The sequence below is a fragment of the Gadus morhua genome, chromosome 16, assembly GCF_902167405.1.
Source record: "Gadus morhua chromosome 16, gadMor3.0, whole genome shotgun sequence".
Taxonomy (NCBI): Eukaryota; Metazoa; Chordata; class Actinopteri; order Gadiformes; family Gadidae; genus Gadus; species Gadus morhua.
The window spans coordinates 26,591,334-26,734,480 of NC_044063.1; the positions used below are offsets into that span (position 1 = coordinate 26,591,334).

Genomic DNA, 143,147 nt, shown 5'->3' on the forward strand with positions numbered 1-143,147 from the left:
TGAATATTACCTCCCACTTCCCTACTCCCCTCCAATCAGAGCATAGCTAAGATTTTGTGGACCAGCGGACGAGCAGCTCTGGTGGGGGGAACTCGGCGGCAGCTCAGCTCCGGGAGTACAATCCCTTTCTCTGCCGGACTGCCTCCCCCCGCCGCAGCTGCCGGACTGCCGCAGAAGCTTCGGCAGCAGTCCGGAGGAGGATACATGGAGGAGAAAGGGATTGTACTCTCGGAGCTGAGCTGCCGGACTGCTGCCGAGCTACCCCCGCCAGACTTTTCAGCTCCCAGAGGACACCCACCGGAGCAGCCGGAAAGCTACGGCAGCAGTTCAGCTCCCGGAGTACATCGCCGGAGCTGCCGGACTGCCGCCGGGCGGCCGAACGGCTTCGACGGCGGCAGTCCGGCAGCTCCGGTGCGGGGAGCTAGGCGGCAGTCCGGTAGCTCAGCTCCCGGAGTACAATCCCTTTCTCCTCCATGTCGCAGTTCATGGACTTCAGAGTCAAGGCCAAAGTTCCTTTCCCCCAATTCTTCTCAACCATGGCCGAGATATCCCCAACTACGAGACTTTACTTGTTGTGGAAGTGCCAGAGACATCAGAGACAGTCATTATGATTCATAATATCATCCGAGGCGCACATAAGTTTTGGCCGTGATATGATATATAATATTATATAAATACCCATACATAATATTATTATTATTATTATTATTATATTATATTATATTATATTATATTATATTATATTATATTATATTGATATAGAGCTCCAGGAGTCCGCAAACGGCAGCTTCTCCTCCATGCTGTGGTTGAGTCTGACAGCTCATTGGTCAATGGGCAGCAGCTCATTTGCATTAAAGCTACAGACACCAGAAACAGCGCATTCTGAAGGGACAGAAACAGAGGGGAATAGCGGTAGGTGAGATTTTTTTTCCCTAAAAGCTATATCCAGCTAACAGCTTAAAAAACATGTTTTCTAGAACTCAAATTCTATGTTTACTTGTTGTGAAAACGCCATAATATGTCTCCTTTAATGAAAATATATTTTTTGATGTTTTCCCTTTTAATTCAATTGTGAAGCAAAACTTTTATTTGATTTGTTCTGGTGACGATGATCCAACGATATTTAATTCAGTAATTATTATTCAGTGAGTGTTCCCTGATTGATTCACATTTTCGTGGAACGTGTTCAGCGAGTGTAGCAAGCCTTGAAGCCTCAGCTGTGGATTTAGAATCACAATCTAACACTGCCCCCCAAAGGCCATCTTGGGCATTGTACACGTTAGGATTACAAAAGCATTATACAGCTAAAATTCCATATTTTTAATAATCGCCCCCTGAATAGACAAGATGCATAACGGGAAAATACATGCAAATGTAGGTGTTTTGAAAGTTATTTTTTTCTTGTTATAGGGCCAATATACACCTCTAATCGTTGTTTTCTCAGCGCCTTAGGTGGCTCGACCTCAAAGCAATATTTAATTTTAACCCTTATGGTGCACATGATTCCTTAAACCTGCGATTGGTTAAAAAGATGCTCTGTTCTGGTAATAATTGTATAAAATATTAATTTTCTATTAACTTAATTGATGGAAATATTCTCTTAGGCTTGAAAAGTACACTATTGAATTTTGGATTAATTAACAGTCCTATTAATATTTGAAATTATTTAATACGATTTATTCTTCATCGCACTACGAAAGCCAGTAGGTGTCCTAGAGTTGACAAATTAAATTAAAAAACGAACTGAATACCCTTTTCCTTTGCAAAAAGATTAATCGGGACCAAAATAAAATAATTACGAGATGAATGATTATACAATTCTCTCATTTGAACTAACCTAAAAACAAATCCGAGTTCACATACCTAAAACCATACCGCAGCAATACCTAGGCTACTGGATTATAATGATTGGAATGAAAATGATTATTCAGCTGTTTTTTTTTCCAGGTCATTTCCACCCGTAAACAAACCAGCGGTAAATGTTTCCACGCAGGTGTTGGCGCTGCGTGCGCTCTGTTCGCGGCGCGGAGATGAAGGGCTGCGGTCGGTAGATAGTGAGGAGGACGTTCACACAGAGGCTGACCAAGGAGCCCGGAGGCTGTTATCATGGGAAAGGGAGCCCCTGAACAGATGCTCTACCTGCTGCTGTTGCCCAATTCCAGAGTTCACTCCCGGTCGCCCTGTAAACACCACGCTCACTACAAGACTTCATCATGAAATTGAAATTGATATTCTATGCTGTAACGAAATGGACCGCTGGCACTGCATAAGCAATATCCCGCAATATCATTAAACAGGCTGGCAGGGCCGGGCTCCATCTTACCAGTTCACTTTCTCCATGTCCACATCGAGGATATGTGGCCCTGACTTTACTAGCTGGTGAGAACAACATGGCGTCCTTGAGAATGTGTGTGAGGGAGTGCAAAGGAGCAGGTGATGGCGAGAGCGGAAGCAGGTGAAAGGCGAGTGGATGTACTGTATATAAAAGACAGGATTTCCATTTCGGACCATAGTTTGAAAGGATCTACTTCAGGTAGGGCGGCAATCTGTCCCTCTCTTTCTCTCTCACACACACACACACACACACACACACACACACACACACACACACACACACACACACACACACACACACACACATACGCACGCGCTCACACACACACAAACACTCTCACACACACACACACACACACACACACACACACACACACACACACACACACACACACACACACACACACATATACACATATGCAAACACACACATAAACACACATACACACACACGCACACACACACATTTATATACAAATAATTAAATCTTTCTTTAAACATTTGGACAATAATGTGTTCATGTTATATAGCTTTATATGGAGAATAAACTGCTATTTGTTAACTCCGTTATTATTATTTTTTGTATAATGTTGGCTTCTTTATCTTCATCCCACTTTTGTTTTAAACATCAAATAACATCAGATATGTAGAGCTTTTTCAGTTCCATTACTTTGAATTTGAACCATTGAGCTTCCTTCTATTGTAATGCATTAGTCCACTCTGTGCAACTGTAGGGCTTGATAGCAAGATGCAGACCCGAGGTCACCTAGTGGCTCTTCTGTCCCTCTTCTGCTGGGCAGGCGCTGATGTCGTGTCCCGCTTTGAGGTCAGTGCCTTCCTTCAGTCACAGGGTCTCTGCTTTTTGTGTGTGTGTGTGTGTGTGTGTGTGTGTGTGTGTGTGTGTGTGTGTGTGTGTGTGTGTGTGTGTGTGTGTGTGTGTGTGCATGGTATGGTGGAAAGTGTAGTATTTGAATGTTGTGCAAGTCTTAACTGGTCAATGGAGCAACGGCAGCACAGAGGTTAGCACCACTCCCTCACAGAAGAAAAGTCCTTGGTTCAAAACCCACCAGGGGCCGGGTCCTTTCTGTGGGGAGTTTGTACGTAATCCTCGTGTTCACCTGGGTTTCCTCCCATACAACAAACACATGCAAGTTAACACTCCTGCCCTGCCCATGAGCAAGGCAGGGGCGCTACGCCTTGAGTTTGTCCCCGGGCAGCCCACTACCCCCCCTAGCGTAGGATGTGATGATTGCTGAGAATGAATTCCCCTTTGGGATAAATGCAGAGGATAAAATAAAGGAACAACCTCCTGGGAGCTTTGTAAAATGTGACCACTGACCATGCTTTCTTGGTCAGTATTCTATGAGTTGCCAGTGTCTTAGTCACAACATGTAAACCCAGTCAGCATGAGTGTCAAAACGTTCATGTTGAATACATGTTTGACACCCCATGTTTGCAGACTGGCCAAGCGGGATCTTTAGAAGACCCCCCCTATGAAGAGTGGCTTCAGAGCGGGGTCAGAACCGCTGCTCATGGCTGTTTTGTGTGCCCTCTCATTCTACTGAGTTGAATCAATCTACAAGGCTTTGTAATAAAAATAAGTTTCCAGTCTCTTACTCTTACAAAGTAAGACATTTCCACGACAGTGTCTGTGTGTGTGTGTGCAAGCGTTTCCTGCCTCTCTCATTATTTATTTAATAATATTATTTATATTTATTATTTATCTATCATGTTTTAACAGAAAGCACGATTTTTTTTTCATAGCCTGCTTCCTGTTCACATCCATATACATATCCATGTATCCTGTTTAAACAAGTTTATATATTAACATTGACACACATTTCTGCTGCTTAGTATTCCTATTGCACATTCATATCTTTACTCTTGTTCAAAGGTATTTAGTTCCTGTCAACTTGCTGGCTTCTTTAATACCTGGATTTCCCTTCAGCGTTAATCATAAAGTTTTATCCTATCCTCTTCTAGGACGTGCCTGAATGTCTGGAATACTTCCACGAAGGCATGGTTCCTAAATGGGGGGCTAGCCCCCAAAATGTGGCCCACCTCTGCCAAAGGTTTGGCAACAGGTAACTTGTCTTGTGTTTCGGCCTATCATGTATTGTACGTCATATCCTCACCCCATCGCACGTCTGTACATCTTTCAGAGACGGCCTCATCTCTTCTCTCAATGTCAACACCATGGACAAATAAATGAAATCTATGCATATCTTAAATGAATTAGCTCAAACTTCCGTCTGTCCACCTGTAGCAGACTGCACATGGTCAGGTGGACGAGGAGCCTTCTGTTTTCTTGTTCAAACAGCTGGCCTCTTCTCCTCTGCTTATACCACCACTACTGCTGCAGACGTTCTGAATCATTTTACGTGTGTGTATTGTCATCGTGATGTCTTCCTACCTTTATGGCATTTCTCAACATCCTTAATAGAGGATTAACTCTTATGTTTCCCTGAAGGACATCTTCCTATCCCTACTGAGTTTAACTTCCCTTATTGAGGGCCCAGTTCAAGACTTGCCTACAAACAGAAGCCCATCAAGTCCTGAGAAACTTCAGTAGTGATAAAGGGAAATGAAAGGAACAACATTGAGATCCTGGTTCATGTTCCCTCGCTGTCTTCTGCGTGCCAACAGGTACCACTTTGCTACGCTGTATGACACCCACCACCGGATCGCAGTGTACTCGGCCTACCTCTTCCAGGATAGTAACGGAGGAGGCAGAGAGAAGCGCTGGTTTGTTGAGCCTCAGGTAAGCACCGTGTCAAGCATGATGTCTTGTCCAAAAGTACTCCTTTGTCGCTGTGGAACCCATGTCATTATCTAAGGACCGAGGTCCGTAGCTCTCTTCAAGAGGATGTATCCGTAGCATATGGGTGGTTTGGGAACAACCTGTGTTTTTTGTGTTACCCCACCCAGCTGGTGGACCTGTCCTGGCAGGCAGAGATGAAGGACGGCTACTGGCTTGGAAAGGACTACCCAGGGGTGTACCAGGGGGAGAGACAGGCCCTGAACGAGGACTACACGCACTCTGGCTACGACCGGGGACACCTCAACCCTAACGGACACCATGCAGGTCTGCATAGACAGCCTTTGCTGCGGCCATAATCTTATCCTCGCCTCCTCTCTAGAATCTAGATGACCGTTGATTTTGTTTTGCCACCTCTGCCAATGCCTTCAAGCTAGGGCAGGCAATTTTGAGAAATCAGCTGGACTAAGCTGGTTTATAAAAGCATCCAACCATAAAGAAATACCAGTCCTCCTTCCAGACCTCTCCCCCAAAACTCATTACTTGCTCGTTAGCTCCGGCAATGTCTGCCTCGTCTAGTGGAAGGCTCCGCTCATGAGTGGGCACAGGTACCCGGGTCGCTAGATGGACCTACAGGCCCTCCAATCATTACTTTCGGGTCGCATGTAGTAATTGGACGGGCTGATAACCACAGCCACAGATATCAGCCTTTTTCCCGTCAGTGTTTGATTTATTAATTGCTGTCAGGAAGAGTATTTAAACAAATATGAAATATAAAAAATGCTGCTATGTTAAACCATCATCTACCATCATCTATGCAGGTCCCGGGGGGGCTGTCCTCCCCCAAATCTATTATTTCTGTATGGAATGGAATTGCAAATATATAGGCCTATATTCAATAGAAGCCGACTCCACTTCTGAAATAATTATTCACACAAAACCTTTTGCAGAATTTGTTTATGTGCCGCCTCTGGTACTTCCACAAGTAAAAAGACTCGTAGTGGGGGATATCTCGGCCATGGATGAGAAGAATTGGGGGGAAGGAACTTTGGCATTGACTCTCTGAAGTCCATGAACCGTGACATGGAGAAGAAAAGGATTGTACTCCGGGGGCTGAGCTGCCGGAGTGCCTCCGAGCTCCCCGCGCCGGAGCTGCCGGCCGCCATCGAAGCCGTCCGGCCGCAGTCCGGCAGCTCCGGCGGTGTACTCTGGGAGCTGAACTGGCGCCGAAGCTAGGTGGCAGCTCCAGCGGACTAGCAGCTCCGGCGGACGAGCAGCTCCGGCTGGGGTAGCTCGGCGGCAGTCCGGCAGCTCAGCTCCGGGAGTACAATCCCTTTCTACTCCATGTCTCCTCCTCCCAACTTCCCTTCGGCGGCCGCTCCGGCGGGGTGAGCTCGGCGCAAGAGAAAGGGATCGTACTCCCGGAGCTTAGCTGCAGGGCTAGCACCGAGTTCCCCCCGCCGGAGCTGCTCGTCTGCTGGTCCATAAAATCTTAGCGATGCTCTGATTGGAGGGGAGTGGGGAAGTGGGAGGTAATATTCAAATGTGCCCCCTTCTTACGTAGGAGGGGGCGCCGAAACTGACTTGCTCGTTTGGTAGCTGGAGGCGGGCTGCTTCCAGAAATGCGTATTTCGCGTGTGGGAGCACCATCTACCCACAGCAACACCCCAAATCCCAGGAAAAGTGCTGTTTTCATAATATGTCCCCTTTAAATAAACCCCATGACCATAACCCTCCTTCTCCGCTGTAGTCCCTGGCCGTAACGCCACCTTCACCCTGACCAACGTGGTCCCCCAGAACCCCAAGCTGAACCAGAACGAGTGGAGGATCCACGAGAGCCAGCTCACCGAGCTGTTCCGGGCCAGGTGCTCGCGGGCCTACGTGCTGGTGGGCGCTGTGCCCTCCGCTGACAACTGGATTGTCAAGAACAACGTCAACCGCGTCAACATCCCCGACTATCTGTGGAACGCATACTGCTGCGTGGACAACAACGGAAAAGCCATCCAGAGCGGCGGCGCCTCCGCCAGGAACACGGAGGGCAACTGGGTGGAGAGGCACACTCTGGATGAGCTGGACGAGTTCCTTCAGCAGTTCACCAACCAGCCAGTAGGGGAGCTGTTTCACAACAACTGCAGATGATTTATATTTTTTTACTGACCCAATGAAAAGGTTTCGCTATTGGCTCAAATTGGTTGCATGTAATACCGCTTGCCATAGTTAGTGATTACTATGGAAAATATCCCAGCATGGACGGCATGGTTTGTCTTCTCTGAAACATTATCAATGTTCATCAAACATAAGAAATATGTTTGCACCTTGTATATTTGGTCAATTTTTGTTTGCACACAAAAGCTAATATTTTAATATTACATGTATTAAATGAGTTGTGCAAATGGATATAACCCCAATGATTAAAGAAAGTTTAATGAATCCAGTTAGATCCAGTCAACAGGAAACTAAATGTATTCAAAATGTATTCAGTTATACACAAACATTGATGGAATCATTGTTTTTGATGTGTAAGGGTTCAAAATGTGCCCTTACAGTCATAAAAATGTAAACAATTGATCAGATAACCCCACGCAGTAACAGTCGTCTGTTCTACAAGCCTTCAAAGTACCTGAATGCTATAGTAACCTCTCTAATCCCTCTGCTGTCTACCAGAAAACAAATTAAACTAAAAAAGAACTGACTCTGTACGTCATGCTCTTTCATTCACCACTTTATAGCTATACAGAATATTGCAACATGTATGAAATACAATAAATGAAGAGCACTAAGACAAAAAAACAAATCCTGAGCATGTTCAGTATAAAATAGTATCAACACTGTGGTATGGATTACAATAGTCCCTTTTCCTAGAGGTGTCACCATAGGACATACACAGGCGTCACTCATAACACAAATTATTGGTCTGTTATAGGGCGTATAGACTTATCTTCACTCAGCTTCCATTTGCCTTGTCTTTTTGGTGACACTTGTTTCACTCTGCATGAAAGCTGGAGAAAGATGCTAACCATTTTGTCAGGCCAATCGGGTGGTGCTTAATCTGTGATTGGGTAGTTGGGCGGAATAGAGGAGCTAGAGCTACACCGGTAAAACAACGCATTTGGTCAGACTAATCCTGAACTGAGCTTCTTGCTTGGTAAAACATACTAACTCCAGCTTTCACAGTGTTCACCGGTGACATCATGTATTTCAATCAGTAATTGTTTTTGACGCTGTATTTACGAACGTATATAAAACAATTTCACACAAAATACCCTTTTCACAGAGGTGTTATCATAGGACAAACATAGGTGCCACTCATACAGTTATTTTTGGTGGCAGGTGCTTTGACACACATAAATCCACCGCCTGCTTACCCAGTGTTAAAGATCCCATGCATTTTGAGGGTAGATACCGTAATTGCGTTTGGGGGTACTACTAGAAAAGGGTTACATGCCTGTATGTTAGAAATACCCCTTATTATTCTCAAACTGTTCGTTTCTGCAAAACCAATTTCAGCGTCTTTCAAAAACGGTCTGATTCATATCATGTCATTTTAAGGCCCCCTTCCCAAGTAGCCAAGTATGCTGTGATTGGACAGCAAGCCGACTCTGTTGCGATTGGTCGAACGCTTTGCGCGTTCACACCCCCGAGAAGCTGTAAACATTGTGGGTAGCTGGGAGGTGGGACATCTGCACTTCCGCCCCGCCCACTGCAGTCTGAAGTGACACTGCTACGGAAGTAAAGTTTGAGCGTAAACAAGCTATTTCAAGCGCTTATTGAGGGGTGTTCTCGGCGGGCGTGAATACTCCCCCTGGCTCAGACTTATATTTTTCTAGCTTAGCAGACGTAAAACACGTATACATATACGCATCATATATCAGTTTAAAGCAAAGGGTAAAGTTGAAAAAGCATGTTATTACCCCATTAGAAGGGTCCATTGACAATGAGTGTTATCTTCACTAGCTAACTCAATCCGTGCGCACACATTTGTAGAGCCTGATTAGTGTTATGAGTGACAATGTGTTTGTCCTACAATGACAGCTCTATGAAAAGGGTCCATCCATTTAGAAAAAAGACACCACCTTCTATTCCTTTTATCCATAGAGGACCATGGGGTGGTTGGTCCACGTAGGTAGCTTGGACAGCTCCTCCTCAGTGGGGGCCTCTATGGGCCAGCCCCAGGCCTTGAAGAAGGCACACAGGTTGTGCTCCACGGCCATGGAGAAGGTCTTGGTGTACAGGTTCATCTTTCCCTCGTTGTCCCTGGGCACGTCGCTCATGTCGTGGTAAGCGGCGAACACTTTCTTAAAGGCTGCCCAGCCAAACGCCTCCTGGAGCTGAGGTGGTTAGAGTAAGTGACACATAGGGGGAGGGAAGACCGTATGTAGGGGCCAGTGAGTCCTTGACCACTGGTTTAAAGTAAACTGGATATGAAGTATACATTTAAATGTATCGCTTATGTAAAGGCTTACCACTGAAACTTTTTCAAAAAGCACAGGTACCTATACGATAATCAGAAAAATCCTCTCTAACCTGTAGGTATGTTTCCAAAGCCGTCCATGTATTCCAGTTGTCAAGGTCCTTGCCTCCCTTGACGTAGTCCTCTGGACGAGATGCCCGAGATTTGGACTGCAAAGCAGGATGTGCCTGCACGCAACACAGCATCTACCCTGTGACAACTAATATGTATAAACCATCATTGGATTTATTGTAAGCCTCGTAGGGTTTTAAGGGGACATTTCAACCGGACCCTATAGCCTGTGAATTGTTTTGTTTGATTTCCTTTAAAAAAGGAATTGACTCTGACAGCTATCTAAGCTCGACTTTTTAAACCAAATCCTATTTATCAATATTTATAAGTCATTCCTAATGTTATTTACCTGTTCCCTGTTAATCCCCAGCACCTCTTCGTGCACGTACACCGACCACAGGTTGCACGTGCACTCTGTGGTGTTCGGCCTGAACTCCCAGCATCCCCTCTGCTGGTTGTGGCCCAGCTCGTGGATGAAGCCCCAGAGGCCGCGGGTTCTCGCTCCCTCCCAGTCTATCAGCTCAGGGACCATAGAGGACAGCATCATGATGGGATAGCCTGCGTGCATAAAACCTGGCAACACAAAACAAAGGGAGGGTGACGCTGCATTCCCTCTTCTGCTCGTCTCACGATCGCAGAGATCCATGTGGTGTCTCTGAGTACAGTGGATGTGTAAATACAGGCAGAGCGGCCTGTGTTTACACATGTCCACCATGTGAAACAAGGGGGCAGTACAGCATTTCCAACCGTAAATGTACACAAACTGATCAGCAAATCCGCAAACTTAGAAGGGTCTGCTCCATTGAAAGTATTTAGAAAAAGCTATCTATCCATGTGATAAGACGTAAATCATTCAAATGTGCTGCTGAAAAGTGGTTTGTGCATCGCCAACAAATGAAGACACAGGGTTTTAATTTGGGTTAATATACTAATCAGGCTATCGGATACAATATTAAATACTGTGCGTGTGTTCCCGTCTTGACTGAACAGCGATTAATTGCCACCAGCCTGCTCAGAGAAGGGTGAGTTGCTAAACTCAGAGTAGCAACACAGATCTTTGCCTCTGGGCTTGATGGAGAAGTGTGATTTGGGCTTTAGGAAAGAAACTGTAGGGGGAAAGAATAACCTGAGATGTGTGTTCATGTTCATCCAAAGGAGCTTGAAGTAGTGTAAGTAGGAACGGAAGCAGTGTTACCGTGGGAAATCTGCACATCTGCGACAAAGCGTTCTTTGCGTGGGAATTTATGCGAAACAACTGCCAGGTCAGCAACACTCTTCATGATGTCATCCCAGAGCGCCGCCACCTTATCGGGGCGCTCCAGGTCTCGAATGGCGCTGGATGGTATGGTGAAGATGACGTTGTCAAACTCCAGCTCTGCCCAGGGGGCGGGGCTAGTGCGAAGCACCGCCCACTCAGCAATGGTTGTCACACCTGGGAAAAACAGGACATTATATTCAGACACTGTGACAGTGTACGTATGGCACCATCGCCCACTTTTTCTCAATATGTAGTGCACAATTCAGGGCGTTACAATAGTCTACAGGTGTCCAAAGTCAGGTAAAAGGAATGAGGGAACAAGTGAAATTGAACATATGACTATGAAAGATGCAACCTCCACAATGCAGTAATCAGATATATCCCATGCAGTCAATTATTTAGTTAATTGGTAGCTAGTTGCACCTTTATTGATAATCAATGATCTTAGAGGAACTCACCAGACATAAAGTAAGGTGCAAGAACCGCCCTTTCCACTGTGACCTTTAGCCCCCCCACCTGTGTATCGGGTGGGGCCACAAGGTAGAGGAGCCCCCCCCACAGGTTCCACACCTGCATGATGGGAGTTGTGATTCTGAAGGTCTTGTGAACACATGGGGCTCTCCTCAGTTCCTTCAAGTGATCCAAAGCGTCCGTTTGACAGCCGATCTGCACCTGGTTCAACCAGATAGACAAGATGGTCAAGAGGGTGTTTAACAAAACAAAAAAGACAAGACACGCAGATATTTGCTTAGACTTATACATACATAGAACACGAAGGCAGTACATGATCATTGTTATTATGCAAACTAGGTCCTAAGGCTTATCTTCTTGTTTTGGAATGTGCATTTGAGTTTGAGAATTTGAGAATGTGCATGACTTGAAGGCTGATGCGCATTCACGATACACCCAAACTCTCAACATGTACTGTAGATATTTTTGTCATGGGAGGTTTGACGAATAAATTGACCACAAATATGAAGTTTGTCAAAGAATTATCATGCACCTTCCATCCTTTGTTCACAATCTGTGCTGGTAGAGATATGTAGGTCTTCATACCTGGAGTGAGGTACACTCCAGTACTAATCCACTCCTCTTCACCTAATACACACACACACACACACACACACACACACACACACACACACACACACACACACACACACACACACACACACACACACACACACACACACACACACACACACACACACACACACAAACATGATGAAACTGTTTTTCACTTCCCAGAATAGAAAAACTCATCAGAAGCAGAATGCCCCACTTTCAAGTTGTGAGAAAAATAGAACCTGCTGTGTTTGCGTTGACGTTCAGCTGATGGTGTCGGACAATGGGCATGCTAGGGATGTCCTTGATCAGGTAAGGCAGGAGCATGTCGGGGTCCAAACACCGATAGAGCTCTGTCCCGATGGTCAGCAGCAGACGGTCCTTTTCACTGCTAACCAGGCAGTTCAAAGACACCTGAATAGACCACGGGAGATTCAAATTCGTTTCACAGTGCATTGAAATGTTAGGGGGCTGACTCCTCATATTAAATTAAGAGAAAGTATAAATATTGTGCAAAAGTATGACTCATGACCTAATAATGTGAAATATAACTATAAATAGAGGCAATCGTGAGAAATATATTTCTTTATTTTTGATGCCATTTTTCACCCATCGCACTGTGCTGCACTTTTATAACAATTATTGTGCTTAAACTAGTGCTGCAAGTTTAACGCGTTATTAACGGCGTTAACGCAAACCAATTTTAACGGCGTTGTAGTTTTTTCACCTGCTGTCTAGCAACAACTAGTCACGTTATGGTGCGGCCACACCAGACGCGTATCTCGCGTACTTTTTACGCGAGATACGCGCGTAAAATGTTGCTTGACCATTTTGTGTCAAAAATGGTCGCATACGCGCAATACGCGCTATACGCGCTATACGCGCCTACGTCACTCGCCTAGATGAGTCCATGTCCATGCAAGTGAACGGAGCGTTCCCTCTTCCTCATAACTATCAAACCAAACATCCTTCACATTCACCGAGCGAACATTACGAAAGTAAAATGCACATTTCTCGCTAAAAATGTTTCCATAAACGCATTTAATGGCGTAACTATGTTACTATTTCCACCCAGAATAAAGAAAGTTGTCGGCCGTGGCTGCGCTGGAGTCCGAGGTAGGAAACCCCAACGCCGCCGTGTTTGGGTGATAGAGTTTAGATCGGGTTAGATTAAATAATCTCGGATATAAATAACAATAATCGGGTTAAATAAATTCACATGGTGTGTCTGGTGTGTTTCCCAGCAGACAAATAGTCCGCCAAGACGTTGAGGTTGCTTAGTAACCAGAGACTCTGTCCATGCAAGTGAACGGAGCGTTCCCTCTTCGTCATAACTATCAAACCAAACATCCTTCACATTCACCGAGTGAACATTATGAAAGTAAAATGCACATTTCTCGCTAGAAATGTTTCCATAAAAGCATTTAATGGCGTAACTATGTTACTATTTCCACACAGAAAAAAGGAAGATGTCGGCCGTATGCTTCTGTCCAAGCTCACTACTCTCTGCCAGTGACGTCGGGTCAAGCTCAACGCTGATTGGGCAATGCGTGTCTCGTCAGACGCGTATCTCGCGTACTTCGCGTAAAAAGTTCAATTTTTTGAACTCTTTTGAAATGTACGCGATATACGCGATATACGCGCGTATAGCGCGTATAGCGCGTATTGCGCGTAAATATACGCGCTATACGCGCGTAAAATGTTGCTTAATACGCGAAATACGCGTAATACGCGTAATACGCGCCTAAACCAATGGTTCCCTATGGAGAAAATGGCGATTTCATACGCGAAGTACGCGAGATACGCGTCTGGTGTGGCCGCACCTTTAGAAAGAAGACAACCCCATACCGGATCTACACCGGAAACAAACAACCAGCACGCCGCACAAACTTTTTGGGGCAATCAAGGATACGGAGCGGGTGAAAAATTCCTTAAAGTGTGTGTGTGTGTGTTTGTGTGTCACTCTGTTCGAGCCCGGGCCCCGTTTCCCGAAAGCATCGTTAGCCTAAGTGGATCGTGAAGTCACACCGTTTCCCGAAAGCATCGTTGGTAACGAACGTTGTGAAAACGCTCGTAGCTAACGAGGACTCCACGGGTACTCGTAGGATGCTAAGAGCATCGTTAGCCTACTATTGCCTCAGTGGCGTCACCAGCGGACATTCTGTGTATTGGATGTGTTTTATTACAACTCATGCAATACCACGGAATGCCCAGCTGGCGCAATTTCGCAACCGAAAACAGTGGTTATTGCCGATATATAACTCATAGACTACTGTTAGATTTAAACAGCAAAGATAGAGACATGTTAGAAGTCAAAAACAACATAATTAATTGCATTAATTTAAAATTCCAAAAATACATGCATAGCCGAATGCATGTGAATTTCTGCAGGCATTTTTTGTTGCGATTGTTTGCATTAAGCACTGTAGGCGCTTCGGTGAGGCTGTGATGAAGTTCACTATTTATTGGACCGTTTCTAGCCAGTAACGAACATCCCTGACCATAGTTAATCGCGTTTGTCGTACACTTTGTTGTACACTCAGACGTGAACTCATTATTGCATGCGGGTGTCTTCATTCATAAAAAAATGTAAACATTCGGGAGTGCAATAATACAATTTATTCTAAAGATGTCTAGACTCCTTCTCCAATGAACCAAGAAAGCCTGCGCATTGACGAACGGGGGATTTGACCCCTTCGGTTTTACACAGGAAACTTGAGATAAGAAGGTGAAGTCGCCGGGCGTGCCAAGCTGCGACCGAACCGGCTTGGCAGGGCCATCTGCCCAACAATATGGGCAGGCCAGGATCTAGACCAAGCTCTCCGAATCGGGTCAGCAATAGCCGTGTGTCAATGCCTAGCCTCTGCGTTTGAATGATAATGAATGAATGGAACGTTGCATATTTAATGTCTACAAATATTCTAGACGAGAGAGTGCGCACCAATCAATGAAACCTTATGCGGAATCGGATAAAGTCGGCTCTCTTAGATGCGGAAAGCATGTTTCAGAAATCAGCACATTAAGATAAATGCTTGTCACACAAGCTATTTTTGATTTTTGTAATGTGGAATTATTTCAGGGGGGAAAATGTCGTGAAAAAATGTACGCACAGTACATTCAGGATTAGGACGGATATCAGCCCTGGCCTAATCAATTGTGTTTTAATATCTTGACCATTCATATTATTGCAGTCTATTCTTTTCGTAGGCTACTCTGCTGTTGGCCTTGATGGGTAGATATTTTAACGCTTTTTAACCCCATTTTCCTGCCACATTCCTGCGTCTCCCCCTCCTACGGAGCCCATTTCAGTACCGTGTCAGTAGACAGTTACAATCCTAGTGAACGCACGTTCATGTTAAGAAGAGTTTCGGGAGGCGCTCCAAAGAAATCTACGATGGATCGCAAGATCCATCGTGAGAATGATCGTACGAGCGTGGATCCATCATTATCGGGAAACGGGGCCCTGCACGAGAGTTCAATGTTGTCATTAGCTGTTACGTCTCTCTGAACATTCGCAGTTCAAGGCCCACCTGGGCTTTACCACTTAGGGAGGGGCCGATTAGTTACTCCCCTCTAGACAAAATCGACTTGGTTGCGATGTTGACAGTTTGTGAGTGTTGCGTCTGTTGAGTGAGTGAGAGGTTGCGGGCGCACAGCTCAGGCTGCCGGACGGCGCTGCAAGGAACTTTTATAAACGCAATATTGTTATCCAGCAGTATTTAGCCCGACAGCCCGGAAACGTTAACGGCCAACTGGTAATTCTCCCGACTCTCCAGATCACCACTCCGCCCGTGTGTGTGTGTGTGTGTGTGTGTGTGTGTGTGTAGGCGTTATTCGATAGCCTGGTAATGTGTATAGGCCTACGTATGGTAGGAATATTTATACTGGTTTAAATAATAAATGTTATGTATTTCCCATCTTTGCTGAGCAAGAGTTTTGTTCGAAAGTTCAGTGATTGAAACAAATAAAAGCCTGGGCTATTGAAGGTTTACGGTAGGCCTACCACTGTCATGCACCTACCCGATGTCAAGTGGACCGGGTTGAATTCATTGCGGGTCTCTCTTCTTACTGTCCTTCCCAACACTCTCTGATCTCACTAAAAGGCTAGCAGCACAAAATCTAATCTTAACTATGACATTAATGCGATTAATCACCATTAAATATTTGAATCGCTTTACAGCACTAGTTTAAACTCATAATACAAGATACAGATCAAGACCCTAGTATTATTCTATGTGTTAGACTAGCTGAAGAGTTGTCTAAGGGCGGACAGCGAGGATTGAGTGACTTCTCCATATATCAATTGTTACCAAAACAGCAACTGTTAACTGATAACCTCCCCCAGTGAGGGGGTAGCCCAATATGTATATGGGTCACAGCATGTGTCGCACAGCAGAAGTATGATTTGTAGTTGGAGTATTTAAACCTTATTTTCTGTGCTTTATATTGCATGATTTTCTTCAGTGTGCGAAATACACGTCGATATTTGGGGGGGTGTTGGGTTCTCAACCCCAGATTGTTGCTCAATACCGATCTAAATGTTCTCAATATGCTGTAGCCTAGGCCATAACATTACAATATTTCATGGATGCAAGCCAAGACAATCAATCTATATCTATAGCCTACATGACAACACACACGCACGCACACACTTAACTATTTTTGATAATCCGATACATTATTCGTAAAGCAACACTGACATAGGAGGCTACATTGGCTAAAGTTCTTTGGATGCAGGTTGTTTTATAACAAGGAGAGGCAAAGTTGTGCATTACAATGCAAACACGACCATAATTGGCACCAATCTGGCGCACTTAGAAGAGCAATCAACTGAATAAATGTCAGGTATATAGCCTATCGGAGACGGGCACACAATCAGTGCACTTGCAAATGAGAGCCTGCAGTATGACTGATCTGATATTATTTAACCATCCATCTACAGCATTTATTTTACGAATAGGCCTACTCTATATCGGATTATCAATAATTCAGTCCCTCCAGAAAAATGCGGCGTTTTTTTGTGATTGTTGCGCCCAAAAATCCTTGCTTATGCGTCACGTTTTCTTAAAAAAATCGATAAAATATGCGGCATATTGCAATTTTATGCAATGAAATTACGGGAACTTGCGAAAAAATGCGGGAATTAGCGGAAAAAAACAGCTTTTAGATGACGTTCACGTTGCGTAATTACGTCACTTCATAACGTTCCCATGATAACAGGGGGAAATTACTGCTCTTGTGTGAAGTAAACGCAGCATTTTTCAACTTTCTGACTTTCTGTCACTTTTTTGCAACGAAGATGCGGGGATTATGAAATAATGCAAGCCCCGCATATTTTGTGCGGAAAATTCAATTTATGCAGTGAAAGTGTGGCATATTTGAGAAAATGCGGCCCCCGCATGAATATGCGAACTTTGGCTGATTATGCGTTGAATTATGCGATTGCATAATCGCGTTTTTCTGGAGGGACTGATAATTGTTAAGTGTGTGTGTGTATGTGTTGTCATGTAGGTTTTAGATATAGACTGATTGTCTTGGCTTGCATCCAATCAGGATGCGCAACAATCAGGGGATGAGGACACCACCGAATATTGACGGGTATCTCGCACACTTCCATCTCAATATATAGCCTAACATATATAAAAATAACACTGTACTAGCCACAATGTATTATCTTCTAGCTAGTGGTGGTCATTACATTGTAGTGAAACTAGTAAAGACAACATGGCAGGCGCTGCAGCTCTCGACGTTGCATTACTTTAGTCTGGCATTTCTCTTCACTGATTGGTTACAAAGCCTTCAAACTTAGTGGTCAAGCAAAAAAGAGGAAGGGGCTCGGTTTGCATACCCATAGCCGCGGCTATTAAGTATGCATAAGCGGCTAAATAGCCGCGGCTGAGCCGGAGCATAGACTGTAGACTTCTGCCTTTAAGGGGCGTGGTGGATTTATTTTAAATTCATTCTTTAGTTATTAAAAATATTAGAATGTCTAGATTTGTTCAGGAATAAAGTGACTAGAGTGAATTAAACGTGTCCGTGGTGCCTGGCTCCTCCTTGGTTTCACAGTGTTGCTCTGGACCCGGAAGAAAGGAAACCTGTAGGTTTTCTTTATCCCCTTTTCCCTCCTCCTTACTGATGCATGCCTTTACCTGCGGGATCCCAGCCTTTTTGACAATGGCAGTGAGGTCGGACACGACTTGTGTGTACGACGCCGACTCGTTGGCCTCCATCAACAGGTAGGAAGCACAGTCCCGACGCAGCCGCGCCAGGAAGCCCTCCTCCTTGGCAGTGAGAGGCTCTCCGGAGAGCAGGTGTCTGCTGAAGCGAGACACCATGTGCTGGAAGTGGTACTGGTCTATGAAGGCCTCGTCGGGGTCGGGAGCCTCGTAGAATTCCTTTGGGACGGTGGAACCCAACACATTCAGGCCCATCTTGCTCAGTATGCGGTTCCCTAGAGTAGGGGAAGAGCAGTCACCAAAAGGAAGAACAACCAAATAACTTTGTGATTTTCTAAGATATTGCTGGAATTTTTTCATCAAATCTTATAGTGGTTAAAAAAGGTATTGATGCTTGTTGACACCAGAGATCATAAGCTGATGGTCATGGCCACAGTTGTGGTGCTGTGTGTTCTCCCCCTGTGTCGGCCACACCCACTGTCTGTCTCTGTGCTTTGCCTGCCACTCTCCACTGCTCACACCTGGCCTGCATCAGCTCATCAACTCCCCTTCAAATACACCTAGTCGTCGCCAAATCGTACTTCGATATAACGTGGTAGTTATTTGTACCTGGCTCCAGCATATACACTTTCTGGTTGTTGTTTCTCCTGCTGAAATCTCGTGCCTCACCTTTGTTTTCTTTTGCCTTTAGTTTTTTGGATCTACAACTCCAGCCTGCCTGCTTCACTCCCTCCAGCCTAATGGGGCACACTCTCCAACCTGCCCACTGTCTCACTCCTGGTTATACCCAATAAACCTGTTCACCTTCACTCCAACTCCTGTCCTGTCTCTGTGTTCTGCTCTTGGGTCCAGCAGCTATGGCTCCCCTAGCGCAATAAATATACCATAGGGCCTATAGCGTTCCCCAAACGTGAGCCTCCCATAGGTGAGATCATATCTTTCCATGGCTTAGGGCCGTAAATGCATTCACTGAAGTCTTTCACAAGTTCCAACAGGTTTACCGATAGATAACACAAGGCTGACACCCTTCCTTTTGTAAACATCCTTCACCAAGGAGGACATTCCAGTGAACACTGAGGATATTGTTGTTGTACCTGTGAAGTCAGTCGGCAGGTTGAGCTCTGGGTAACAATAGCACCAGTACCAGGCATGCCCTCCTATGAGCAGACCTCCCCCTTCCATCACAAAGTCCTGCATCTCCTCTGCCTTCTCATCACAGTATGCCGTGGACACAAACACACTCAGGTCATCAGTGAAGTCTGTATTCCGACAGCTCAGCCCTGATGGGCCATACAGGGAGGGGAGATCAGTCATTGACGGGTGGACTCCAACTACGCCTTTCCTGCCCTGGTCCAACCATCGGAGGGCATTGTGCCATAAAGGAACCAACTCCTGTGGAGTACAAAGGACAAATTGTTGTCTTTGTTAAAGGTTCCATCCACAGATGATGGAGGTCTGTGTGTCTTAGGCACTCAGTAATGTGGCTGGCTTCACTTGTGCCCTGGACACATTACTAAGCAGGGAGACCAGCCTCTCGGCCGGTAGGCGGATCGCTGCGTCTGAACAATTTACGACACTGAGTGGAAACTTCATGCAGGAATGTGTTACTTAGAGAATATTTGTATATGTATATGTTTGTGTCATATTTTACTTTTACAATTTCATTGTACTTGAAGGAAAATCAAGATTTTCTTGAGAATAAAGTGTATAACGGACCACTTGATAACCACCAATAAGGTATATGTCAACTAAAATGGTAAACTTTGTGCGACCTTTTCTCTTTTGAAATCATATACATGTGATAACAGCTTAAATTTCAAACCAACCTGTTGTTCAAACAATCCTTCGTGAGTGACACATAGGACTCGACCCCTGCCATAGTATGCCCCCGCTAAGAAGGGGAATATCGGAAAGGCAAGATGGCCATGGACCTGAATCTCAGAACACTCTTTCTTCAACCTGAACCCAGACACGCCCTCCAGGAGAAATGCCAAGTCGTCCGCAAAGTTAATCCTGCAGTTAGAGAGAAGGGGAAGGACTAATGACCTAATGGCACCAAGATATATATATATATATATATATATATATATATATATATATATATATATATATATATATATACATAAATAAATCTTCGATCAAAATGTTACTGCTGTCTTTTGTAATTTAGAAAGGGTTTTGCTATGTGACTGTTTGAGACCTTTTTGTGTTTTAATTTCCTTTTTCAGTCGGCTCTACTCACGGATCTGGATTCCAACAGCGAGGAATTGGTGGGAAAACAGAAAGACAGCCGCCCTCTGAATGGTGCTCAGAGAAGTAGATCCCCGCCACGCTGGACACCTGGTTCCCTGGGAAGGCCTTCAGAACGTCTTGCTTGGGGTGTTGTCCAGCCCAGGACCAGGCCTGCCCTGCGATCAACAGCCCCCCTCCAGCTTTCAGAAACTCCACCAGGGACTTCACATCAGGAGCCATGCTGTAGGCATCCACCACATACACCCCCACCCCCAGGTCTTGGAGGAAGCCTTCCACCAACTGGCCGTGGAAAATGGTTTCACCAAGGTTATCCGCCACTGGCTTGCAGCTCTGGTGAATACCAACCAGGGGGTTTTCGGATCCATCCCCTCTGAGCCAGGTGAGGGCGTTCTCCACCAGGGCGGGCAAGGCGGTAAGGTAGCTCTCGTGACCCAGGACTACCATGCGTCCACGTCCAAAGAGGGAGGCAGCCATCAGCACCTGGCCTTGGGCGTTCATGGCCAGAGGGAAGGCGTGGTCTCCTATTAGGTGCAATGAGCCAGGGGTGGCATTGCCCCTCAAGTCCAGCTCCTGCAGTCCTCTCATGAGACTGGAATAGGCCCGCTGGTTGTCAAATCCAATTTGTGGGCTGGCCATGGTTTAGGTTGAGTGAGGCTCTGAATCCGGCTGATAGGGACAGCATATAGGATAACTTCAGGGAGGATTTAGGACTCTTGAAGTGTAATATAATCTAGATAATAAAATGTTGTGAGCTGCTATGTGAAAAAACACTTTTAGAAGGATGCTGTGGTTACATTTCCAGTATTGGGTAATAGTATTTTTAAAGAATGCCATATTTTACATATATTTTTACAATATTTTTCACAGCAGTTGAGCTGTCCTTTATAGGCTATTTGAAAGTGTTTGGTGTTCATAATAAATGTCATAAAAAAATACCGAAAAACCGACAATGTTGCTGGGTATATGTGTGTTAAACCCGTAATGAAGACGTGAAGGAATATTGCCCTCTATAGAATAGTCTCTAGGGGCGTTTGGCGAAACCCTTAAAGCGTTGGCCTAATTGTCAGGGACACAATAAGCCCGTCAGAAACACTTGGAATAGGACATTTTAAAACAGGTTACATTTGCTGCCGTAAATACCAATGCGTTGGGATAGGGAATGTGCAATGCTGATTGACCCGCGCGTCCTATCTCATCATATAAAAAGTCTAATTGCCTATCAAATCCAATTAGATTACGCAATATACAAAATATCATTGATCTTTGACGTAGGCTTCACAAATTCCGCTAAATTATCTTGCCTGAGAAAATATCATAATTTAAAAACGTATAGTAGGCCTACCAAGGCCTAAAGCTAAAATTACAGTTCTAAAATCGACATTCATACGTTAAAGATAAAACAGACATTACCCAATAGCAACTAGGCCTATGTCGGTGGATCTTCCGAAAAAGTTGTCGGTGGATTGTTAAAGCCCACAGCCTAACGAGCTGTGTATAGTAGAAGAGTAGTAGAAGAGGCACAGAGGTTGGGCGGGGGTCCTGGGAGGAGCTAAACACATTGGACTGAAGAAAAGTATAGCTGCGTTTTTGTTTAACTGGTGTTCTGCCAATTTCTGCTCCCTTGTCAGATTTTGCTACCGTAGGGCGACTCGATAGAAAATTCTATCAAATCATGTCACCCTATCAGAAAATGCTAGCGTCGGCGCTAGCGGTCGTTAATGCCCCTCCTACCGTGACCTGTCTAAAAAAAAAAAAACCTTTTAGTTATTCTTTTAATATTAAATATGCATACTGTAACTTAAATTAAATAGAATAAATGAACGGTGAAATTGCATCACTTTGGTTGTGCATCATGCATGCATCGGTTGCCGAGTAAACTTGTTACATTTGATTAAACTGCAGCGCGCAGAATCCTGGTTTGAATCGAAAATAATATGCTAGACAGTTTGTCCGCCTATATCAAAGACAGTTAGCCTAATTATCAACAAAAAATGGTTTTACGAAATTTGCATAGACTTTACATGCAAATGCACAAGCGAATGGAAGGACATAGGGGAGAGTGGGGTAAAGTGAGAAATTGTTTTACATTTGCTCACCTCTAAGCGAGCTAAAATGACATATCAGTAAAATTTTCACATTTGCCATTAATTCAGAATGTTTCCTAGCAATGGAAATTATTAGAATGTATTCAGGACGAAGGTTTACCCCATTTCAGGGGTAAACTGATTCAGACCAGAGGAACCAAGGGGGTAAAGTGAATCAGCTGGGGGTAAACTGATCTACTTACTGTATCCACTCTGAAACGACCATAACAACACATGTTGCAACAGTTTGAATCCTGACAGCTAGCTTGACAACCACACATTCCAGAACTAATTTCGGACTAGTAACAGACTCATGGGTATTGGTCAATTGAGCACTTTTCTTTTTATCTAAACACTTGAAAGTAACTCTGAACAAAATCAAATACAACATAGTATAATTCAAAATGTTTTAATTAACATTCAAATGACAGTTAGAACCAGATAGATTAGAACTCAGTCTGGTGGTCAGAACAAAAAGGAACAGCTAGAACAGCCTGGGACTCAGAACACAGGACTAGATCCACCTGGATTAGAACATCAGCCTACTCTCCTACTCTACATTCCAGCCCTAAGGGTTACAGGGAACATAAAATGTTTAGTTTTCTTTGCATGAAAAATTATCATTTAAATCCACAAAAAACATGTGTAATCCGGGAAATATAAAGACTCGGACCAGAAAATAATTACTTTCTCTCCATTGAAACCCACTCATATTTTTCGATTTCATAGGTCCCATGGGCTCTAACGGAAAGGGCGTGACTTCGCCACTCTATAGTGGGGGCGGGCCTGGCCCCCACTGGCCCGCCCATAGCGACGGGTACGGGGACAGATGAGATGTTTTATAGAAAGTCTCCCAGAGATTTGGACTGGGAGTTCTGAAGTTTGCTTAATTTATAGCACGGTCTTAGGGCCTAAAACTCATCCGTTACCAAAGGATAAGCCGCCAAAGATTATCAGGAAATGAATATGACTGCTCTGGGATTTTGAGGCATCTGACTTGCCACATCCTCTACATGTATTCCTCTCCCATAGCTGTCCAGCTTGTCCTTTCTACTAGTTCCTTGACTGGCTCATACCCCTAGCCCAGGTTTTATGCAACATGCTTTTCTCAATTTAATGCTTTTTTTATGTAAATTGTTTTTCGATTACGATTATTCTGGTTTTGCTCTAGGCCGTTCATATTTTTCCATCATCCTCACTCTCTCTGTTCTCCATCATAGCACTGTATCTTTTCTCTGTATTTTGACCTTTCTGTGTGGTTTTTGACAATGGCCCAACAACCATGTCGCATACACCTCAACATTTGGAGGCAGAGCTTCCTCCTTTGACCAGTTGGGGCGCTCCACTGTCAGAACGACCATAAGCGACAATGGCTTGCGATGCAAAGTCGACCGGTATGCACGTTAACGAAGGCTGCCTTTTGCTTAGAGAGGGTCAATGGTCCTAAAGAGAAACTGTTTACAATTAGTAGCTAATATATTAATGCACTTCTTAATCTCACTACTGTTGTTAAATAATGGAACAAACCCTCTTCCTGAGGCAATTCGATGAACTGACAGAAACATTAGGTGAATTTGTCTTATATAGATTGTGTTAAAGATTCAGTTTCACATCATAAGGCCCACAGTAAAATGTAATAATTGATAGGAAAACAAAGAAAAAAATACACATAATCCAATACACATACATTTAAAAAGATTGACCTTCCTTCTGAGGAAAAAACACCCTTCATTTCGTAAGAACCATGCCGTCAAATATCAATTTGGATAATTTTGTGGGTCACATAATTCATAACGATGTAAAATTCTGATCCCAGGGGTGTGAGAGCAAAATCATAACACATGTTATTACCTTTTTACATTATTTGATGTATATTCATTCGAAAGAACATTTAAGAACATAACAAATTGTTTTAAAATTGCTAATAACATACTTCCAAAGACACAAAGGCCAATGTATTTCGCCCATGAAAAATAACGGAATTCGATTTTTTTAGCCACAACTGAGCTTAAGTAGGCCTACTTCATAATTAAGACATCTAGCTTAGCTCACTAAATCTGCGTAAAATATATAAAAATATATAAAGTGCAATCTAACCAACCACAACTAGTGCAATAGCATTTAAAAAGGAAATGAATAGAAGCCTTTGAGTCCCACAACATAGCTTTCCATCCTTGACGGATGGTCTCTTCTTCAGAAGCAATAGGAAGGTTCACTGATAGCGAGCCATGGGGTGGTTGGTCCACGGAGGTAGCTTGGACAGCTCCTTCTCAGTGGCGGCCTCTATGGGCCAGCCCCAGGCCTTGAAGAAGGCACACAGGTTGTGCTCCACGGCCATGGAAAAGGTCTTGGTGTACAGGTTCATCTTGCCCTTGTTGTCCCCAGGCACGTCGCTCATGTCGTGGTAGGCGGCGAACACTTTCTTAAAGGCTGCCCAGCTGAACGCCTCCTGGAGCTGAGGTAGTGAGAGCAAGGGAAATATAGAGGGAGGGAAGACCGTATGTAGGGGTGAGTGAGTCCTAATTTGGTAACTAATCAAAAGCTTGAGTTTTGTGTAAAATAATAATTAACTATTTTTAAATCTCACCTGTAGGTACGTTTCCAAGGCCACCCACATAGTCCAGCTCGCAAGATTTCTGCCACTCTTGACGTACTCCTCTTGGCGAGACAACCGAGATTCAGGCTTCAAAGCCGGATGTGCCTGCAAGGTATGCAACAGAGCAAATCTGAATGGTTGTGTTTTCGGTACAATAGAATAAGTCCTTTATATCCTCATAGGGTGCGGGTCTATGGCGACACATTAGTGCCATAATTCACCAATGTGATAAAAGATGCATTCGGGCGTATTATATTATTCCACACGCGTAGATATTAACTGCGAGCGCGCAAATGATCTCTGCGCGCGCAAAACAGCCTCTCGCGCGCGCAAATTACATCAGCACGCGCAAAACAGCCTCTCGCGCGCGCAAATTACCTCAGCGCGCGCAAAACAGCCTCTCACGCGCGCAAACTACCTCAGCGCGCGCAAAACCTCTCGCGAAAGATGTTTTTACGCTCTCGCTCGAATTTAATTTTGGCACTATGGGGGAGGGAACCAAGGCAGGGCGGGCTTTCCTATGATTGGCCGTTTCTGAAGCGCGATATTTGATTGACAGCCCTCCTCACATTCAATTCTGAATTGTACAGTAAATGGCTGAAACGATAGTTACGTATTGTAACTCCAGATTCTATGAGTATAGCCGCAGCCTTTTAAGTGTCGGCCTCATTGTCCTTTAAATAGCTGAAGAAAAGCTGTTTATTGGGAGCAGAACGTCCGCCGGCGCCCGACTATATCCGCGAAATGCGGACGTAATTGAGGCCCACGCTGTTGGTGGTCGGGGATTACAAATTTTCAGTGCTACGGCTCACGCCTAGGGATAACCCAATAGCGATAGCCTTAAAAGGCTGCGCCTATACTCATATAATCTAGAGTTACAATAAGTAACTATTGTTTCAGCCATTTACTGTACAATTCAGAATTGAATGTGAGGAGGGCTGTCATTCAAATATCGCGCTTCAGAAACGACCAATCATAGGAAAGCCCGCCCTGCCTTGGTTCCCTCCCCCATAGTGCCAAAATTAAATTCGAGCGAGAGCGTAAAAACATCTTTCGCGAGAGGTTTTGCGCACGCTGAGGTAATTTGCGCGCGCGAGAGGCTGTTTTGCGCGCGCAGAGATCATTCGCGCGCTCGCAGTTAATATCTACGCGTGTGGAATAATATAATACGCCCGAATGCATCTTTTATCACATTAGTGAATTATGGCACTAATGTGTCGCCATACGGGTCTTCCCTTTCTAACCCACAAACCGGTTAAGTTGCTGTCCGAGTCCGAGAGGGTGAACAATCTCGGACACCTGTGTAAATGTTAACCTGTTAAATGCTCCACCATCATCCCAGTCCCCAAAAAAACCTCCATCACAGGACTAAACAATAAGTAACTATTGTTTCAGCCATTTACTGTACAATTCAGAATTGAATGTGAGGAGGGCTGTCATTCAAATATCGCGCTTCAGAAACGACCAATCATAGGAAAGCCCGCCCTGCCTTGGTTCCCTCCCCCATAGTGCCAAAATTAAATTCGAGCGAGAGCGTAAAAACATCTTTCGCGAGAGGTTTTGCGCACGCTGAGGTAATTTGCGCGCGCGAGAGGCTGTTTTGCGCGCGCAGAGATCATTCGCGCGCTCGCAGTTAATATCTACGCGTGTGGAATAATATAATACGCCCGAATGCATCTTTTATCACATTAGTGAATTATGGCACTAATGTGTCGCCATACGGGTCTTCCCTTTCTAACCCACAAACCGGTTAAGTTGCTGTCCGAGTCCGAGAGGGTGAACAATCTCGGACACCTGTGTAAATGTTAACCTGTTAAATGCTCCACCATCATCCCAGTCCCCAAAAAAACCTCCATCACAGGACTAAATGACTACAGGCCTGTCGCCCTGACGTCTGTGGTCATGAAATCCTTTGAGAGACTGGTGTTGAGCCACCTGAAGGACATTATAGGTCCCCTGCTGGACCCCCTGCAGTTTGCCTACAGGGCAAACAGGTCGGCGGATGATGCTGTCAACATGGGACTGCAATACATACTGCACCACCTCGACTACCCAGGGACGTATGCCAGGATCCTGTTTGTGGACTTCAGCTCGGCGTTCAACACCATCGTCCCTGAAATCCTTCATCAGAAGCTCACCCAGTTCGAAGTGCCTGTCACCACCTGTCAGTGGATCATCAGCTTCCTGATTGACAGGCAGCAGCATCTCAGACTGGGGAGCATCTCTTCCAAAACCCGGTCCATCAGCACTGGCGCCCCATAGGGGTGTGTCCTCTCCCCGCTGCTCTTCTCCATCTACACCAATGACTGCACCTCAAAGAACCCGTCCGTAAAACTCCTGAAGTTTGCAGATGACACCACCGTCATTGGTTTGATCCAGGATGGTGATGAGTCTGCTTACAGACAGGAGGTGGAACAGCTGGTCCAATGGTGCAGTCAGCACCACATGGTGTTAAACCACAACAAGACTGTGGAGATGACAGTGGACTTTCGGAGAAGTCCCCCCCCACTCCCATCCCTCACCATCCAGAACGACACAGTGCCCACTGTCGATTCCTTTAGGTTCCTAGGTTCAACCATTTCACAGGACCTAAAATGGTGTCCCCACATTTACTCTGTCCAGAAAAAGGCCCAGCAGAGGTTATACTTCCTGCGACAACTAAGGAAGTTTAATCTGCCTAAAGAGCTGCTGACCACCTTCTACTCAGCCATCATCCAGTCTGTCATCTGCACCTCGATCACTGTCTGGTTTGGGTCAGCCACCAAACGGGACAGGGCCAGACTGCAACGGACAATACGGGCTGCGGAGAAGATCATTGCAGCTGACCTTCCCACCATTGAGGACCTGTACCAGTCCAGGGTCAGGAAAAGGGCAACAAGAATCGCCCTAGATCCCTCACATCCTTGTCAGAATATGTTCAACCTCCTTCCCTCGGGCAGGCGATACAGGGCACTGTTTGCCAAAACCAGCCGACACAAAGTCAGCTTCTTTCCCCAAGCAGTCTCTCTGTTGAACGCTCAGAATTAGCCCCCACCCTCTATTTTATTATATTATTATAATTATTATTATTTATTGTATTGTTATTCTGTATACTTAACCGTTTATATTTATTATTTTTAATATTTTTGTACTGTTTTCTGTTTTGTGTTTTTTTCTTTTTTTATATTTTAACAATAGGTTAAATGTTGAGTGTTGTACAAAGAGAGCTAAGGGACCGAAGTCAAATTCCTCGTTTGTTCGCAAACCTGGCCAATAAAGCTGAATCTGACCTGAAATGCCTGATGTGCTTGGACGAAAACATAAGTGCTACCAGAGCACCATGGGTCTGAATAAGATGCAATGCATGGAAAATATACCAATTTGGGCTGGGTGTTTAAACGGACGGACGGATCGATGTAACTCAAAAAAAAGAAATAGATACCACCTTAGAGAGCCCTGTCTTGGAAGGGTTATTTATTTTTATCAAATAAACCTAATTAAGTTTAGTTAATTAATTCGACCAAAATTGGGGGTGTACAGTTGGTTGCAATCAGGGCCGGCGCCCCCCCCCCCCACCCCGCTTGGAAAACCTGTCCAGGGCGCAAGTTGATTTCGAGTCGCCTAGGGCGCCGAAACGGCCAGCGCCGGCTCTGGTTGCAATCTGCAACCGCCCTGCTAGATTAATCTAAATCCTTCACACTGCACCGTTAAGCCAAATCATTTGAGTAGAATTTCTCCATACTTAAAAATAATTGTTAGTTGAATACAGCAAAATACTTTAAACTGCCTGTCTCCGAATTTAACACAAAACCAGGTCAGTTTTTTACCTCTGCCCTTTTAATCCCCAGCACCTCTTCATTCACGTACACCGACCACAGGTTGCACGTGCACTCTGTGGTGTTCGGCTTGAACTCCCAGCAGCCCCTCTGCTGGTTGTGCCCCAGCTCGTGGATGAAGCCCCAGAGGTTTTTGCGTCCAGAGGCCTCTGGGTTAACCAGTTCTGGGGCCACAGAGGAGCACATCATGATGGGATAGCCTGCATGCATCCAACCTGGGTGAAGAGAGGAACCTATTACTCATCCATCACTAAGGCAGAGGAAGATAGAGAAAAGAAAAGAATGGCGACTCACCGTGGGAAATCTGCACATCGGCGACAAAACGTTCCTTGCGCGGGTATTTGTGGGAAACAGCTGCCAGGTCTGCGATCCCCCTCATGATCCTATTCCAGAGAGCCGCCACTTCATCAGGGCGCTCCAGGTGTCGGATGGCATCGGACGGCACGGTGAAGATGATGTTCTCAAACTCCAGCTCTGCCCAGGGTGCGGGGGACTGGCGCATCAGGGCCCAGTCGGCCGGCGTCGTCACACCTGGTGCAGAAGGTCGGCTTAGAGACCTTATAGATGCATGGGTTTCCATAGTAACACGATGGAATCTACGTTCACCACAGGCCCACAGACATTAAGCGACCCCACGCTAACGGACAGCAGATCACAGATCAGCCCCCATCCTCCCCCCTCCACACCTGAGAGACATCTCCCTGAGCAGCAGCCTGGGAGAGCTGAGGCTGCTGGTCTCCTCATGTTCCCACTCAGCAGTAAAAGCATGAGGAAGTATCACTCTAAGCCCTTTACTTGGTTTACGTGAGTGCGCTTGTTATCCCTCAGGGTAGTCAGCCAGTAACCTAACATCTGTCCCTGCGTGGTGCGATGAACTTGTAGTATGTTCCTAAGCCTCCCCAGGGTGAGTGCAATCTTACCTATCACTGGGGATAGGTGCGAGGTACTCACCCAAGGTCCACAGCCAAGGCACGCGAACAATCCGCACCGGCTCCATGTCCCGGTGGGCTCTACCCTCAGTCCCGCTGGCCAGCCCACGCCTTAAGTCCCATCGTTTAATCACCGTGTATATATATGTCTCAGAAGGGTTCTCTCATAAAAGTGTCGCCAAGCAGCGTGTGTCCATCGGACTAAAGTTCAGACTCCGAATGTCACCTGCTGAACTCCCGCAGGGCCATCTGTTCCTTCTTATGGCTTAATGAGCCCTCAACATCGCCCCCTCTGTGTGACGTCAGTACTGACCATAACCCTAAGCACACTCTACCCTACCGTCACTGTGTGTAACACACTGAATAATAAACTAGCACAGCCCAAAATATTGGTTGAATCTGCATAAGAATAATCAAATCTATATGCAGCAAAGGTTGTGCACTCAGTCGTTGGGAAACCTTTTCAATTGCGAGCAGTGATTAATGAGCTCAATTACACACAGTAGTACTTTGGATATATGAATGTCATGGAGGTACTAAAACGATTATATCTGCTTTTAATTACAACCTCTTCTTCACTGAGATTATGCTCAAGCATACATTCCTCTGTGTCTGGATAGAGTGCCTTCTTTACATAAATGGACTGCAGTTCTGCTCTCCTGCCTGGAGTACGTTACACATAGTGGCAACATGGCTGCAGAAAGGTTTCAGCATATGAGTTTGGATTAATTTGGTGTCTATTTGACCAAACAGTAATGGTAAAGACTTTTAATGTGGAATAGTCAGCCCAATAGTAAACATCGTCTTTTCAAAATGTCATCAAGTTCCAGAGCAATAATGCGTTTGTACTCACAGTGTTTCACAAAAACAAACGCTCGCATGAGACACATTTGATAAAAACGTACTCACCAGATTTGTAATAGGGGGAAGGAACAGCCACCTGCACCATGACCTCTGAACCTCCCACCTGCGTCTTGGGCGGGGTCACCATGTACAGGAGCCCCCCCCACAGGTTCCACACCTGCATCATCTCCGAGGTGACGGGGAAGCGCTCGTGGACGCATGGGGCCCGCTTGAGGGTCTCATGGCGGAGGTGATCGGTCTGACATCCTATCTGGACCTGCAAACAGGGAGCGAGTCAGGGCAATTCGTATGCCATTGCCTGATTTGCATAAAACAGCTCTGGGAGCTGCTAAACAACCCGTTGGAATAATATTGATGTCAATTGATAGGTAAGAAAAATTATATTCAAATAAATGCACATTTTGAAGAATTATGTTTGCATATCTGTAAGGACTTGTTAAGACCATACAATAAGCAGCATTGCCCTACAGTTTTTAGGAATGCACATTAAAAGTCTTTACTATTACTGTTTGGTCAAATAGACACCAAATGAATCCACACTCATATGCTGAAACCTTTCTGTACACTGCAGCCATGTTGCCACTATGTGTAAAGTACTCCAGTGGGGTATTCCACAAAGCCGGTTTTATCACATAACCGGGTAAGTTAACCCAGGGTTTGCGATAACCCTAGTTTATCCGTTCCAAAATGAACACGGTATGTTAGTTACTATAGAAACATATGCTCTGAATCTAACCTGGCCGGAGCAGGTTTTGCGCAGGTTAAGTTTGAAACATAACCCGGTTTTGGGTATTTAAACCTGCGTTCACCACAGATTTCATGTGTTCACAATGGCATTCCCTTTTGATGAGAGAACTGCTGATATCGGAGCGCAAATTATACGTGCAATCCACCGGGAGCGATTAATAAAACCATGGCTCGACATCTTGGCATATCAGATGACTTTTTGCTGGAGAGATATAGATTCTCGCGCAAATCTTTAACATATTTAAATAGCCCGCCCGACGCCATCAACACTGTGCCCTCCCCCATCGCTGATGCTGGCTTGGCGAGGAACGGCCACCCCCCTCCTCTGCATTCCCCCATCGACGATGACATCCAGCCTCATCTCTCCCATAGCCACAACAACAACTCCAGCTCCAATGACTCCCTTTGCGATTTTCCAGCCGAATTTAAGAAACTGGAATATGCTGGCATCAAACTTGCATCTGTGTCAATGATAGCATCGCCACGTCATGGCCGCAGGCTGCTAACACCCAGAAGGATGGCGCCCCACCCCCACCACCATACTGATAGTAGTCCTGAGTATTACTGAGACAAAAAAGGGTTCAGCCGTAGACACAGTAAAGGAAGTTTCTCATAATCTGCTGAACCCAAGGTTGCCTACGTCAAAGCAGGGCAACTTTCGCATTCATGCTGTAACCACTAAGAGAGTAAACAAAGGGAAACTTAGACATACTGCTAACCTCACAAATCTTATATCTATTGCCTCCAAACCAAAAACAACCTTAAAGCCTATCAACAGCACCATCAGGATGGCTCTACTTAATGTGAGGTCTCTTAATAACAACTCATTTTTAGTTAATGATTTTATTAACACTTCTAAACTGGATTTTATGTTTTTAACTGAAACATGGCTGGAACAAAATAATAGTGCAACCGTTCTGATAGAGACAGCTCCTCCCGACTATAACTTTTTTGGTGCATGTAGATCTGGAAAAGAGGTGGAGGGGTTGCTGCTATATTTAAAAATGTATTTCAGGGGAAACAGATGTTATTTGGTGATTTTCCATCGTTCGAATACCTTAGTGCTGTATTGAAATGCTCCCCCAGAGTTCTCCTATTAATTATTTACAGGCCACCCACATATTCTGCAAATTTTTTCGATGACTTCACAGAATTATTGTCTAGCATCTCCACAGAATTTGATTGTCTAGTTATAACTGGTGACTTAAATTTTCATACTGATGATTTGAATGACAAGTGTGCAAAAAAACTTTTTACCATTTTGGACACATTTGAACTGTCTCAACATGTGAAAGAGGCTACTCATTGTAAGGGGCACACTCTAGACCTGGTTATCACAAAGGGCCTCAATGTTTCTGATCTCTCTGTGACTGATCCTTCCTTGTCTGACCACTTTTGTGTTTTCTTTAACATATCTTTTATTCCCGACATACAGACAAAAAAACACTGTCAAAAAACGGTATATCAATGAAGATTCTAATGTACTTTTTAAAAAGGCCATCTCCTTGCTACCACCTCTAAACCCATGTTCTGCTGATGATCTTGTAGAAAACTTTAATTTGAAAATTTTGAAAGTCATAGATGTCATTGCACCTTATAAGGTTAAAACGATTTCTGGAAAGCAAAAGGCACCCTGGAGAAAAGCTGCTTCGGTTACAGCACAGAAAAAAGAATGCAGGAAGGTCGAACGCATCTGGCGTAAAACAAAACTTCATATTCACCATGATATCTATAAAGAGAGCCTCCGTGCCTACAATTTAGACTTAAAAAATGCTAGAGAAACATTTTTCTCCAATATCATTAAAACCAACACTAATAATGCAAAAACCCTATTTGCAACTGTTGACAGACTGACCAACCCCCCAACAGAAATTCCACCTGATCTCCATTCCACGCAGAAATGCAATGAGTTTGCAGCTTTTTATATTGATAAAATTGAAGGTATCAGACGCGCCATCAATATCTCCACGTCAAACAAAAATGTTGGACTACCACCCTGTTCAGGCAAAAATTACGTGGCAAGGATGGCATGCTTTGATGTTATAGACTCTCAAAATCTTGTGGAAACTGTGACACAACTAAAGCCATCCACCTGTTGCCTTGATACTATACCTACCAACCTCTTTAAGAATGTTTTCGACTGCCTAGCAGTAGACATATTGCAGATAGTTAACATCTCTCTCCAGTCAGGCAAGTTCCCAAAAGCTTTGAAAACTGCAGTTATTAAACCCCATTTAAAAAGCGGAGCCTAGATGCCTCTATTATTAACAACTACAGACCAATATCAAATCTACCCTTCATAAGTAAATCATTGAGAAAGTTGTCCTCCAGCAACTAAATCACTTCCTGGCATCAACTGGTTGCTATGACACCTTCCAATCAGGATTTCGACCCCTGCACAGCACTGAGACCGCCCTTATTAAAGTTGTAAACGACATCCGTCTTAACACAGACTATAACTTTTTTGATGCATGTAGATCTGGAAAAGAGGTGGAGGGGTTGCTGCTATATTTAAAAATGTATTTCAGGGGAAACAGATGTTATTTGGTTAGACTCTGGCAAAACCTCAATACTAATGCTACTTGACCTCAGTGCTGCATTCGACACTGTAGACCATACATTACTTCTGGAAAGGTTAGAAAACTGGGTGGGGCTTTCAGGCACTGTCTTAAATTGGTTCAGGTCCTACCTACAAAATAGGAACTACTTTGTTTCCATTGGCGACTTTGTATCAGAATCAACCAACGTGACATGTGGAGTCCCACAAGGTTCGATCTTAGGACCCTCTTTATTCAACATCTACATGCTCCCACTAGGGCAAATCATGCAAAATAACAATATTGACCATCATTGCTATGCTGATGACACGCAAATCTATGTATCGCTATCACCAAATGACTATCGGCCCATAGATCTGCTGTGCCAGTGCATTGAGCAAGTGAAGGAATGGATGTGCCGAAATTTCCTTCAACAAAATGAGGACAAAACAGAGATAATTGTATTTGGTTCTAAAACGGAAAGGCTTAAAGTAACCCAACACCTTCACTCTCTGTCCCTGAAAACCTCAATCAAAGCCAGAAATCTAGGGGTTATCATGGATTCAGATTTACATTTTGACAGTCACATCAAATCAGTTACAAAATCGGCATATTATCACCTTAAAAATGTAGCAAGACTTAGAGGGCTCATGTCCACCGAAGACTTACAAAAACTTGTACATGCCTTTATCACTAGTAAGCTTGATTACTGCAATGGTCTCCTCACAGGTCTCCCAAAACAAACTCTGAGGAAGCTTCAGCTTGTTCAGAATGCTTCTGCTAGAGTTCTAACAAAGACCAAAAAATTTGATCATATTACACCAATTCTGAAATCGTTACATTGGCTTCCTGTAGGTCAGAGAATTGATTTTAAAATCATGTTGCTAACCTATAAATCCCTACATGGTTTAGGCCCAAAATATTTAACTGATATGCTTCCACTACATCAGCCTTCTAGACCACTAAGATCCTCTGAGACCAATCTGTTAATTATCCCCAGAGTAAACACAAAACATGGGAAAGCAGGATTTAGTTACTATGCAACAAATAGCTGGAATAAACTCCCAGAGGATTTAAGACTTTCCCCAACTCTGAGCACCTTTAAAACAAGACTGAAGACTTTTATGTTTGCTATAGCTTTCTGCAAAAATCTTAAATACATTGCACTTTCTAAAAAGCTTTTTTAACTTTGCCTTTATTTTCTATTTTAATACTAAAATGCCTTTTTCTATTTTACCCATTTCTTTGCATATGTTTTTCTTTTACTTATCTATTATTTTATTTTATTGTATGACAATGTTTATATGTGAAGCACTTCGAGTCTGCCTTGTGTATGAAAAGTGCTATATAAATAAAGTTGCCTTGTCTTGCCTTCTCCAGCCTTACATAGCCAAAACTACCAATCGAGGTCTGGCCTCAGTTCACTCCAAACTTTTTCACGTAGACCTCCGTTTTTTGCAAATGGTAGTTTTATCTATAATGTTGGAGATGCTGAGCACATCTCAGTCCTTTCAGATGACCCATCCAAGATTTTTATCGGCCTCCTATCATACAAAGAGCAATATTGTCTGAGTACTATGCCGAGAGGCACTTACAACATACAAGTATAAAATAGTCCTAACGGACTTACATCCACTGGAGAATGTTCGATCGTATCCGGCGGCTTCATTACAAGCACTAATCCATCTTGATCTGTGAAGTTTATGAATTGTCACTTTTAGGTTTTCTACCCAGTTACCAAAAAAATAAACATTTGGAACATATATGTTCCAAATGTTTATTTGTGCGTGCCATACGTGACATTCGTACCATTTTTATTTGTGCGTGCCACAGCACATGTATGCGCTGTGGCACGCACACGGTTTGCATGTGTTACTTCGAAGGCAAACAAAATCTAAAATACAAGAAAACACAAAAACCTAGATTCAACCAGTGGGGTACCCTCATTGCACCTGACTCTCTGAGGAGGTACCTCCAGGTACCCCCTCCATGCCAGGGTGCCCTGAATTTATGTTCAGCCAATGACATTAACGGTTGCCCGCTTGCCCGGGGCAAGTAAAAAAGAAAATTTGGGCAAGTTGAGATTTTTTCTGGTTGCCCGAACGGGCAAGTGGATTTTGGGTGGATGTTAATATAAAGGCTATTTATTCAAATGTTTTTAGAAACTGCAGAACAACCCTTTGTTCCGCAAAATCACACAAAATAGAAGTATTTGCAATTGATCAGCGCACTGTCTTCTCTTCTCTCAGAAAGCGATTTAACAGACACGCATCGCTTCAGTGCGAATATAGCCCCGCCTTCTGTCACTCACTCGCAGTGCGGTCTGTGATTCGAAGGTGTTAGCTAAAGGTTAGCCAACACAGCTAGCATCTCAAGTGCAGCGCCTCCGCGAACGGTTTAGGTATAAGGAAAATGGAGTAGTGATGAAGTACTTTGGATTGAGGCAAATTATCAAGGAAAGTTGCTCTGTAACATGTGCAATGACAACAATAAATTCTAAAGTCATATGCAAGAACACGGTTTTGGGTTTCACAACTGTGCACATGCACAGCAATAGCGATCTTTTTCACGAAATTGGACCCTCACAAACTATTACATGAAAGCTGAGCCTCCACTTATTCCAACAGTCCAAACCATATCATTCTGTGACTAAAACTCGCAAATAACAACTTAAGAAGAAACGTCCCCTTTTCTTTTAACAACCAAAAATGAAGTATTACCTTTGTGATTTTGTCCACAAAGTTGATTCTGATCGAATAAAACCACCATGAACAAATCAATGAATAAGGTTTCTTAGGAAATAGGTAAATTGCAATATGTTTTCAATCAGAAAACATATTCTTCAGCGCAATCTAGTGGCCATATATTTATTTGCGAGTGTTTGGCTTTGTGCATTCGATTATATTTGCCCTGAACTTTAAATAGAGAAGTCAAGTGTCAAAATTGTAAGATATCTACCTTTTTTTGTGTCTCATAGTAAGACAGCGAAACGTGTTCCATGGCTTTATTCACTTTAACCAAGTATTATCCCCATTGAATATTTCACTTACACAACAATCTTTCTTTCGGCACAAAGATGACATTATCGCCCTTGCAGTTGTGGAGATATACTCTATTTACTTTGGGTATGTTCTTTCCTGAAAAAAACCTTTCCCCTGATATCGAAAATGGTATAGAATATCGATATTTTTCCAGGTATATTGTCGAAGTTAGAAAATCCAGTATCGTGACGGACAACACTACTAGAAACGCGATTGTGATTATTCAGTTAGAGCTACAAGAAACTTGAAAGTTAAAAAAGACATATCTTTGCTACTACCTCTGACATTTAGTTATGTACATTTGCATAAAATCATGCAGGTCTACATATAACTTAGCGATAGCTTTAATAGGTTGCAACGGTGGACTGAAATCACTTCATGGCTCGATAAATAAGTAAACAAAGAGAAGTTTGTTATTTTTTAAACACAACATGTGTGGAAGCTAACGTTCAGTTTCAGTCTGAGCTAGGATGATTTTTCTGAGCCCCCCCAAAACCAGGCTGGGTGCCTGGCAAGAAGAGGCCCGTTCACGATTCTGATTATAATTGGGCAATCCGCTGCCAGGCTTTGGTTCTCCGGGTTGCAGAGGCTTTAGCGTTCCCTTTTCTTGTGATAATGTCCTTCTCCTCGTTATAGCTGTCCAGGAGAACCTGGAGTTCCATTTCATTGAAATAAGCGGCTCGTTTCGCCATTTCGATCAGGGTTTCCATGATCCATACATCATGTCTTCTTAGGTTTGGCGTGGACGCGCACAACCCTGTGTTAACCAACCCAGAGTTCATTGAACTAATGCATAACCGCTGCTGTGGAACCGAAAACTCTGGGTTAGTCGGCACAGGTTCAATCAACCTAGAGTTCAGCTTAACTCAGTGTTTGTTAAACCTCTGTTCGTGGAATACCCCACAGGTCGTCTATGGAGCGTAAACACAGTAGTGTCCTTTGTTTTGAGTAGGGATGGGAATCGAGAACCGGTTCTTGTTCGGAACCGGTGCAGAGTCAACCGATTCCTTGGAATCATTAGCAAGCCTGCTTGATTCCGCTTATCGGTTCCGGTCGCGGCAAATGCGTCATGACGTCACACACACGCTGCTTTGCTTTGGTTCAGAACGCAGCAAACATGGCGCTGTCACACTAGGGCTGAATCCGAATACTTAGTACATACTATTTCTGTTCAGTGTCTACTACTTGACCGTACTACACTTGACAGTGTAGTATGGTCTACAGCTATGCGTAGAACGCCTCAGAACGCTTCCGAACACCGCCGAAACTGCGAACGGGCGAAAAATTTCGCGTTTGGTGTGAACACACAGTTACTGTGCGTTCACAGCAAACGTGAAATTTTTCGCCCGTTCGCGTTGTCGCCGAAGTTTTGTCGCGCCACACATCATAATCTGTCGCTCTGCAAGTTTTGTCGAATTGGTCGCGCCAATTATCAAGGAAAGTTGCTCTGTAACATGTGCAATGACAACAATAAATTCTAAAGTCATATGCAAGAACACGGTTTTGGGTTTCACAACTGTGCACATGCACAGCAATAGCGATCTTTTTCACGAAATTGGACCCTCACAAACTATTACATGAAAGCTGAGCCTCCACTTATTCCAACAGTCCAAACCATATCATTCTGTGACTAAAACTCGCAAATAACAACTTAAGAAGAAACGTCCCCTTTTCTTTTAACAACCAAAAATGAAGTATTACCTTTGTGATTTTGTCCACAAAGTTGATTCTGATCGAATAAAACCACCATGAACAAATCAATGAATAAGGTTTCTTAGGAAATAGGTAAATTGCAATATGTTTTCAATCAGAAAACATATTCTTCAGCGCAATCTAGTGGCCATATATTTATTTGCGAGTGTTTGGCTTTGTGCATTCGATTATATTTGCCCTGAACTTTAAATAGAGAAGTCAAGTGTCAAAATTGTAAGATATCTACCTTTTTTTGTGTCTCATAGTAAGACAGCGAAACGTGTTCCATGGCTTTATTCACTTTAACCAAGTATTATCCCCATTGAATATTTCACTTACACAACAATCTTTCTTTCGGCACAAAGATGACATTATCGCCCTTGCAGTTGTGGAGATATACTCTATTTACTTTGGGTATGTTCTTTCCTGAAAAAAACCTTTCCCCTGATATCGAAAATGGTATAGAATATCGATATTTTTCCAGGTATATTGTCGAAGTTAGAAAATACAGTATCGTGACGGACAACACTACTAGAAACGCGATTGTGATTATTCAGTTACAGCTACAAGAAACTTGAAAGTTAAAAAAGACATATCTTTGCTACTACCTCTGACATTTAGTTATGTACATTTGCATAAAATCATGCAGGTCTACATATAACTTAGCGATAGCTTTAATAGGTTGCAACGGTGGACTGAAATCACTTCATGGCTCGATAAATAAGTAAACAAAGAGAAGTTTGTTATTTTTTAAACACAACATGTGTGGAAGCTAACGTTCAGTTTCAGTCTGAGCTAGGATGATTTTTCTGAGCCCCCCAAAAACCAGGCTGGGTGCCTGGCAAGAAGAGGCCCGTTCACGATTCTGATTATAATTGGGCAATCCGCTGCCAGGCTTTGGTTCTCCGGGTTGCAGAGGCTTTAGCGTTCCCTTTTCGTGTGATAATGTCCTTCTCCTCGTTATAGCTGTCCAGGAGAACCTGGAGTTCCATTTCATTGAAATAAGCGGCTCGTTTCGCCATTTCGATCAGGGTTTCCATGATCCATACATCATGTCTTCTTAGGTTTGGCGTGGACGCGCACAACCCTCTGTTAACCAACCCCGAGTTCATTGAACTAATGCATAACCGCTGCTGTGGAACCGAAAACTCTGGGTTAGTCGGCACAGGTTCAATCAACCTAGAGTTCAGCTTAACTCAGTGTTTGTTAAACCTCTGTTCGTGGAATACCCCACAGGTCGTCTATGGAGCGTAAACACAGTAGTGTCCTTTGTTTTGAGTAGGGATGGGAATCGAGAACCGGTTCTTGTTCGGAACCGGTGCAGAGTCAACCGATTCCTTGGAATCATTAGCAAGCCTGCTTGATTCCGCTTATCGGTTCCGGTCGCGGCAAATGCGTCATGACGTCACACACACGCTGCTTTGCTTTGGTTCAGAACGCAGCAAACATGGCGCTGTCACACTAGGGCTGAATCCGAATACTTAGTACATACTATTTCTGTTCAGTGTCTACTACTTGACCGTACTACACTTGACAGTGTAGTATGGTCTACAGCTATGCGTAGAACGCCTCAGAACGCTTCCGAAAACCGCCGAAACTGCGAACGGGCGAAAAATTTCGCGTTTGGTGTGAACACACAGTTACTGTGCGTTCACAGCAAACGTGAAATTTTTCGCCCGTTCGCGTTGTCGCCGAAGTTTTGTCGCGCCACACATCATAATCTGTCGCTCTGCAAGTTTTGTCGAATTGGTCGCGCCACAACAAGATAACCACCATTGCATGTCTTTACCTTTTGTGGAAGAGGGAGAGACGTCGGAGTACCCAACGCAGTATATTCATAATATTGTAATGATCACGGAAGAGGCAGTGAATGAAGTATTGAATAGACAGAGATTTATTAGATAGGCCTACCTAATAAACCGTTGGAACACACAAGACCGGAAACATAGCAACTCCGGTCAACAAACCCCGAGAAGCCCAATCCCTACGAGAGCTCCCCGCGCTACAGCCATCCGGAGGCGACGCAGAGCTTTTGGCCGTGATATTATGTATACATATATTCAATTATATACTATTATATTATATATAGAGCTCCGGGAGTCGGAAACGCCAACATTCACCTTCTCCTCCATTCTGCAGTTCACCCCGGACTGCACTGCACTGAGTTTGACGGTTGAACGCTGATTGGCTGTTACGTTACACATGTGACTCAGTGGCCACGCTGTTGAACGCTGATTGGCTGTCATCACGTGTCATCACGCGAAATTCGCGTCAAAGTTCAAATATTTGAACTCTAGCGAATTTTTCGCGCAACAAATTCTCGTGAACGCGCTCGCCTGTGCACGGCAAAAGTGTGGAGCAACAAATCAAAACTTGTCGCCGGTTTTCTCTCGCAAAAAATTCGCCCGATACGCGTCTCTACGTTCACTTTGTATGGGATCTTGTCGCCCCGTCGCGTTTGGTGTGAACGCACGGTTACGTAATCTGATTACGTACCCAGTACAATTTTCGCCATATTATGCTCCCCATATTCTTACAGTGTACATAGGGCGAGTTGTGGTTTAAAATAATGTGATTATTAGGCCTGCAGCGGATTCGAATTGTATCCGAATCCGTTCGGTTCGTTTACCACAGTTCGGAGCATTCTGGAGATCCGCGGATTTCGGTTTCATGAAGGCATTGCCTTATGTAGCGTATTTTGCCTACTGTAGCCTACGTCCGATACCAAAGGGTGTTTAGGACCCAGCGGAATGCATTCTCTCCAGTGCTGCCCGGGCCAATGAGACTTTTCCCGCCCCTCCCTTCAGCCTGTCAGCGTTCAAAACAAACTGGGCTTTAAACGATTCCTAAATTTAAAGAAAGTAATTGATACAATTATATTCTAAATATACGGGAGATAAATACAAACGGGTGATAAGCGGGATAACGGCCTTCGAGGTCGACCGGTTCGATGGAAATAATGGACAGGTTGAGGCAACTCTGGCTTCATGCTGCGCTCGTCGCCAGAGTTCTAAGCCTCGTCGGCCGTTATCCCTTACATGTTACACTCAGTGCACCATGTTTTCAAATGCATTTAGGGGAACATTTATTGCACAAAAAAGCCTTGCAAGTTGTCTGATTGCAGTCAATTAACACATTGCAAATAGCCTGTGGGTCTCATTAATTTTTGTGTTACTCCCCCAAACCCTCCGTCAAAAAAAAGTCAGCCTTTTTACTATCACGGACATGATCCTAATCCGAACCGTATCCGAAACCGAGGCCCAAAACGGTTATCTGAACCGAACCGTGGACACACTGATCCATTTCACCACTAGTGATTATGCAGTGGGAGCATTATTTGGCCGAGGCGATTGGTCTATCCACATACTTTACCCCTGCTATCTTAAATAAAGACGTTATAAACAAGCATCAAAATATGCTCCCCATATTCTTACAGTTAACATAGGGTGAGTAGTGGTGTAAATAACATGATTCTGCTGTGGGAGCATTATTTGATAGACTCGATTGTTCTACTGATCACACGCGCCTTACGTCACGCTTGTGACGTAAGGTAGCATTTTCTGATGGGTAGCATGATTTGATAGACTTCGCTATCGAGTCGCACTACGGTAGCAAAATCTGACAAGGGAGCAGAAATTGCCAGAACACCGGTACAAATTTAGTGTGACGAAGCGCATTGTGCGTTCACACCAAACGTCACAGGGCGACAAGATCTCATACAAAGTGAACGTAGAGACGCGTATCGGGCAAATTTTTCGTGAGCGAAAACCGGCGATTTTGTTTTGTCGGGCCACACTTTCGCCGTGCACAGGCGAGCGCGTTCACGAGTTTTGCGCCGCGACAAATTCGCTCGAGTTGAAATATTTCGACTTTGACGCGAATTTCGCGAATTGTGTGATAACAGCCAATCAGCGTTCAACAGCGTGACAACTGAGTGACATGTGTAACGTAACAGCAAATCAGCGTTCAACCGTTAAACTCAGTGGAGTGCAGTCCGGGGTGAACTGCAGCATGGAGGAGAAAGTGATTGTTGCAGTTTGCGACTCCCGGAGCTCCGTATATAATAGTATATAATTGTATATATAATATCACGGCCAACAGCTCTGTGCGCCTCCTGATGGCCGTAGCGTGGGGAGCTCTCATAGGGATTGGGTTTCTCGGGGTTTGTTTACCGGCGTTGCTATGGTTTCCGGTCTTGTGTTTTCCAACTAGGGATGGAACGGTTTATGAAAACACTCCGAACCGTTCGGTTCGACTGTCTCGGTTCAATTCGCGTGTGTTCCGTTCGGTTCATGCACTGCTCCTTTTTCTCATAGGCGAAGCGTGTACACTCCAGAGCAGAAGGTGGCGGTACTGCGCCTAAAGTCAACCGCCAGTAGTAAACAAGAATAAGTAGCAAAGCAACCTATGCGGGAGCAGATGAAAATTAGTTGTGGAGAGTTGTGTGGGGATGGCGAGTGGGAAAGGACAGGAGCTGGAAGACGCGCCAGCAGCACATTATAGGTCTGCTGTATGGGAGCATTTTGCTTTCAGAGTGACCTACGATGACGGCGGCAAGAAAATTGTCGACAAAAGTGCCACAGTTTGCAAACATTGTGCAACGCGTGTTGTGTATTTTAATAGCAACACAAGCAACATGTCGGCTCACCTGCGGAGACATCATCCCAGTGAGAAAATTGGCAGTGCAAGGGGGAAAGGGGCAGAGGCGAAAGGACAACTTCTACTCCCCGCAGCTTTTAAACAGGCATACGGTGACGAGTCAGACAGGGCGAAATGCATAACTAAAGGAGTGGCATATTTCATCGCCAAAGATATGCAGCCTTATTCCGTGGTGGAGGGTGCGGGATTCCGTCACATGATTAAAGCACTGGAGCCACGATATAAAATCCCCTCCCGCAAACACTTCAGCAACAAGGTAATACCCGCACTTTATGAAGAGACCCGACAAGAAATTGTTAAAGAGTTGTCTGACACAGCATCAGTAGCGCTAACTAGTGATGGATGGACCTCCAGGGCTACTGAAAGTTTCCTGACTGTGACTGTCCATTACATTACCTCAGAATGGGAGATGAAAAGCTCCGTTTTACAGACGCGCCCCCTTTATGAGAGCCATACTAGCGAGCATCTCTCTGAAGCACTGACGGAAGCAGTGACAGAATGGAAGTTGCAGAGGGGCAGCAGCACAATCCCTGTTACTACAGACAATGCAAAAAATATGGTGAATGCAGTCAATGCAACAGCTGGACTGGGGCCACAAATTGGCTGCTTTGCACATACTGTTAATCTTGCAGCCAAGAATGCAGTCTCAATAAATCAGGTATCCCGGCTCCTGGGGAAGATGAGGAAAGTGGTGGCATTTTTCCATCGGAGCACAACAGCCACCCACGCCTTAAAAACTAAACAGGAGATGCTGCAATTGCCAGTTCACAAACTAATTCATGATGTCCCAACTCGTTGGAACACAACATATGACATGCTGGAGCGTTATTTGGAGCAGCAAGCTTCCATCTATTCTGCTCTGATGGACAAAGATGTTAGGAAAAATGTCAAAGATATTGCTGTTTTGACTGACAGTGAGGTAAAACTGGCAGAGGACCTAACCAAGATTCACTCATGAGCACAGAAACATCCCCTTCAGTGTCCATGATCATCCCTCTGCAGAAGATGATACTGAAATCCATGACACCCAGTGAAGAGGACAGCGCCACCATCAAAGATGCTAAGGCAGCCATCACTAAAAACCTGAAAGACATATACGGGGACCCTGATCTTCAGGACTATCTGCACAGAAGCACAGCCCTGGATCCAAGATTTAAGTCCCTGCCCTACTTGGAAGAAGACTCTATTCAGAAAATCTACACCAGAGAGATCATGGAAATTGAAGAGCAGGTATTGTTTTTTATTCTGTAATTAGTACTAAATTTTATGTGTTTTTTTCATAATTACAATTTCTCTCTTTTTTTAAAAACTAAACAGAATACTTGAGCCTTTGCATTTATTGTATTTTCTCAGTGTACAGTAGAGCATATAGTTTTAGTGTCTTTGCTGCTATGAGAGTGTTTGTTTTTATCAATATTTTTAAAACTACCATACTATTTGTCATTTTATCATGCAGGTTCAACCCAGAGAAGCCCAGGTGGCCAGTTCATCCTCAGCTGGAGAGCCAGAGGCATCAAAAGAATCTCCTCCTCAGAAAAAATCTGTCATGGCAGAGCTTTTTGGAGAGCTCTTTACATCAGAGAAGGGAACCACCAAGACTTTGTCCCAGATCACTGAGGAGGAGGTCATGGCATACAGGCTCACAGGATGCATTCCTGTGGATGAAAATACACTTGCATGGTGGAGAAGCAACGAGCACAAGTACCCTCATATTGCTAAATTGGCTCGACGTTACCTTGCAGTCCCAGGTACATCTGTACCAAGTGAGAGAGTTTTCTCTACAGCAGGAGACATTGTCACTGCAAGTAGATCTCGTCTTTTGGCAGAGAATGTGGACAAACTGATCTTCTTGCAGAAGAACATGAGAATACAATGAGTAGAGCCTTGTTGTTTAAGCAGTGCAGTATGTGTTAGTTTGGTTTATGCTATATTTTATATTGATGATTATTTACTGGATTATTTATTTTGTTATTTGAGATAACACAGTGGCACTTTAAGTTTGTAAGAAATCCAGCCTTATTTTTCTTTGATTGTTTTTCAAACACTGCACTTTCAGTTCAAGAGAAAGTTTTGAGTTTTGAGTTCTGTTTACCAAATAAATGAAGCACATGTTGGAACTAGCAATGTCTCCTCTCTTGCAGTGCCAGAATCTCAACCTAAGACTGTCACAATGATGTATCAAATGTCAGACTGCTTCATTCTTTCAGTTTTAACTTGACTATCCAAGACATAATAGATTTTCCTAATAATCAACATATACCGAACCGAACCGAAAACCGTGACCACGAAACCGTGAACCGAACCGAACCGTGGATTTTGTGAACCGTTCCACCCCTAGTTCCAACGGTTTATTAGGTAGGCCCTAGGGCTGTAACGATACGCGTATCGAAACCGAAATCGCGACACTCAAAGCCACAAACCTGTCTCGCGGTGTGAGAAGGCAGAAGCGCGATATGCCTTTTCTAACTCTCCGGTCAAATTGTCCGATTGAAATTTGCTAATAATTTGTCTAAATAATAGTCTGCTGACAGCGCCCCCTCCTATCGATGCCGTAAGTATGCGACGAGATGCCCTATCTGTGATGCCCTATCTGTGATGATGGATTGCATTTCTCCACAGCCGTCGAAGTCCTCATATGAATGACATTTATTCAGAGTGGGCCAAGCGCGAAAAAAATTGCCTGTGTGATCCTGTCTCTATTGTTTTGTGTGATTTGACTGGCAGTTTGTCTGCTTATAGGTCGGAATGAAGCGGCCACCGATTATTACTTTATTCTACCGGACTCGTTCGCTTCTTCACTAGACACACGCGCTACCGCTCGCTCTCCTCGCTTGTCCACTCACTCGCTGACGTCACTCACACACGCATACGCACACTGCCATTCTCGCGCACACACATATGCTACTCGTAACACTATGCCTCGTTATTGCGACGTTCATGTTAGACTTTCATGTTTTTCCCCATCTATTGAAAGTTAGGCTATTAAACATGTTGCATGTTGTTACGGCCTGATTATGTCATTATTTAAGCTACATAGCCTAATAAGAAGCGCTAATAAAGATATTTGACTAAACCAACCAAACAGTTGAGGGTTTTTGCCTACCAGCAAAAAGCATCCTCCAACTGCAATCTTTGGTTATTTCTTTATTAATTTAGCTATACTTTAATAGTATTCTTTCTGTTCAAATCTGTTCAGTGTTCCAAATTATTTGTTATTAAATGTTACATTAAGTTAATATATATATAGAATCGATAAGAGAATCGATAAGGAATCGGATCGATAAGCAGAATCGGAAACGGAATCGTGAAATTCGTATCAATTCCCATCTCTAGTTTTGAGTGGAGCTAGATTAGCCACACATGCTGTACATACATGCCATCCTTTGTTGACAATCTGTGCAGGGAAAGCCATGTATGTCTTCATACCAGGAGAGAGGTAGAGTCCAGTACTGATCCACTCTGAACCTAACACGCACAAAAACACAAACACACACACACAGTTGCAAAGTATACAGGGAATGAGTGCCTGGTAAACACACGTATATGATCAACTTCATGTGTAGTATCGTGAGTCCACTGACCTGCGGTGTCGACATTGATGGGGATCCTGTAGTTATAGAACACACACATGGCTGGATTGTCCTTGATGAGGTAGGGCAGGAGAGCGTCTGGATCTGGGCACACCTTGTAGACCTCTGCCCCTATACTGAGGAGGAGGTGGTCCTTGGGGCTGCTCACTGGGCAGCTACCACACACCTGAGGACAGAGCAGAGGCAGCGCCAACAGGGACAACATGACCGATGATCTTACCTGAATAACCTTTATGTTCACATTTAGATTCCTACGTCTAGCCTAAAAAAAGTCAAAACTACACTCAACATCTGCAAGGAGAAAGAGAACAACTAAAACATATTCATGTTGATCTATACTGCCAAGTCAACCTCCTAGACAATGACTTTAAGACTGCATTTAGCTTAATTTTTTAGAAATTCACTTGAGAATTGAGAATCAGACAGATATTTAAATATTAAAACTAAGTAAATGTATGAGCAATGCCTTTATAATATGGTAAATAGGTCAGTTTGGTTTTACAACATACAATAGAACCCGTCAGATTTGGGGGAAAAAAATAGGAATCCCTTAAACAAAAGCTGTTAGAGCATAAGCAGTAGAAGAGACACACGTTTTACATCAGGCGTACAGGGTAGCAGACACACAAGATGGGACAAGGAAGTTTTTTTGTGGAAGTGCAAAATCCATCCTGGGATGCTCACCTTTGGCATGCCGGACCTCATCACAATCTCAGTGAGGGTGGACAGCACCTGGGTGTAGGAGGGGCAGTGGTGGGCCTTCATGTTCAGGTAGCTGGCACAGTCGCCTCCTAGCTTTTTCAGACCGACCAGCTCGTGGGCTGTAAGCTCCTCCCCCTGGGTCACGTGACTGGCAAAGCGCCGCAGCATGCGGCGGAAGTGGTAGTTGTCCTTGCAGGCCTTGGCGGGATCGGGAGCCTTGTAGCATCCAGATTTGACTGTGGATCCCAGCACACTCAAGCCCATCTTGTTCAGGATGTGGTTCCCTGGTGAACAGTACATAATACAAAGCACTGCATATCAGAATTAACTGAAAGATCTGAGTGTATTGCCATATCGGTTTGTTAAAATACAATTATATCAACAGATTTAGGTGAAACACATATATTAGAAGGTTTCAGGAAGATATGTCAATCGGTTGATTTCTGAGAATGTTAATTTATATTTTGGGGAAATTATTCAAATTTGACAAAGTACACTGCTCTTGAAGAAACTCATTTTGGAACAGCCTTGGACGACCTTGTCTGCGATGGCAGTACAAACTATATAGGTATATATCAGACCAAAATGGGAGCAGACTCCATCATTGGCTACCTTCATAATCTTTCATTGGGCTTTGCCCCGGGTGTTTCTGGGCCCAGTACCAGGCATGGCCACCAATCAGAAGGCCTCCTCCTTCAGCCACAAACTGCTGAATCTCCTCTGCCTGCTTGTTGCTGTAAGTCGTGCACACATACACACTCAGGTCCTTGCTGAAGCCTGACTTCTGACAGGTCACCCCCATCTGGCTGAACAGGGTCATGGCGTGGTCAAGTTTTGGCAGGATTCCAAAGACCCCGTTACGGCCCTCATCCAACCAACGGAGAGCGTTCTTCCAAAATGGAGCGAGGTTCTGCAAAAAAAGTCAGACATGGACGCTTTTATTAGGCTGATAGTAAACAGGCTGTTCTCCTAAGAAACAAGACTGTTGCCATGATACAATGCTTTCCTCCGTGCCAGTATACCATGCACCGTCTCAAAGCAACAACGTACTTTTGATTACTAATTTACTAATCGTGTTTCTGGGAATTAGAAAAGTAATTTTCTTTTTAAAACGGTGTAGTTACTCAAATTTAGCTTGTATGCTTGCATGCTTTTCAACCTTCCCTTTGTCAGATACTGAACTGGCCTATTGTGTTGCCTTACTTGGGTCAGATTATCTATTCCCCTTATCCAAACAGTTGTGCAAGTGCCAAACCGTAGCGGAGATGTTGTTCACCCCACCTGCCGACCCATGAAGCCCTCGTGTGTGGTCACGATGACCCGGCCCCGGCCATAGTAGGCTCCAGCCAGGAAAGCCCGTCCGTCCGGGGTGGTGCCGATGGGGAAGGCCAGAGGGCCGTGGACGAGGACCTCGGAGGCTATCGCGCCACCGCTGATGTCCAACTCGGACACGCCCTGCAGAAGGGACTCCAAATCATCCTTAAAGTCCTTGCCAATTCTGGATTATGGAAATATATGAAAGAGAACAAGGAACATCACAATGGGTTTAACCTAAACAGACAAAATTAAAATCATATTTTGTTGAGTTGTTTTACTGGATTAGTTGGCTTGACGTTGTCCCTAGTCTGTATCGTCACATATGCTGAGTGGTCTTGTATCACACTTATAGCCAAGTCAAATAAAGTAAAGATACAAGCAAAGCAAGTCTAATAATGCTGATGCTCAAAAACAAACAAATAACGTACACCACAGCCAGCCAGGAGGTTGGAATCTGAGGATAAACGGGCAGAAGATCAACCTCTCCACAGTGCTCAGAGAAGTAGATCCCCGCCACGCTGGGCACCTGGTTCCCTGGGAAGGCCTTCAGAACGTCTTGCTTGGGGTGTTGTCCAGCCCAGGACCAGGCCTGCCCTGCGATCAACAGCCCCCCTCCAGCTTTCAGAAACTCCACCAGGGACTTCACATCAGGAGCCATGCTGTAGGCATCCACCACATACACCCCCAACCCCAGGTCTTGGAGGAAGCCCCCCACCAGCTGGGCCTGGAACACGGACCGGCAGAGGTTATCCGCCACTGGCTTACAGCTCTGGTGAATACCAACCAGGGGGTTTTCAGATCCATCGCCCCTGAGCCAGGTGAGGGCGTTCTCCACCAGGGCGGGGAAGGCAGTCAGGTAGCTCTCATGACCCAGGACTACCATGCGTCCACGCCCAAAGAGGGAGGCGGCCATCAGCACCTGGCCTTCGGCGTTCATGGCCAGAGGGAAGGCGTGGTCTCCTATCAGGACCAGGTCGCTTGGGATGGCCGGCCCTCGAAGGTCTAGCTCTTTCAGGCCTGAGGTTAAGGAGATGTAGGCCTTCTCATGGTGAGACAGGGTGCCCATAATTAGGCTGGGGTGGGGTGGAGCAATACTCTGAGGGTTATGGGAGTGTGAAGTGTGTAGGCGGGACAACTGGAGCAAAGGTTTCTCCCAATTTAAAGGGCTCTGACCCTGGTTGTTGGATCAAAGCTGAAAGCTTGGTGAAGCAGATGTAGTATCCTTGTTTTTATTTGGTGAAGCATAAGGTAGTCGTAGTTCCTGGAATGGAGAGCACATAATAAAACTCATAAAATGTAACTCAGTTTGTCTTTTATGTTTCTATAAATATGTGCTTTAAGAACATAAAACTCAACCATAACTATTACTATAGATGTTGACATTGGCCTCCATTAACGTACTGTCACAATTCATTATGTCAACTTTGTAAAATGTGGTTTTGCATGCGTATGGAAGGCACAGACATAGTAGAGGCATAATGCATTTACAACACATTAACATCGCACATCTTAATAATAACCAACCAAGACAAATGTGTTTACCTCCAGGATGGGGTCCTGCCTCCCTTTGCTTCAGAGCAGCACCGGTACGGGAACAACTAAGTGAACGCAAGTGCTTGATCCACACCACGAGACAGAACAGGTAAAGACAGGTGACGTTGACGCTTCCGTGATGTCAATCATGGTACTGGTGCAACCACTCCCTGTGGAATATGTGGTGGATGATAATCTTCCCCGGACAACAGGGGTTGCGGAAAAAACCTTTTTCACAGATGAATTGTACCACGGAAATTGTTAGTTCATGTTTACCCAAAGGGTGTTTTGAGAAAGACCGCATTCAACAACCGTTTAATATTTATTAAATTGTCAATTTTACTTTTGTCGAGTTTCGGCCACTAACTTCTCACCTTTCAAAGTAAACAGGGTGTTTCCAAAGCTTCCGGCAACAATACTCATGCGTCAGCTGAAAAACCAGTCCGTCCTGCCTTGAATCCACAAAACCCTTATCGATTAATATTATTGTAATTATTATTATATATTAATGGCAGCCCAACGAGTCCATAACTAGCATAACATAAGTGAGGTAGATTCATGTAAATTTCGAAAATGGTAAACGCACTGAGCTTGCTGTTTGTCTAACGTTAAACCCTAAAACGAAATAAATAACCCAAACAAACAAGTTTAACATAGATATATTTGGAAAGCTGTTCTTTGCAAGAACTTAAACCAAATTATCATACAAAGCGGATTGGTAATGGTATTGACAACCAAATAGCGGAACCTAAAACCGTGGACCACATATCCTTCGTTTCTACACGGATCTATTTTCCGGACACACCCGCTGAACACAAGAAGCTCTATCGGCCGAGCGATTATTAGTTGTCCGTGTTTCTAAACAACGTGAAGCTAATGTGCCATTAAAATATCCTATATTCCTTGCATAAAACGGTGGTGCTGCATGCATTTATCCTGTTCTCTCCTTTCCCCCGATGTCCTGCACACTTGTTAGCGATTCGGGGGCTTCTGTCCCTCTGGCGGACGGACGAGCTGTGATCCTGGGTCGAGGTCCAGAGAGCGGTGTCACTGACAGAAAGTGTTCCAGGCACCAGGGTAAGAGTGAGTCTCTTGTGTGTTGGAAATACATGCTTGTAAGTAGGCGTGTTTGTAGGATGTTGATATTTTTACCTTTTATTTTTTAGTTAAATTGGTGGCATGTTACGAGAGAAAAGATGTACTCATCACCCAGGTTTGAGATACACGCCTCTAAATCAACGTCCAAATATGTGTGATTGTTTTCCATGCATATGTCTAAATACTATAAAACCTTTTTATTTTGCAGCTGGGCCCTAACCCCTGTTTCCTGGACAGCGAGAAGCTGGTCAGAGGACAATCAGGAAAGCTCTCCCAGGGAGGCACCCTCTTCTTGGTTAACCAGAGCCATCCATTTAAACTCCATTACAATTTAAGCTCCAATGGAAGCATCTCTAGCGGTGCACTGGGAAGTCTGAAAGCAAGCGATAAGACCAAAGGAGCAAGGGATGGAAAAGGGAAAGAGACGCCAACAAGCTTCGGACCCAAACGTAGTATCAAAGATTTCTTTGGCTCCTCTCCTGTGAAGGTACAATATTGGGTCATGTTTGGTCCAATATCCAAATTCAACATACACATATACGATTCAAAAATGGACCACATGCAATAAAACAAATTATTTGTTTACAGTGTCCTACATAGTATAATGTTTGTATGGTTCCATATGTTCTTCACACTTAAGAGGTCGCTGAGCCCGGACGGGGGATACAATGACATGAAGCGCCAGAGGAGAGATGAGGCAGATTCCGACACCTGGGGAACAACTGAGAGACGTGAGGAGGAGAGTGTGGCAGAGGAGAAATTGAGGAAGCTGCAGAAGATGGCAGAGAAAGCCACGGTGGGGAGCAGCCCCAATGGCCCCCTGGCGGCATCTGCATCAACGCCTTCATTGTCTTCCTCGGTTTGTCCAAAGAGCCACTGGCAGCAGATTGGGAACCTGCTGCTCTACACTGCTGCCGGGGTCAGGGGCAGAGAGAAGGTGAGGAGACACCTTGTCTTAAAGCAGCATACTGATCACTAGATGATCAAACCACTCTCCTTGCTTCACTCAAACATCCATTACCGGTGTAGTTGATGAAAAAGAAGATGAATTCCTTGTACTGATTTTGCATAGGAGCATTACGCATGCTGACTGCCATGAATGTAAAAAATGCTAATATAGCACTTTGGTCTTTTTGATGAGACGTGAGAGTATTTGTACGCCGACTTACTGTTTTGTTATCCATAAACTCTGAGTAGTGACGTACATTGACTCCAAAGACAAAATTATGTATTGCCATTGTTTATATTCTTGGTGGGCGCTAGGAAGTAGTAAAACAAGGATGCCATTTTGAAAAATTATATTGGAAATGGATGTTTTGGTGCAGCCCAGAGTTGCGGCTGCGTTGGTTGATCACCCACAATGGTTTTGTCCTTTATGATGGACGGGTGCCATGTGACCCACTGCACTAGTTTCGTATATATTTAGTATATTAAGAGTATGACAGGAATGATCTACATCGAAATTCCAAAACAATGGGGTTGTCTTTCTATCTCCTGAATCTTGTTCAACGATTTGTTTATATCCTATCCTCTTCCAGATTGCTGGGTTTGATATAGATGGCTGTATCATCACTACCAAGTCTGGCAAAGTATTTCCTACGGCACCAGATGACTGGAGGTAAGAAATGCAATTCTTTCCAAGTGATGGGTTAGTCTTTTTCTCTCGTCTATGTGGTTCACTTCACTGTTTTGTCTTTTTCTTGTGTGTTTCATTGATAGGATTCTTTTCTCTGAGATTCAGCCCAGGCTGGCTAGCTTGCTGCAAAAAGGACACAAGGTAAGGATGAGTGACATTGCAGTAGAACTCGTTGCCCACTCTCCTCCTTTGTTATTACAATACATGAATGTAAAGGCCAAGGTTCCCTTTTTGTTTAGCCCTGTGACAACCAAGTGGTCACCCTAGTTACCAAACTGTGTGGGCCTCACATCAAAGAACTGTTAAAACGGTGAAACACTTTAAGCAGATTCCTTCAAATACAATCCTCCACCTCCACTTTGTTTGCAGGTGGTTTTCTTCACAAACCAGATGGGGATCGCCAGAGGCAAACTGAACCCTAATGTCTTTAAATCCAAAGTGGAGGACATCCTCAGTAGCCTTCAGTTGCCTGTTCAGGTGGTTCACGTTGTTCTACATGGCTGTCAAGCATACTGACAGACTACTGTGCACAGTAGCCAAAGTGACGTCTGTATTATGACTGACGTGTGCTGTGTGTCTAGGTGTTTGTTGCGACTGGTCCAGGAATCTTCCGTAAGCCAGTAACTGGGATGTGGACACACCTGTGTGAAAAGGTAAACTTTAGTAAAAAATATGACCGAAAGCACCTAAAAGAAAAGTAACGGTCATGAAGATATTCGAGTCAAGTCTATTATCTTGCTTGCATCTTTTCAATCATGGGAATTTTTTTCTCCCTTTAGGCCAACAGTGGCGTGACTGTCGATCAATGTCAAAGTTTTTATGTCGGAGGTGAGTTTACACGATGTCTCACTGTATCCATCGCTGCACGCTAGGGCTTTGACTCCACACTTCGTTATTCAAATATAATTAAAATATCAAAAAATAAATCAAAATTCAAACGAATATTAGGCAGCCCTTAATATTCAAACCTGTTATGGGCAGGCAAAGAGGGAAAGACGTAGAGGCAGTGAATGAAGAATTGATTAGACAGCGATTTATTAAAAACCTAATAAACCGTTGGAACACGCAAGACCGGCGGTAACCATAGCAGCGCGGTAAACAAACCTCGCAAAGCCCAATCCAGGTCTTACTGAAGGCATTTAATGGTCAAAATATTATTAATCAATATTCAAAAATATTCAAATATTAATATTAATAAACAAACAAACTTCGAATATGATTTTTGGGCAAAAGTCAAAGCCCTACTGCGCACACACACGAAAACGGGCGCGTGATGCTCTGCTCTGTTGTCTCTGATTCCAGATGCAGCGGGTCGCCCGGTGAACTGGGCTCCAGGCAAAAAGAAGAAGGACTTCTCCTGCAGCGATCGATTGGTGAGACCTGCATCTGTTTCCAACCTCCTGCCCTCTCACCCACTTGAATAAATCCTTGACACCATGAGGTGATCTAATTGACCCAGGTGAATAATGTTCTTGAATAGGGTGGAATGAGTCATCATAAAGCATGTGCCCAACCTGGTATTTTAACACCAAGCCTCAAGGATTCAATTAAACTATGACTTACCACCTCCACCTATTCCTGCTGTTCCTATTGTCGCTCTAGTTTGCTCTAAACCTTGGGCTCCAGTTCCACACGCCAGAAGAGTACTTCCTACGATGGAAGAGCGCCCCCTACAGCCTGCCTGAACTGGACCCTGTGAGTGATCTCTGCAGTGTACAGTGAAGGGCAGTATTTTATCGACCAATCAGAATCCCTGTATTTGGAGGCATACCGATACATTTCTGCATTACCTGTTCTAAACCATGTGTGGGTGTCTCATCTCAAACCCCCAGAGGAAGTTGGACTCCAGGGGGCGGCTGTACGACCCCCCCAGCGCCTCCCTCACCACCGACCAGACGGAGGTCATTGTGGCTGTAGGCTTCCCTGCGTGTGAGTGACAGAATACTGAAACGATTGGCTGAGTGTTCAATGTGTTAATCACACTTTTTATGACATTTCCTAAACTGCCTAATTTAAAGCTTAAAGCTAATGGTGTGTTCCTGAATCCTCGAACGCCAGACTTCCGAGTCGAAAGTCGAAGATCTCCCAGCTTTCTTGCGGCATTTCTCGAAGGCACACCCCCTTTTTGTCGTCTTTCGAAAATCTGAGAGTAGACCGAGAGCAGTGATGACGCTTTCAACAAAATGGCTGCGCCCGTGAAGAGATTTTATGTTTTTTGTAGAGCTGTCAAGCGATTAAAATATTTAATCGTGATTAATCGCATTAATGTCATAGTTAACTCAAATTAATCGCGATTAATCACAATTTCTTTTTTCTATGCTAAATATCCCTTGATTTTTTTGTCCCATAATTCTTCTCATTTTAATTCTCTTATCAACATGGTGAAGTGCATCGGCTTGCCTTGTGCAAATGATTTTTTATTGATAACAACATTGGCATATACACTGATCAAAACAGGACGATACAAAAAAAAAGCCTATAGTGCAATTAAACGACTGCTGTGAACAAATGTCATTTGAACATAGCAGTCAGGCTACTGCTTCTTTGTTTTGAGCCAAAAAAAAATTGTTGTTGTTTTTATAAAACAATTGCGTTAATCGCGCGATAAAAAATTTAACGCCGTTAAATTTGGTTTGCGTTAACGCCGTTAATAACGCGTTTAACTGACAGCTCTAGTTTTTTGTATTTGTACCACGTAGGTCATTTTAATGTCGATTTAAATTCTCTTACACACTTGATTACATTGCTACTTTATTACAGTCACCAATTTATACATTGCATGGTCTAAAGATGTGTTTGTTTTCGGGTTGGTTTGCTAAAGCGGCTAACGTAGCTAACAATAAACAACGACTAGCCAATTTCATGCCACAATCACAAAGACGAACAGGAACGCTATGAATGCTCCGAGCCCGGAAGTGACGTCACACGTGCAATTCGGAAGGCTGGCGTCTGAGGATTCTGGAACACACCATAAAGCTAGGCTAGGCAACCATGGGGAAATCTGCTAGGGTAATCTGGTTTGTTGATAGAATTCCACCAAAAGGATCCCTCCGAAACCACTCCCCCAAAACCCGGGACTAGCTCGCAGGCTTTAGCCATAGGCTGGATTGGAGAATAGATTGGGAAGGTTCTGCTCAATGAGGGAATGGAAATAGTGCAAACAGGTAGGCCTGCAGGTAGACAGCCAGTTACGTCCAATAATTAAATTCAAGCCAAATTAAATAATTGGACAGGCTTATTACAGGCCTGTGAAGGACACAGGGGCTGAATAGGAAATTGTCAGCAATAGTTTCCACCACATTTTCTACGTATTGAAAGTCAGGGTAACCTATATTGTATACAGTGTATGTGCGTTATTCCCACCTCAGAGCTCCACTGGCCACGCAGTTTATTACCTGCTTTTTAATATTTACAGTTGGATACAGTTGGATACATTTCTAAATATCTATTAGACTCTATTGGGAAGCATTTGTAAATGTGAGACGTCTCAGGTCAATCTTCTTTTGGTTTGAATTCCTAACTTTCCTCACCTGTTTGCTTTTTTCTGTTTTTATTGCAGCTGGGAAATCCACCTTCTTTCACACCCATGTTGTTCCAAAGGGCTATGTTTACATTAACAGGGTGAGTGCTCCGTCTACTGGTAGAAGTATTTACAATTCAGCATGTTGGATTAAAGGCCTCCATATTCGGCATGGTTTGTCAGTCACCTCATGAAACAATGTTATTACAACCAATTAACACTAGAGGGGGGTATTTTTCAACCAACTACACAACCAATGCCCAACGTCTGTGGAAAATTTCAGAATGAAGGTTACCCAATTTTTTCAAACAATAATAAAAATGTTACACTAATGAAGTGTAAGAAACTTTAAAAATGTAGAGCAATTACACAATCTCAATGTTTATTAGAATCAACGCTAAACTAGGTTAACGGTAGGTTACCGCTAAGCTAGGTTAACGGTTCGGTGCGTACCTCGGTTTTTAAGGTAGGGTACGGTACGGTTCATAGTCAAGGGGAAAAAACTTGTTTATCAACAACAGAGAATGGCCGTAGATCAGCAGCAATGAAAACACCAATAAACTTGGTTATAGCATTTGCATTTGTGAATTCCCAGACAGGGGTTGTTGAAATACTGTTGTGAGCTGGGTTTGCACAGCTCGTTTTTTTTTCCACAGCAACAGTGATAGTAACACCTGGAGGTGCCTTTTCAAATGCGTGTGCTAGGGATGAGCATTTCTGGCAAAAATACTATTCGGTGAGAAGTATTCAAATAAAATTAGAAAATCGGTCAATCAAGAACCCCCCACCCACACACGCACGCACCTCGGATACACGCACACACAATGACACAGGCTTTTATGATTTGTATGAAATCAATCTGTTTATTTCAACAACTGCGCCATCAACAATCAACATCAAAATTATTTCAACGTGGGCTTAGGCCGATAGACCTACATGCGCCGAAAATGGATCGCTATTTATTTATTTATTTAACTGAACACAGCCTGCATGACGGTGAACTAGACACGTCAAACTTCACTTCTTTTTACAATTTATTTGTTACCAGCATTCGTAGTGTTGAGCAGAGAAACAGAGCAGAGAAATCAGCAGAGAAACACAGTCTGCCAAAGAGGTTGGCGCTTAGCAACCGAGGACGCTATTCAACACCGGAAGTTGTGAAGGCCCATGCAAGTCAACAGAGTGTTCAACAGCATTGAGAAGAGCCGTGTAATAAATAACGATAGTCACATTCATTATTCGATATTCTACGTGACTCAGACTATTCGACTATTCAACGATTGTTGCCTATCCCTAGAGTGTGCATGTTAAAGTGCTGTACATAGACACGGAGAGCCCTCTCCATAGCCAGAGAGCCTGTTGGAGACCCTCTCCGTAGCTTACGTGCGCATCCAATATTTTTTAACTATCCGTCGACGCCATGGACCTATTGGTCGACGCAACGGAGACGGCAAGGGCTGTGATCATTGGTCCTCTAACAAAATCATTTCCTGAATCACTTCTCCGGTTTGACTTTGCACCTTAATTACTTTGTACATTGTTACCTTGCACCTTAAGGACCAATAAAACACCAAATAAGATTTGAAAAGCTTTGGAAGTTTATTTACAACACTGCTTACATGGTTTGTAGTCAACATATAAGATAGATCGGGCGGCGAATTGCATTGCGTATCCGACATCCCAACGGAGAGCTGCTGAGGGGTCTCCGTAGCTACAGAGTCGGATTACAGAGGAGTACTATACTTTGGCTAAACGGTCCGGGTGGAACTCCGACTTCAAGCTTTAAATTCTGCATCGCAAAACAAGCCTTTACATTCACCATATTAACGCTATGTACGCCACATTTACGTACCGCGGTACACCTCTAACCGCACCGAAGTGCCTGTACCGCAAAGGGTCGGTACAAATACGTGTACCGTTGCACCCCTAGTTAGCGGTGGCCAACATGAGTGCACAGTTTCAGAGCCATGTCACACACATGTCAAATGCAGCCCAACATCCACATAGATGTTGTGGGTCATGGGTTGTTGAATTGACGATTGGAGGTTGTGTGAGGTTCTGCTTAAAGATAGGACTGCTGGATCCGGATGATGATTAGGTCATTCTAATATCCTGCTATACGTTCGAGATCAGTCATATTAAGCAAGATGATAATATTAAGAATATTAAGAAAGTTTATTCTGAGTTTGGCTTTATGTGTGCGTGCTGGTGTCAGGACACACTTGGTTCGTGGCAGAGCTGTGTGACTGCATGTGAGCGGGCTCTGAGAGAGGGCCGAAGTGCTGCCGTTGACAACACCAACCCGGACCCAGAGTCGCGCAAAAGGTAATTTACGAGGTGTGTGTGTGTGGGTGTGGGTGTGTGTGTGTGTGAAATTCTTCATGTTTTTCTTTTATTTCCAGATACATAGATGTGGCCAAAGCATCGGGTGTCCCATGCCGCTGTTTTCACTTCTCGGCATCACTGGAGCAGGCCAAGCACAATAACAGAGTATATACATATCCCTATTGCTCTTTATAGGGCCTCCCTAAATTAGTTCCCCTTCTTGATAGCTTTTGTCTGGTTAAACGTTCCTTGCAGAAGAACTGACCTTGTGTGCTCTTCCTGTTGGTTTGCAGTTTCGTGAGATGGCCCCATCAGATGTCAAACACGTCAAGGTCAACGACATGATCTTCCATAGCTACAAGTGAGTATTTTGCTGGCTGAGAAGTTGCGCCACCCGGCCTTGCTGTGCAGAGCTGCATGGTCTATGGCTGCTCGCATGGGAAGTTGAGAAAGATCCACCATCTGCACCACCGTACTTCTGATTGAATTCATGCTTGTGTATTCTGTATGTGGATAAAGATCAGTGTGTCCATTTCAAAGAACCTCCTGGTTGTATGACCTGGAAGAAGTTTGGTTTAGTTTGTTAGGGTTCATATTTTGGGCAATAGGATTATTTTATGTGGGGCCTACATTTAATGATTTTTACCCTCCCCTCTAACTCTACTCGACTGGTCGACAGGAAACACCACGTGGCTCCAGATCTCTCCGAGGGCTTCTCCGAGATCCTTCAGATCCACTTTGTCCCCGACTTCAAAGACAGCAAATCAGAAAGCCTGTTCAGACTGTTTTCTGAAGGCTAATTGAAAGGTTGGCCCTACATGAGCCCTGGATCTCTACGACTGTTCTTCAACCATGAGAGTGCTACACATGGTATCAACAAGATGTGATGATGTTGCTGTTCACTAAAAAGCAATGCTTAATACAAGCACCGGTATGTTAACAACCGTTTTTCCGTCTTTTTCAACCAAATGTGAGTTGGTTGAACAAAAAAACGTTTTTTGTTGTTCATTCATTTACATGAAAAGTTAACAAGAAGATGATCTACCAGAACCTTTTGTTAACCAGGACTTCAGTGTGTTGATGTGGACCAGAACTGTCTGTCCTGGGAAAAAGCATTTGTATTATTTTATGAAAATAAAGACCTCATTTTGGACAATTTTTCAAGCTCAAGAATTTAATTACGATTAGGGGACCAAGCACAAAGTGCGAGGCAACCCGTTGTATTTGTCTGTCTTTTTTACTCCACCAGAATGACCCACACAGCAAAAACTGCTGTGTCGCGTTTTATGAAAGTTTCCACAGCTCTAGATGCTGGCTAAATATTAAGAAAGAAGAAAAACTACACTGATCGGGCCAAAGATGGCGTTTAACCATAGTTCAAAAATGCTAACTTTGAACAGGCATATCTCCTTACCCCTTTTTTTTTATATATATTTTTTATTTTACATAATGAACAACAAAGATAACAAACAGGAACAGCAACAAAAACAACAACAAAACTAAGACAAAAAACAAAACATGAATGAAAGTTCATGAATACATTCATGAGTCACCCCAACTACACACACACTCACACACACACACATTTTTTCCCCTCTTTCTTTGGAGTAATATGACAGGGGCCCGTTTCAGAAAGCAGGTTCAACAAACTCTAAGTTAAAACCTTAACTCTAGGTTGACCAACTCTGAGCTGTAAAACTCTGAATTTTCGGTTTCAGAACAGGTGATAACGCTTAGTTCAATCAACTCTGAGTCAAGGTAACTCTGAGTGAAGCTCGTGCATGAGGATATAAAAAGCCCTCATCAATGGAACACAGATAACATGATTCACCATGGCAACAAGTACTAACAAGCCTCGATCCTCCTACTTCTCCCCAGCGGAGTTGCAAATCTTAATGACTGCATATGCAGAAAGCGAGCATATCTTTTTACTAAAAAGCAATACTATGGCAGCAGACAAAAAGCGGGAGCTCGCGTGGAAAAAAATAGCTGACCGAGTCAGAGTATTTGAGAAAAAGAAAATGTTTTCTCTTGAATGTTCCACTTATTCAACAATTATATTCCATATGTGTGTTTGTGCGCACAGTTGTAACACAACAGGCCCCAAACGGACTTGGCTGCAACTAAAAATGAAATATAAAAATGTAGTTCAAACAGATAAGGTATAATTTAAGTACAAGCAATTGTGATGTTGTTTAGCCTGCCCTCATTAAACAGCATTTAGTGGCTGCATTCAACATGTGATAGATATATTTAAGTAATTAGGGAAATCTGCTAAACAAAGAAAAATCCCAACACTGCCAGTATTTAATATTGTCTATATGAAAGCAACACCTAAATGCCTTTTATACATACAAGTCTCCAAATTTGTGTTTTCTGGTTATCTTAAAATTTGACCTCCATTATAGCCAACAGAAAAAAGGCAGAGTCAGTTAGAAATGATTTAAGCATATCATGTCTCAAACAGCTCTTCCATCTCGTGCATCAGCAGTGGGGTCAGGATTATTATCTGGATCATTGGGGGAAAGAGTAGGACATTGTTCTCCTCTAATAGTGGCAATGTTGTGGAGAACCAAACATGCCACTATAATGTCACAAGCCCTTTCCGGGGTGACCCTGAGCCTACGAAGGCACTGGAACCGGGCCTTGAGTATGCCGATGGTCATCTCCACTCTGGCTCGTGTCCTGCAATGAGCCAAGTTGTAGTGTTGCTGTGGGCAAGGGTCAGGGTCAGGGTAAGGGGTCAGCAGATAGCGCTGGCAGGGGTACCCTCTGTCTCCGAGTAGATAACCATCAAACTCTCCTATGATAATACAAGATACACTTTATTGTTTCAGTTGTAATAGGAGGAAACAAAATATTGATCATAGGATATAACTATATACTGGATATATAAACTATATATATAAACTCACCACGGGCAAATCTGGCACTCAGTGTAGACTCACGAAACATTCGTGAGTCATACACAGACCCAGGCCACTTCGCTTCCACATTATTTATCATGTGGGCTGCGTCACATATGATCTTCACAGTGGAGAACAGTAATTAGCTGTATAGTGAAGCATATTTCATTTGGGCTACTATTTAGGCCTACCTGTACATTAATGCTGTGGACAGATTTCCTATTCACATAATCTCCTTCATTTATTGAAGGAGCTATGATAGGAATGTGAGTGCCATCTATGCAGCCAATCACACCTGGAAACCCTAAAATATATCAAATTGACTGATTAGTGCTTCAAGTCTCAAAGCTTTATGACATAAATGAATTACTGCTTAGACTGATACCTGCAATTCTGTGGAACTCTTCTTTGAGAAGTCTGGTGGGTCTGTGACTTGGGAACACTACAAACGTGCATAGTAGCCGTTTCAGTGCAAGTGTCACATTTCGGACAGCCCGACAGACAGTTGCCTTGGACACATGCTCTGCATCACCGACGTTATACAAAAAACTGCCGTTGGCAAAAAAACGAAGTGCAATACAAAGAATTTGCTCGGAACTGAGAGCGTGTCCACGATGTGTCATGTGAGCGATGTGAGGGCTGAGAATATTGTTTATATAAATTATTGATGATGCAGAGAAACGGAAACGCTCAAACAGGTAGCTACTCATCAGGGAATGATAAAACATCCAAGTATCTGCTCCTCGACATCAACTGGCTCTTCAATAAAAAGGACACGCCATGTCTGCCACTGCCTTCAGTCTGCAGGCTTCAACTTAAGAGCAGGAGAAACTCGGGGTTAGTTGAAGAAAACCTGCCAGCGAGCAGGTTAGGTTCACGGAGTATGTTGCCAGGGTAACTGACTCAGAGTAAAGCTGAACTGGCTTTGTGAAACTGAAAAACCAGAGTTTCCCTCATCTCAGGGTTAACTAACTCAGAGTTTTCACTAAACCTGCTTTCTGAAACGGGCCCAGGTACCACCAAAGAACCAATAACAACAACAATAATAGTGAATAACTAAATACAAATTCAATAAACAAGAGTGAACAAAATGGCTCATCATTGTCAGTGTTGTATCAGGATATATCCTCATCAATTTGATTTTCTTTCAAGAGTGACATGATTTGACTCAGAGAATCTGTGTGGTCACTGCCCAAATCTTGCAAGACAGAAGCTGCTTGTTCCATAGAAACAAGTTCCAGAAAGTCCTTCTGCCAGTTAACTATATCAAAACAATTTGGTTTCTTCACTTTCCAGTTCATAAGGATTAACCGTTTAGCTGAAAGGAAGGCTAGGTCTAATAAATATTGAATTTTTTTTGTGGTTGCTCCCTCTATTTGTTTTCCTAGAAGACCCACTGCTGGTTCTAAAGGAAAGTTGATTTTAAATAATTTACATAGATAATCTCTGATTTTTAACCAAAATGTCTGTGTTTCTGGGCAGTGCCACAGTAAGTGGATAAGAGTTCCATTCATTCCACACCCATGCCAACATTTATCTGTAACACCATTATTCATTTTCTTAAGTTTATGTGGAGTGATATAGGATCTGAACAGAATCTTAATTTGTATGATTTTATACCTGACACATTTTGAAAGATTATTTGAGCGGCTCAAGACAGTTTCCGATTGTTCTGATGTTAAATTTATGCCCAAATCTTTCTCCCATTGTGCTTTTATAACTTTAGAAGAGATGCAAGAAGAAGTCTGATGTTAAATTTATGCCCAAATCTTTCTCCCATTGTGCTTTTATAACTTTAGAAGAGATGCAAGAAGAAGTACAACATAACAGTTTATAGATTTTAGATACCTTTCCACTGCCAGAGACTGCATCCCTGAACTTAATATCAAAAGAATCATTATCTGCTAACATGATATTTGTAAAGCTTTGCATGATGGACTTAATTTGAAGGTACTGGAATGTATCCGAGTTATTCAAACCAAATTTCTTCTTGAGTTCATTGAAGGAGAGCATTTCTCCGTTGCTTCCCAGGATATGACCTAGGTTGGTGATGTTTTTTTCTTGCCATGATTCATTACTAATAGGTTTCCCACCGGCCTTTAGGTTGTTCCATATGGGGCATGAAAGTAAAACTAAACCATTCATTTTGAGTTGTTTGTGTATTTCATTGACAATTCTACACGAGAATGAAATTATGGGATTTTTTATGATTTTATTACATTTGGTGTGATACCAGAGTGAGGCTAAGGAGACATTCTTATAATTCACCTCGACAAGTTTCTGCTTCAGCCAATCTCCAGCTACCCATAGCTGCCTGCTCCTTCTCATACGCCCAGAATAGGGGATAAATACCATTGTACGCCAAATAATAAGTATGAATGTCTGGTATCCCTAGTCCACCCTTTTTCCTGTGGATAGATAATTTTTTCAGACTTATTCTAGGTTTTTTACCTTTCCATAAAAATAAAGAAAATAGTGTGTTAATTTCTCTGAACCATCTCTGGGGGACTTCTAATGGGATGGCGGTAAACAGAGAAGCTAATCGTGGGAGCACATTCATTTTGAGCACTTCTGCCCTCCCCCATAGTGATAAAGGTAGGTTTGTCCATCTGTTCAAATCGTCCCTCACAGTTTTCAATAATTTGGGGCCATTTAACTCAAAAATTTTATCAATCGGGGATGTAATATTAACACCAAGATATCGCATACCATCGGTTTTCCAAACAATAGGTGTTGAACTCAAATTACCTGAGTGTGTGAGACGATTCAGGGCGATGGCCTCGCTCTTTAACCAGTTGATCTTGTAACCACTAAACACACCAAAATCACTGATTAGTTTAAGCAGATGGGGCACAGAAAGAGCAGGTCTAGACAATGTCAATAAAATGTCATCCGCGTAGAGATTAGCTTTAAAGTCATAATTAAAAAGTTTGATACCTGTTATACTCTGATTTTCCCTGATAGCACAGGCAAGAGGCTCAAGTGCTAGAGTGAAGATAACTGGGGAGGCTGGGCAGCCTTGTCTGGTGGATCTAAAAAGGTGAAAAGGGGGTGAGATTAAACCATTGGTTTTGACACTTGCGACCGGATTCTCCTTACCCCTTTGAGTTACAGTCATGAGACTTTGCCTATATTTGCATAGAGAGACCAAAGACCAAAAGGTGAGTGAAACTGGAACATGTGTTGTTTTGGTGCAAGTTTCACTCACCTTTAGGTCTTCCATTAACGAAATGGCTTCTTCTTCTTCCTCCTACTGCATAAACCAAAGTGTCTCTCCCACAGAGGTTGGTCCTTAAAGGTACCCGTAGTTCTGACTTTGAAGTCAGAATTTGGACAGAGCTGATCGGTTCTCCGGGGCCACTAATATCAGGGACAGTCTCTCCTGTCTGACCCGTTCCAGAAGAGGAAGGATCAGCTGGAGCGGGGGAAACGCATACAAGAGAGCCCGCGGCCAAGGTGTGTGTGCCACCGCATCTACCCCCAACGGGGGGAGATCCCGAGGGCTGAGGGAGGAACCACCACCTGCAGTGCGTGTACTCCCGGGACGCGAAGAGGTCCACCTGCGCCGTCCCGAACCTCTGCCAGATCAGTTTGACAATGTCCGGATTTAACCGCCACTCGATATGCAGGGCTCTCAGACTGAGGAGATACTGATGAGCCCAAAGCCAGAGCTCGACCGCCTTTCGGTGGAGAGCCGGGAAGCGGACTCCCCCCTGTCTGTTGATGTACGCCGCCGCCGACACGCTGTCTGTCCTGATCAGAACGTGGCGGCCGCGCACCAGGTGAAAGAAATGCAACAGCACTTTCCTCACAGCGTCGAGCTCCAACACATTTATGTGTGCTGCAGGGGGCGTGCGCCACTCGTCTCTGACCGAGTGAGAGGCACGTTCCTCCCCAACCCGTCAACGAGGCATCTGTGAAGACCACGACGTAGGACGCCACCCTGCCCAGGGGAACACCCCTGAGATGGGCGGAGGGTCTTTTCCAATATTCCAGGTCTGGCGACATCGAACGGGGAACGAGGAGCACCCTTAGCTTGTGTCGCCTGGGGTCCAACCGTTGGCGAGCAAACCACCGCTGGAGTCTGCGCATAAAAAGCAGACCCAGGGGGACCACGGGGTGGGCAGCTGCCCTCAGCCCTAACAGGCGCATGGTGGACAGTGCGGTCACGTTTCTGCAAACGCGAAAACGGGAGAGCGCCGACAGGATGGCGTCTCGCCGAGGAGGCGAAAGCATCGCAGTCATGGTGGCTGAGCCTAGGCAAAGCCCTGAGTAGACTGTCTGCCGGCTGGGGAGTGGGGAGCTCCTCTCCCAGTTGATGGCAAAACCCAGGAAGGAGAGATGGTTTATTACCAACATGGTGTCCCTTCTCGCGGTCTCCTCTGAGTTGCTCAGAATAAGCAGGTCGTCTAGGTAGAAGAGAATCCTCTTTCCCTGACGCCTGAGCGGTTCCAACGCCGTCTCCACACACTTGAGAAGGTGTGCGGAGCCAGGGAGTAGCCAAACTGCAGACACTGGTACTCGTACGCCATCCCCATAAAGGCAGAGCGGAGAAACTTCCTGTGCGCCTGCCGAACAGGGACGTGGAAGTAAGCATCCTTGAGATCCAGGGATGTGAACCAATCGCCCTCTCTCACACACCGGAACAACGCTCCGACAGTGAGCATTCTGAACTTTCTCGTGGCAACGAATCTGTTGAACACGCGAAGATCCAGAATAGGTCTCTTTTCCCCTGACTTCATGGAAACCAGGAAGTAGCGGGAATAAAACCCTAGGTGAGACTCGTGGGGGGGAACGACAGTGATGACCCCCTTCACCAAGAGACGTGCCACCTCTGCTGCCAGAGCCGTGCTCGCAGCCGGGTCCCGTAGCGTGGTCTCCACCAACCCCATAAAGGGTGGGGGACGACGCTTGAACTGTATGGGATGGCGGCCCCATCTCAACGTGTTGTCCAACCACAATGGTAGAACACATCGCCGACAATCTGTCTCTGGAGGCGGTTGGGGGGCAGCGGCTTTTCGTTAGGGCGCCATCCGGCGCCCGGACTGAGAAGCGCTGCCAGGGGAGGCTCCAGGCGAGGGATCCCCCTCGCCTGAGTATCGGCCCACCCCTCCACGTTGGTGAAATCCGTGAAGGATTTTCACCGGGGCCTTCAGGGTCCCCACCGGCAGCAGTGAACAGGTGCTGCACAGGCGGGAACAGGGGGCACTGGGTAGCCCGCCGGGAAGAAGATGGGGTGCGAAAGCACTCGCCCTGCATATCATCAGATACGGGGACGAGAGGCGGGGCTGGCATGGGAATCCCCTTGATGGCCGCCGCCTCACCCATGATCTCCAGAAGAGATCGGCCATCCGGCGCGGTTTCCCACGTTGGACGACGGTGGCGGTTGTAACCCGGGAGCGGGAAAAACCGGATGCCGAGTCGCCGAAGACGTCGTCCATGGAGGCGTCGTCGGCGTCGATGATGCCGTCGTCGTCGTCCAGATCAGGGCCGGCCGTGAACAGGTCGATGGCGTCAGCGAGGTCCACCGCAGGAGAAAAGAAGAGAGGCCTGGAGAGGATCCCCTCTTCAGGCAGATCCCGGCAGGCGACACAGGAGACGGGGGCCGCCATAGCAGCCGCGGCGTGGTCGGCGCCGAGGCACCTAAAGCACGCCAAGTGCCCGTCACCCGGTGCCAGGGAGGCGGGACAGGAGGCGCATAGAGGTCCTGAAAAGGACCTAGCTCCAGGAGCACTCTCAGGTGGCCCTCGCCCGAGCCGCTGCCACCTGCTTGGGAGATCCGTTTTGTCGAAGTCATCTTAATGTATTCTCGATTTTCCGCTGATAAGCACAAGTGCTGAAAGAAAAGGGAGGATGAGCGACGGTATACACCGCGTTATATAGACACGATACCGTGGGAAATGTGCGCGGTGCCCACGCTGATTGGTGCATAGTTTGAAATTTTCAGTCCCGCGCACGCACGGGACAAGCCCATAAGGCGAAGCTTAGACGGCGTAGCCTACATGAAATAGAACCTGGTGCAACTAATTAAATCTAAAGTGAGCGTCGTGGTACCATTTAACTCCGATTGCGAGTTGCAGCTCTGTCGAGCCAGGTTTCCCAAGAAAGCCTGGGTATGTTCAGTGAGGTTCGTGGTATACCCAGAGAATGTCTAATATGAGACGTGGTCTGGTATACCCCCCAGATGTGTTCGGCTGCCAGATCGGCTCGGGGTCCTGCGCCTACAGATGACGTATCGACACTTGACGTATATCGACCATAGACAGTGGCGGACTCAGGGGGGGGCGACCGCCCCCCCTCGTGGCTCAATGGTTGAAAAAGCGCGCTAAAGTGCCCTTCAAGAGTGCCCTTTTCACGTGCATAACATGATAAGGTGCCCTCTAAGGTGCTCCTTCATACAATAAATTATGATGATGTGCCCTCTAGAATAAGAAAATAATAATAACAGTGGCTGTGTGTGTGAGTGAGAGACAGGCAAAGCAGTGGTTCAGTGTGAGTGAGTGAGTGACAGGAGAGAGAGAGAGAGAGAGAGAGAGAGAGAGAGAGAGAGAGAGAGAGAGAGGGGTGTTTAGGTGTGCAAGTGGTTAAGTTCTCCATCTTCAAATGTCCATTTTCCCTGTTGCCTTCACCATTTCATGTGAGTAAAACAGTGTGTGTGTGTGTGTGTGTGTGTGTGTGCGTGCGTGCGTGCGTGCGTGCGTGCGTGCGTGCGTGCGTGCGTGCGTGCGTGCGTGCGTGCGTGCGTGCGTGCGTGCGTGCGTGCGTGCGTGCGTGCGTGCGTGCGTGCGTGCGTGCGTGCGTGAATGTGAGTGAGTGACTGAGTGAGTGGCAAAGCTCTGTGTGTGTGTGTGTGTGTGTGTGTGTGTGTGTGTGTGTGTGTGTGTGTGTGTGTGTGTGTGTGTGAGTGAGAGACAGAAAGCATTTGTAAACACAAAGTCCTACTGTTGTCGTCTTCTCAAAAGTCTTCATATCAGAGGAAAGTGGTGAGCAGCAGTATAGAACCCAACCTGAAAAACAGACAAACACAGCATTAGAACATACTCACTACACCATGTTTCATTTGGCAATGATCTTTATACAACAAGAATGTACTTTGTCAACTCAAATACCTTGTTCAGCCAGGGCTCACTGATAGAAGGTGATGTTGTTCATCTGTCCTTTCCCCTGTTGTTTTCTCACTACGACAAAAATCAACACCAGGTCAATCATGTAGCATTATAAATAAATATCCAAGTCAAGTGTCAATGTTTTTTTTAATAATAACCTTCTCTTTCTCCCTATCTTCTTTTTCTCTGTCTGTATCCCTGTTACTCTTCATCTGTGTCCCTGTTTTGCCTTCAAGCTCCTCTGCTTTGCGCCTGTCTCACTCATATCCTCATGTGCCTTTCCTGACCTTTATCAGGTTTCATTCTCTCCTTTGTGCCAGTCTTACTTGTCTCTGCTTCATGTCCTGGTCATTGCCAGGTTTCCATTGTTTTTGATCTTTCTGAACTTTGAACCCTTTGAACTTTCTGAACTTTCTTTTAAACATTCTCATCCTCATCATTTCACGTTGAATCATCTGACATCAGCTGTGTAGCTGAGAGGCCTTGTTTTCATTCTATAGTCTGACCCTGCGAGCTTTGGCCTCTGCAAATTGTGTGATAACTGAGTCCATGTCCAGTGTTTTTGTTATTTCATGTTCAATAGAGATGACAGCCAGGGCAGACAGGCGGTCTTGACCTCTGGATTTTTTCGCCATTTTTCATATTTAAATAGTAGTGCGTGCTTGTAAAGCGTCTGCCCTGTGTGTTCTGGGGGAAATCTCCTCGTAATTGCACTGGTCCTTTCTGTACAATTGAGCAACGCTCGGAGTCTGTCAACTTTTCTGGCCAATGTGCAGGGTCGTCGCCAATTAGGAAACTGTTTCCACTGCTGCTAGTGGTAAATGGCATAGCACTACTCACCGCCAAATCATCTTCGTCTTCATCTTCCTCTCCTTCGGCTTCCATAGCCACCTCTTCTTCTTCGGCACCCACCTCTCCTCCTTCCTCCTCCACCTCCACCTCCACTTCATCATTTTCCCCAACAGCAGAGCCTGTCGCAAGTTCAGCAGCGGCTGCTGTGGCAGCAGCAGGTGTAAAAAATGAAGTCAATTTCGGCAGTGTATCTGCAATTATTTTCTTCTCAGCTTTTTGTTTTCGTTTAGCACAACCACTATCATAATTCCGCCGCTTCATTTTCACCGAGTCGCATCCCTCTGCTTTGGTTTGAAGCACGTTATTTCGCGCTGCGCGCGTTACTACGTAATCATATTCTGGACTAGTCCAATGCACAATGGAGGGGGGCATGTGTGCTGGAAAATTATTATTTAGGCATTAGTTCGGCGTTATGTTGATATTTTTGTTATTTTTTTCTACTAGAAATGTTTTTGGTTTTTTTACTTTACATAAGTAATGGCTGGGGGGGTCAGATTTGGGGGCCCCTAATAAAGACCGATTTGGTTGGGGCCCTAGGCACTTGCCTAGGTTTGCCTAATGGAAGATCCGCCACTGCTTATAGTCCCCTTCTGCCCGTCTGGTGCGCTTTTAGTGCCCCCTTTAGTACACTGATAGTGCCCTTCTGCCCGTCTGGTGCCCTTCTAGTGCCCTGATAGTCCCCTTCGGCCCGTCTGTTCCTTCTAGTGCCCTGATAGTCCCCTTCTGCCCGTCTGGTCCTTCAAGTGCCCTTCTGCCCACTGGTGCCCTTCTAGTACCCTGATAGTGCCCTTCTGGTCCTTCTAGTGCCCTTCCAGTGCCCTTCTAGTGCCCTTCTAGTACCCTGATAGTCCCCCTCTGCCCGTCTGGTCCTTCTAGTGCCATTGTAGTGCCCTTCTAGTGCCCTTCTAGTACCCTTCTGCCCGTCTGGTCCTTCTAGTGCCCTTCCAGTGCCCTTCTAGTGCCCTGATAGTGTCCTCTGCTCGTCTGGTCCTTATAGTGCCCTTCTAGTGCTCTTCCGCCCGTCTGGTGCCCTTCTAGTGCCCTTCTGCCCGTCTGGTGCCCCCATGGCTGAAAAAGTGTGCTAAAGTGCCCTCTATTGTGGTGAAAATGAGAGAAAGTGCCTTATTGGCTGCCCTTCACACGTGAACAAAAATTAATGAGTGCCCTAGGTTGCCCCTGATGATGATGATGTGCCCTCTGGAGCAAGAACATGGCAAACCGAAAAAAACATGTTGTGGTTAGCTATTAAGGTGCAGACGTTCCTCTCTTTGGTAGATGACGAACGGGGAATGCGAGGCGTTGCTTTCATGTGGCGTCGCCATGACAAACAGCTACATCGAGTGGTACTTAAATCTCCACTGGATAACGAAGCAAAAAGCGGATTAAGAGTATACAGTACCCATAGTGGAAAAGCGTAATTAGATGCCAAGTTAGAAAAATAAAAATATTATTTTCAGTTTGCATAATCCGTTGAAAATGTATATACTTTTTTTGAGCGTTCAAGATCATTCAAGTGAAGGAAAACTTCCTTAAATGTTTCCGTAGCTGGCTGACAGCGGTCAAAGACTGTATGGTAGCGGCACATTGAATTTTCTCCAGTCTAATTTTTACTTAAATGTTAGTAAAGATGAAAGCAGTAAGGCATCCTCCTTTCTTTTGCTAAAATGTGAAAGTGTACAATGATGTGAACAACTAATTTTGGTGTTTATAAAGTCGCTAGAATAAGGGGAAACAGTGTCTTTGAAGGAAAAAAAATTCTCGGGGAGGACCCCAGACCCCCCGTTTAAATAATGAGCACAACTATTCTTTTAAGTGCTAAATGGAGATGTAACAAGTGCCCCGAATGGGACCTTCAAGGCAGCGCTTGCTATAAGGCTCTGTTGGGTGAACCATCAAGTTAGAAAAGCCACTGTGTCCGCTGGTGGGGCCCCATGTTGTCCAGAATGTGCCCTTTTTTTTCGCCCCTGCCCTTCAAACAGTCTGAGTCCGCCACTGACCATAGATATATATATTATATATATTTCAGATAACCCTGCCTCGTTAAATCAATGAGCTTGGTGTTTTGCTTTAAAAAAATAGGTTATAGAAGAAGTCTAAACTGCAGAAAATAAAAACATCCAAGCTGCCTTTTAAGGATACCTCGGAATATCTGTCTATTTTTTAACCATCGGACCGTAGTTTAAGACAAAAACAACACAATTGACGGGAGCTCCTTTGCCGTGTGGTTTATGCTCACACCGGCCCCATCTTGTTTTTTTTCAGTAGTTACGGTAATATACCGGAAGAGGCCATTGGGAGCTATCCGTTCTGGGATACATCGACGTCATAGGGTCCGTTTCATCTCAGTTACTGTTAACTCTCGCCAGTGGTCGAGTAAAATATGTTAATAAACATGTCGCCGAGCGGCTCAACTTTGGAAGAACAGCTTTCGTCCATAATGGAGGTACTTGCGAAAGCGGCCGTATCTGAAATAAGCCAACTGTTCTCGGAAGGCTCTGCTTCCCTTCGTTTACAAGTAACTCGGAGCCTGAAAGAAAACGAGACGCTGAGGACGAGGATGAAGGGGATGAGGAGTGAGCTGCTCTTTTTGCGGCTTCAAACAAGATCAAATGCATCGCGTGCAGCAAGTCGTTTTGGCCTGGCTCGAGCCCACATCTGCCAACCACGGACTAAACATCTGGGAAATGGTGAGTGGAGTCCTAATCATCATGATTCAAACAATTAATACTGATTTATAACAGAAGCAGGCTACCTCACCTGACAACAAGCCTAATAGTTCGACAATGTGCCCATTTCCTGCACTTTGAATGGTCTTGGATGTAAGATTATACCTGCGCTTAAAGTCCTCTTTTGAAAGCATCATGACCCGAGCCCTGCTAAAACACGAGTCAAACTTGGGAGTTGCATTTCAAAGATGGAATCAGTGAAGGGTCCAGAAGGGTTTCAAGACAGATGCCACATGAGCTGAATTATCATTCCCAACCATCTAGTAGGGAATGGACTTGCCTACTGTATGAAAGAATATATGTATAATGATTGTAATACCCATGAATATAATATCTTTATCTGAATAATTGATTGTTGATGATGTTTATAATGATTTACTCCTTTTAGATTATAATTGTTACCTGAATTATGATTTGTATCTTGTGTATGTGTATTGTTATGTTTTGTGTCTTTATGTGTGGACCCCAGGAAGACTAGCTCATCCCACTTTGGTGACAGCTAATGGGGATCCTTTTAAACATCATAAATTCAAAACATATAAATGTTAGCTGATCAGCTTAAAGGGAAAGACACTTGTCACTTGTTATTGTCAGAATATAATAATTGCACTTGACTCTCATGTCATGTTGTGCTCAGATCACTTTTCCTGGTGTTTGTTGAGTGTCCTCAACCTGGTCACCCCCTTGAGCTTTGAGTCTAGGGAGGAGGGGGCTGGAGGAGACATCCCTCTCTAATACTGTGAATCTGTGTCTGCAGTACACATTGTAAACCCTCCGTGTCAATCTTACATACATACATACATAAAATAGTTTCTTTCACATTTACAAATTCAAACTGCCTCCTTTTGTGCAATTAGTGTATCAAAACAATGACTTTCTGTCTTTTTTTTCTCCCTCTGCAGAAGACTGCGATGCCTTTGGAGATCGCAGCATGCAGCCCGGCGCCACCTCAGAGAGTCTGCATGTGGACGCCCCTGGCTCCTCCCAAATGTCCAGTCACATGGAGGAGCTGAGGATCCTGAGTGTCCACGGACAAGGGGAGGGCCCACTGGCGCTCGAAAGCCATGGCACCCTCTTCACCGCGTCAGAAGTGGAGGCCCTGAACTCGTTGTCTGTTGACCACAGCGTGGCCACAAGCCTGTGCGCCGAGCGGTTGGTCCGCCACGAGGAACTGAGTGTGCAGGTTTGAAATCATTTCCTCATTCACCATCCAAAAGAGATGCTTCCTCTGTTACACCTCCAGCCCACACCCATATGATTCAATGTGTCGTTAGTGGGGATTGATAACTATTCTGTGCAAATAATAGAATATGTCTTGTGTGTGTTTCCTTCTTTATGTGGAAAGCAGCAGACCCTAGACACCATTTCAATCAAGGTTGAAGAGGATATTGATGGAGGCATGCCCGCTGTAGGTTAGTAACACACATTGCATCTATGCAAGTAAACGACCTGGATCAACTGAGAATGTACTAGATTCTACCTGCGCTAAAAAGCCTGGTCCGCTTTTGAAAAGCATCATGACCTACATCATGACCAGTTAAAACACGAGTCAGACTGGTTTATTATTCTCAAACCTTAATCAGGCATGAAAACGGGTCAGGGGTGAAAAAGGCGAGAAGGATATTTTCCTTCTAGGGGGGTCCGGGGGTATGCTTCCCCAGAAGAAAAATTGAACATTCCATCTTTTAAAGCATCGATCTGATGCACTTTGGGATGCATTTTTTGCCAACCTGGGGAGAGCTGGAGAAACGTAACTTCAGCCATGAGTCAAGAATATTATGGCCTCCTTACTAGGTCAACTCCTTTTAAGTCAACTTAAAACCTATCTCTTCAGGACCACCTACAACATTTGACAAATCTTCCTCCGCCATCTTCCACTCTCTCCCGCTCTCTTAATGTGTTGCCTATTGTTGTGGTGGTGTTTATTTATTTCCTTTTGTTTGATTGTCTGTACTGTCTGTATGTATTCCTTTCTTATTTGTAAAGCGTCTTTGAGTACTTAGAAAAGCGCTATAAAAAACGGATAAATTATTATTGTTATTATTATTACTAAGTATTATGCAAGACATTTCATGCCAGCCTGTCACTGGGTCTAACATTTACAGTATATGAGGCACAATGTGCCCAGGGCTTAATGCAAATGCAGATGGTGGACATGCTGTAACTTAACTTGTCCATCATGACTGACAGCCAATACAATGTTATGTAATCTGATTTTAATACATTTTATTGGCAAAGATAACCTAAAACACAATACATCCAGCATTATCAAAACATTAAACACTTTTCAAGGGATAGTTATAGATTATTTTTAATCTGTTATGGTCAATAAAGAAAGGAAAACAATCAATCCTTGTTTTGTACAAAATACTGAATGAAAGGGAGAGGAAAGGGATGTCCTTGTGATACTGTAGTTACATCTCAAAGACTCCCTCCTGAGACTTGAGGAACAGTTCGTAATACTCTCAGAACCAGATCTCATTTTTTCTTCTTTGCCTGGACCACCAGTGTCTCCATGGCCCACTTTCGCTGTTTTGCCACATGTCTCAGCCTTGCCCTTTTCTCTTCTTCAGCAGTCTATTTCTTGGCCTGCTGAGCACTACCAGATGCTTGGGAGCCATACTTACTCTGTTGCTGCTGCTTTTCTTTCTGATTCTTCTTCTGCTGGCATTTGTATGTGGCTGCTGCAGAGTTGATGTTCTTGCAGAGTGTTCTGTCCACCTCCCCGAACTTCACATCCTCCCTTCTGAAGAGCTGCAAGGCTGTCTTCCCCTTGGACTGCAGGGTGTACTTAATAATAATAATAATAATAATAATACATTTAATTTAGAGGCGCCTTTCAAGACACCCAAGGTCACCTTACAGAGCATATAGTCATCATACATTTTTTAAAAAGCAAAACATTGTGGAAAAAATAAATAAATAAATAAATAAATAAATAAATAAACATAAGCAATAAGAAATAAAAAAAAACAAAAAAAAAAAAACAATCAAAACAGTGATCAGTTAGACGTTGTGTGCGAGTTTGAACAAGTGAGTTTTGAGTTGTGACTTGAAGGTTGAAATGGTGTCTGACTGTTTTATGTGTGGGGGGAGGGAGTTCCAGAGCCTGGGTGCTGAACAGCTGAATGACCGGGCACCCATTGAAGTGAGTCGTGATGTGGGGATACATAGTAGTCCAGCAGAGGTTGAGCGGAGGGAGTGTATTCTTGGAGGAGGTCGCAGACATAACTGGGGGCTAGGTTGTGGAGAGCTTTGTAGGTGAGGAGTAGGGTTTTGTATTGGATGCGGTAGTGTACTGGGAGCCAGTGAAGTTGAATGAGGACAGGGGTGATGTGGTCAGATGATTTGGTGCGGGTGATGATCCGGGCGGCTGAGTTCTGAATGATCTGCAGTCTGTTGATAAGTTTGGTGGGGAGTCCGGTGAGGAGGGCGTTGCAGTAGTCTATGCGTGATGTGACAAATGAGTGAACTAGGATTTCAGCGCTGGATTGGGTCAGTGATGGGCGGAGTCTGGCGATGTTGCGGAGGTGGAAGAATGCAGTCCGGGTGATGTTGTGAATATGGGGTGCGAATGAGAGGGTGTTGTCCAGGTTGACGCCGAGGCTCTTGACTTTGGAGGAGAAGGGTACTGGGAATCCATCGATAATTATGAGTGGAGCTGGGGTGTGTTGTGATTTAGTGAGGGTGGATTTGGATCCGATGAGCAGGGCCTCGGTCTTGTTTCCATTGAGTTTCAGGAAGTTCCTGCTCAGCGAGCTCCGGATCTCTTCCAGGCACGTGATGAGGGAGGTGGGGGGGGTGGCAGCGGTGGGTTTGGTGGAGATGTAGACCTGTGTGTCGTCAGCGTAGCAATGAAAATGGACCCCATGGTGACGGAGGAGTGTGCCCAGCGGGAGGAGGTAAGTGGTGAAGAGGAGTGGACCCAAGACTGACCCCTGGGGGACGCCCAGTGAGACACCTGAACACCCAGACTTGTGGTTGCTTAGTTGAACAAATTGTTGACGGCCGGTGAGGTAGGATGTAAACCAGGAGAGTGCAGCACCAGTGATCCCAATACCAGCTAGGCGGTCCAGGAGCAGAGGGTGGGAGATGGTGTCGAATGCTGCGCTGAGATCGAGGAGGATGAGAATGGTGAGTAATCCAGAGTCGGCTGCAAGGAGGAGGTCGTTGGTGATTTTGACTAGGGCTGTTTCAGTGCTGTGTTTTGGACGGAAGCCAGATTGGAACGGTTCGTGGAGATTGTTAGTGTCGAGGTGGGACTGTAGTTGTGCGGCAACCACCCTTTCAAGTGTTTTGGAGATGAAAGGGAGATTGGAGATGGGCCGGTAATGGTTAAGGTCAGTTGGGTCAGCACCAGGTTTTTTTAGGATGGGAGTGATGGCAGCCAGCTTGAGAGTGGGGGGTACAGTACCAGTAGTGAGGGAGGAGTTAATTATGTTGGTGATCATGGGGGAGATGGACGGAAGACATGCTTTGACAAGGGAGGTGGGAAGAGGATCGAGCTGAGAGGTGGTGGTTTTGGCTTTGCGGATGAGTTCTGAAACGGTCTGTTCTGTTACTAGGGTGAAGTCAGAGAGGGAGCTGATGAGAGGTTGGCCAGAGGTGATCATCCAGGGTGGGTCATCAGAGGGGGTGCGAGATGAGGCCAGTTGTTGGTGAATGGTGTTGATTTTAGAGCTGAAGAAGTCAAGGAACGCAGTGCATTGGGTGGTGGAAATGTCTGGAGGGAGAGATTTAGGAGGCTGAAGTAAGTGGCTGACTGTTGAGAAGAGGACTCTGCTGTTGCCTGTACCAGTGTTGATGAGGTTGGAGTAGTATGAGGTTCTGGCAGTGGTGAGGGCATTCTTGTAGTGATGGAGGTGGTCCGAATACATTTGGCGGTGTACAGTGAGTTGAGTCTTACTGTAGAGTCGCTCCAGTCGACGACCAGTGGCTTTGAGCTGGCGCAGATGAGGAGTGAACCAGGGAGCAGTGTGGGTGAATGAGACTGAGCGGGTTTTCAGGGGGGCCAGGGTGGTGAGGGAGGAGGAGAGGCAGTTATTGTAGTGAGTCACCAGGTCAGTCAGGGAGGAAGCTGGGGGAGGGTTGGGGTAGGAGCTGATCAGGGTGGAGAGGTCTGTGGTGTTGATAAGTTTGATGTTTCTGAAGGAGATGGTCCGTTGTTCCTTGGTTTTGTGTAGTTGGGTATGAATGTCAAAAAGTACAGCTTTGTGGTCGGAGATGGGGAAATCAATGACATCAAGGTTAGTGGGAGTGATGTCAGTGCAGCAGATTAAATCCAGAATGTGACCTTTGTTATGGGTTGGGAGGTTGACATGTTGTGTGATGCCAAGACAGTCCAGAAGTGATGTGAAGTCATTAGCAAAAGTACAGGATGGGTTGTCAATGTGGATGTTGAAATCACCAAGGAGGATAACAGTGGGGGACATTGCACATACAGATGTAAGTAGTGATGAGAATTCATTGAGGAAAACGGCGGAGGGTTTTGGTGGTCTGTAAATGGTGACAATGATAGTGGGTTTGGGGCCTGAGAGTTTTACAGCTAGACATTCAAAGGAGGAATGAAGGGGGACTGTGACAGTGGTGACTTTGATGTTATCACGATGGAGGAGAGCAAGGCCACCCCCCCTCCCATTAACCCGGGGTTTACTAATAAACGAAAAACCTGGTGGGACAGCTTCATTTAGATGGGAGAAGTCATTTGGTTGTTGCCAGGTCTCAGTGAGGCAGAGAATATCTAGGCTCTGGTCAACAATAAAGTCATTTATCAAAAGGGCCTTATTACTGAGGGATCTGGTGTTCAGCAGACAGAGTTTCAGACAGGTGAGTGGAGTGTAGCAGGTTGCTTTGAGCAGAGGGGACAGTACACTGTGATTGACGGGACTGACCGTACGGGCTGTGCGAGGAGGGGGGCGGGGCCCAGTGGACCAGAAGGAGCGGATGTTTTTGTTGCTGGTGTGAGTGTACTGAAAATTCCGTCCAGAGCCTCGGTGGATGTATTTTGGTCGTTTGAGAATGTCCTGGTGGGATGCAAGCTGAGGTGGTTGGGTCCTTGAGAAGATCCGTAGACGTAACATCTCCGTTACCGAGTAACGGAGCGGCAGAGATGCACTCGTTACGTGAGAGTCAAACATAGCGCAATCCAGAGGAACAGGTTAAAATCCACAGGTTGTGAAGTCGGAGGAAGCCAGCGGTAGATCCAGGCGATTATGGTGAAGCCACAGAGCCAGCACAGCGGAGGCAGAGGAGTGGAGCAAGCCGGTTATAGCTACGCTGGAGACGGGGAAGCCAGTTGGACGGCGCCGGGGGTTAACAGCAGTCTAGCCGGCCAGCAGGTGTCATCCACCAACAGCTGCACGACTCCACGCACAAAACACAAAACAAAACACGCAGACGTTTAACGTTCAGAAATAAATAAATAAATCAAGAAAACTGACGCAGTTACTTAACTTAACTTTGTAGTCCGACCCGAGGTCCAGAAGGGTTTCAGACAGAAGGTGTTGAAAGTAAGCAAAAGAAAACTGATAAAAAGTTAAAAGACTAGAAAGAAAAAGAAAATCGCGAAAAAATAATGTTCAGAATGACGTTCCGGTGAGCAGCAGCAGCAACAGCGTTCAAAAGGCAACAGCGTCCACCAACTGTACGACCTCACGTATAAAACACGTAAAAATAAAGAAAACTGGCGCACTGACAATAGCGAAAAGTGACTATATATAACTAGTAAACTTAGCTAAACTACTAAAGACCAAAAAAAACGACAAAATGTTCAATGCAATCGTGAGAAATATTGGAAATACTGAATAAAAACAAGCCATACAGAGCGGCGTTAGACTCGCCAGCGTCCCCGTTACTAGGCAACCGACCAACTTGACCGTCTGGATTGCATTAAATGTTGGTACATTCATGTTGCCACTCCTTTGGTCAATTACATCATTCATCAAACTAAAAGTAGTAACAACGATGCTAACAACGATGCTCTCTCCCTCCTTGAAACTGGAGATGGTCAGGTCAACATTGAACCGCACAAGTTATCTCTGGATGTCCTGGCCTGCTGGCAAGAGGTGCCGCAGCACTCAGCCTTTCAAGCAAACCCTCCAGGATTTTGCGATGTTGCGATTTGCAACTTCAATCCAAAGTCAACCAATCACTGCGAATTGAGGGCGGTGTCGCAATTTGAACCGACCACCGCAACTGTCTTGCAAATTTTACTATCTGAGTATTTGAGTATCAGTGGCATCGTCTTGAACGGACATCGACAAACTACCTTCCGCCTTACTTCCGTATTTACTACTTCAAGCGATTCAAGCATTCATGCAGCATGTGCGTATCCAACGTTTCACACTTGCCGACCAAAATAACTGCGAAAGATCGCGAAAAGGGGTTGGCTTAGCTCGGGAGGTAGAGCAGTTGTCTTGTAACCGAAAGGTTGCTAGTTCAATCCCCAGCTCCTCCTAGCTGAGTGTTGATGTGTCCCTGAGCAAGACACTTAACCCTAACTGCTCCTGACGAGCTGGCTGTTGCCTTGCATGGTTGACTGCCGCCGGTGTGTCAATGTGTGTATTAAACGATGTAAGTCGCTTTGGATAAAAGCAGTATCCTGTATTCTACCTGAAAGCGGGGGGAAATTATTTTGCACTGCATGCAATATTGTGGTGGAACATAAGGGGAAATCTTCCATTAATAAGCATTTTGCCACCACGAAACATAACTACAGAACTGCAGGCAGGACGTCAGACGACGAGGCAGATCACTATGATACAGGCTGCTGCATCCAAGTCAATTGCCAGCGAGAAAGAATCAATTATTTATAGGACCATTTCTCAGTGTTTTTGTTCTTTTAATTAAGTTTTTTTTCAGTAATAGCTTAATATTTAACAAATTACTCTGGGAAAATTGCCGTAATAACTTAATATTTAACATCAGGAAATCGCAACTTTTATCGCAACTTTCACTTCCTCTCGCACTGTAATCGCAACAAAAACATTAAAAACACCACAACTTTCATCGCAACTTTTTGGAAAAGCTCACTCAACATCAGGCATTTTAGGCCGCATCAACTTCAAAAAGGCCCGCGAAATCCTGGAGGGACTGGTCAAGAAATGGATGAGAATTTGAAATCAGTTTAAGGACATGAGGTAACAAGAATCCCCAAGTACGTGGTAATATGGCAAATAAAACATATTTTTACCTCTTCAACTGGATGGTTGCCTGTGAGTGGCCTCTGAGAAGAGGGTCCAGAGCAGACAGGGCTTTAAGAGTCGGACTGGCCAAGGGGAGCATCTTCGGATTGGATCGGTCCATTTCGGCTGCGCATGTATTTTTGGAATTTCAAATTGCTGCAATTAATGTTGTACTTGACTTCTAACATGTCTCTGTCTTTGCTGTTTAAATCTAACAGTAGTCTACGAGTAATATAACGGCGGTAACCATTGTTTTTGGGGTATTGCGTAGTGGAGTCACCAGCTGGTGGCTCTACAGTACTTAGGCTTACGTTACGATGCTCTTATGCCGCGTTTCCACTGCAGGGTGCGGAACGGATCGGATCGCAAAGGTGCGGTAGGGAGGGGGCGGTATAGCCCAGCTCAGTTCCGAGGTCGCGTTTCCACTGCCGACGGTACCCTTTGTGGTAGGCCGGATGTCGATCGCCGCGGCAGCTACGTAAACATCGTAAACAACGTCTTCCTCCCCAAGAATGCAGACGAACGTCTCCACCTCCTTGTTCGCCCAAGCAAGCGTTTTACGCAACATGTTAATTGTAAAGAATAATACCTCGAGGCTACTGTTTGTTTGTTTTTATCCCCGCGTCACCCGGAAGTGATGATTCTGTCGACCAATCAACGGAGGGGGTGTGTAGCTAGAATTTCCCGGGACCCTTTCAGGCGTCTCGTCTCGTTTTCAGTACCCCAACGGAGGAGTCCTGAAAACGAGGCCAAGACGGGTACGACTAAGTCCGGGTCGCGCCCACTTTTGGCGTTGGAAACGTGACCCGATCCGCACCTTTTGCGATCCGATCCGTTCCGCACCCTGCAGTGGAAACGCGCCATTAGTGCTCTATGAGTACCCTATGAGCCCTCGTTGTGTTTTCACAACGTTTGTTACGCAAGGATGCTTTCGGGAAGCTCATATGACGAACTTCACGAACCACTTAGCTTTAGGGATCTGGGCACAGGTCAATCTGGGGAGGAGAAATAAGCCTAATTCATGATTTTTTACAATGACGCCACCTTTGGGTTAGGGCTGGGCGATATGGACCAAAAGTCATATCTCAATATCCTCAAGCAGATTATCGATATAAGATAAATATCGATATTTGTCGAGGGGGGGGGGGGGGGGGGGGGGGGGGGGGGGGGGGGGGGGGGGGGGGGGATTTGATATTACTATTTCTACCGTTCGGAATTGAATACAGTTTGATGGTTGAATAAACCGTGGACTAGACACATAGAACATTATAATATATAACATCACGGCCAAAAGCTTTGTGCGCCTCCGAAATATTATGAACCGTAACGACTGCGTGGGGGGGGGCGTTGCATGTCATGTCCCATGACATGCTATTTTATGTATTCTTTAATATAGGTATTAGTGGGCAACTAACACAGTATTCAAAGACGTTCCCGAAATTCAGCCGTGGTGCAGAGTTACAGCCACTCCGAGCCAGTCGCACATTGAGCTTCCCCCAAATGCGCTGTTTCGGTGTCTGTAGCTATAATGCAAATGAGGAGGAGCGAGGCGGGTCAAGGAGGAGGGTGGGGGTGTGGCCCTGAGCAGCTTGCAGCCACGGTACCATGCGCTCTGTTTACAGTGGATGTATCGCAATGGCGAGGCGCACACATCCTTTAGCCGTGTTCTGTAAATATTCTAGAACACTAGAATATAGAATATACAACACTGGGGAGTCTTTCTCCTCCATGTCGCAGTTCATGTACTTCAGGGAGTCAAAGCCAAAGTTCCTTTCCCCAAATTCTTTCTCAACCATGGGTCAGATAACCCCCACTGCAGTCTCGTTGTGGAAATACAAGAGACGTCAAAGAACCGACAAGAAACACTTGCGTTACAGTCTGTGTATTCACACACACATGTGGCGCTCGCACGGTCGTGTCTCATTGGCGGGCCAACGTCTCTGGGCGGGCCAGGCAGAGTAATGGGAGGAGCTTAGATGCTTTGTGACAGACCTAAAGACATTCCAAATCAGCGCACCTGAGCCACGCAAGTTTTAGCCACTGGGGGACCATAGGCAGGCTAGGGGAACTCATATTTATGTTAGAAAACCTCATAAAGTGAGACTTTAATGTTTTATGTTTGGGTCACGCGGAGTGAGAAACCTTGAAGTTACTGTGGAGTTACCGTTATTACTATACCTACCTACCGTTTCGATTTACAATTACTATTCCTACCGTTCAGAATTCAGAAAATAAACCGTGGACTAGACACTGCCTCCGCCTCGTATTTGAGAACATTATAATATATAATATCACGGCCAAAAGCTGTGTGCACCTCCGGAATATTATGGACAGAACTGCGACAGTTTTTAAGCACTCTCTACAAATTACGTGATTTTGTAATTCGTCAGACACCTTATATCCAAACCATTTCCATACTATGGAGCCGTTGGTCTTTCGCTTGCAAACAGGCTCCTCGGAGCTGCTTGTGCAGGTGGACTCCTTAGCTGTGTTCCCTATCACGGATATAGTGCACTATATAGGGTGCTCGCCATTTTGTAGTGGTGTTCGAATTCTCAGTGGTTAATTTCATGCACAATATAGTGCACTTAAAATACCCAATGAATAGTGAACGATTTAAATTATATCGATATTGACGATATGGTCTCGTTTCATATCGCGTTTGAAAAAATGTCGATATATTTTAAATATCGATATATCGCCCAACCCTACTTTGGGTGCAGTACCACAAATTTGGGTTTATGGGTAGTGGGGGTCATTGGTAACCATACCTGAAAATGTCAATAGTTTTCGACTTGCGGTATAGGCTGGTATAGGCAGTATGATTTTTACAGAATTTGGGGGAAATATGAACGGTACAGAAACAATAGGGGACCAAGCAGCTTCGCTGCTCGGATCCCTAATTATAAAGACATCTGTGACAACCTCCTGCACCCCCTTTTGGCTCATAGCTGCCACTACAAGGGTCATAATGACTTAATTGACCACACCCGAGTGGCGAGTTGTCATGTAAGCAGGTTTTCACTATACTTCAGGGGGAACCCTTTTCGGTTGACGCAGGCATGCTGCTGCTTTACTTGTTCTCATTTGTACTTTGCTTTATCTTATTCTTTCCCCAAATATCATTGCAGGTAAACCAATTGTCCCTAGCCATTATTTTTGCATTGTTGTATTATTTCAAATAAATTAACTTTTTGATTTAAAATTGAATTCTGTTTTGACTCCCTTATTATGTGATGGTGTACGAGTCCACTGTTACACATTCCACACAAATTGAATGTCAACTTGTCATGACCAAGACAACTTCTGGTAATGTCCCTTTGATTAATGTCAACTTGTCATAATCAAGACAACCCAAAGAATCTCAACTTGCAACAAAAACCGAATGACATTAATGACAGTCAAAAAGATTAATCACATGTTTATACAGTTTATGACATGTTCATGACTGTTTCATGTCATAGGTATGACAGTGACATGTCACTCTTATGTAGATGCCTTCAAATAAAATGTTACCAAAAAATTGTCACATATTGGAATTATCTGTTCGGAATCGAATTCTATGTGGAATAGAAGAGGTGGTGTAGTCCGCTATAATCGACATGTACGTATACACTTATTCCGATTAGTTTGGGGTTTAACTTTGAGCAGCTGCAGTAGTTCACAATTGGTCCACTCCGTATGTATTTTTCTGCACACCGAACTTGACCGCTTTTGTCTGATTCACATCTTTCTTAGTTTACAGATGCGGTCTATAGTCGCTCAATTTAGGAGATTAACAACCGTTGAAAGGTATTGAAGGCATTTTAAAACAAGGCCCAACAAGCAGTTGACAGGAGAGGTGCGGCTCCAACCAATTTTCCATTCTTTGAAACGATCAACCGTTTCATCGGAGGACGGCCATTCGGCCAATATTCAATGTGGAGCAAAATGGATTTTATGTTGGTTTTAGAACAGACGAGGATGTGAATGTAACATCCTCTAGTAAGATGTCACCATTGTTATAAGGTTTAGGATCAATTCATTGGTACACATGACTTATTGCTTGCTCTCTTGCGATGGTTTGAGGTTGGCTGATGGTAATACATGAGAGTACTTAATGCTATTCAAGTATAACATATAACCCATGTTAGGTCTTAACACGTATTTATTCTGTGGTAGATGATGACAGGGACGGCAATGACACTGTTGGCAACGCTCAGGAGTCAAAAGCAGAGGAGACCTCCAAAGTGGCTCTTCCTGCGTCAATAAAGAGAAAGCCACTGCTTCGATAGAAAATAATGAGCCCGTAAAATTTGTGTTGAAATCACATTGTTAACTTCAACTTGCACTTATAGTATAGATTCCTCTACAGGTACAGTAGATTCCTCTACAGATAAAGTTAAATTTGCACTGAAGCCTATGTTAAAATCCAGAGCTAAAAACATTAGTGTAAAGAATGCTCCACCCCATTTTTTGTAACAACGCAGCCAGACCTCAAGAATCTGCCCTTGAAGTCAGCGCCATTTTGAAGAACCCCCAAAAGAAAGGTGAGTGTCCGTAATAATTTAAAATAATGTCATTGTTTTCCATCTGTTGTTTATTTAGCCTCATGGAAATACAGTGGGGCTCTGTGATTTAGCGTGAGAGGTCTAAACTGCATAATACATCACATTTGTAGTGACAACGCTAGCTAGCTACGTAAGCTAATCGCGAACGCTAGCAAGGTAAGGAAAGTTCCAATAGCAACTACAGTATGATCATTTATTGATTTAAACATGCCACAAAATGTGAAAATAATTATTTACTTGATATTTTAATCACGTTATGTCAGACAATTGATTATCAGTGTAATGGGTTAGAAAACCCCCTAACTTCCTTATGGTGTGTAAAGGGTTAAAAATATAAATATATTTGGGGCATTAGTAAAAAGATAAAAGCAGACAACCCATTATTTTCTTTTGTTTTTGACTATAATAATCTAATAAAATTTCATAATGGCGGCTTTCGCTAGAATGACTCATCGAGCCACTAGATGGCGCATGGCGCCCAGGGGATCATTAACTCCACAGGGACACGTTACCGCAGAATAAATCCTGCGAGCAAGACTAATGGAAGCTTTGTTTCGTGTCTCTTGTTTGTTAAACAATAGGTGGGTTAAAACCTCTTAAATAAAACACATTATACTTTGTAGAGTAGGCTCATGAGTGTAATATGGTCAGAAGAAGAGAAATGGGTTTTGTGAATGTTGTGTGATCGTGATCGTGACCATGATGTTACATGCTAATGTTATTGGGCTAGTGGTGCTAGTCGTTCTTGCGGGCGTTGCGCTGACATTGGGTTCATGAAGTGAACGCAAGTTCTATTTCATTCTTACTGACCGCCAGAGGCAGTGCTTAACATCCAGTGTTAAGCACTGCCTCTGGCGGTCATCCAGAATTCATAGAACCGTAGTTACATACGTAACTCTCGTTTCACCTCGGCATGGTTTAGCCGCTGGTTAGTTTATCCAAAACTTGGGTTTGTGGTATGTGCTAAACGTTCCGTAAAATGAAAGAGTTTAATATATTATATCAAGGGTTTTTGTATTGTATTAAATGGAGTTCCTACCTTTTTAAATATTTTTGAATAGGAAGATCTAAGATGGCGGATGGTGTGTCTCGTGGCGCAGTAGCTCCTGGTTTCAATCACCGGCCTCGATTAAAGCCTACAATTTACAAAACTGATGATGGCCAAGTAATTGTGGAGGATGAATTCTTAAACTTCCTAGCGGTTAAAATTAAAACGATGACCCAGGATGAACTAGTTCTTGTTGCCTCAAACACATTTCACTCAGAATGGATTGAGACTTCCAAAAAGGCGTTGTTTGAACTCTGTCCGGAGACGAAGCAAAGGTGTGTGGCATTCAAAGGCAACCAGAAGGATGCAAACAATATTAAAAAGTGCTTAAAAGTGCTGAATGAGTGCGGAGAAGACATCCCCCGTTTTGTCTCTCACTACCTGGACGAGCTGCCACCTGTGACGTTTAGCAACCTGGATGTGTCTAACCTGCTGAGCAGAATGGAGCGTCTGCACAGCGAGGTTTGCGCACTAAGACACAGTGGAAGTTCAGGCAGAAATCAGCGAGGAACTGCGTACTATGGCTGTAACAATGGACAACAGAGTTGCTGCCTTGGAGGGCCGATTGAAGCCGGGTGGTGGCAAAAGACTGATTGTATCGGATGGCCCTGCAATCGGCGGTGGAAGTTCTCCGCACGATGCCCGGTGAATGGCGCAGCGCATGTTGCGAGCGCACCCGGCACCTCTGTTGCAGGTGAACCCACCTGTGTTGAACCTGTTGCTGCAGCAATAATCGTGACTACCTGTGTGAGTCCTGGAAAAACGGCACCGAACTCGCCAAGATGGAGTCAAGTCGTGAAACAGGGCCGAGGTCGGAGGAATAATCCCGAGGGCCAGTCAGTCTTATTAAAACAGCGTGCTGGAAAAACTGAACGGAGGATGCCCAAGCCTATTGTTGGCACTGCTGCGCAAAAGGATATAAAAGTGGTGCGTACGAAATTGGTAAGTGTTTTCGCCACCAAATTCTCCCCAGACCTAGATGCTGAGACACTGAGTATATATCTTACTGAACAATTTGGCCGCAACGTTAATTGTCAGCGTATTGTCACTGCAGGCAATAGATATAGCTTGTTTAAAGTGTGTGCTGAGTGCGATGAAGTTGCGGAGATGTACAACCCAGAACTTTGGCCTGAAGGCTCGCTTGTGAGGTGATATTATGAACCTCGTAAAGTGGGAGTGATAGGTGCTGGCGCAGCTAGGTCGGTTTCTGGTGCAATTGTACCGAATGGGTCTACGGATGCAATGCTCAGCTAAACTGTAAGCAAACTTTATGCAAGTTGGATCATATAACTGTCGCGGGCTGCGCCTGGGTAACAGCGAAGGTGATAGGAGCCGACGTATAGTAGTGGACAATTTGCTGCAACATTGTGACATTTTATGTTTGCAAGAAACTTTTCTACCAAAGCAGGATTTGGGAAAGTTGAACTGTTTTCACAACACAATGACAATTTCCACAGGGCTGGCGAGTCCACAACGGAGCTATCCTTGGGAATAGTGAGAGGGAGGATAGCAGGGGGCGTGGCTATCCTCTGGCACAAAAAGCTGGACTCATCATTAATGTCATCAGGCTTGAAGTTGACAGGTGTATTGTTGACTGGTGTATTGCAGTGCGCATACAAATAAATAACAAGGAGTTCAGTATTCTAAATGTATACACACCATATGAGTCGCAACAAAATGAAGATGAATATCTGAATAGGCTTGCTTTTAAAAAAAAATATTTCTGATAATCATTCCACAAGCGTCCTTGTAGTGGGTGATATGAATGCTGACCTTACAGACAAACGTTCCTTGTTTGCTAAGCATATGCTACAGTTCTGTGACGATAACAATTTAATTGTATCCAGCCAAATGTTTTTACCTGCTGATAGCTATTCTTATATAAGCGAGGCTTGGCACACAACATCATGGCTTGACACACAACATCATGGCTTGACCATTGCATTAGCACTGCTGATGCCCATGAAATTATAAGATCTATTAAGATTGTGTATGAGGCGTCCATGTCTGATCATATTCCTTTTGTTATGTCACTAGATTGTGAGAGTCTCCCTGAGATGTCTCAGGAGGGTAAACAGGCCTGTAAGGCCAAACTGGATTGGGCCAAGCTCACAAATGAGGATAACCCTAACCCTAACTCTTAACAGGAGCAATACATTGTTGCCTAGCACAGTAGAGGGAGTCTCTGGAGCTGATAAAATCGCTGATTTGTGGAAGCAGAATTACTCTGCATTATTTAATTGTGTAAAAAGTGACCCTTATACAGTTGGCAATATTTACAATAGGGATGCAGTAGGAATCACAACACATGAGGTTTTTGAAGCTATCACAAAATTATCTGTGAATAAAGCAAGTGGCTCAGATCAGATCACTGCAGAGCACCTTGGGTTTGCTAGCCCGAAGTGGCCGCTCTACTTGCCATATGTTTCACTGGCTTTATGACGCATGGGCTGTTGCCCGACTCTATGTTGGCCGTAACTCTTGTGCCTGTCATTAAGAACAAAGCAGGCAAGATTGGGAGCATGGACAATTATAGGCCAATTTGCACTGGCAAGTGTGATTTCCAAAGTTCTGGAGAGTATTCTTTTAGATCGATTGGGTAATTATATTAATACCAGAGACAGTTTGGTTTCCAACCGAAGCATGGCACTGAGTTGTGTATTTATAGTTTGAAAGAAATAGTAGAAATGTATAGAGGGCAACATTCCTCTGTTTTAATTGGTGTTATTGATGCCTCTTGCCCTGCGTTCACACCAAAAGATGCATTTGCTGCCCGAACGCGTTGACGCCGAGGTTTTGCGGCGCGGCAAATCAAGTTTTGCAGCGCAGCAAATGTTTTGCGGCGCAGCAAAGGTTTTGACGCGCAGCAAAAGTTTTGCTGCGCCGCAGTTTTGCAGCGCGGGAAGTTTCGCGGCACGGCAAGTTTTGCCCGCGGTGCTTCCGAAGTCATTCACAACCATGGCCGACATTACGAGCATTGCATGTCTTTCCCTGTTGTGGAAGAGGGAGTGTAACGGTGCGGCTGCCCGTTACTGCAGGCAATGGATAAAAACAGGACTGACACCGGGATTTACAAGTACCCTTTTATTTAACACACACAGAACATTCAAACACATTCATGACGCCACCTGCAACACACAAAAAACACACGTTATGAGGAAGCCGGTCAGGGGACACGGTACAAACAAGGACAGCGTAAAAACACTGGCTTCCGGGTGCCGGGGGCTGCGGGAGGACCCGACTTGAAGTCCGGAAGAACATTTCTGCAGTGTGGGGGTGACGTCAGACGGGCGAGACCAAGTGTGTGAGAGGAGAGGGGTGTGTTGGGGTACTTGGGGAATATTTAAGGTGTCAGGGAAGTAGAGGGTAAGGATAGGTTTTAGACGAATAGGTCTTGGGTAAGGTGGGTAACTAGGGGTGGGTATAGGTAAATCGGAAATGTGTAGGGGAGGGTTAATTGAATTAAGAGGGGTATGGGTCAGGCCGGGTAGGATATATTCAGGTCCAAATCATGTAGGTGGGGCAGAAGGGTCTGAGGTGAGCTGGTGACAACACCTGGCCCTTAGGCCAGCCAAGGGCTTCATTAGTGCCGAGGGGAAGACGGTTTTTGGATTATTGAATGTTTAGATGTTGAGTTATTTTGAATTATTGATTTCGGTTTTTGCCCGGAGGACCCTCATTGGCCCGGAGAGGCAAAAACCTGTACGGTTTTTGCCTCTCCGGGAACCGTCACCTTATCGTGGTGGAGAGGTTTGCGTGTCCCTGTGAACCTGAGAGCTGTGTTGTCTGGAGCCTTGTGCTCCTGGTAGGGTCTCTCATGGCAGAGTGGTCTCAGGTGAGGGGCCAGACTAAGAATGGTTCAAAAAACTCCAATGAATAACGGTAAAAGAGGAGATGTGACCCGGCCCGGAGGAAGCCCGGGGCCCCCGTCTGGAGCCAGGCCCAGACAGAGGGCTCGATGGCGAGCGCCTGGTGGCCGGGTTTGCCACGGAGCCCGGTCGGGCACAGCCCGAACAAACTACGTGGCACCCCCCCTCTCTTCATCCCATGGGCCCACCACCTGTGGGAAGACCCGTTGGGGTCGGGTGCGCAGCCACATGGGTGGCAGCGAAGGTCAGGGGTCTCGACGGACCAGACCCGGGCGGCAGAAGCTGGCTCTTGGGACGTGGAACGTCACCTCGCTGTGGGGAAAGGAACCGGAGCTTGTGAGGGAGGTGGAGCGCTACCAGTTAGATCTGGTGGGGCTTACCTCCAAGCACAGTCTCAGGTCTGGTACCGTACTCCTGGATAAGGGTTGGACTCTATTCTTCTCCGGAGTTGGCGAGGGCGTGAGGCGCCGGGCAGGTGTGGGGATACTCATAAATCCCCGGCTGAGCGCCGCGGTGTTGGAGTTTACCCCGGTAGACGAGAGGGTCGCCTCCCTGCGCCTAAGGGTTGTAGGGGGGAAAACTCTGACTGTTGTTTGTGCGTATGCACCAAACAGCAGCTCAGAGTACTCGGCCTTCTTGGAGACCCTGAATGGAGTTCTGTATGGGGCTCCAGTAGGGGACTCCGTAGTTCTGCTGGGAGACTTCAATGCCCACGTGGGCAACGATGGAGACACCTGGAGAAGCGTGGTGGGGAGGAACGGCCTCCCTGATCTAAACCCGAGCGGTCGTTTGTTATTGGACTTCTGTGCTAGTCATGGATTATCCATAACAAACACCATGTTCGAACATAAGGGTGCTCATAAGTGTACCTGGTACCAGAGTACCCTAGGCCGAAGATCGATGATCGATTTCGTGATCGTGTCATCTGATCTGAGGCCGCATGTTTTGGACACTCGGGTAAAGAAAGGGGCGGAACTGTCAACCGACCACCATCTGGTTGTGAGTTGGATCAGGGAATGGGGGAAATTTCCGGCTAGACCTGGTAAGCCCAAACGAGTAGTGCGGGTGAACTGGGAACGTCTGGAGGAGGCCCCCGTCCTAGGTATCTTCAACTCACACCTCCGGCGGAGCTTTTCTGGCATTCCTGTGGAGGTTGGGGGCATTGAGCCGGAGTGGGCGGTGTTCAAAGCCTCCATTGCTGAAGCTGCGGTGGCTAGCTGTGGCCTCAGGGTCTTAGGCTCCTCAAGGGGCGGTAACCCTCGGACACCGTGGTGGACACCGGTGGTCAGGGAAGCCGTCCGACTGAAGAAGGAGGCCTTCCGGGATATGATATCCTGGAGGACTCCTGACTCGGTTGCAAGGTACCGACAGGCTCGAAGGGCTGCAGCGGCTGCCGTGTCGGAGGCTAAGCAGCGGGTGTGGGAGAAGTTCGGAGAGGCCATGGAGAAGGACTTTCGGTCGGCACCAAAGTGTTTCTGGAAGACTATCCGGCACCTCAGGAGGGGGAAACGGGGAACCATCCAAGCTGTGTACAGTAAGGATGGGACTCTGTTGACCTCAACTGAGGAGGTCGTCGGACGTTGGAAGGAACACTTTGAGGAACTCCTGAATCCGAATAACACGTTGGAGGCAAAGCTCGAGGTTGATGGTGTTTCGTCGTCAATTTCCCTGGTGGAGGTCACTGAGGTAGTCAAACATCTCCGCAGTGGCAAAGCCCCAGGGATTGATGAGATCCAGCCAGAAATGCTAAAGGCTCTGGGTGTTGAGGGGCTGTCATGGTTGACACGCCTATTCAACATCGTGTGGGAGTCGGGTACAGTGCCAAAGGAATGGCAAACCGGGGTGGTGGTTCCCCTGTTCAAAAAGGGGGACCAGAGAGTGTGTGCCAATTACCGGGGTATCACACTTCTCAGCCTCCCTGGTAAAGTCTACTCCAAGGTGCTGGAAAGGAGGGTTCGGCCGATCGTCGAACCTCAGATTGAAGAGGAACAATGCGGTTTTCGCCCCGGACGTGGAACTACGGACCAGCTCTTCACTCTCGCAAGGATCCTGGAGGGGGCCTGGGAGTATGCCCATCCGGTCTACATGTGTTTTGTGGATCTGGAGAAGGCGTATGACCGGGTCCCCCGGGAGAAACTGTGGGAGGTGCTGCGGGAGTATGGGGTAAGGGGGTCTATCCTCAGGGCCATCCAATCTTTGTACTCCCAAAGCGAGAGCTGTGTTCGTGTTCTCGGCAGCCAGTCAGTTTCGTTCTCAGTGGGTGCTGGTCTCCGCCAGGGCTGCGCCTTGTCACCAATCCTGTTTGTGATATACATGGACAGGATATCGAGGCGTAGTCGTGGTGGGGAGGGGTTGCAGTTCGGTGGTCTGAGGATCTCATCACTGCTTTTTGCAGATGATGTGGTCCTCATTGGATCATCGGCCTGTGACCTTCAGCACTCACTGGATCGGCTGGCGGCCGAGTGTGAAGCGGCTGGGATGAGGATCAGCACCGCTAAATCTGAGGCCATGACTCTTAGCAGGAAACCGGTGGATTGCTTACTCCGGGTAGGAAATGAGTCCTTAGCCCAAGTGAAGGAGTTCAAGTACCTCGGGGTCTTGTTCGCGAGTGAGGGTACTATGGAGCGTGAGATTGGCCGGAGAGTCGGAGCAGCGGGGGCGGTATTGCGTTCGCTTTACTGCACCGTTGTAACGAAAAGAGAGCTGAGCCGCAAGGCAAAGCTCTCGATCTACCGGTCGATCTTCGTTCCTATCCTCACCTATGGTCATGAGGGCTGGGTGATGACCGAAAGGACGAGATCGCGGGTACAAGCGGCCGAGATGAGTTTTCTCAGAAGGGTGGCTGGCGTCTCCCTTAGGGATAGGGTGAGAAGCTCAGCCATCCGTGAGGAACTCGGATTAGAGCCGCTGCTCCTTTACTTAGAAAGGAGTCAGTTGAGGTGGTTCGGGCATCTGGTAAGGATGCCCACTGGGCGCCTTCCTTGGGAGGTGTTTCAGGCACGTCCAGTGGGGAGGAGACCTCGGGGAAGACGCAGGACTAGGTGGAGAGATTATATCTCAACACTGGCCTGGGAACGCCTCGGGATCCCCCCGTCAGAGCTGGTCAATGTGGCCCGGGAAAGGGAAGTCTGGGGCCCCCTGCTTGAGCTGCTCCCCCCGCGACCCGACCCCGGATAAGCGGATGACGATGAGGATGAGGATTTCGGTTTTTGTTCATTCATTTTTGCCTCCATACGGACCATTTTTTTGTACCTGAATAAATTCAGGCCAACGGCCTTGCTCACATCCCACCACTGCCTCCAATCCTTCCACCGCCGCAAGGCTCATCCTGGTAACAATTGGTGTCAGAAGAAACCGGAGCGCCTCAACAGGGGGCAGTGGGGAAGATGGGACCAAGAGCCAAGCCGGCCAAAGAGGGCGATGCACGTCACCAGCAGGAAGAGGAACCGGCTGGAAGAGCACTACCTGCGCAAACAGACATGGCTGACCAACTAACAGAAGAGCAGATTGCTGAGTTCAAGGAGGCCTTCTCCCTCTTCGATAAGGACGGCGATGGCACCATCACCACCAAGGAGCTGGGCACCGTGATGCACTCTCTGGGCCAGAACCCCACGGAGGCCGAGCTGCAGGACATGATCAACGAGGTGGACGGCAACGGCACTATCGAGTTCCTGACCATGAGGGCGAGGAAGATGAAGGAAACAGACGGCGAGGAGGAGATCAGGGAGGCCTTCCGAGGGTTTGACAAGAGCGGTAGCGGCAAACGGTAGCGGTAAACGGTGGCGGCGGCGATAGCGGTAAACGGCAAGCGGTGAACGGCAGCGGTAGCGGTTGGCGGTAGCGGTAAACAGTAGCGGTTAGCGGTAGCGGTAAATAGTAGCGGTTAGCGGTAAACAGTAGCGGTTGCGGAAACGGTAGCGGTAAACAGTAGCGGTTGCGGAAACGGTAGCGGTAGCGGTAAACAGTAGCGGTTGCAGTAGCGGTTGCGGAAACGGTAGCGGTAGCGGTAAACGGCAGCGGTAGCGGTAACGGTTAACGGTAGCAGCAAGCGGTAGCGGCAAACGCTAGCGGCAAGCAGGTAGCGGTAGCGGCAAACGCTAGCGGTAGCGGTAGCAGCTCTGGCTCCTCAGAGGGAAAGGAGGCGTGACACTAACTCCCGGGTCACCAGGTGGTACCTGTCTCTCCAGCCATACGGGTTCACCGTGACCTACCGGCCGGGGGATACGAACAGAGTGGCGGATTTCCTTTCCTGCATCCCGGAAGTGGCGGGGGAAGGAGTGAGCATGGAGCCCGGCTTGGAAGGGCCTTTTCCTTGCCTGGGACGACAGGAGTCGTCTGTACGGGAGGGGGGTAATGTAACGGTGCGGCTGCCCGTTACTGCAGGCAATGGATAAAAACAGGACTGACACCGGGATTTACAAGTACCCTTTTATTTAACACACACAGAACATTCAAACACATTCATGACGCCACCTGCAACACACAAAAAACACACGTTATGAGGAAGCCGGTCAGGGGACACGGTACAAACAAGGACAACGTAAAAACACTCACGTTACGGTTGCGCTGGCTTCCGGGTGCCGGGGGCTGCGGGAGGACCCGACGTGAAGTCCGGAAGAACATTTGTGCAGTGTGGGGGTGACGTCAGACGGGCGAGACCAAGTGTGTGAGAGGAGAGGGGTGTGTTGGGGTACTTGGGGAATATTTAAGGTGTCAGGGAAGTAGAGGGTAAGGATAGGTTTTAGACGAATAGGTCTGGGGTAAGGTGGGTAACTAGGGGTGGGTATAGGTAAATCGGAAATGTGTAGGGGAGGGTTAATTGAATTAAGAGGGGTATGGGTCAGGCCGGGTAGGATATATTCAGGTCCAAATCATGTAGGTGGGGCAGAAGGGTCTGAGGTGAGCTGGTGACAACACCTGGCCCTTAGGCCAGCCAAGGGCTTCATTAGTGCCGAGGGGAAGACGGTTTTTGGATTATTGAATGTTTAGATGTTGAGTTATTTTGAATTATTGATTTCGGTTTTTGTTCATTCATTTTTGCCTCCATACGGACCATTTTTTTGTACCTGAATAAATTCAGGCCAACGGCCTTGCTCACATCCCACCACTGCCTCCAATCCTTCCACCGCCGCAAGGCTCATCCTGGTAACAGGGAGAGACGTCGGAATGCCCGTCGTTTATGGGTTCATGAGACCATTCGGAGCCTGGAAGGCTGGTGCTGCCTGGCACCCAACTGGGTTTTGTTTGGGGTTGTTTTCTAGCCCTTTAGCATACTCATAGTTTAGTTTAACTGTGAACACAACTACACTACAGAATGATGATTTGTGGGATTTTTCGAGTTACTAAATAAATGTAACGGTAGTGAACTCTAGGTCACTCCAAGGGAGTAACACTGATTGGCTGTTACGGCATGTCACTCAGTGGCAACGCCTCAGTGGCAACGCTGTTGAACGCTGATTGGCTGTCATCACGCGTTTGCTGCCGAAAAGTTGAAATATTTCAACTCGAGCAGCATTTGACGCGCCGCAAAATACGTAAACGCGCCCGCCGCCCGTGCCCGGCAGCGGGCACGGGCAATCTGCAAATCAGATTTTGACGCACCGCAAAACAAATTTTGCTGCCGGTTTTCTCAGCAGCAAATGCTGCGGCAGCAAAGCAGCAACGCGTCTCTACATTCACTTTGAATGGGATCGTGCCGCGTGTCAACTTTTTGCATCTTTTGGTGTGAACGCAGGGTTAGGCCTTTGATGGAGTGAATCACCAGAAGCTGTTCACAAAATTAAATCAAAGGGGTGTACCTGCTAGCATTATAAGAATACTTGCATACTGGTATGCTAACCAGAGTATGCAAGTCAGATGGGGTAGCAGTGTCTCTGGTCCTTTCAGTGTTGCTAATGGAGTTCGACAAGGGGGGCCCTCTTCAAGCTGTACATGAACGATTTATCTGACCAATTGAACGATTGTAGAACGGGCTGTATGATTGGTAACACGGTGATTAACCATTTAATGTATGCAGATGATTTGGCCATTCTCTCTCCAAATAGTGCTGGATTTCAGCAGTTGTTAAATGTGTGTACAGAATATGGTGTCAAACATGATGTGCAATACAATACAAATAAGAGCAGTGTGATAATATGTAGGGCGAAGGGAGATAAGGACCTCCACTTTCCACAATTTTATCTTTCTTGGGAAGAGCTTTGTGTTTGTTATAAAGTCAAGTACCTCGGGCACTTTATAACAGATCAAATGTCTGACGATGACGACATTTTAAGACAGTGTCATACATTATATGCCCAAGCCAACATGTTGGCAAGAAGATTTCATATGTGTTCTGATCATGTTAAAATATGTCTCTTTAGAGCATATTGCACTCCCCTGTATACTGCCCCCTTATGGGGTAAGTTAAAAAAATCAAGTATGCACAGACTACAGGTTGCTTACAACGATTGTTTTAGGATCTTACTTAAAAGACCTAGGTGGAGTAGTGCAAGTGAGCTATTTGTGAATGCAGGAGTTAACACCTTACAAGCTTTATTGAGGAAGCTTATGTACAGATTTATCTGTCGCCTGAATAACTCAAAGAATGAAGTCATAATGCTGCTGTGTAACCCAAGTTATAGCGCAGTACGCTACCAGTCATACCTTTGGAGGCATTGGTATAAGTGCCTTTTATAATTGGTCGTCATGTTTTTATTCCTATTTATGTGTGTGTTGTCTATTTCTTGTATTGTATTGTAAGCGACATTCAAGAAATACACATTAAGTAGCTATAGGCATTTACTTATTTTTCATATGTTTATACTGATTGTTTGATTTCATGTTGTCATACCGTGGAGTAACATATCTCTGTAGTCAAAGGTTAATTTCAGTTGTCATGTGTCATTTCAATGTTATAAGTTATAAGCATAAAGTCAAAGTCAGGATTTTAATAAATGTTCTGTTGCAGAATAAATCCTGCGAGCAAGACTAATGGAAGCTTTGTTTCGTGTCTCTTGTTTGTTAAACAATAGACCACAGGATTTGTGCCAATATACCCTCTTGGCTACCCCTAGGTCAAGAGGGCAACATCAGCGAACCATTGCATTGTGGCTCCGTTGTCGTTAAGAGTTCTAGTTGTGCTGTCCCATGATCTCTCTTAGTGAACGTGTGAAGTTGATTAGCTATCAACGCTAGGTTAGTTAGCAGTCATCACAGCTAACCGTCGCCGCTAAGCCTACGTTTTCTTGAGCACAGCTATCACTATTTGCTAGTTTTATGCTTACCATTGTGGAAATTTGAAATTAAATTCCCTTTGCTTAGTTATTTTGGCGACAATGGTCACTTTGTGTAATTCTGCAGTGTGAAAGATGGTTGACTGTATTGCTGATGAGGTTGTTCAAAATGGAGGTAACTAGCCGCCATGTGCTCCGAGGCTAGATTCTGTCTGCTCAGCGCAAATACATTTCAAAGCCTGGAAAAGGTTGTTCTATGTCATATAGGCTTCGCCTTTTAAGGCTATCGCTATTGGGTTATCCCAAGGCGTGAGCATTGGGATAACACCGGCCACCAACAGCGTGGGCCTCAATCAATTCCGCGAGCCTCAATCACGTCCGCAGTTCGCAGATATAGGGGGGCGCCGGCAGACGGTCTGCTCCCATTTTCTTCAGGACGATCCTGTAGCATACTGAAGTAAATAAATAGATATTATGGACTCAACGACGAACGGCATCTGCAAGACATGTAACACGGGTTACATCTTGCCGTATGACGGCCATGGGGTGTGCGAGGGCTGCCTTGGGCATGAACATGCCGTCTTGGCGCTCTCGCCGCGCTGCCTGTGTCGGCATTAAGGTGCGAACACACCAAGCGCGTACCTCGCGTACCATGTACGCGCGTAACGCAGCTAAAATGTTGCTTGACCATTTTGTGTCAAAAATGGTCAGATACGCGCGTACGCCCAAAACTTCCCCCCCCCAGCCTGTGGCTGCGCTGGATTTAGGAGTCCGAGGAAGGAAACCCAAACGCCGCCGTGTTTGGGTGGATGATAGAGCTTGGATCGGGTTAGATTAAATAATCTCGGATATAAATAACAATAATCGGGTTAAATAACTTCACATGGTGTGTCTGGTGTGTTTCCAGCATTCGTAGTGTTGATCAGCAGAGAAATAGTCCGCCAAGACGTTGAGGTTGCTTAGCAATCAGAGACTCTGTCCATGCAAGTGAACGGAGCGTTCACTCTTCGTCATAACTATCAAACCAAACATCCTTCACGTTCACTGAGCGAACATTATGAAAGTAAAATGCACATTTCTCGCTAGAAATGTTTCCATAAACGCATTTAATGGCGTAACTATGTTACTTTTTCCACCCAGAATAAAGAAAGTTGCCGGCCGTGGCTGCCATGGACATGGCTGCGCTGGAGTCCGAGGTAGGAAACCCAAACGCCGCCGTGTTTGGGTGATAGAGTTAGATCGGGTTAGATTAAATAATCTCGGATATAAATAACAATAATCGGGTTAAATAACTTCACATGGTGTGTCTGGTGTGTTTCCAGCATTCGTAGTGTTGATCAGCAGATATATAGTCCGCCAAGACGTTGAGGTTGCTTAGTAACCAGAGACTCTGTCCATGCAAGTGAACGGAGCGTTCCCTCTTCGTCATAACTATCAAACCAAACATCCTTCACATTCACCGAGCGAACATTATGAAAGTAAAATGCACATTTCTCGCTAGAAATGTTTCCATAAACGCATTTAATGGCGTAACTATGTTACTATTTCCACACAGAATAAAGAAAGATGTCGGCCGTATGCTTCTGTCCAAGCTCACTACTCTCTGCCAGTGACGTCGGGTCAAGCTCAGCGCTGATTGGCTATTGCGGCGCGTATGAGCGTAAAAAGTTAAATTTTTTTGAACTCCTCGCGTACGCGCGTATATGTACGCGCCTCATACGCCCCTAACGCGAGTAAAATGTTGCTTATACGCATGTAACGCGTGTACGCGTCTCATACGCGCGTAAACCAATGGTTCCCTATGGAAAAAATTGCGATTTTATACGCGAGGTACGCGAGATACGCGTCTGGTGTGGCCGCACCTTTAGGGGTGTAACGGTACATGTATTTGTATTGAACCGTTTCAGTACGGGGTGCTCGGTTCGGTGCGGAGGCGTACCGATTGAGTTTCCATACGGACATATTAAGTAGAGGACCGCATGTGTGAAACATGCTGCCGCACATGCACAGTTGCGCACACCGTAGCTGTGTTCGAAATCGTTCCCTATTCACTCACTCACTATTCCCTATATAGTGTTCATGATATAGTGCACTATTTAGGGAACGAACAAACGAGAATTCGGACACTACGCTGAACATTTCTAAACGTCATTTGCGTCAGTAAATGCGCCGGGTATTTGTGTGACGCAGACAGATGCGCCCACATCATGTAAACAAACCGGGCACTCATGAGGAAAGCTGGAGGTTGTATTGATGTTGAATGTTACATTTCCTTTTTCGTTTTTTTGAAATAAATTTTGAATGTTAAATATTCTATGTTAAATCCCAAATAAATTGTTGACATTTCTAAACGAAAGCCGGAGACTCCATCATTAAATATATTTGTTTTCGCGGTTATTCAGCTTCTTCTTCTCCTCCGGAAAAACACGACTGCATTGCATTGTGTATACGGGAGTAACATGTAGGGTACATCATATGTACACTCACATTTTGGGTATTATTATCCTGCAGATAATGTGGATAAGGAGATTTTTCTGGCAAAAAACATAAAGATTGAGTGAAAGTCATCAGGGCTAAAGATTGGGGGGGGGGGGGGGGGGGGATAAAAATTAATCTGAGCAACAACTTGAAACTGTTTAGTGTTACAATTGTTCATTGTTGCACATTTGATTGAGAAAAGATTTGTTTTTAAAGAAACATTCTGAGCCTTATTCATGTTATTTAATCTGAGCAACAACTTGAAACAGTTTAGTGTTGCAATTGTTCATTGTTGCACATTAGATAATATATATTTTTAAAAAAACAGTCTGAGCCAATGTTATTTATTTTTATTTCTACATTTCAGAATCTTTATATTTTTGAGCAGAATTCTAGCTTTGTATTGTCTGATGTTCCTATTGTAAAAAGCACAAAAGTGTGTTATGAACAACTTGAAGCACATGTTATGAAGCACATTTATATTTAGCATTTTGATTTCTTACTGTACCGAAAATGAACCGAACCGTGACCTCAAAACCGTGGTACGTACCGAACCGAGATTTTTGTGTACCGTTACACCCCTAGTCGGCATTGTGCTGCGCTGCCGGTGGACGACAGACAGCGCAGAGCCGACACTGCCGCCGTCATTGCTGAATGGGCCGACAACTTTACTGTCCCGCTCGACGATGCCCTCTCCTTGATGCTCTCTCCTTGTGAGCTCGGAGTCGGCGACTCCGACCGCGACGAAGAGGGGGCGACTCCCCTCTCTCCGAATGGAGAGGCCCGGGGCAGCAGCATTGCCCGTCTCTGCCGCCACCTCACTTCCAGTGGTTGGAGCTTTGGTGGCAGAGCTACCGGGCATTATCGCCAGGGCAGCCGCAAACCTTGGCCTTGCGGTGCCCATGCCTCATGCCCCCCAATGCCCGGACCAGCTCCGTGGCATCTGGGGGCTCGGGGCCGCGACACGCCCCGCCCGTCTCGACCCGATCTGGCCGATGTTTCCCGCCATCAGCCCGTACTTCAGTGGGGCTGCGGCGGAGCCCGGGAGGCTCGGGGCCCCGGTGAAAACATTCAACCAGGTCACGAAGACGGAGGGTCTGACAGACCGGGGTTACAGGGTGGTACCGCTGCTGGATCCCGTGCTGTCTTTGGAGTGAAGCCGGGGCTCAGCGACCGCTGCCCCACTCCCAAAGACCAGCTGACGGCCAAGCTTACAGACAGAGAGCATCAGTGTATGATGCAGCAAGAGGCTGTTATGAATAACATTGCCCTGCTGGCACATAACATCTCCGCCATGGCGGCTGACCCTCATCGTCTGGCCGAACAGGCAGTCGACGTGGCGAAAACCGGCGGTGTCATCCTCTGCCTCTGCTCCACCGGCGCGGTGGCAGCAGCCCGGCCGGCGGCATGGCAGCACCTCATACAGAGGAACCTGTGGCTGCAGCAGACCCCGGGCATCCCTGAGCCGATGAGGCGACAATTACTCGAGTGCCCCATCAGCCCGGATGTGCTGTTCGGGCCCCGTCTGTCATCTATGGTGGATGACATGCAGGCCGCTTCCGAGGAGGCAGTAAATTCCGGAGAAACGTCTCCCGCCCTCCGCCTCCACCCGGGCAGCAGCGCTCCGCTCAAAGCTCCCGTCGCTGCCATAGGCCCCGGACAGCCACTGTCGCGGCGCCGCCGGCAGCTCCTCCTCCTGGCCCCCAGGCTTACCAGCCCCGCCTGCCTCCATCGCAGGCTGCAGCGAGCGGCCAGCGAAGGCCCCGGGCAGCGGGCTCATGGGGCTATGTCCCGCCCCATAAGCGCCGGCGAAGGCAATTACGGGTCGAGGGAGAAGCTTGTGACAGCGTGAAACACCTCTTTACTAAAGACGGCTGTTTTCTCCCCACGCAGTTAACGCCGGAGGCTACCGGCCCGGCCATAACTGTTTCACACGCATCTCCCACCACATATAGGCAGGCCGTCAATAAACCTCGTATTATTGATCGAGCCAGCCCTACATTACTTTCCCCTCACCACATCATGCCTGGCATGAAATGTGGCGAGACGGCCGATAAAACGAGCTCTCTGTCTACGAATGACACGAAGCTCGTTCACAGTGTCCGCAGTCTGCTGCCCAGTCACAGTGATATTCCTCCTCGCGTCCCAACGCTCAGGAGAGAGGAAGCTACACTCTTGGCACAAGCTGAGCAGGCAGGGCATGCCTCTGCTAATGACACACACACCCAGCCCTTTCGGGCAGAGCTCCCCATGGGCTGCGAGGAGGACTCCTCCCCTCGCAGCGGCAGCAGGGGCTCAAGCGTGGCTCGGTTCCATGACATCAAACGCATCAAAACAAGAGGCTGCACAGCCGCTTTCAGAGCATTACTAAGAATGGCTGAACACATGCATCCTGGCCAAATGGATGGACAGGCTGATCAGCAAGGGTCACACCCTGCAGTTCACCTCCGTTCCGCCACGATTCAACGGGATTGTGGAAACAACTCTGTCATCAGAGGATCAACAGCCGTCACTTTTGGTGGAGCTCCAGCAGCTTCTAGCGAAAAAAGTGATTTCCACGGTCCCGAAGGGAGAGGAAATGCAGGGATTCTATTCCCGTTATTTCCTGGTACCCAAGAAAACAGGAGGGTTGAGACCGATTCTCGATCTAGCCCTATTCAACAAATGCATCGCGGAGAACCCGTTTCACATGTTAACAATCAGACGAGTGTTACAGTGTGTAAAACCGGGAGACTGGTTCACCTCAATAGATTTGAAGGACGCCTACTTCCACTTCACAGGGATCCCCAAACACAGGAAATTCCTGCGTTTCTCATTCCAAGGGTCACGCTACCAGTACAACCGTCTCCCGTTCGGCTATTCTCTAGCCCCACAAACGTTATCCAAGTGCGTGGAGACGGCTCTCCGGCCGCTTCACGCAACAGGAATGAGAGTACTGTTCTACTTGGACGATCTGCTTTTGATGGCTCGCTCCAAGGAGGAAGCAGCTTTTCAAACAAAAAAGCTGGTGATTCACCTGTCGAATTTAGGCTTTGCCATAAATAGGAAGAAAAGCTCCCCCCTCCCCTCAGAGTGTGATGTATTTGGGGGTAGAGCTGGATTCAGCAGTAATGAGAGCACGGCTCTGACAGCAAAGGATGGAGACGCTGTGGTCTCTCCTCCGCCGCTGTTCCCCGGGCAGCATTGTGATCGCCCTCTCCGTCATGAGGCTGCTGGGCACAATGTCAGCCGCTCACACGGTGGTGCAGCTGGGGCTGCTTCACATGAGGTGGCTGCAGAGATGGTCTTCTCGCCTGCGCATCGACCTGGTGCGCCAACGGCAGCGCAAAGTGACCATGCCCCTATCAGTGGGCCCCGAACTCTCATGAGAGTTCGGGGCCGTTGCTCTGCCGTTGGGCAGAGCAACACACATCTCAGTGTTCACGGAAGCTTCTCTGTCGGGCTGGGGAGGAACATGCGAGTTTCACGTAGTGGGCGGTGTTTGGCCGCCCCCCGTGACCATGCATATAAACGCATTGGAGCTCCTCACTGTGTTGAAAGTGGTCCAACACTTTGCCCCAATGTTGACGAATCAACACGTAATGATTCGCACGGACAACAAGGCGACAGCAGCATACATAAATCGCCAAGGGGGCGTGCGCTCGGCACAGCTGCTGAGCATAGCGAGACAGCTGTTATGCTGGGGGCACACGCACTTGCTCTCCATCAGAGCAGCGTACATCCCCGGTGTCCTGAACAGAGGGGCCGAAATAATGTCGAGGGGGGGTCCCCAACCAGGAGACTGGACTCTGCACCACGATCTGATCAATCAGATATGGAGCGAGTTTGGGAAGGCGGAGGTTGACCTATTCGCCACGCGGGAGAACACAGTGCGAGCTGTGGTTCAGTGCGAAGGCCGAACAGGCCGTGGCCGAACACACTCCTGTAAGCTTTCCAACCCGTCCCCCGGATTCCCCAAGTCTTGGACCGAGTCCAGGAGGAGCGGTTGTATATGATTCTCATAGCACCGCAATGCACGAGTGCACTGTGGGTTCCCTGCCTCCAGCATCTGCTTTCGGGGCCGCCGAAGGAACTCCCTTGGCGGCAGGACGCTCTCTCACAGGCAGGGGGAGCAATCATAGATTACCCAGAGTTCGGCCAGCGCTTGTGGGCCTGGCCGCTGAACGCGAGTGCCTAGAGGGTCTCGGCCTCCCCAAGGAGGTCGTACGGACCATCCAGGGTGCCAGAGCTGACTCCACCAAAGCGTGTTACTCGGTTAAATGGGAGGCTTTCCAGAAATGGTGCACGGAGAGGGGTTGTGATCCCATCTCCTGCCCTTTGCCGCGTGTGCTCTCTTTCAGACACTGATGGAAAGAGGGCTGGCCTTTAGCACGGTTAAGACGTACGCGGCTGCTGTTTCATCATGCCACGAAGGCTTCGGGGATAAAACTGTTTTTAGTCACCTTTTAAAGGCCCACTATGCAACTTTTTTAGCCAAAATTACATTAAGTATGCAGGTTGAGAGTTATGCTGATGGTTCTGCATCCATTTCTGGGTCGATTGGTGGGTGTGTCATTTACCCATGTCGCCTCTCCAGTGAAAAAGCGCACATGCAACTTGCTCTGTTCGGACCGACACAATCCGGATGTGACGCAACGGAAGTATCCTCGAAAATGTAGTCAGATTGTAGTTTCGAAAATGCTTTACGGCACAGACACACACCCAAACATGGCACCGGCTAGATATAAACAGCCAGTTGCGAGGCAATTGTTGCATTCATCATGGATCAATCGACTAATGGTACGGCCACATCAACCGCGTTACTCGCGTTGGATAACGCGAGTAACGCGCCTAACCTGACGCTTGATCATTGTGTGTCACAAAAATGGTACAACGCGCCCAACGCGCCTGTGGCTGCGCTAGAGTCCGAGGTAGGAAACCCAAACGCCGCCGTGTTTGGGTGCATGATAGAGTTTAGATCGGGTTAGATTAAATAATCTCGGATATAAATAACGATCTCATCTCATCGTCATCCATTTACCCGGGGTCGGGTCGCGGGGGGAGCAGCTCAAGCAGGGGGCTCCAGACTTCCCTTTCCCGGGCCACATTGACCAGTTCTGACGGGAGGATCCCGAGGCATTCCCAGGCCAGTGTTGAGATATAATCTATCCACCTAGTCCAGGGTCTTCCCCGAGGTCTCCACCTAGTCCAGGGTCTTCCCCGAGGTCTCTTCCCCACTGGACGTGCCTGAAACACCTCCCAATGGAGGCGCCCAGTGGGCATCCTTGCCAGATGCCCGAACCACCTCAGCTGACTCCTTTCTAAGTAAAGGAGCAGCGGCTCTAATCCGAGTTCCTCACGGATGACTGAGCTTCTCACCCTATCCCGAGACGCCAGCCACCCTTCTGAGAAAACTCATCTCGGCCGCTTGTACCCGCGATCTTGTCCTTTCGGCCATCACCCAACCCTCATGACCATAGGTGAGGATAGGAACGAAGATCGACCGGTAGATCGAGAGCTTTGCCTTGCGGCTCAGCTCTCTTTTCGTAACAACGGTGCGGTAAAGCGAACGCAATACCGCCCCCGCTGCTCCGATTCTCCGGCCAATCTCACGCTCCATAGTACCCTCACTCGAGAACAAGACCCCGAGGTACTTGAACTCCTTCACTTGGGCTAAGGACTCATAAATAACGATAATCGGGTTAAATAACTTCACATGGTGTGTCTGGTGTGTTTCCAGCATTCGTAGTGTTGATCAGCAGAGAAATAGTCCGCCAAGACGTTGAGGTTGCTTAGCAACCAGAGACTCTGTCCATGCAAGTGAACGGAGCGTTCACTCTTCGTCATAACTATCAAACCAACATCCTTCACATTCACCGAGCGAACATTATGAAAGTAAAATGCACATTTCTCGCTAAAAATGTTTCCATAAACGCATTTAATGGCGTAACTATGTTACTATTTCCACCCCCAGAATAAAGAAAGATGTCGGCCGTATGCTTCTGTGCAAGGGTCACTACTCTCTGTCGGTGATGTCGGGTCAAGCTCCACGCTGATTGGCTATCGTGGCTAAGCGTCACGCGTTGGAGCGTTGAAAGTTCTGAACTCCGGGCGTTGGTGCTTTACGGCACTGACCCCCAAACGCGGAACCGGCTCGATATAAACACAAGTAACTAAGGGATTGTTATATTCATCATAGATCAGCCGACTAAAATGAGACAGAGAAACCCAATGTCGGAGGAACAGAAGAAGAGAAAAGGGAGACTGACCGACAGAGAGGCCAGACACGAGTAAACGTTGAGCAAGCTTTTCAGGAATAGCGTGAACTGAAAGAAAAAGAAGACTGCAAATCAGACGCCGACTCGGCCGTGTTGCTTTTGAAATTGAAAGTACCTTTGGGTGAACTTTGTCTTCGTGGTATTCTTGATGTTGATAGTCTCTGTACAAATGTGTTTGCTCAACCATTTTGTTGTGAGCCCTGTAAAAATTGTTTTCTCGACCCGTTTTGTTGTGAGCCCTGTATGTTTCTAGCTTGCTTGGTTGCAACCATATAAACACCTTTGTTTCCATGGGTGTTTTTGCTGTTCGTCCGTCTCGTCCCCCAGATACAGACTGAATCCCCGAATCCAGGTTCTTGTTTATTTAGATTATTATGTTGGCCAAACCTCTTACACTGATTGTTCTGTTCAACCTAAGATATAACAATTATAATCTAGGATATACATTCTCCCCGTCAACTATAAAAAAGGATGGATTTATGTTTATTGCAATACAAATACACCTTTTTAAAAATGTATAACCTTGCCTACACTTATGAACATCTACTTCGGACATGGCTCCACGCATTCGCCGGCTTCTTTGAAAACAAATGCACATGGCTCGCGTAGAAGTGCATGGGGAAGGGTCGTCAACGAGTTGTTACGACAGTGTTGTGAAATATCTACTACGAAGCTGTAGGGGGGCGCTGTGTAGAGAAATGTGCGTGCCAAAACCAAGAAAACAGCCAAGAAATGCCCGAAGTTGCATAGTGGGCCTTTAATGAAGCGCTTCCTAAAAGGTGTGAGGAGAGAGAGACCCATGACGCGCTCTCTCACTCCACAATGGGATTTAACACTGGTGCTGAGCACACTGGTTAAAGCCCCATTTGACCCTCTTGACCGGGTGCCCCTCAAGTTTGTGTCAGCCAAGACAGCTTTGCTGCTGGCCCTGACGTCAGCTAAGAGAGTGAGCGACCTGTCTGCACTCTCTGTAGCCCCTATAGGAATACAATGGGACGGCAGTTCCGCCATATTACGCCCGAACCCGGCTTTTACACCTAAGAGTATTACTAGCTCGTTCAGATCGAGAGTAATAACACTCAATGGTTTCTCTCCCTCCTCATCAATTTGAGGAGGAGGCAACAGCCCATCTCTTGTGCCCCGTACGCGCGCTTGCCTGTTATGTGAAGCGCACGGAGCCTCTGAGCAAATCTCAACAGTTATTTGTGCATTACAGAGAACATTCCCAGGGCCTCCCCCTGACGAAACAACGGCTGTTGCATTGGCTGTGTGATGCTATCACACAGGCTTATGTGTCAGCGGGGGCAGAGCCGCCTGAGACTATCAGAGGAATGTCGTCCTCTGTCGCTCAGCAAAGAGGGATGCCTATGGAGGATATCTGCACAGCAGCCTCCTGGGCTTCCCCATGCTCTTTTATAAGGTTTTACCTAAGAGACATGTCGCGCCTCTCTATGACACATTCAGTTCTAGGTGCTTTGTCAGAGTGAGTGTGATTGTGTGAATATTCCCCTCGCATATTAAACAATGTGAGGTGGAGTCAAATATTCGTGCTGAGAGCTCTTGTGTCTTATCAGACACATTAGAACTGCTCGTTTATGACGTGCCGTTAGACGCATGACGTATGTTATGCTACGTCTGACGCATGATACTAGCGCGTATATAGCTGTGTTTCTGGTACTGATCGGGACCAATGAGGCATATACTATATCGTGCTTCGCCCTTTAACCCAATAGCGTTAGCCTTAAAAGGCGAAGCCTATATGACATAGAATGATAGTTAAGTATTTTAACTCTAGATTCTATGAGTATAGGCGCAGCCTTTTAAGTGTCGGCCTCATTGTCCTTTAAATAACTGTAGAAAAGCTGTTTATTGGGGGCAGAACGTCCACCGGCGCCCGCATATATCTGCGGACGTGATTGAGGACCAGGCTGTTGGTGGGCGGGGATTACACATTTTTCAGTGTTACGGCTCACGCCTAGGGATAACCCAATGCCTATACTCATAGAATCTAGAGTTACAATACATAACTATCGTTTTGTCTTGTGTCTTGTTTTTTGGCGGTTGGCAAACAACTTAAAGATGCATTACCGCCATCTACTGGAGTGTGATACCAGTAGATAATAATAATTAAAATACTTTCGAACCTATATTTTCAAAAACAAATTAGTTACCCTAAGAAAATGAAATAGAATTTGACACTTATTGGAATTATTTTGTAAAATGTCTCATATCAAAACTTACTTTTTATTTTCTGAATTTTCACCTCATCTGCCTTCCTCATATCTCTCACACTGCATTATAACATGTTCTACGGTCTCTTCTTGCCCACATTCACATCTGCCTGTTTCATGTTTTCCTGTACTGTTCAGACTTGTGTGCCCAAATCTCAGTCTTGATAGAACCGACTCCTCTCTTCTGCTCTTATCTCCACATCTCATTTCTCCCACTTTCCTTTGCACCCTGTAGAACCATCTTCCTTTCCGCTCTTCTTCCCACTGCTTTTGCCATCTCCTATTCAGTATTTGCTCAATAATCCCTTTAATTTCAGTTTTACCTATATGTATGCTTTTTTTTGTGACATCTTTTGCAAGCTTATCTGCCATTTCATTTCCTCTTATCCCAATGTGTGCTGGAACCCATAAAAAAACAACTATAAGCCCCATCATTTGAATACGGTATAATGTTTGTTGAACCTCAATCAAAATATCTGGTCTGCTTTCGGAACGGTTGTACTGTAGGCTCTTTAATGCTGAACTGAAATCTGAGCAAATAACTGACCTTAATGGCCTGATGTCCTCCACCCACTGCACTGCCAACAGTATTGCCAGCAGTTCACCTGTATAAACTGATACCTCATTATTAACCCTCTTCCCTATTTTCACTCGAAATTCCGGTACAGTAAAAGCTACCCCTACTTTATTACCCGAGTCCTTCGACGCATCTGTATAAATTTGAACATAGCTATAGAATTTGTCTATGTACTCCTGTATTACTTGTTTATTTATTTTTTTGTTTTCCAATAACAACTGTAGCATCTGGCAAAATCCAAGGTGGAATTATAGACATCTGTTCTGTAGGAACTACGTATAATTGATCTATTCTAAATTGTACTGCTCTCTGGTTTGCTGTCTATCCAAACCTTTTTGTTTCCCTTCTCTCCTTTTCCCAACACGGTTTTAAAGTGCTTTGTGCTGGATGATCCTGACTATGGTTAAGCCAGTAGTTCAAGGACAACTGTACTCTTCTCGACTCTAGAGGCATCTCCCCCATTTCTACCTGTAGTCCTGTAGTAAACACCTCATTACATTAATTATTTTTTTGCACCTGTCCACAACCTTCTTAATATGTACAGCCCATGTATTCCTCTCATCAAACCATAAACCTAAAAATGTATATTGTTTTACTCTCTCCAACTCCTGGTTGTATATTTTTAACTTGACCTCACTCACAATTTTCTTCCTAGTAAAAAGCATTATCTTTGTCTTTTCCACAGAAAATTTGAAACCCCATTTATATGACCACTCTTCTACCCTTGTTATAGCCCTCTAGAGAAGGTTATGCATGGAATTATGTTTATCTAGTGCTTTACTGGAACTCAAGTTTGGTAGTATTTCTTACATTTGTTTTGTCTGTAATCCCTCCTCCCAGGCAAACGGATCATGTCGGTCAAAGTCAAGTTCAGAGGCATCCAGAAATTCATCATCATTTCTGAAGCCAAGCTCATTGAACTGCTTGAGTGTGGTAAGTCAAACTTTAATTGAAATGATTTTGTCTGGTCTGTAAATCAACTTAATGAACTGATATTCAGTATTCCTTAATGCATTATGTGTTGCAGTTTATTTTGCCTAAAAATCATATTTGAAGTTTGTCTGTTTATTAACATTAATATTCAAATATATACAGCTTTTAACATCTTTTCAAAAGGCATAGAAACAAACTAACTCATAACTAATGCTGTTGCCTTAAGTCAATGACCTAAATGGTTCATGCTTTTGAGAAAATGTGCTCATTATGTTTGTGTTCCCCATAGCATTCCAGAAGTTTGGCATCTCCCTCAGCCAATTTCCTAATGCAAAGCTCTTTGATGACTCCAAAACTGAGGTTGACCATGAGGTGTTTGAAGAAGTGATTGGTGCAAATACTGGTGTTTATGAGCTATCCATTGATGGTGTCTCTGAAGGTTTGTATTGTCTAATCACAGTCATGTTGTTGTGTTTTTTTCAGGCTGATAGAGATGCTATTGAATTATTTTTCCATGTTGATAATTGGCAGTGGGGACACAGGATTATACTCTGCATTAATAATGTTAATCATCTAAATAGGACATGGGTAGAACAGATGACGCAACCTGTATGTCCTAGGGTTCTCTTTCTCTTTGGGTTGTTTTTAGGAGACCTTGGAGGTGCTCTTTTACCTGTTTGGATGAAAATGGTTCTCAAACTTTACGTAAAATATTGCTGTGCAGGTTTTGTTTCTGAGCTACCAGCTGTTGGCCATTCGACACCAGCTCTAAGTCAAGAGGACTCTAAAACTGACTCTACTGTCATTCTAAGCGATGAAAGTCCCCAGGGGAAACGGTCCAGACCAAATAGGTCCGATGCCCACGCTGTAAGTATCTTTTTTGTGGCACATTGGCTCCAAATTATTCAACCGTGTCCTGGCCCATTGAGCCATTTGTCTCAGAACACCAATGTAACTAGAGAAAGTTCCCAAATGAAAGATAATTCATGGCCTGTTGCCATGGAAATCCACAACTCTGCTTGCTCCCTGCAAAGTTATATTTGCCCAACACAGTAATCTGATGGCAACCGGCAGACACTCTTAATTGATTCGCAAAAGCCTCCTGGATCCATTCAGTTCAAGTTTACTGTCATGTGCTCACAAATAAGCATTTATCAGCAAGTCCTCCATCCTTCTGTCTTGAGTTTTTCTGAAAAGACGTTGAAGCTAAACAAATTCATGTGTATGTGGTAGTAATGTGCAATGACTGCTGCAGGCTAAAATAAGAGCTCTCCATCTTATTATTGTATTCCTAGTTGGTTGACGAAATACTTCGCAAGAAACCTGGTGGTGATAATGTCATTAGGGAGTATGACAGAACAAAAATGTTGTCAGACAGCACACGGCGGAAAATGGTGAACATTCTAGTAGCTGAAATGATGGAGAAGCATGGGTGAGTGTCATGAGTATTGAACACAGAATCTCTTCTTAGGCTATGCTAAATATGTGATTAATAAGACAGAATGTTTGTTTCCTCAGAAAAATGCCACCACGCCATATAAGAGAAATGTATGCACGGGGAATTATCGAGCTCTTTCCATACCTGAGGGATCCCCAAACCAAACATGGCTACGTAAGTTGTTTTTTGTGCACCCCCAACACACAAACTCGTCAATACATGATACTCACTTGTTGACCCTTCACCTTTTTGCAGCTATGAACAGCCTTTTAAACTTTTGTTTCACCGATAGGAACATTACTATGATTCCCAGAGCGGCCAGGGTTACCTCAGTTGGCGAATAAAGACAGTCCAGAGAAACAACTCGCACAGGAAATCACCAATCTCTATCAAGAAATTTGATGGAGGTCCAACAGCACAAAGACAAGTTGCAGGCACCTCTCAACACTCTGATGAAGACTGCGTCTATGCAATCTCCCTGATGAAGCATAGTGTTGATGAAGAAACAGTCAAGCAGAAAATGAGGAGTTCCTTTCGGTATCGAAGGAATATGGTTGAAGATCCTGAAAGATGTGGCGATGTCCTGGCAGAATACCCACGTTTTAAAGATGTGAAAGGCCTAGTAAGTAATGATTTTCAGGTGGATGCATGCATCTATGGTTTGAATTGGGTAATGTCAAGAGACATTTCACAGTGGCCAAACTTTAAATTAAGGTTTGCCCACATATTTTGAGAATCGAGTTAGCATTGATAGATTTATGGTCTCAAAAACAACTCTCTTTTTCCATCCAAGATTGAACAGGACTTTGTGGAGCTGTTTGGAGAGGCCACAAGCAACACATTTAAGGAGAGATGGCCCACCGCCTTCAAAGACAAAATCATCGCCCAAAGTAAGGGACTACACCGCACAGCTGAGCTCCAAGAACTCATTGATGTTGCTGAATCATCTGACCATGTCAATAGTGATCGTGAAGATATGGGTAAGGATTTATACATTTATTGTTCAATCTTTAAACTGTAACAGTTAATTCTTTGGTTTGACCAGTCTGCCTATTGGTCATATTATTTTGTGTGTGTATGTGTGTGTTTTAGGATGGGACAGTGACATGTCTGGAATCCTCCTCCTCCTGTATCTATTTCCACCTTCAGCACAGGGTCGCAAGCGACCTGGCAAGATGGCGGCGGCTCAAGCGGAGAAGCTTCTAGTGGTGTTTCAGAAGGTTAGCCCAACAGTGAATAAATGTTACATCCCGCTGTAAAACTATTGCATTAGACATTTTATCCAATGCAATTTTGTTATGCAGTAAGGCCTTCGATATCGGTGGAATTGGAAGCTTGATATACTATTTTACATGGTCTGGTCCCAGATGCAGGGTATTTAGGATATTTTATATGCAACATCATGTATTTACACTACCGTTCAAAAGTTTGGGGTCACCTGCTCATTTCAGCATTAAACTCTATTATAGCCATTGTGATGAAATAATGATCTTGAATGCTGTAAGATCATTATGAGCGCACGGAAATCCGTCAAGATGAGCTCAACAAGTATGGGAACATTTTTAGTGTTTAATGAAAACTATTTCCAATATTTATTAAAAGTGATTCAGAGAATTCGAAGTGTGCAAAATGCTGTGTGAACACAACAAAAGTTGGCTGTTTTAAATAGCCTAAAATAAACCATAATGCTTTGTTTACCCTTTTACTGTTAAGCACTCTCGACTAACTATGAATTATGGTGTATGAAGTATGAATCCTAAGCTTTGTGTTAGAAATGTTTAATTTTTTTTTCATTTGAAGCAGCCAACTTCTGTAATGATGACCCAAATTGCACACTTTGTATTCAATTTCTAAAGTCACCTTAAATTAGACATTCAAAGCCAACAACTCTCAAAGCCATCCCATAAGGATTCAGCTGATTTCATTCACTCATAATAATCTTCCAGAGCATTCCAGTTGATTATTTCATAAAGCTGGTTATAATGGAGTTCAATGCTGAAATGAGCAGGTGACCCCAAACTTTTGAACAGTAGTGTACATTGTACAGATTATGTAGGATGAGAGTTATGTAAATGCATTGCATATTACAGACTGTTAGACTTTACTAAATCAATTAGATATACTGAAACATGTAAAATAGTGTTATATTGGATTTTTTATATTATTATATTTATTTCACAGATTGTGAGGCTCAATGATGAGCAATGCTATGCTTTTCAGGCTAGCTTGCTCATCAATCAATTAAAATAACCAGATTGACTCGAAATTGAACAAATGTTTTTTGTTCTGTTTGTGTGTCATCGACAGACAGGAACCAGCATACAACAGCACCTTGATTCCATCGAAGAGAGAAGACAGCCCTATCTTCTTGCCACGGGTACCAAGAAAAGTCGCATCCATGGCTACTACATCATACTGGACAAGCAAGCCATAGCGTGTCAGGCTGTGAGTGCTGTTGGAGCATTTGATGAACTTTTCAAAGCTCACTTTGTATTTGGCACATCCTATAACAATGCGCTGTACAAAATGTACACTTTCATTCAGACCACAATTTTTGAAATAGACATAGGGAAGGTTAGAGAGACTCCTCGGGTTGCTGAAATCAGAGCAAGATTGCTCCACTTAATTAGCTGTTGAGCTCTACTAATCTATGAGCCAGGTGGTCTCTGACGATATGTTGTGTATTCTATGTAGTGAATGTTTTGGTGGGGTGAATCTTCTTGTTAGACACTTGAAGAGTGTTCGTGGTTTATTGCCTGGGAAAATTCTCTCCCTTAAATGTGGCCAGACTGGTTGTTCTCTTGAGTTTGGGTCGTTTTCAGGGTTTAGAAAACATTTAAATCGCGTTCACAGTGGACAAATTTCAGTTCAAAGTATCACTGAGGGACAGAACTCTGAGGCCAGAAATGTGCCAATGTCTTGTGATGATGATAGTGATTTGTGTTTTAGCGATGTGGCTACCTCCTCAGTCAAAACTGCTGATCTTTCAGTGACCAATAAAAACACCAAGGATGCTTGTGGAGCTATTGTAGCTCAACTGCTGTCAGCAGGAGTAGGCCTAAATACTGTTGATGTGGTAGTGTCGTCATTGGAAGAACTTGTAGAACAGATTCAAAGTCAGGTGAAAGAAACAGCGTTAAATGCTTATCCCCAGAAAATGAAATGCATACTGGAATTACAAAAGCATTTAGTGAAATTTAAAATCCATTTACCTCCCTTTATACAGTCTCTAAACAGAAGTCCTATTTCAAAGAGACATGTGAAATTGTTACTCCTCTAGAGAAAGTACTTGGAGTCAGGTTTGATAATAGGAGGAAGAAAAAAACTGGTACTTACGACCAAGTGCTCGTCACAGACAAATTCTCTTATGTTCCTATTCTACAAACATTACTGTCCATTTTCAAAAATCCAAAAACGAGCAGTATGCTCTAATCTGGCAGGAGTTCCCCAGATGGCTTCTATGTTGATTTGGAGGATGGGTTATACATAAAGGCACATCCACTTTTTTCAAGTGAGTCATGCATTAAAAATACAGTTCTATGATGACTTTGAACCATGTAATCCCTTGGGATCCAAGAGAGGTTCTCATAAAATAGGAGGCATATACTTTACATTGAGAAATTTCCAGTCTAAATGTAATTAATGTTTGGACAACATACATCTATGCATTCTCTTCCACACCCAAGATATTAAAACATATGGGTTCAATGCAATATTAGAGCCACTTGTGTCAGAGCTTAAAGTACTCGAATTGAAGTTCAATGCTTTAATGGCCGTTTACGGGGTAGTATATTCCAAGTAATGGGGGATAATCTTGGATTGCATTGCTTGTTTGGATATGTTGAATCATTTTCAGCCCGTTACTGCTGTCGATTTTGCCTGACTGAGAAGGAAAATTTTCATACTGCCTTTTCGAGGATGACCCCAGTGTGACTTTACGATCAAAAGATATGCACCTGCAACATTGTGAAGCTATACAGGCAAACCCAACACTAACTCATGTGTATGGTGTTAAGCGTAATTGTTTACTTGATGAGCTTAAGTTCTTCAGTGTATCAGAGAATTTTTCTGTTGACATAATGCACGATATATTGGAAGGAGTTGCCCAATACGAGATGAAACTAATATTCGAATATTTGAAGTCTGACTTCATTTCACACAGAGAACTACAAGCTTGGATAGTCTCATTCAATTATGGCTACACAGAGAGTAGGAACAAGCCACCTGGAGTCAGACTAGAAGAAGGAATTGATTTAGGGCTTAATGCTATCCAGACATGGTGTTTTGTCAGAAATATGCCCCTTATATTTGGGGATGTTTTGCAGAGAGGTGACAAGTGCTGGCAGCTTCTTTTACTACTAGTCAACATTGCGTTTTCACCTATTTTAACAGAAGGTTTGACCATTTGTTTAAAACATTTCATAGCTGAACATCACAGGCTATTCAAACATTTATTTCCCTCTAAAAGGCTTTTGCCCAAACATCCTTTTCTAATTCATTATCCACGTTTAAGACTTCTGGGGCCTGTTCTTCACATGTGGTCAATGCGTTATGAGTCTAAGAATTATTACTTCAAAAGACAACTGAAAAGTTTTAAAAATGTAACTAAGACTCAAGCAATCAAACATCAAAGTGACTCGGCCTACACGTTTGGCTTGGCGTCTACCACTATTAAAAAGGGTCCTGGGAAAATGGTTGCTCTGTGTGATGTGAATGAGGGTGACAATATTGCATTGTATTTGAATGTTTCTGTGGAAATTTGGGCAAAAGTCCATGGCACTGAATATCGCCCCAAGTTGATTATTTGCAGTAGTGTTGACATTGATCTTCCTAAGTTTTGTCAAATCAGAGACATTATTGTACAAGATGAAGTAGTACTTTTGATCTGTGTAGTTCTACATACATGTTGTTTTGATTAACATTTTCATTCATTTAAAGTCAGTTTCGAAGAGGTTGAGGAATGGAAGATTGTCAGTGTAAATGAACTTGTGTACCGTAAACCGTTTGACTTGCTGATGAAATATGGCACACAGGATGAATTTAAATATATTGTGCCGAATTGTGTCTTCATTTAGAAGTCATGTTAACCTCTCCAATAAAATCTGAACTGAAGCTGAAATATTGAAAATGTGTTTTATTATAATTTGACACTTAAAAAGAGTAAAAATAACAATGGTGGAACAATTTTCCTTTAACTTAAAGTAGTGTTGAAACAACACTATAAATGTATAAACATGATTAGTGTTAAGTTGTAATTACACTTGTCAGTGAAAAGTGTGTCTCAATAAGTGTTATTCTTTTACACCTATTGTTATTAAATATACACTGGAGAATTAACACTGGTGTTAGAGTAAACTTGACACTATCGGGAATGGGAGCATATGTTATCTCAAACAGTGTTAAAATCAACTCTATAGGAGTAAATTTAACTATTGAATTTACTGTGAGGGGTTTAGATAAAGTTAACGGTGGTGTGAGCTAGGCTACGAGCCTATTCACACACACACAAACACACACACACACACACACCCACACACAACTCTGAAAGGTCTGGTCATGCTGAAAATGAATTTGAGTGTGAACATTGAAGTATGTAGTCACTAAATGTGATACAACATCAATCGAGATTTTTCCCATTGTCTTCCATATCATGCCTGATATAGACCTGTATTGTTTACAGACAAATCATGGGGAAGCCTATATTTAAAAAAACAAAACTATAATAATAATTTCCAAAACCTTATTTCACTCTTTTTGTAGGAAAACAGGCATGTGAAATGTGATGTGAAAATATTGTTATTTATTGTTATTTATAAAGTATTTATTCTACCATTAAGGCTACTGTTTCTGATATGGGGTACTATATGCAAACTGTTCATATATACGTATATATAATATTTTAAAAAAATAATAATAATATGAACAGATGTTGATGTGAAAATATAGTTTTTTATTGTATTTATTGTCATTTATAAGTAACTATTCTACCATTAAAGCTACTGTCCCCTTGACCATATGTCTTTAAATGAATGGAGATGACCCCTGCGAAGGGGAAAGTGAGTGGCCATATATCGTGTAACCATGGCCCTTTCGTGGTTACCATGCTCATTAACATTTGCTGGCTGGGCAGGCTGAGGATAAATTGTGCAAAGCAGCAGGTAGCTATGACAGTCGGTGTAAATGTGAAGTGAAAGTCACTACATTTTAGCAGTACACCCCATCTTGCCATTAGAAGTCCATATGTGTTTTCCGCCCCAACCCGGAGCAAACTTAAATAAACATTGAAAGATTCCTCCTCTGGAGTTAGCCGTGGGGAGCTGAGATGTCCTTTAATCAGCCATGGGAGGAGTGGATATGCAGGATCACCAACAATGACTAGCCTGATGCTCTCTGACAGAAGTAAAACATTACTTAATGCCACGGTATATCACAGATAAGTAGGTAGAATATGCTTGTTAAACCCAAATCAAGTCTTTCAAGTCCATGAGCTGCAGGTGGTCATCGCTACCACTGGGGGCCCTATTTTAACGGTCTGAAACGCAAGTGGGAAGCGCAAAGCGCAAGTAGCTTTGTGGGCGGTTCTACGGCACTATCGCTATTTTACAGACGGATAAATGACACTTGCGTCGCGGCGCAAAATGGTTGGTCTGAAGCAGCCTAATTACCCGTAGGTGTGGTTTGGGCGTAACGTCCAACAAACCAATGAGAGTGCCAGCTCCCATCCCCTTTAAGAGCCATGAGCGCATTTGAATCGGACGAGTTGATATTTTGACAGCGCGTCTGCAGTCTCCGATGAGACAGATGCACATGAATTTCAAACTGCAAATGGCTCAGTTTATTGCCAAATAATATGGCCTAATTCACACATGGAATAAGGGGTTTTCTTCCACAACTTCAGAAATACTGAGTCCTCAAATAAATTTCGGCAAAGAAAAGGTATATGATATAACCTATGATATGCGGTAACTGTGGTTCTATTTAATGATATACGCAATACATTATAAACATTGTTTCTTATCAGTATATGCTATCCTAATATGCATGTGTCCCCGCGGTAATAGACATTGCCATTGATTGTATTATGCGTTACGTGTTTAGTTTGCGTGTGTTTAAACAGAGCACACACGCGCGCCCGCATTCATTCATTCTTTTTAACACTCACTCGCGGTAAAACGATAGTTACGAATGTAACTACGGTTCTATGAATCCTGGATGACCGCCAGAGGCGGTGCTTAAAGCACTGGATCTCCACCTCGTGCATGCGCATTTCGAGTACCTAATACCAACATAGTCACCTGTGACCCCCACGTGACACCGGGAAGGCTATATCTTCCGGTGTCATTAGAGGATCTGTTCCTAGAATCTTCTCGCGAGAACACAAGGATTCTGAGTGACTGAACGCTCTGGCGGTCATCCAGATTCATAGAACCGTAGTTACATTCGTAACTATCGTTCTATTTCATCCTTACTGACCGCCAGAGGCGGTGCTTAAAGCACTGGATGACCCATACCAAAAAGGTCACAAAGAATCCAACACCCACCTCACTCATTGGAGGTAGCAGAGCTTGGCAGTAGGACCACACTCATCGGGTGGGGACTGGCGACGTTGACGCGGTAAAACCTTGTAAAGGTGCCCGGTGACGTCCATGATGCCGCGGCACAGATTGACTCCAGGGGTACACCTCTTAGTGCGGCCCATGATGTTGATACGCTTCTGGTGGAGTGGCACCTCAACCCGGATGGCGGGGGGCGGCCACTGGCCACATAGGCGTGTTTAATGGTGTTGACGACCCAGTGGGACAGCCTCTGTTTAGACAAGGCAGAACCTCTGTTAGGGCCACCGTGACACACAAACAGTTGCTCGGACTGCCGTATACCGGCCGTAGCAGCAATGTAAGCCCTAAGCGCCCGTACTGGGCACAGCATCTCGGACTCATTCCCCTCAGATGGGGAGTTAAAACGTGCCAGCTGGATAGGCTGGTTAAAATAGGTGCGTGAAAGCACCTTGGGCAGGAACGCCACATTGGGCCATAAAACCACACCTGAGCCATCAGGGTTCCACCGCAGGCATGTATCTGCCACGGATAGGGCGTGCAACTCCCCGACCCGCTTCGCAGTGGTAATGGCGAGCAGAAAAGCCACCTTCATGGACAGCCACTTCAACCCTATCTGGGTCAGAGGCTCAAAAGGAGGTGATGACATGGCCTCCAGCACCAGGGGCAGGTCCCAAGCTGGAGTCCTCAGAGTCCTAGGGGGACGCAGCCTCAGGGCCCCCCTAAGGAAGAGGGACACCAACCTGTGGCACCCCACTGTGGCTCCGTCAACCATCTCATGTCGGGAAGAGATAGCAGCCACATAGACTCTCAAGGTGGAATGAGAGTGACCATCATCCAGGAGGGACTGCAAAAACTCCAGAACGGTGGCCACGGAGCAACGCGCTGGGTCTACTGCCTTACCCCTACACCAGGCAGAGAATAACTTCCATCTGTTGGCATACTGTGCTCTGGTAGATGGTGCCCTGGCATTCAGAATAGTGTTCCTGACGGTCTCAGTGCAAACATTCAGCAGTGAGTCGGGCCCTGCAGCGGCTAGGCCCAGAGCTGGAGGCGACGGGGATCTGGGTGCCAAATCTGGCCCCCCAGCTGTGAAAGGAGGTCCTTCCTGCAGGGGAGGCGCCATGGAGAGCTGCAGCAGAGCCTGCACAGCAGTGGAAACCAGAGTCTCCCTGGCCAGTAGGGGGCCACCAGAAGTAGCCTGTGGCCCCGCAGAAACACCCTCTGAAGTGTGGGGAGAATCAGGGGCAGCGGTGGGAAGGCATACAGAGGACTCTGTGGCCAGTCGTGAGCTAAGGCATCCTGTCCGAGGGGGCCGGTCACCTCCGTCCAGGAGAACCAGAGGGGGCAATGTGCGGATTCCTCTGATGCTGGTCCACCTCCGCCCTGCCAAAGAGACCCCACATCGTCTCCACCACCTCCGGATGAAGCCGCCACTCCCCCGGTGGGGGCTTCTGCCGCGATAGAAAATCTGCGACCTGGTTCCGTAGCCCCGGTATGAAGACCGCCCGCACGCTGGCCAGGCGGGGATATGCCCAGGCCAACAAGTTCCGAGATACCCGGAGTAGCCGTGAAGACCGGGTCCCCCCTAGGTGGTTGATCTGGGCAACAGCTGGCATGTTGTCGGATCGAACCAGCACATGCTTGCCTCTCAAATGAGGCAGAAAATGATTGAGTGCTAGCTGTACCGCCCTGAGCTCGAGCACATTGATGTGAGCGTGGTTCTGGGCCGGCCACTGCCCTTGGGCAGTCCTGCCCTGCCAAACCGCGCCCCATCCCGATAGGCAGGCGTCTGTCGTGAGCAGCTCCCGACGGGATGGAATGGTGCCCATGGGTACACCCACAGACATATACGACCTCATGGGGACAGAGAGAAGAGGCACTGCCGAGACACTCTGACCTTTCGGTGCCTGTGCCACTTGGGGTCCAAGTGGAGGCTGTTCAGCCACATCTGCATAGGGCGCAGAGACAGCAAGCCGAGGGGCACCACAGCTGAGGCAGCTGTCAGTTTGCCCAAGAGCTGCAGGCAAAGAATGAATGGTACCATCCTGCCATACCCGAAGCGGGGGAGGCAGAGGAGGATGTCGGTCACACGCTGAGGTGACAGGTAGGCCCTCATAGCGTCCGAGTCTAGGACCATCCCCAGGTATGCGACCCGTTGGGATGGGTCCAGGCGACTCTTCACAAAGTTCACCGTCAGGCCAAGCCGGGCCACGTGCAAGAGCAGCCGAGCCGTGTCCCGGGCCGCCTGAGACTGGGAAGGTGCCAGTCGTCCAAATAAGGCAGGACCTTCATGCCCTGCTTCTGCAGGGGTGCGAGAGCTGCCGCCACCACCCTGGTGAATACCCTCGGAGAGAGGGAGAGACCAAAGGGAAGTACCCTGAATTGAAAGTGCCGGCCGCGAAAGGCGAACCGGAGGAAGTGCTGATGGCGCGGTGCAATTGGGTCGTGGAAGTATGCGTCCCTTAGGTCCACCGTGGTGAACCATTCTCCCCTTGCGACCACCCGCAGCGTGTCGGATGCGGTGAGCATGTGGAATGGCAGGACCTTCAGGAACCTGTTGAGTCCTCTCAGGTCGAGAATTGGGCGAAATCTGCCATCTTTCTTTTTTATTAGAAAGTATCTCGAGTAGAATCCTCTGGGGTGCAGCAGAGGATCCACTGGCTCGATTGCCCCTTTGGCCAGGAGGGTGGACAACTCCTGGTCCAGAGCTAAGGCCTCTGCCGGGTCGTTGACGACAGTCATTTTGACCCGGCTGAAGGCTAGGGGCCGGCGTCGGAACTGTAACTCGTACCCTTGGGTCAAGGTGGAAACCACCCAAGGGTCTGAAGTACAGGCAGCCCAGTAACTGAGCTGCTGATGGGAAAAACTCCCGACGACCGGCCCCGAGGGCCTAGCGCCTACCCCCCCGGCCTCCTGAGGCTCTGGGGGGGCGTCGGTTGGGTTGTGGGGCACGGAGCTGCCAGGAAGGTAGGCGTTCGGGGGCCCGAAAGCCATCCGCTGGCTGTTGTGCAGCCCGCTGAGACCTACGTAGGCCACCGGAATAACCAGGTGGCTGAAAGCGCTGCTGGGGGACTGCCGAGGGGCCCCCAGGCCTGCTAGGAGCGGACACACTCCTATTTAGGCCTGACAGTTGCTGCCTGGTCTGCCTAGCTCGGGCAGCCCCCTCCAGTGCTTCCAGGGCAGCTGACCCAAAGAGCTCCCCTGGTTCCACCGGCACCGCACGGAGGACCCTCCTACACGTCTCTGTCAGGGGCGACTGCGCAAGCCACACCTGGCGGCGAGTCTGCACGAGGGTGGACATAGTGCGCCCTAACTCCCTCGACATGAGGGCAAAAGCCTGCAATGAGGCGTCACTCAGACTCTGCAGCGACGGCTCGGCCTGGGCCTGCTGCAGAGAGGTCGAAAGACCCAGCAGCAGGTGGGAAAGGGAGTTCCCAATACGACCCATGCGCGCCGCTGCGTCGTAGGCCTTTGACAGGAGGTCGTCTGTGACCCTGCACTGTGGCCGAGGGCACCTGGCATTTGGCCTCAGAGCCTCATCAGGAGCCAGAATCAGGGAGGCGATGGCAGGCTCGACTGCTGGCATGCGGCCCAGCCCAACCTGTGTTGGCAGCCAAGGTCCGGGCGTCCGACGTCGAGTGGGATAGGGCCCTAGTGTCCCTCCAGCAAGCATGGAGCTCCTTCAGATACTCCTCTGAAGGAGGGACAGAGAATGTGGCCGGGACAGGGTTGCGCCTGAAGAAGGCGCTGGCCTGGGCTGACTCCGTCTGCGCCGCGTCAAGCTGCAGGCGAGCCAGAGCGGTCCGCAGGACGGCCGCCATGGAGGTGTCTGCTGCCCCCTGCAGGGAGCCTTGTGCCGAGGAGCAGGAGGCCTCATCCAACGTGTGGGAGGCATCGCCCTCGGTCATAGCCTCAGAAAAGAGGTTAGCCGAAGCCGCCAGAGAGAGGACATCGCTTTCAAAATGGGAGGAGGGAGGGCCGGGTTGTAGCCCCGCCAGCCCCTGACCAGTCCCAGGCTGTAGGGCCAGGAGGAGGGACCGGATTTGCTCCATGTCGGACGCCAATCCGTCCACCCTAGCAGCAAGCCCGCCCCTTGCCTTCTTTTTGGGGGGGGCACCCATAGCCGCAGCCCCATCATGCCGCTGCCGTCCCGAACGACCGGGCTGATTGGGAGGGAGGCTCATTACAGAAGAGGGGTCGTTGGCTGCTGCCCGATTCTCCAGCTCTGCTAGCCTAGCCACTCTGAGCACCCAAGGCAGGAGGCTGCAGTTCATGCAGGCGCTGTCCGTGAGGCTCTCCCTCAGATGCTCGAGACCGAGGAAAGGAGGGCAACTGTCGTGGCCGTCCTCAGGCTCAAGAGGAGCCGCACAGGCGACACATAGGTGAGCCATTATAGAGGCGGCCACCGGTAGCGTACTGGGAGCAGAAGCGAGAGCACTTCCCTCGCCAGAAAAAATGAAAAACCGAAACTAATTAGCCTGAGAATGATCGCTGCTACTAATTATCAAACAAGGGCCAAATGCGGTGTTAACGGGAGCGGGAGCGAGAACACTGCCTTCACCAGAAAACTAAATCGACCGATATTAATTAGCTTGAGCGTAAGCGCTGCTGCTAAACAAGGGAGAAACCAAACAAAAACGTTACTGGGAGCGGGAGCGAGAGCACTGCCTTCACCGGTAAGTTGTAAGGGAAAAATTAATTGATGGTTAGAACAGAGCAAAGCTAACGGCTAACACAACAAACAATAACAGAGCAAGAGGCGAACGAGTGCTGGGAGCGGGAGCGAGCACACTGCCCTCCCAAACAAACGCCGGCCACTCTTCTTATAGTAACTTTCACTAAGTATCTGTATGAACTAGCCACAGCCTCTGGAGGACGGGTTATCCGCAGCTCCGACCTTGGTCACGAGGCTGCACGTAGCCAGTTGTAACAGCTTCCTTCCTTTCTCAAACAAAGGTTCAATACGGTACCTGCGCAGCGAGAAGATGTAAGGAACAGATCCTCTAATGACACCGGAAGATATAGCCTTCCCGGTGTCACGTGGGGGTCACAGGTGACTATGTTGGTATTAGGTACTCGAAATGCGCATGCGCGAGGTGGAGATCCAGTGCTTTAAGCACCGCCTCTGGCGGTCAGTAAGGATGAAATAGAACAATGTTTTTCACGATGAAATACTCATCAATCCTAAGTGTATGCGCGAGGTGCACAAGCAATCCGTATGCATCGCATGCGCATGTATGCATGCGCCCTTAAAATAGCATCTGAACAACGCGCCACTGACTTTAAACCAGGTATTTCCTGGTCAGTAGCGCAATGGTATTCAGAAACGGCAAAATACCGTTTGCGCCAGAACACGCCTCCTCCTTCGGCCGAACCGCCCCTTGGGGCGCATGATCAATCCCTAATTTACCGGCGAGTGGCGCTGGTGGGAAAAGAACGCTCTGCGCCAGTTGTAAACTAGCAACGACACATGCGCCAGTGACTAAGTCACTTGCGCCGGATGCAAGATAGGGCCCTGGGGTTGCTTTGGCCCCTTTTGGGGTCTGTGGCTCATGGACTACATAGCCTACTAAGCCTTTGTGTTTATGTCAAGGGAAGACGATTGTTAACATGCCAAAGTAAACCCAGACAATGTGGGGGATGTTTCATAAGAACAGAGAAGATCACATTAAGAGCTTAATTCACCTTTTGAATACAGCCCTGCTAGTGGTCTCACCTTAGGCAGTAGATGTGCTTTATGGAAGATATCCGAGTTACGGAGAACACTGGCATCGCGCTACCGGGCATCTTGCAGCTGATGTTCCAGAAGCTGGAAACAAGATTTTTTTTATTAGGGTTCCGAGCAGCAAAGCTGCTTGGTCCCCTATTGTTTCTGTATCGTGAAATGCCGTCGTGCCCCCCCCCCCCCCCCCCCCCCCCCCCCCCCCCTCCCCCCGTAACCATAAACCCACATTTGTGGTACTGCACCCAAAGGTGGCGCTATTGTAAAAAATCATGAATTAGGCTTATTTCTCCTCACCAGATTGGCCTGGACCCAAAATTCTTTCATAATATTAATCTCTAGAATCAGATGCATCTATTAAACCCCGGGTCATATTAAAGCCAAACATGATAAAAAGATTCACAGGCTACAAAAATAATCAAAATTCACCAAAATCACCACATAAAATCTTTAGACCAGCCCTCACAAAAATCATCAAACAGAATTTGTTTAATTTATTTCCATTTGAGGAATAAAGTTGGAGCAGTTAGCCTATTTTTCTTATGTGCCCATTTTGTTATTGTATAAAAAAACATACAACAATTATTAGGTGGATACCAATAGTCCCTACTAGCCTGGCACCGCCCACCTACCTACTTCCACTCAATTTTCATTTCACTTCAGTACTAGGTCTGGGTCTGCTTCATATGCATGGGTTCCTTGGAAGCCAGATTTTTGGCGGTCCAATCAGCGAATAGAGGGAGTGGCTGAGAACGATGATGTCGAGGTTGCGCGCCAGTTTCAGTTGTAGTCAGAGGAAGACCAGGAAGACAATGGAGAAGGATACGAGAGAAGCTCTTCGGTCTGTTGTGGGATCGCTGCCGAATATCGATCAATTAAAGCCGGAGCAAGAACAAGCTTTGCTGAGTTTTGTTGGTGGCCCTGATGTTGTGGCGCTTCTCCCCACCAGGTTTGGGAAAAGTTTGATTTTCCAGCTGGCTCCGTTAGTGGTGAAGGAGCCAGTCCCGTCGCATGACATACGTCACGACCAAACGCTATGCGATTGGTTATGGCAGTTCCAGAGTGGCACTGGGCAGATCCAATCATTTTAAAACTTCAACAGACACCCGCCTCCAAGTGAGTGAATGTTTGTCAATTGGGCAGTTCCAGACCTTCTGTACAAATTAAATGAAGAACGATGGTCTGGTAGGACCAGGCTAAGTCCCCACTACCCATAAACCGAAATTGTGGTACTGCACCCAAAGGTGGCGCTATTTAAAAATAATAATATGAACTAGCCTTATTTCTCCTTACCAGATTGACCTGGACTCAAAATTATTTCGTCATATTAACCTCTGAAATCAGATGCATCTTTTTCACCCTGGTCTTCTGCTCTAAAAACTTTTACTTTATCCACAATTTTATAGAAAGCCAAACATCCACAGTCTCAAACCATTTTGCCTATGTGACCATTTTGTTATTGTACTACCATATGGCTATCATTAGGTGGATACCATTAACAGGGCAAAATTTCAGATCTGTACTCTTTTAAGAAAGCCCTCTTGTGAAATGTGTGCTTGGAGTTGCCTTGATCTTGTGTGCTTATCAATAGACATTTTCACAATGGGAATGAGGCTTCATGCATTTCAGGAATGTCAGTGGCTCACTGGTGATCCTTAGGTTGAGTGTTCGAATCCCGTTTAGAGCATTATGAACAAGCTGAACATGACATTCTGTCATTGCAACTCATTTAAGAAACACAACATTGAACAGCACCTGAAATTCATCAGGCAATCAACATTCCGGCTCATTCGTTTCCAAGAATCTGAGTGCCAAGACACAGTATGACATTAAGGGGAACTTCTTCGTTAACCATTTTTCCTTCATAATGAACTAAGTCATATTAATATTTCTTCCGTTAGTATTCTTGAAAACCAATGTTTAATTTCCCCAGAATTTCAAAGATTTATCAGGTATTTGCTTTTAAGATAGCGCTTAATTCATTTGAGAAATGTTTGCTTGGAGTTTTCTGGATGTTGTGTGCTTATCAATAGACATTTTCACCATGTGAATAAGGCTACATTTCAGGTTTGTCAGTGGCTCAATGGGGAAATGCCTTGTGCTGTGATCCTTAGTTTGAGAGTTTGAATCCCGATTAGACAATTATGAACAAGCTGAACATGGTATTTGGCCATTGCTCTGCAGCCCAGTCACCTGAAAGCAGAGGTACAGTATGGCATTAAGGGGGACATCAACATCTTTCCTTCATAATTATATGTCATTTATATATCTTCCATTAGTGTGTTCTTGACTTTTCATTTTGCTCGGACCCCGTTAAACACCGCTTGTGGTTCTTTTTTATATTTTTAATTATACAAAACAATTAGTTCCCGACCAAGTAATTTGATTTGACAAGAGGCATTCCATGAGTGCGGATATAGAGTATAACAGTACTTGGACTTTTAACTATACATGTATCACTCCGCTTTACAAATGTCCTAATAACCGTTGTTATTTACAGTCTTTATTTAGCTTAGATTGCAACAAACTTCTATTTGGAAGAGCCAAATAAATCATTAAATAAACAAACAAATCAGAATCAGTTGTTGCTTATTACTGTTGTAGAGCTGTTTTAATGAAAGCAATATCAAACGCGAGAGGGAGTGCTGTTATATGTACTGAATATCAGCGCGGTTGTGATTCGGTCATGTTATGAGGCCGTAGTTTGAGTGCCCAAGATAATCACAGCCGTTAAATAACTTGCATAGCACTTTGAATCAGCCTTTATACTATAGACAGAAAATATAGTGAGAAAAGCGCAAAAGAATGCTTTCCAAAATTGGTGGTCGACAGCTGCCTGGAGCACATAGGACGGCTAGCCTTTGCAATTGACAAAGTTTTTGTACCCATCTGAAAGGGGCAACATAGGGATGTGTGTGCCATCAATGATGCCCGTCACATTCGGCAAGTGGTAGCTGGCCTTGAATCTGGATGCGAGCGGACCTCCTCCTCCGTTGGTACCCTTATGAGGTCTTTTATAGGTCCTTGCGCCATATCTTTGCAGAACATATAAACAAACTTTTTAACGGTGCTTTTATGCACCCCAAACTGATTCGCGATCGGTCTATATTTGGCGCTGCTGCCCAACTTGTACAGAACCATGGCAACCCTTATTGCCAACAGAATTGCTTTTCGTACAGTTATCTCCTCTGGCAATATATTTTTGCAGACTCATCCTAAAATGTTGAACTGACCTGCCCAAATCGTCCTGAGTTTTCCCAAGAATCTTTTTTTCATTTTGAGTTGTTACTTACTGATAAAATAATAAAAACACAATACATTATGTTGATAAAATAATATAGTTATTTCCAGACAAGATTTGTTTAGCTTCAAGATGACAACCAACACCCTCAGGGCCCTATCTTGCATCCGGCGCAATTGACTTAATCACTGGCGCATGAGTCGTTGCAAGTTTGCAACTGGCGCAGAGCGTTCTTTTTCCCTCCTGCGCCACGCGTCGGTAAATTAGGGAATGATCTTGCTCCCCAAGCGGCGGTTTGGCGAAAGGAGGAGGCGTGTTCTGGCGCAAACGTTCCCTGGTGCTATCTTGCAGTTTCAGAAACCACTTGCGCTACAAACCAGGAAATACCTGGTTTGAAGTCGGTGGCGCGTTATTCAGATGCTATTTTAAGGGCGCATGCATAATGTTGCTTGTGCACCTTGCGCATTCACTTTGCTTCTCTCACCTACCTAGCCACACATTCTTGGTAAATTATTTCTGGATTAACAGCTGATACAGCGGTAATAAGTTGTACTTTTAAATCAATGCATCTGCAAACACCGTACAGCAAACACATATTTTATTGACACAGACATCGTGTACATGCCCATAACTTTTAGGATTGATGAGTATTAGATCGTGAGAAAACATTGTGTGTGTATGTGTAAAAGAATGAATGAATGCGGGCGCGCGTGTGTGCTTCCATCTGTTTAAACACATGCATATTAAACACGTAATGCATAATACAGTTGATGGCAATGTATATTAACGGGGGGACACATATTAGGATCACAAGTCGATAGCGATAATGCATACAATACTGATAAGAAACAATGTTTATAATGTATTGCGTATATCATTAAATAGAACCACAGTTACCGCATATCATATGTGTGTTAAGTTTTGATTGCCGAAACTTATTTGAGGACTCAGCAATTCTGAAGTTGTGGAAGAAAACCTTTTGAAATTCATGTGCATCTGTCTCATCGGAGACTGCAGACGCGCTGTCAAAATATCAACTTGTCAGATTCAAATGCGCTCATGGCTCTTAAAGGGGATGGGAGCTGGCACTCTCATTGGTTTATTGCACATTACGCCCAAACCACACCTACGGGTAATTAGGCTACTTCAGACCAACCCTTTTTAGATTTGCGCCGGGCGCAAGAGTAATTTTTTCGCCGGTAAAAAAGCGACATCGCCATAGAACCGCCCACAAAGCTACTTGCACTTGGCGCTTCTCACTTGCGTTTCAGACTGTTAAAATAGGTCCCTCAGTCACAGAACGCAGTTCTGTGACTGAAAATAATTTGCAGTATGCAAATTATTTTAAAGAGGTCTAGACTGGAGAAGCGCGGTTGGCGGTCATACCCGCGGAGACCATGGATAATCCACGGGTTGGGGGTTTGGTTAATATATTGACTAGGAAAACGGAAAACTGACAAATTTGACATATATTTTTCTATAATCTTCCTGCGTCTGAAATGCGCAAACATCTCCGCCCTGCGCTCATCCGCTGGTTTTCCATAAGCATTACACTGTGCGATCATCCTTGCTGCGTATGCCCTCGCACACATTGTTGAAATATGCTGGATTCTTTAGTTAATGCTAATGCTATGTGGCTTTTAGTTAATGATGGGGCTACAATAAGACCACGTATCTATGTAATCGCTGACAACAGGGTGGTTGGATATTTTAGCGTGCCGACAGGCTTTTGTCGGGATGCGGAACACGCAACTCAAAATCGGGACGTGTGGTCACCCGATAATCGGGCGGGTGCAATGCGGGTATCAATTGTTGAAAAAAACATTGCTTCGGGTGGGTGGATATTGATATTAGGCAGCGGGTATGGATGACATTACAGCTCATCCACGCTTCTCTAGTCTAGGCTCCTTGCGCAGCTCCGACTTCTCCAGTGAAACAAGAAAGCCTGCGCCGTTACGAACGGGGGATTTTAACCCCTCTGTTTTACACAGGAAATTTGAGATAAGACGGGGAAATCGCTGGGCGTGCCAAGCTGCGACCGAACCGGCTTGGCAGTGTACAAAGGCCATAACCAAACCATCGTTGCAAACAGTCTCTGCGTCTCACTGAACAACACAAACGCGAGCGCGACAGCCAATTTAAGTCCTTTTTCCATTTACATTTCACAAAAGTCTTTTCCACCGACCGCAAACCCATTCGGGTTCGCAGAAAATGTTGAAAACTTGAAGTCAGTGCCCACAAAATTCTCTTCGTCCCGAGGTCGACCCGAGAGAGAATATTGATCCTCCCGATGACAATTAATTACATCCCCGGGACGACGGGACGTCGTTAATTTTAATCCCTGCCATGTATATAGTACATTCGGATCACATGACAGGAACAGATCTATTCGGATTAGAAATCTATTCAGATCAGAAATGTCCATGTAAATGCGGCTACTGAATGGCAGGAGACATAAGAACAGTGTATAGCAGTATAACTATAGTTAAAAAAATTGTAATTAGTGTTGGCTGATGAGGTAGAACTAGTACAGTTGGAAAGTAGTAGGCTCTGTTACTTAAGCCTACAAAGTAAAGAAAGCTATCAACGGCACGGATTGGGAGTCAATTCACACATGGGCTACATTTGCAATAGATGGAGTAGGCCTAGTTCATGAGGTAAACAGAGCACTATATGCAAAATATTAGCCTCATCAAAATATTATGATGTGGCTATTTGAATATGGTAACCAACCAAACTACTAGAACACACACAGTAAAACATCCAATGTTGTACATAATAAAACAACACAACAGACAATAATACACATACCCCCCCACACCTCCGACATACAGACACACACTTGTACGGTAATATCACATATTACCCGCCTCTAAAAAACGGAAACCATACCATAACAACAAGAAATAGCCAGTAGGCCATTGCATTCTGACTTTAACACGTTGTAACTACATAAGTTATATTTGGATACACTAAAATCAATGTCATGCTAGACAAGCTTATTGGACTTTGTCTCTGTCTGCAGTAATGCAAATCTTGTCAATCTAATTGCCTGTATCTCAATCCATTTGAGTGTCTTCTTGTGGCAACTGGAGAACAATGTCCATAATTGAACACCCCACTATTTGGTTGAGATGGGCAAGCAATTCCATGTAGGCATGACTTATGACCCCCAAAGAGACGTGCCACTCTATTAAGCATGTTGTTGTTGTCCATTTGTTTACCCCCAAATTGTGCAGGGTCACCAACAGGAGCAGTGGTTCTTTCCAGACTAAAAGAGGAGAACAGAATGGCCAAGCAAAAAATAGAACATTTGGAGGAACGTCTTAAAATCTATGAGGAAGCAAACAAGGAGCTGAAAAGGGACTTCCTACTCAGTAGACTGAGAGGAGCTGAGGATGAGGCAGCAGTCAGCGAGAAACCAGGTACAATACAATACCATTATCTGTAATGTTATTCATGCAATGTGAGATGTTAAAGGAAATGAAAAAAGAAGGAGTATAGAGTATATAGTATAGTTTATATTCATTCATTAAAAAAAACAAAAAAAAATTACTCATAGAGGATGTGCTTGGTTGTGCCTCCTCAATGCATGGGGATCTGTTGTTGTTTCCCCCTTTTCTTTATCTGACAAGCAACTCTCTTGATAACCTTTAGAGACATAACATAATACGTATGAAGACATATGAAACAGAATAGATTTGTTCAAGACATTCAATATGTCCACACATGGGACATTATCATCAATCTCACAAATTATCAATCTATTAAAGATGTCATTCTGTCTAAATTTGTTACCAAACACAGTTTTAAATTCTGGGGTTTTGTTTACTAATGTCTCTATGTCCCTTTGTCTACTGACATGCCCATTTTCACAGGTCCCAGCCAGTCTACTGGACAGCTGATCTTGTCCCCTTCTTCATCACCCGAGCCATCTGCGTCTTCGCATGGGCCATCCAGCTCAGAGGAAGGGGAGGAAAAGAAGAAGACGAAGAAGAAAAAAAAGAAGGCCAAAAAATCCAAGGAAACCGAGGCTTGCAGCCGTTCAAGGAGTAAGTACATAGGTGCAAAATTTCACTTTATGAGGTTTTCTAACAGTAATATGAGTTCCCCTAGCCTGCCTATGGTATTTTGGTCTGTACAGCCTTTCCTTGCTGCAGCCAGAATTTGTGTCCATACGGATGCCGCAGAAGTATGCTTTGAAATGGAGCTATCGGAGACCGTATGACCGTGTCTGTGTCCTCAGAAGTATACTCGGCCCTTTAAGGACAGGGATAATGGTGGCACTCTTGTTGGAGACAAGCATATACCACAAACGCGAGCGCGACAGCCAATTTAAGTCCTTTTTCTATTTCCATTTTCCATTTACTTACCCCAACCGGTCCTCTGGTCGGATGAATATCAAACCTGTAATGCACAGTTGAAGCAGAGCTACAGTAAAAGCCAAATCACCTCAGATCAGTAGGTTTTCCCTCATTGTGTCTACGCGATACCAAAACTGACCAATCATATCCGTCCACAACTTCAAGACATTTTACACCTTACTGTGCACTCTAGTTTTATGATTGCACTTTATACAGTAACCATGACTACTAGCAAGGATGTTGTAAGGCAATAGACATACAGCATTAGGGATTCAGACAATTATTTTGGTGGAAATAATAAGTATCAGCTATCTGAGATGTAGCTTTGCTTTCTTGCATCAGTTCTCGATGTAATATGGTCAGACCGTATTGTTCACCTCTTCTTTGCCATGTGTGCGTCCATACAAGCCAGTCTTCTTCTTTATGTTTCTGAGCAATGGAGTGGTACATTTTTCCTCGGTGAGCATCTCTCCCCTTTCGGGTCTGGGAGCCCAACGTGTTTATTTCACTCTTATAGTGTGAGCAGTCAGGTTGCAACCGAGAACGGACTATACAGTGTGCACACATAAATCTTGAGCTCTGGGTTTGCATGCCATGCAATTTACCTATACAGTTTGAGGTTGACATTTTCAAAACAGCCTATGGCCGGCTTTAAATGAGATATCTAATACATCTTCATTGCTTGATATTAACACTCAAACTTTTTATTAAATTGATCCGTTTGCCATCGACCCCTGAGTAATAAGTTGTCACAAACCCTTTTCTTCTGTGTATATTCAACAACCCTATCTGACATACCCCACCGTTAGCCTAATACAGTGGAAGACAGTGTATCCGAATAGCATAAGCTAAAGGCTATCCGGAACTTTCTCTTCCAGTCGTTATGCAAAGTTAGGCTAACAATTTCCGTGGCAGACTTGAGGTTGTTGCTTACACAACGAAGAGGATGCTTGCACCATCTTATCTAACCTAAGGTTAGATGACATACAAGCTAATTTCCCTAAAAGGTGGCGTGTCCCTTTAATTGATTGTCTCACAGATATATAGGAATTCAATTAAAGCTCTAATTCGATTTTTGCTATTTTCTCTTCACAGTGACTACCAGTGAGGGAGTAATTGGCCGGTATATGAAGGTCCTCAGGCACTACGCAAAGGTAGGCTCCATGAAGAGGGCATTCGACATGGAGCATGTGGACCGGAACACAATAGCCAGGACGGCGCCAATTGCCGAATTGGCTATAGTGTTCCCAGAGGACTACGCGAAAGTGATCGAAGCGGGGGTAGACGAGAAGGAAACACTGGCCACCTTCTCAGAGAGGTGCCGTGGAGCAATCACCCCAGCCATGGCAGCTGCCATTTCTACCAAAAAAAAGGCCAATGAGCTCCTCCCAATTGTTTACAAGTTGACTTAAAAGGATGTAAGTTGTTTCAGTTAGTTTAGTCATTTGGCATTTATTTGTGTTTTGTTCAAAACACTTTTTTTTATTTTATTGTTATTGAAGCATTAAGCTGACTTATTGTGCAACCCCTGAGTGTGAGTGTTTGATGAGATTAGCCATGATTTTACAACTGCAATGACAAAACATTCAGCTGTAACAAATATTAAGGCCCATTGTCTTGACAAAGTTTTGAACAGCTTGTGACGATATAATGACATTTAATGACACCTTACATGTCCAAAATGGTTGGACATGGTTGGACCTTTGGCCCCCCGTAGTTTGGGTCAAAGGTTTATGTTCATAACATTGTTAGGAAACTAATTTGGTGTGTAACCCTTCATGAGATCTAAAGGAATAAAAATGGTACCACTTTACTTGAGGTCAAATAATTGATTTGTTACTGTCATAATGGTGTCATGACAGCCAGTCTATCCTCATGATAGCTTAATGACAAATCAAAATTGTACCACTTTACTTGAGGTCTGAGAATATATTCATGACACTGTCAAAATGGTTTCATGACAACCAGAAATATCCTGCCGCACATCTCTCTGACTAGAATTGGTCTGTAACCTTGCACATCTAATTATACTAATCATTATGTCAACATTTCATAAGATGTGAAGTTATGTCTGTTTTTGTGAAGACACCCCTAGGAAATGCCATCCTGGTTAATGTCAAGTTGTCATTATAAAGACATCCCAAACAAATAGAATGTCAACTTGTCATGACCAAGACAACTTCTGCTATTGTCACTTTGATTTATGTCAACATGTCATAATCACAACCAAAACAATGTCAACTTGTCGTAATAAAAACCAAATGACACTTAATGAGAAATGACAGAAGTTATAAATGTGTCATACATGTATGATATGTTTATGACAGGGTCATGTCATAGTTATTATAGTGACATGTCACTTTTATATAGATACCTTCAAATAAAGTGTTGCTCACATGTAAACCCTCTGTCAATGTAACATACTCATACATTTAAAGAGTTTCTTTCACGTGTACAAATACACAATGCCTCCTAGGGCTGCTAGATTATAGAAAAAAATCATAATCACGATTATTTTTGTCGATATTGGAATCCAACCCGGTATCACGCGATTGCGTGCTCATGCGCGTTAATCTATTGAAGCGTGTTCCAGAGTACGATAGTCCGACTTTTTGCGTGCTACACAGAACGAAATGTAAACCAATGCTTTCTGAATGGGAGTGTTGTCAGACAATGAACGTGCTCCACAAAACGCTACGAGAGAGAGAAAGAGAGAGAGGGAGGGACAGAGAGAGAGAGAGAGAGAGAGAGAGAGAGAGAGAGAGAGAGAGAGAGAGAGAGAGAGAGAGAGAGAGAGAGAGAGAGAGAGAGAGAGAGAGAGAGAGAGAGAGAGAGAGAGAGAGAGAGAGAGAGAGAGAGAGAGAGAGAGAGAGAGAGAGAGAGAGAGAGAGAGAGAGAGAGAGAGAGAGAGAGGCTTCAGAAAGGGTGTGCGCAGATAGTACAGTGCACCCTAGTTATGTTTATGTCAAAACCACAAATGCTATATGTATATATATATATAGGCCTACTGCCTAATTATATATATTGCCTATATATATGTATAGGCTATATATATATATAATTAGGCTATAATTATATTATTTAGCGTGTAATGAGACAATCTATAGCCAAATTGTCGAAGATGCCCGAGAATCTCCGGAGATATCAGCATGGGAAATCGGCGAATCAGACCCATGAACCTATAAAGAAAGACGTCATCTCAAGCGGGAGAGAACGTTTGCGGTGCTGGTTTGTGTCAAGTAAGTACAGTGCCGTGTTCCAATACCCGTACTGTCCGGACTTACTAGCCAAAATTTGAGTACGCAGTACGTTCCAAATCAGATCCGGCGAAAAGAAGTATACTTCAAGGACCCGGATGCCGTACTCAAAACGGGCTAATCGTGAAGTGTGGATCGAAGGACACTCTCCGTACTCAACGGCAGCCATCTTAGCTACGTAGCGAAAGAGGCGGAGCCAGGCTGAGCCAAAGTCGGCGCATTTCCCACATTAATATAGTCATTTTGTAGTTTTTATAGTTTTTATAGCTGCTAGGCGTAAAGAGTTCACCGTTCAAAGCGGGATGTTTATTGCGGGGGAGGAGCCACAGCGGCAAACGTGATCGTAATTTCCGGTTAGTGCACCACGGAGTACTCGATTTGGAACAGCACTCACATCTGAAAAATTAACGTAGTAGACAGTGCGGATAGTATACTTCCTTTAAGTATACTCATGGAAGTACGAGTATGGTCTCACGAAAATACGTGACACTGTCACGTTATTTAATCTATTGAAACGTGATCAGGGACACGTAGGCCTATTTTCTAAATTTTGTATCTCAATTGGAAGTAGGCTATTAGTCGTGTCACTAAGCATGACTTCCAAACTAAGGTTCTGTCCGGGAGCGTTCTCCCTAATGTCCCTTATCCGTACAGATCATTCATTGTTGAAAATTGTCTGTGATAACTAACAAATGACAGCTTTTGGCCACCCGTTTCTACTTAAAATTGTCTGTGATAACGAACAATATGACAGCTTTAAGCCACCCGTTTCTACTTTCACCTTTGATACTGAGAAATTGTGACAATACACGGATATATTAAATGCAGGCGCGCTGCTCTGTAGGCAAACCGCGAAGGAAAAAATGGTAGCTGCTTCATCTGTTCTTTTTAGAATTGTATGTCTTGATGTTTATTTTATCTAGCCATCTACTCTCTTGTTTTTGGCTATGTGAATGAACGTCCGCGTCGATGCCTCGATCGCAAGTCCAGTGTCGCGAGCGGACGTTGCCATGACATCTAGAAATCATACCGTATTTAATGGGTTGTAGTGAGTGTAACATAATTCACCTACAGTATTTTGTTATGTGTTGTTCTTTCAATTGTGTTGGGCATGTCGTTTACTATCTTGGTGGTTCAGGGATCGCTGTCCCTTTTAAGGATTACGAGCGTCTCATGACGTCAGAGCCCATGCGGGATTTGTTTACCTTCAGCACGTTTTGATTTCCTGTTTCTCTCTTACTAAATAAACGAGTCACACAACTTTGTGCTCAACGTGCGAAATTGTATCTCTCACTTATGGCAATTTCCACAGGGTTATCATTAATATTAATGTGTAGGGGTTGTTTATAACTCGTGAATAATATTGTTTAGACCACGGTCGGGGGGAATACTCTGATTCTGATTGGCTGCAGTGCGTGCATTAACTCCTGATATAGCCCTACAGACACCTGCTAAGTAGTTCCAGTCAGTGTTTAGATTCTCTGCCCGAGCCCTAGCCCGACGCGGGCCGGGTCGGGCCGATATTTCCCACCACTATACTCGGGCCGGGCCTTTGATCGAGCGTTTTTATTTTTATTTTACCATTGGTTTATTGGCCTAATCTGAGGAGAAATCTATGCCATGAACAGAAATATTATAGGCCTTTATCACACGGGTCTTCTCAATGCCGTGGAACGCTCCGTTCATGGGTAGTAGTCCGGTGACTTGTCTATCCCAGCGTCTTCCGTTGCTAAGCGACGTCACCGTCTTTGCGGACAAATTATTTCTCTGCTGATCAACACTACGAATGGCCAAAAGACTTGTACCCCCCCCCCCCCCTTAAATAAATAATATGGCAGAATTATTATTATTATTATTATTCTCATTCAACTTGAACATGTGTTTTTACAGTAGAGCGGTGGAGGGATGACGTATGTTGGCCAACCCGGAAGTGAGCGTCGCCCTGGATTCCCTCGACAAAAAGCCAACGGGTTTTGCCATTGGATTTTGGATTATTGCTGAAACATTTGCATCTTTGAAGCACCTCCTCAAAAACTGAAAATAAATAAATAGATAAAAATAACCGTGCTCCAAAGAACGAAATGTAAACCAATGCATTCTGAATGGGAGTGTTTCTCAGATTTTTCCATGCTACACAGAACGAAATGTAAACCCATGCAAATAAAGACTTCATGGTCATAATCATTTAAATATCATTAATATCCTGAGTGTGTAGAGTGGTATTCAATTTCTTTCAACGGGGCTGCATCCAGTCCCTTGACCGTTATGGTTGCTATGGTGGTTGCTATCGACCGCCCCCTCTAATCCTTACATGGCTCTAAAAACCACGCGGCAAAGGAGCTGCCGTCCATTGTGTTGTTTTTGTCGTGAACTAGGGTCCGATGGTTAGAGAAAAGGCAGATATTCCAAGGTATCCTTAAAAGGCAGCTTGGATGTTTTTATTTTCTGCAGTTTAGACTTCTACAATAACCTATTTTGGAAAGCAAAACACCAAGCTCATTGATTTAACGAGGCAGGGTTATTTGAAACAATTGATTAAGTAAATATTTGTGAGATGTCATTACTTCTCCTGAGTTTGCTTCCTATTTATGTCGATTATACACCCCTACTGTCCACAAGCATCCCCCCCCCCCCTCCCCATATGGATTTGGAGAATTGTTGCCACGTCCCAGTGGTGGAGGTATCATATATATGAAAGAGGGCATTCAATTATACTATAATGATCAATAGGAGGCCGAAGCCCTAAAGGAAGTGATGCAATAGATGACTGAGGGTCAACATTTGAGACCTCCTTTTATCAAAGGGGGTCTCAAATGATGCATACGCTTCAACTTGTGGCTCCAGCCCTACAGGAAATGACTCAGCAAGTGCTCCATCTCGTTGCACCTGCACCCAGCGGCTCGCTTGCAAGATTTTGGCCGGAAGTTCTTCCCAGACCTACACCCTAGCCATCCAACATGCATATCTGAGAATCAGGCCTCTCTTTAATAAGGACAAAAAGTTATGAGAGAAATACACATGAACTTAAGCGGCGTGGTCCCGGCTCCTTTTGACCTTTTTACCCCAGACTTCAAAAACGTGGCCACAGGCCAGCTGTGTCTACACACCTTAAGCCACAAATGTACACCTCCATCCCACAAAAAATGGGGACTAGAAACTAACCTCTGTCTTATCTACATTTACTGTACTGTTGGAGGTCACGCCCCTTTTCCGGCCTTTTCGAGATAGCCAGGGATAGTTCTAGCCCTTAGAGAAAAAAAGTTGTCCCAAATGGACTGTCATTTGGACAAAGCCCCTCAGAAGTGTTGCCTGCAAGACCTAATGGTTCAGAATGTGGTGGAAAAATAGTTTTTCAGATAGGAAGGTCCTACCGCCCTGAAATTTGAATACCTTATTCTAGGGCCTAACTGGGACCCCCGCACCGAAACTTGGCCCGGTCGAACACCGAGGGCAGGAAGGGGAGGCCCTTCCTGCCTGAAACTTGGCCCAGTCGGACCCCGAGTGCAGGAAGGTGGGACCTGGACTTTCATAATCTTCGCTTGGTGAATGTGAAGGATGTTTGGTCGGATGTTATGACGAAGAATCATAATGTGAATGGGAATATTCTATAAATGTCTTGATATCATCTTTCGTCTCAACACTTCTGCTGCAGCCGCTTAAAGTCTCACTCCGAGAACCTTAAAATATGAATCAATCCATTAGAAGTATGAAAATATCTTCCCGGTGGCGTAACGGAGCAAACAAGGGTAGCTTTGACATCTACGTTTCGAGGCGATTGCAACAGTGCAACACATGATCATATTTGAATATTTTAACATGTCATTTGTCACAAATTTCTATCGGGAAGCAAGTCAATAGCTGCTCATTATTGATTAAGGCCTCCAATTTCGACAGCTAATTACTACCATTAAACATGTTCGAATATGCTCATATGTGGCACCGTTGCAATCGCCTGGAAGCGTAGATGTTGAAGGACACCTTGTTCTCCCTCTTACGCTACTGGGAACATATTTACATACTTCTGATTGACTAATGAATTGATTCAGCTATTCCCCCAGAAGTCTAGGGTCAAAAGGTCAAAAGGAGCCGGCACCACGCCGCTTATGAGATAACAAAAGTTCATGTGTATTTCTCTCATAACTTTTTGTCATTATTAAAGAGAGGCCTGATTCTCAGATATGCATGTTGGATGGCTGAGTGTAGGTCTGGGAAGAACTTCAGGCCAAAATCTTGCAAGCGAGCCGCTGGGTGCAGGTGCAACAAGATGGAGCATTTGCTGAGTCATTTCCTGTAGGGCTGGAGCCACAGGTTGAAGCGTATGAGTCCTTTGAGACCCCCTTTGATAAAAGGGGTTCTCAAATGTTGACCCTCAGTCACCTATTGCATCATTTCCTTTAGGGCTTCGGCCTCCTAATTGATCATTATAGTATAATTGAATGCCCTCTTTCATATATATGATACCTCCACCACTGGGACGTGGCAACAGTTCTCCAAATCCATATGGAGAGGGGGGAGGGATGCTTGTGGACAGTAGGGGTGTATACTCAGCATAAATAGGAAGCAAACTCAGGAGAAGTACATCTCACAAATATCTATTTAATAAATTGTTTCAAATGACCCTGCCTCGTTAAATCAATGAGCTTGGTGTTTTGCTTTCCAAAATAGGTTATAGTAGAAGTCTAAACTGCAGAAAATAAAAACATCCAAGCTGCCTTTTAAGGATACCTTGGAATATCTGCCTATTTTCTAACCATCGGACCCTAGTTTACGACAAAAACAACACAATGGACGGCAGCTCCTTTTCCGCGTGGTTTTTAGAGTCATGTAAGGATTAGAGGGGGCGGTCGATAGCAACCACCATAGCAACCATAACGGTTGCTATGGTGGTTGCTATCGACCGCCCCCTCTAATCCTTACATGGCTCTAAAAACCACGAAGTGACTGGATGCAGCCCCGTTGAAAGAAATTGAATACCACCCTACACACTCAGGATATTAATGATATTTAAATTATTATGACCATGAAGTCTTTATTTGCATGGGTTTACATTTCGTTCTGTGTAGCATGGAAAAATCTGAGAAACACTCCCATTCAGAATGCATTGGTTTACATTTCGTTCTTTGGAGCACGGTTATTTTTATCTATTTATTTATTTTCAGTTTTTGAGGAGGTGCTTCAAAGATGCAAATGTTTCAGCAATAATCCAAAATCCAATGGCAAAACCCGTTGGCTTTTTGTCGAGGGAATCCAGGGCGACGCTCACTTCCGGGTTGGCCAACATACGTCATCCCTCCACCACTCTACTGTAAAAACACATGTTCAAGTTGAATGAGAATAATAATAATAATAATAATAATAATATTAATAATAATTCTGCCATAGTATTTATTTAAGGGGGGGGGGATACAAGTCTTTTGGCCATTCGTAGTGTTGATCAGCAGAGAAATAATTTGTCCGCAAAGACGGTGACGTCGCTTAGCAACGGAAGACGCTGGGATAGACAAGTCACCGGACTACTACCCATGAACGGAGCGTTCCACGGCATTGAGAAGACCCGTGTAATAAAGGCCTATAATATTTCTGTTTATGGCATAGATTTCTCCTCAGATTAGGCCAATAAACCAATGGTAAAATAAAAATAAAAACGCTTGATCAAAGGCCCGACCCGAGTATAGTGGTGGGAAATATCGGCCCGACCCGGCCCGCGTCCGGCTCGGGCTCGGGCAGAGAATCTAAACACCGACTGGAACTACTTAGCAGGTGTCTGTAGGGCTACATCAGGAGTTAATGCACGCACTGCAGCCAATCAGAATCAGAGTATTCCCCCCAGACCGTGGTCTAAACAATATTATTCACGAGTTATAAACAACCCCTACACATCAATATTAATGATAACCCTGTGGAAATTGCCATAAGTCAGAGATACAATTTCGCACGTTGAGCACACAGTTGTGTGACTCGTTTATTTAGTAAGAGAGAAACAGGAAATCAAAACGTGCTGAAGGTAAACAAATCCCGCATGGGCTCTGACGTCATGAGACGCTCGTAATCCTTAAAAGGGACAGCGATCCCTGAACCACCAAGATAGTAAACGACATGCCCAACACAATTGAAAGAACAACACATAACAAAATACTGTAGGTGAATTATGTTACACTGACTACAACCCATTAAATACGATATGATTTCTAGATGTCATGGCAACGTCCGCTCGCGACACTGGACTTGCGATCGAGGCATCGACGCGGACGTTCATTCACATAGCCAAAAACAAGAGAGTAGATGGCTAGATAAAATAAACATGAAGACATACAATTCTAAAAAGAACAGATGAAGCAGCTACCCTTTTTTCCTTCGCGGTTTGCCTACAGAGCAGCGCACCTGCATTTAATATATCCGTGTATTGTCACAATTTCTCAGTATCAAAGGTGAAAGTAGAAACGGGTGGCCAAAAGCTGTCGTATTGTTGGTTATCACAGACAATTTTAAGTAGAAACGGGTGGCCAAAAGCTGTCATTTGTTAGTTATCACAGACAATTTTCAACAATGAATGATCTGTACGGATAAGGGACATTAGGGAGAACGCTCCCGGACAGAACCTTAGTTTGGAAGTCATGCTTATTGACACGACTAATAGCCTACTTCCAAATGAGATACAAAATTTAGAAAATAGGCCTACTTGTCCCTGATCACGTTTCAATAGATTAAATAACGTGACAGTGTCACGTATTTTCGTGAGACCATACCCGTACTTCCATGAGTATACTTAAAGGAAGTATACTATCCGCACTATCCGTACTACGTTCATTTTTCAGATGTGAGTGCTGTTCCAAATCGAGTACTCCGTGGTGCACTAACCGGAAATTACGATCACGTTTGCCGCCGTGGCTCCTCCCCCGCAATAAACATCCCGCTTTGAACGGTGAACACTTTACGCCTAGCAGCTATAAAAAGCTATAAAAACTACAAAATGACTATATTAATGTGGGAAATGCGCCGGCTTTGGCTCAGCCTGGCTCCGCCTCTTTCGCTACGTAGCTAAGATGGCTGCCGTTGAGTACGGGAAGTGTCCTTCGATCCACACTTCACGATTAGCCCGTTTTGAGTACGGCATCCGGGTCCTTGAAGTATACTTCTTTTCGCCGGATCTGATTTGGAACGTAGTGCGTACTCAAATTTTGGCTAGTAAGTACGGACAGTACGGGTATTGGAACACGGCACTGTACTTACGTGACACAAACCAGCACCGCAAACGTTCTCTCCCGCTTGAGATGACGTCTTTCTTTATAGGTTCATGGGTCTGATTCGCCGATTTCCCATGCTGATATCCCCGGAGATTCTCGGGCATCTTCGACAATTTGGCTATAGATTGTCTCATTACACGCTAAATAATATAATTATAGCCTAATTATGTATATAGCCTATACATAGATATAGGCAATATATATAATTAGGCAATATATATATATAGCATTTGTGGTTTTGGCATAAACATAACTAGGGTGCACTGTACTATCTGCGCACACCCTTTCTGAAGCCTCTCTCTCTCTCTCTCTCTCTCTCTCTCTCTCTCTCTCTCTCTCTCTCTCTC

At 45.2% G+C, this 143,147-nt stretch overlaps 6 protein-coding genes and 1 long non-coding RNA gene across 11 annotated transcripts in view; 5 read left to right on the plus strand and 2 right to left on the minus strand.

Moving 5' to 3' along the window:
• The first annotated feature begins 3,034 nt into the window (after window positions 1-3,034).
• Window positions 3,035-7,784, plus strand: si:dkey-243k1.3 (endonuclease domain-containing 1 protein). Its single transcript, XM_030380562.1, has 5 exons — window positions 3,035-3,160; window positions 4,318-4,418; window positions 4,981-5,095; window positions 5,263-5,419; window positions 6,843-7,784. The coding sequence occupies exons 1-5, from the start codon at window positions 3,083-3,085 to the stop codon at window positions 7,229-7,231; spliced, it is 840 nt and encodes a 279-aa protein (XP_030236422.1). The 5' UTR covers window positions 3,035-3,082; the 3' UTR covers window positions 7,232-7,784.
• Window positions 7,498-21,881, minus strand: LOC115560907 (TRPM8 channel-associated factor homolog). Of its 2 annotated transcripts, XM_030380560.1 has the most exons (12): window positions 21,777-21,881; window positions 20,356-21,032; window positions 19,940-20,126; window positions 19,208-19,505; window positions 18,087-18,388; window positions 12,180-12,351; window positions 11,876-11,970; window positions 11,331-11,544; window positions 10,810-11,046; window positions 9,964-10,187; window positions 9,617-9,730; window positions 7,498-9,420 (listed from the first exon to the last, which is right to left on the minus strand). In XM_030380560.1, exons 2-12 carry the CDS (start codon window positions 21,000-21,002, stop codon window positions 9,178-9,180), a joined length of 2,733 nt encoding a protein of 910 aa, XP_030236420.1. In that variant the 5' UTR covers window positions 21,003-21,032; window positions 21,777-21,881; the 3' UTR covers window positions 7,498-9,177. The 2 variants fall into 2 exon arrangements, with proteins under 2 accessions (XP_030236420.1, XP_030236421.1); XM_030380561.1 differs by lacking the exon at window positions 11,876-11,970 and having other exon boundaries at window positions 11,443-11,544.
• Window positions 21,882-23,538: 1,657 nt separating this feature from the next.
• LOC115560912 (TRPM8 channel-associated factor homolog) lies at window positions 23,539-50,628 on the minus strand. Its single transcript, XM_030380566.1, has 12 exons — window positions 50,482-50,628; window positions 49,368-50,200; window positions 48,904-49,120; window positions 48,235-48,532; window positions 47,605-47,906; window positions 46,912-47,086; window positions 46,704-46,795; window positions 30,700-30,910; window positions 29,156-29,392; window positions 28,853-29,076; window positions 25,038-25,151; window positions 23,539-24,905 (listed from the first exon to the last, which is right to left on the minus strand). Exons 2-12 carry the CDS (start codon window positions 50,003-50,005, stop codon window positions 24,663-24,665), a joined length of 2,751 nt encoding a protein of 916 aa, XP_030236426.1. The 5' UTR covers window positions 50,006-50,200; window positions 50,482-50,628; the 3' UTR covers window positions 23,539-24,662.
• Window positions 50,457-60,209, plus strand: pnkp (polynucleotide kinase 3'-phosphatase). The gene is made up of 18 exons (XM_030380577.1): window positions 50,457-50,581; window positions 51,449-51,549; window positions 51,639-51,685; window positions 51,779-52,057; window positions 52,211-52,507; window positions 53,109-53,188; window positions 53,290-53,347; window positions 53,576-53,683; window positions 53,788-53,859; window positions 53,986-54,034; window positions 54,509-54,579; window positions 54,809-54,901; window positions 55,039-55,135; window positions 56,766-56,827; window positions 58,942-59,051; window positions 59,129-59,216; window positions 59,345-59,412; window positions 59,731-60,209. Exons 1-18 carry the CDS (start codon window positions 50,472-50,474, stop codon window positions 59,849-59,851), a joined length of 1,911 nt encoding a protein of 636 aa, XP_030236437.1. The 5' UTR covers window positions 50,457-50,471; the 3' UTR covers window positions 59,852-60,209.
• Window positions 60,210-83,508: 23,299 nt separating this feature from the next.
• On the plus strand, window positions 83,509-131,225 carry LOC115560922 (uncharacterized). Of its 4 annotated transcripts, XM_030380594.1 has the most exons (11): window positions 83,509-85,353; window positions 109,886-109,978; window positions 110,268-110,417; window positions 110,703-110,845; window positions 111,274-111,410; window positions 111,497-111,590; window positions 111,709-112,038; window positions 112,210-112,396; window positions 112,509-112,636; window positions 113,724-113,861; window positions 131,175-131,225. In XM_030380594.1, exons 1-11 carry the CDS (start codon window positions 85,263-85,265, stop codon window positions 131,208-131,210), a joined length of 1,527 nt encoding a protein of 508 aa, XP_030236454.1. In that variant the 5' UTR covers window positions 83,509-85,262; the 3' UTR covers window positions 131,211-131,225. The 4 variants fall into 4 exon arrangements, with proteins under 4 accessions (XP_030236454.1, XP_030236451.1, XP_030236453.1 ...); XM_030380591.1 differs by lacking the exon at window positions 131,175-131,225 and having other exon boundaries at window positions 113,724-116,535; XM_030380593.1 differs by lacking the exons at window positions 83,509-85,353; window positions 131,175-131,225 and adding an exon at window positions 86,915-87,364 and having other exon boundaries at window positions 113,724-116,535.
• Window positions 93,701-94,076, plus strand: LOC115560939 (calmodulin-like). The gene has a single exon (XM_030380623.1). It carries the CDS (start codon window positions 93,771-93,773, stop codon window positions 94,059-94,061), a length of 291 nt encoding a protein of 96 aa, XP_030236483.1. The 5' UTR covers window positions 93,701-93,770; the 3' UTR covers window positions 94,062-94,076.
• Window positions 131,226-131,925: 700 nt separating the features above from the next.
• The window catches only part of LOC115560944 (uncharacterized), a 13,717-nt gene continuing 2,495 nt past the window's right edge, over window positions 131,926-143,147 (plus strand). Inside the window, exons 1-2 of the long non-coding RNA XR_003979863.1 lie at window positions 131,926-131,987; window positions 133,395-133,453. This is a non-coding gene — a long non-coding RNA (uncharacterized LOC115560944). The remainder of the gene's footprint in view (window positions 131,988-133,394; window positions 133,454-143,147) is intronic.

What these genes read in the sequence shown, in the direction of transcription:
- si:dkey-243k1.3 (XM_030380562.1), top strand. Translation starts at nt 3,083, where the DNA reads ATGCAGACCCGAGGTCACCTAGTGGCTCTTCTGTCCCTCTTCTGCTGG. An exon ending in ATGTCGTGTCCCGCTTTGAG is followed by an intron (nt 3,161 to 4,317) that starts GTCAGTGCCTTC and finishes ATCCTCTTCTAG; the next exon opens with GACGTGCCTGAATGTCTGGA. An exon ending in GCTGGTTTGTTGAGCCTCAG is followed by an intron (nt 5,096 to 5,262) that starts GTAAGCACCGTG and finishes TACCCCACCCAG; the next exon opens with CTGGTGGACCTGTCCTGGCA.
- LOC115560907 (XM_030380560.1), bottom strand. Translation starts at nt 21,002, where the DNA reads ATGGCCAGCCCACAAATTGGATTTGACAACCAGCGGGCCTATTCCAGT. An exon ending in CGCTGTTGGAATCCAGATCC is followed by an intron (nt 20,127 to 20,355) that starts GTGAGTAGAGCC and finishes CTCTAACTGCAG; the next exon opens with GATTAACTTTGCGGACGACT. An exon ending in AAAAGGCTGGGATCCCGCAG is followed by an intron (nt 12,352 to 18,086) that starts GTAAAGGCATGC and finishes TGGTCTATTCAG; the next exon opens with GTGTCTTTGAACTGCCTGGT.
- LOC115560912 (XM_030380566.1), bottom strand. Translation starts at nt 50,005, where the DNA reads ATGGGCACCCTGTCTCACCATGAGAAGGCCTACATCTCCTTAACCTCA. An exon ending in CCCAATGAAAGATTATGAAG is followed by an intron (nt 47,907 to 48,234) that starts GTAGCCAATGAT and finishes ACTGTTCACCAG; the next exon opens with GGAACCACATCCTGAACAAG. An exon ending in TGAGGTCCGGCATGCCAAAG is followed by an intron (nt 47,087 to 47,604) that starts GTGAGCATCCCA and finishes CTCTGTCCTCAG; the next exon opens with GTGTGTGGTAGCTGCCCAGT.
- pnkp (XM_030380577.1), top strand. Translation starts at nt 50,472, where the DNA reads ATGTGTTTACCTCCAGGATGGGGTCCTGCCTCCCTTTGCTTCAGAGCA. An exon ending in ACGGCACCAGATGACTGGAG is followed by an intron (nt 53,189 to 53,289) that starts GTAAGAAATGCA and finishes TTTCATTGATAG; the next exon opens with GATTCTTTTCTCTGAGATTC. An exon ending in GACCCAGAGTCGCGCAAAAG is followed by an intron (nt 59,052 to 59,128) that starts GTAATTTACGAG and finishes TTTTATTTCCAG; the next exon opens with ATACATAGATGTGGCCAAAG.
- LOC115560922 (XM_030380591.1), top strand. Translation starts at nt 85,263, where the DNA reads ATGCTCCACCCCATTTTTTGTAACAACGCAGCCAGACCTCAAGAATCT. An exon ending in GAAGAACCCCCAAAAGAAAG is followed by an intron (nt 85,354 to 109,885) that starts GTGAGTGTCCGT and finishes CCCTCCTCCCAG; the next exon opens with GCAAACGGATCATGTCGGTC. An exon ending in TTAAAGATGTGAAAGGCCTA is followed by an intron (nt 112,039 to 112,209) that starts GTAAGTAATGAT and finishes TTTCCATCCAAG; the next exon opens with ATTGAACAGGACTTTGTGGA.
- LOC115560939 (XM_030380623.1), top strand. Translation starts at nt 93,771, where the DNA reads ATGGCTGACCAACTAACAGAAGAGCAGATTGCTGAGTTCAAGGAGGCC.